This window comes from Macrobrachium rosenbergii, chromosome 17 (assembly GCF_040412425.1).
Source record: "Macrobrachium rosenbergii isolate ZJJX-2024 chromosome 17, ASM4041242v1, whole genome shotgun sequence".
Classification (NCBI taxonomy): domain Eukaryota; kingdom Metazoa; phylum Arthropoda; class Malacostraca; order Decapoda; family Palaemonidae; genus Macrobrachium; species Macrobrachium rosenbergii.
In genome coordinates, this window is record NC_089757.1 from 5,091,077 (window position 1) to 5,235,255 (window position 144,179).

At 37.8% G+C, this 144,179-nt stretch overlaps 4 protein-coding genes and 1 long non-coding RNA gene across 5 annotated transcripts in view; 2 read left to right on the forward strand and 3 right to left on the reverse strand.

Annotated features, from left to right (window-relative positions):
- The window catches only part of LOC136847672 (alkylglycerol monooxygenase-like), a 41,700-nt gene extending 34,367 nt beyond the window's left edge, over window positions 1-7,333 (forward strand). Inside the window, exon 8 of the mRNA XM_067119471.1 lies at window positions 6,947-7,333. Within this exon, the coding sequence (XP_066975572.1) occupies window positions 6,947-7,198 (252 nt within the window). The 3' untranslated portion in view covers window positions 7,199-7,333. The remainder of the gene's footprint in view (window positions 1-6,946) is intronic.
- A 9,243-nt stretch (window positions 7,334-16,576) lies between these two features.
- Mvl (Malvolio) lies at window positions 16,577-80,920 on the forward strand. The gene is given in 15 exon segments (XM_067119469.1): window positions 16,577-16,768; window positions 29,825-30,076; window positions 37,570-37,692; window positions 37,949-38,175; window positions 43,878-43,966; window positions 43,969-44,171; window positions 44,590-44,748; window positions 45,142-45,189; window positions 48,271-48,429; window positions 55,807-55,899; window positions 57,758-57,888; window positions 58,339-58,549; window positions 65,429-65,487; window positions 73,720-73,787; window positions 79,588-80,920. Coding segments are annotated over 14 exon segments (1,830 nt in total). The 5' UTR covers window positions 16,577-16,711; the 3' UTR covers window positions 73,739-73,787; window positions 79,588-80,920.
- An 11-nt stretch (window positions 80,921-80,931) lies between these two features.
- LOC136847674 (uncharacterized) lies at window positions 80,932-103,292 on the reverse strand. Its single transcript, XR_010855796.1, has 2 exons — window positions 103,046-103,292; window positions 80,932-81,634 (listed from the first exon to the last, which is right to left on the reverse strand). It is a non-coding gene; the product is annotated as an uncharacterized lncRNA (long non-coding RNA).
- A 4,763-nt stretch (window positions 103,293-108,055) lies between these two features.
- On the reverse strand, window positions 108,056-114,355 carry LOC136847675 (inactive CLIP domain-containing serine protease A8-like). The gene is made up of 6 exons (XM_067119472.1): window positions 112,778-114,355; window positions 111,430-112,269; window positions 110,196-110,488; window positions 109,911-110,093; window positions 109,340-109,595; window positions 108,056-109,090 (listed from the first exon to the last, which is right to left on the reverse strand). The coding sequence occupies exons 2-6, from the start codon at window positions 112,150-112,152 to the stop codon at window positions 108,929-108,931; spliced, it is 1,617 nt and encodes a 538-aa protein (XP_066975573.1). The 5' UTR covers window positions 112,153-112,269; window positions 112,778-114,355; the 3' UTR covers window positions 108,056-108,928.
- A 16,053-nt stretch (window positions 114,356-130,408) lies between these two features.
- On the reverse strand, window positions 130,409-131,083 carry LOC136847543 (uncharacterized). The gene has a single exon (XM_067119269.1). The coding sequence runs from the start codon at window positions 131,081-131,083 to the stop codon at window positions 130,409-130,411; it is 675 nt and encodes a 224-aa protein (XP_066975370.1).
- Between the last annotated feature and the right edge of the window lie 13,096 nt (window positions 131,084-144,179).

A 144,179-nucleotide genomic window follows, 5' to 3' on the forward strand; every position in this document is an offset into this window, starting at 1 on the left:
TATATATATATATATATATATATATATATATATATATATATATATATATATATTTATACATATGCATGCATGTATGTATGTATGTAATATACACACACACATGTAATTATACACACACACATATATATATATATATATATATATATATATATATATATATATATATATATATATATATGTGTGTGTGTGTGTGTGTGTGTGTGTATGTGTGTGTGTGTGAGATATACATACATACATGATACATACATGCTCGACGAATTTTAACAGTTTTAAGGATGATTACCAATTTAAACCCCTCGTTAAGAAACTGCTGTGGCATCCTACGATCATGACACACTTTCCATTAATCAACAGTGGGGCCTCGCAAGGCTAATTAAGTTATGATAAAGAGGAGGACTGTCAACCATCACAGCCTTAGAATCCAGGATTTTGCAGACAATGCATAATTTTTGCTGCTGAGACTTATGGGCAATTCTTTTGATGTTATTTGGTTCACATGATGCAGGCAAAATTGAAGATTAGGCCTAAATGATAAGCGGTGCGTAATGGCAAGAGTCACGTGTACAAGCCATGAAAGAAATACGGAGTTATTTTCGTTGTTTATAAATATATATACATATACATATAAATATACATGTATATATAGACATACATACGTACATACATATATATTATGTATGTATATGTATATATATATATATATATATATATATATATATATATATATATATATATATATAATGTGTGTGTGTGCGTGCACGCGCGTGTGTATCTTGTCTCTTTTTATTCATAGTTCTACTTTAAACGAAGATTCGTGAAATTGAAGGCATTGTCGAGGTTCAAAAGACAGGAAGTTAGATAAAGCAGGTATTTTCCGCTCCTGAATTCTTTGTTGCGATGATTTCAGTAATTACGGGAAACTGTACTTCTGGTGTTGTATTCGGTTGCCCCTACCGGGATGTTTGATCATTTCCGCTTTCTTTCCCACAATTTCAAAATGTGTTTTGATTTTCCGAGATGCTTGTGTAAGGCTGTAACTTTCGTTACCTTGCCAAACCTAAACTATGTGATATGTCTAGATGATATATGCATGTATAAAAAAGTTCCTCGTTGGACGGGTCGGTATAGTTCTCGGCTAGCACTCTGCTGAGCCCGCGTTCGAGTCTCCAGCCGGCCAATGAAGAATTAGAGGATTTTGTTTCTGGTGATAGTAATTCATTTCTCGGTATATTGTGGTTCGGATTCCACAATAAGCCGTAGGTCCCGTTGCAAGGTAACCAGTTGGTTCTTAGCCACGTAAAATAAGTCTAATCCTTCGGGCCAGCCCTAGGAGAGCTGTTAATCAGCTCAGTGGTCTGGTTAAACAAAGGTATACTTAACTTATGCCTAAGGCAAACATAAGTAGCCGTTCAAATTTTGGTTGAGGAGAAGCGGAAAAAAGTGAGAAATTTGGCAGACGAGACTTTTTTCACGGACATTCCACTACAACTGATCGTTATCATAAGATAAAGCATAGTCCTTAAGTGACTTGGTGAATGTCCCCCGTATCGTTACTCTGTACAAGGTCTAGAGAGTTTACTCTCTAGATACGGAAACTGAACCCTCCGAAACGCATTGAACCTTCGTCTGCCCTTTCGAAAGCCGAGTCCGAATTAAGGACCACTTGTTTTATTTATTTATTTATTTGTTTATTGGTTTCGATTAGGTCTACCATTTCAGTTAGGCTCAGCATAGGTTAACTTGCAAATCACTGAAGATGCGTTTAAATAAAAGTACCATAAAAATACTTCCGTACACTTTGCAAAAAAAAAAATAAAAACATTCTCTCTCCCTCTCTCTCTCTCATACATTTTGTTTCTGTAACAAACACCGTTAAGGTTTGGAATGGCCAGAAAATCATGTTATCAAACCACGCAATCACCAGGCTAAGCCACTCGAAGTGGAGTGGTGATCGTCACGACTTTTGATATGCCTCACCGATAACGAGTCAGCGACTTCTGTTCGTGTTTAGAATATTGCCAGTGGGCGATCAGTGACAAAGGAAATGATTCTCTTTTTTATCTGTTCATGCACAAGCTATACAAACTTCATTACCAGGTTTTAACCTACGTTAAAGTTATCGGTGCGAATAACAAATGAAATTGTAAGAACACCTTTCCATGAGTACCTGCGCCTTTTTAAGTTTATGAAACCTTGCTGAAAGCGAGATAGATAGAACAGGGTGAGTTCCGCCAATAAACCACGAAGCGGAGGGAAATGTAGAGAGAGAGAGAGAGAGAGAGAGAGAGAGAGAGAGAGAGGGCGTCGTATAGATATTACTCAACGGCATATTAAAGCGCTGCTATACAGGAATTATGATTTAAATCAGAAGGTCATATGTACTGCAGCACCTGTCAACACTGAATCCGTAACCCTCCCCATTCGTTGGCAAACGAGTGGGAATAGGCGTGGTTAAGATGTTTCAGCTTGCGCGATCTGTGGCAGGAAAAGGTTCAAATTCCCTATTGTGTATTGTTTATTATTAGCATTAAATTGAATTTTCCTGCATTTGTTAATTCACTCGGAAATAACGTAGGGAAATTTCCAAAAAAATACATACGTACTGAGATTTGTCATTTTGTAATCCAACAGCCTCCTGTAAATGTAAAGACCCTTGAATTCATAAGTACGTGCTTTACAGAACATACGCGAAAGTGGTATATAATGTGTGCATAACGCTGTACACTCTAATATTCTAAAGTCTAAACTATCATTTAAGGAGTTGGAGTGTAATGTACATAAGCATGGCACTTATACAAACGAATAACGGTAACAATAGGTAGCCTGCTCAAAAATAAATTTGATACCTGTTTTTCAATGTGAACCAAAAGTGTTCATCAGTTAATTAAGACAACGGTGTCAGATTAGCCATGACTTGACCACACATAGGCTTAATTGCTTGTTTTTCCAACGATGATCTCTCTCTCTCTCTCTCTCTCTCTCTCTCTCTCTCTCTCTCTCTCTCTCTCTCTTAGTAATTGTAAACCTATGGAAAACGCACGAACGCACATAAATCGCATTATATATATATACATACATAAATAAAGATAAAATCTACGAAGGAAACGTGGATTTTATCTTTATTTATATATTCATCACGTTCCATATTTTCGTGATTCAGTTATACATATACATACATACATACATACACGAGCGTGCACACGCACTCACACAATATACTTATATATACACATATATAATGTGTAGAGTGTGTGTATATATATATATATATATATATATATATATATATATATATATATATATATATATATATATATATGTATGGGTGTTGTGCGTGGTCATTGGAAATCTTGACCACCTGAGCTAAGGACCTCAGGTTCCAATCCCGGGCGAGGACGAGTAGACGAGTAATCTCCTTTCAAAACAACCCGTGGCTGTCTGCTGCAGTAGCAAGAGCCTGTGTTGCCATACTGCTGGCTAAATCTTAAAGAACAACAATAGTTAATCTAAACAGGGAATTATATACCTGGAGTTAGCAGACAGCAGTTGACTGCAGCCATAGTGGGGAAGGGTAGCAACCCCATCCCAAAAAGACTTGCTGGGGAATGAAGAGCTATAAATCTGCTGGAGCCACCCCGTTTAAGGGGGGAAAAGTAGGCTCATTTACATATTCACGGTTTCTTAATTGATGCTAAGCTGCTGAGCAACGTCACTTATTGAAACATTGGCTTTATGCAATTGAAGGATCAGTGGCCTTAGAAATGAGGTGCTGTGCCTTGATGGTTTTCCTTCTTTGGGCAAGTCATTGACTTCTCCAGCCCACGAACTATGTCCGAGATAAGATGAAATTGTGGAGAGATTTCCCCCCCCCCCACCTTTTTTTTTTTGTGGGCGTATTTTTGAAATCGTTATGGAAGATAAGTTTCTTCATGGAATCTCGACAACTGTTACATATTCTGTCGTAGAATCATTCTTCATTTCTAGACTCAGAGTTTAGTTTCTTCCTCGCCTCTTCTTTCTACCGACATAAAGAGGTCTTTAGAGATGTTTCCTGAGATTTAAAAAAATATATTTTCTTTCATGGCATTCTTGTGCAAGAATATAAAGTAATTCTAATGAAAGCCCATCGCCGATCATACATATATACGAGTATGCTCTTCGAATTCAGATAAACTTATTAGACCTGGAATGGATCCATTTTCACCGTCGTTAGTGGGCGGTCGTCTTAATTACTTTTCAGGCTGAAATATTAATCTATTTACCTGATACGTATGTGATTCTAATAACCACATATATGTATATATATATATATATATATATATATATATATATATATATATATATATATATATATATATATATATATATATATATATATATATATATATATATATATATTTTACCATAAACCTTTTCCCACTCCCGGATGAATTGGCGCCGGAATAGCCTTCAGTTGATTAGCAAGACTTTAGAGATAAGATTGCGAGCCCCACACCATTTTAAATTGGCCCAAGTAGAGGCTGATACCCATTTACAATTGGTGGACAGTAGGCTGGGAGCAATCCGGTGACCTAGCAGATATGAGCTGAATCTTGTACCACTCAGTTTCGGGGCCCATTTTTGGGTGATTATACATTATTCAAGGTGCCGGGTGGAGTCGGCACGTCCTTGCGCATATATATATATATACATTTATATATACATTAATTGTTTATTTTTTTTTACATCCATGAGTGTATGTAAGTGTAATGTGTGCATATATACAGTATATGGATGCATATGTATAGATATACATATATATTAATATATACATTTATATAATATATATATATATATATATATATATATATATATATATATATATATATATATATATATATATATATATATATATATATATATATATATATATGTGTGTGTGTGTGTGTGTGTTTGTGTGTATGTGCTTGTACGCGCGTGTGCGCTTGCGCGTTTGAAAGTTACCTTAATATTTCTAAGAGTTGGCGCGGAAATAACTTCTACGCACGAACATAAATACATAATCACATACTCATCTATAGCCTAGTTGTGATACCAAATACAGCTGGAAATAATCACACCGTGGCATCTGAAGACCCCTCAAGATAATAGTGATAAGTGATCACTCTCCTTGTCTACTGCTTATCGGACTTTTCAGAGATTTTTAAACACTGGAATTAAACTGTCGCACTGAATCAGTTAAAAAGAAATCTTGGTGAAGTGGTTAAATCATTTTTAAAAACCTTGCTTGCACTTTGGTATGAGAAAAAATTAAGGCAAACAAACTCATCATTTTATATGAGAGAGAGAGAGAGAGAGAGAGAGAGAGAGAGAGAGAGAGAGAGAGAGAGAGAGAGAGAGAGAGAGAGAGAGAGGTTCTGTTGTACTCTAAACTAAAGAGATTTCCAAAACTGCTGTAGGAATTTAGCTGTGAAATATTCTCTGATAAACGGAAAGTCTTTTCACTCTTCCTTTCAGATACAGGTTTATTTCTGTTTGTGGATGAACCCCCTCTCTCTTTCCTTCCCCCCCCCCTCTTTTTTTTACTGTTCTTTTTCTTGTTCTTTCGGGCGTGGCTAGATAAGAGGAGTAACATGTCCGCCTTATCGGCCACTGAATTTTTAAAAATTTGATCTCTTAATTTCTCAGTTTAAGTCGTAGTATGTATCGCATGAACTCTCATTGCTCTGAGTGTAAAGAAACGATAACAGTTAAATATTTGTTGCGTGACTGTCAAAAGTGTAATCGGCAGCGACTATCAAATTTTGGAAATAAATCTATTAGTGAAATTTTGTCAGAATCTTCATTTTCAGTTAGACCAATTTTAATATTTTTGAAGAATTGTGGTTAATCGACCAAATATACAAATTAAAAATAATGAAAATGTACAAGTCCTACGGATTTTTTTACGAACGATTTTGAAAGATACAATTTTTAAAATCCTATCAAATTTTTATCATTGTGAACTTTTTTTCTTGTATGTATATAAACATATAAATGTATTTATTTTATGTGTGCATACCAGTGTAAAAGAAACTTTGTATATATATTTTATATTTCATTTTTGTTCATCAAAGCACCGCATGACCTCGCTGGTCCCATTGCTAATATTCCATCCCATTCAGATCCTTTAGGCCAGGCCTATGAGAGCTGATGATCAGCTCAGTGGTCTGGTTAAACTATTTAAATAATAATAATAATAATAATAATAATAATAATAATAATAATAATAATAATAATAATAATAACTCTGGAGAATTAGAGAAATTTATTTCTGGTGATAAAAATTAAGTTCTCGTTTCAATGTGGTTCGGATTCCACAATAAGCTGTAGGTCCCGTTGCTAGGTAACCAATTGGTTCTTAGCCACGTAAAATAAATCTGATGCTTCAGGCCAGCCCTTGGAGAGCTGTTAATCAGCCCAGTGGTTTGGTTAAGCTAAGATATACTTAACTTTTCTCTCTCTCTCTCTCTCTCTCTCTCTCTCTCTCTCTCTCTCTCTCAAGGAAGCTGCGTCCACCATCGTTGAAAGCTGTGGTAATTTAGACATGCAAAGTAATTTTTATGACAGGAATGCATATCAGTTATTTATTTTAACCTGAATATCAATCAGTCAAATTTTCAGAGATTAGTACTTTGCTCTTTTATTCTGTTCTGCTTACAACCTGAATTTTGCACCAATAAGATGCGCAATAGATATACGTGTCCAATCTTTTTCACACCTCTTCCAGTCATGTCTCTACCATCGATTTTTTCTCAGTTATTCTTCCATTATAATATCTCAATTTCACGTCCAAGTGAACCATTTCTTCTCATGTTCAGTATATGACTCAAACATCGATCTATTTCATTTCCCCTCCATTTCTCATCCATTCATCGTCTCATTTCCACGTCCAAGTTACCAGTCTCCTTCTCACATTTCCACACAGGAGGCAGGACTAGCGGAGACGCTTGTGTACAGCGTCATGGTGGTTGCAAGCCTGACCAGCATCGGCATCTTGTACGAGGACTCCCCTTACGCCAGACCAATGGAGCTGACCCGCTGCTGCGTCTCCCTGGCCTTCTGCATGCTGGTGCCGCTCTCCTCGGCGACGGTTCTCGCCACTATCACCACAGTCTACGCAGCCTCCTTTGTCCTGTGGGCTGTGATTCCAGACGGCATCATGGGGCATAAAGTTTAGTCTTTGGTAGGGAGTATTCTGTGCTTAAAAAGATCAGGCTTTCGTTCATGGATCACGTATCGTCTTCCTGCGTTTTAGTTTTGCTAGGGGGACGCTTGAGGTTAAGTTTCCTGATAGAATTGTATTTCGCATATGGATACGCGATGGGAACTGCACTCTTCAAATGATTTGCACCCATGCACAAGAGGACGTACCAGGTATTCTGCTATCAAATGTCTTACTTTTGCACAACGAAAAATATCAGGTATTCCGCAGACCAGTGGTTTATCCATGCACAGGGGAAAATGCCGAGTATTTAGCTAGCAGATATTTTACTTTTGCATTGTGGAAAATGCTAAGCAAGTGCATTAACCTATGCACAAAATAAATGCTAGGTGTTCAGCTAGGAAATATTTACTTAAACACCGAACAAACACCCTATGAATACGCCAGTGAGTTTACTTAGGCACCAAGGGTAATACCAGCTGAAGTATTCTCTTGTGCCACCTAAGGAAGCTACAGGGTATTCTGTACGTGAGTGTTATGTACGGCAAACGTTTCGTGTACACCACTAGAAATTGTATTAACTGATATTCTATGAAAAGAGCAGGTTTTCCATCAGCAAATGTGCTTGCTTCAGCAATAAGGAAAATGCCAAGTGTTCTCTTAGCAAATGTGTGTGCATACACATTAGGAAAGACGTACTAGAAAATGTTGTTGCTTACATGCAACATTCCTGAAGCCAGAGGTTTTTATATATTCGTAAGGCCAGTTGTTTTGATAGCAAGATATTTAATATATGCGCAAAGGAATATACTTGTTGTTGTACGAGCAGGCAATTCTATTTTCATTCCCTTACAATACCACGAATTCTACTAGCGAGTGTTTGATTCTCACCGTGAAAAATATGTACATGTTCCTCCAGCAAGTTTATTGTTTTAATGTAGGGGAGAATGCCAAGTACCTTAGTAACGAAAGCTTTAGTCTGTGTACAAAGGATATACCAGGAATTCCAGCTGTGATTTTTGTTAATCGCTCTTGGATGTCCAGGTATCATACCAGCACATATTTTACATTTTTGTACTAGAAAAATGGACTTAACGATCCAGTTTTCCTTCATGTTTAACAGAAAAATTGCATATAATTAACTTTTACGGGGAAAAGTACCAGGTATATCCCAGTAAATGTTTTGACTTGTTGATAAGCCACAAAAAATACTTAAAAATTACCTTGGCAAATATTTTTAGAGAAATTCTGATTTCAGAGTCAGTAGAAGCTTTAGTGAGTAATCTTTTTTGGGGGAATTTTTTTTTTTTAATGACCACATTTTCTCTTTTGAGAACTGTGGCTGGCCCTGTTGTTAGAGCTGTGCTGCGATAGGTTATTGTAATTGTATATTTAAATATAATGTATTTTTACTCTACATGAAATCTAAGTTTATATATATGATTTTTTTCAACATTAAGTAGTTTTCCGGAATAGGGAGCTATCCCGATGAAAGAATCTGACCACTGACACACGCATACATACACACACACACACACACACACACACACACACACACACACATATATATATATATATATATATATATAGAGAGAGAGAGAGAGAGAGAGAGAGAGAGAGAGAGAGAGAGAGAGAGAGAGAGAGAGATAAGAATCAAATGAAAGAATACTTCTGAAGGATTTTGCTGTATTTGCTGTATGTTGTACGCATCCTCATTCCTTTGAAGATGTGTATACCGAGAATACACGAAGGTGCCGGGGGAGCATTCTTTCACTTTACCCTTTTCTTGTCATTTACAGTATCGCTTTGTCAAGTGTTCCGAGATAGATAGAAATATATATAAATATATAATGTATATACATACATACATACATACACACACACATCAAACACCACAAGGAAGAAATGAAACACGGTTGTAGATCCTGACCGGTGTCGGTTTTATTGCTAAGCCATCTTCAGCTGTCGTAGTTAGCAGCAAAGCCGACACCGGTCTGGATCTACAGCGTGTTTCATTTCCTTGTGGTGTTTGGTCACTATTAAACGCAACTTTTTTTATTCCTACAAAGAAGACACATACATCCCTTAATATTAAATTCACTATACCCTGGGAATGGGAATAATGTACAGTACGCCTAAGAGGAATCATAAATGACAGACGCATCTGCGCTGGCCAGGGTTCGAACCTGGACTTTTGGTTTAGATACAGCGATAGACAGTTGACTTGACCATTTTTCCGGATTGTGTGTGTTGAGAGTTCTGTGAGTTATGTTGGAATATTTATTAATTTAAGAGATAGCCTTTGTCTCCTTACTTGTAAATGCATGTCATGCAGCCATTCAGTTATCAGTGATTGATCTAGAAAGTAATAAATGAATATTGTGAAAAACACATCACAAGAAGAGTGTTGATTTACCCTCTTTTATTTACCTTCACCTTATCTCTGGTTTGAGAATTTGTATATTATGATTGTGCATATCCTCACACTTGCAAAATAATGTATATATATATATATATATATATATATATATATATATATATGTATATATATACAGTATGTATATATATATATATATATATATATATATATATATATATATATATATATATATATATATATATATATATATAAGGCAATGCCACGAAGGGAGAGAAACGACAGAGTGGTGCTAGGCCTTTCAACTTATGGTTTTACGAGCATTGTGCATTGTCAGTCACCAGTATTTGGATCAAGAAATCGAATATGTAAGAAAAATAGGGTTAGATTTGTGTTATCCTTCACAAATACTAGATATTTGCTATAATAAAGCCCACAAAAAGTTTTATAGTGAAAGTAACATGGATAAAGAAACCCCTTCTCATTTCATATTTCACCCCTTCTCATCCCCATTCCTATTGGGACTGAACTTGGACTTAAAGGGCATTGGAATTGTCACTGTTCATCTCAGCGACCTTGAAAACTAAGGATTAGACACATCATTTTTGACATTTTATTTTTCACCCTTTCTCACCGCCCCCTTCCAACTGGGGCTGAACTTGGACTTAAAAGGGCATCGGGAGTGTCACTATTCATCTCAGCGACCTCATAAACTGTGGATTAGACACTAATATCTGTTGTTTTCTGTTATTTTATAAGTCACCCCCTTCCCACCCCCACCCCCTTTGGTGCCAGTGATGTCTTACCCACACAGTATTCTTTTCCAGATAGTAAGTCATATGTATACCAAAATGAGGTATGATAAATATGTAAAGTTTATTTAGCTACTATGTGTACGGCAGAACCAGTCCTGTTCCAGGAAAGCCCTTCCCATCCCCACCCCATTTGGTGCCCCTTGGTGTTAGTGATGGCTTACCCCCACAGTATTCTTGTCCAGATAGTAATTCATATGTATACCAAGTTTGCTTGAAATTGCTCGATGCATTTCAGAGTTATGCTGGAACACACACATACGAGTACATCCATTTATATATATATAGATTCCATAATTCCACAAAGCTCTCGAAATTGAGAGTTTCTTGTGAACCTCTTGGGGTAGTTGTCCCCTAACTAGTGGATGATCCTCGCTTTAGAGGCCAATACGAACCAAATACGTCATGCCTGTTGCTTTAATGTGGACTGCTATCGTGGTGGCAGTGAGTGGTGCGACTTGATTTCCTAATAAGTGCTAACTGTTTTTGGAACAGTAGTAATGTACCCTCAAGTTAGTGGAGCGCCATGTGAAGGGATGCGGGAAGACTCCACCTAAATGACAGACAAGCCTCCTCACGTGAGGCTCAATTTCACAGGGTTAAATAGCCTTCGAGAACCACTCTCTGCCTCCCTCCGTGCCGATTTATGTTTAATTTTAAAATCATATGAGTCCGCAAGTATCTCGGTAATGGACTGCGATATGGGTTGTTCAACTCTGGTTGTAGATAAGCTACGCCTACTGGAGATGCTATCAGCTAAAAAAAACGTGACTAAGTAACCGTTCCGTCTGAAAAGGTACGAAGATAGACAAAGTTATGTAAGCTGTTGGTGGATCATGAATTGTGGAACAAAGATTAAAAACCGCGGAGTGAAAGCTGAATGAAGTGCGGCGCTCGGTAAATATATTGTCATTCACGAAGAAGCCATCTTCGAAGAAATTCAATAAATGGTTATTTGAGACAGTCAATCCTTACGCTTAACCCTAACACTTGCCAGATCTACGGCTGCCCACTCACCGGACCTCTTCAGTAATTTAGTGATAACATATTAGCGACTAGACGGAAGACTCTACAAATGCTATTCAAGGAGGTAGACCTCCCGCTGGCACAAGGTCACCTTAATAAAACAAAATGCAAAAGATTTTTGTTCTCATTCGACGGATTATTGAAAGTATTCATCCATGAAAGAAAGGTCTCCTATTACGTTTTTATTTGGCATTACAACCTGCCACCTTGTGCATTGCTTCTTGAATGCCTGACATTCTAGTTGCTTGTAAAAGATGTTAGTGATAAATATGGAATTAGGCTATTTAGTTTTACTATGACAAGAAGCTAGTACAGTAACTGTGGCGGTTGAAAACAAAGCGCTGTGACCTTCAGAACAGTCGTATAAAAGCTGGAGGGCGCGAAGGTCGATGACATGTTACGGCCTCTCTCTCTCTCTCTCTCTCTCTCTCTCTCTCTCTCTCTCTCTCTCTCTCTCTCTCCATGTCCGAAGTCCAGAGCTTCGTGTGATTTGCCGTATTGTAAAGATTATCCATATTTATTTTATTCCCACTTGATTCTAATTTCGATCCTTTTCATTTCCAGTCCTTTTTCACTTGACTGACATTGATGTCTGAAAGATATATGCGTACACACACACACACACTATATATATATATATATATATATATATATATGTGTGTGTGTGTGTGTGTGTGTGTGTGTGTGTGTGTGTGTGTGTGTGTGTGTGTGTGTGTGTGAATGTTTGTATATTTGTTTGTATTTTACAGAAATCCAAACTGCCTGACAGACCCAGACAAAATTTTACACACGGCCTCTACGTCACCCCAGAAAGGTTTATAACTCAAAATCAAACCCCTCCCCAGTGACAGATATACAAACACAGACAAAACAAATCAAATTTTCGTTTTTACGTCTCCTTTTTCTTCAGTGCTTTGTGGGTTAATTTTCATTTTTCAAATGACGCTCCACCTTTTATTCCAGGCGCTGTCAGACTTATGGTTAACCACAATAAATCCAGAGACCCTATAACATCAATTTTTTATTAGAATTTGCGTGAATTTTGATCATAATTTATGAGAATTATTAGTATAATTGTTTATTACCTTGATAAAGTCAACATTGAAAACCTACAAAAAACCAAACAGGTGTGTTTGATTATTAGAATTACTTTCATTCAGTCGTAAAGCAACGTAATTCAAAATATTACTTCTACCATCACACCAGTCAGCCCTTGCAATTCTCGCCACGAAAAAAAGTAGTAACACACCAAATGTTTCTGTGACAGGGTTACCCCCTCATTAAAAAAAACTGCTCGCGTCGAAATTACCACATTTTTTGTGAACATCTTAAGGAAAACGTATCTTAATCAGACCCTGCTAATAAAATACAAATTCTTAAGTACCCTGTGGTATTATCATCATCATATCTAAGTACTTAATTCACGAAAAAAATATTTGCAGTTACGGGCACAAGAACTAATTCATCACCATCCGCGCATGCTTATTAGTAGACCAAATGCTTGCTTCTGTGACAGATCTACTACCTCATTGAAAAATTACTCGCGACGAAACTACCACATTTTTTTCAGTGTTCATCTTAAGCCAAACGTATCTTGATTATACATTGCCAATAAAATACAAATTCTTAAGTGCCTTGAGATATTACCATAATCATATCTAGAACGAATTTCCTTCGGTTTGTTGTGCAGTGAATTTCACATAATAGATAAGGGGCCCGTCTGCTGTTGAAAGGGAGACAGACCTTCTCCCCACCCCACACACACACAAAGACACACAAACCAGAGTATGTATCGTAGAAGTATAAGATTTTTTATTTATTGTCTTTGTTCAGTGATGTCGTTTATTCTTTTCTAATAGGGGAACATAACTTCCTCTCTCCCTTTACCTTCCCCTCACCCTACCCTCTTCTCTTCTTCCCCCCCTCCCCTCCCCTCCACCTTCTCCTACTTTTTCCTTCCCCTCCCCTCCCGTTCCCCATTCCCCCCTCCTCCTCTATCTTCTTACTTCTTTCCCTTTCCCCTCCTTCTTCCCTCCCACTACCTGTAGACTGTTATTTGGAGTTTTAACAGGCCTACCCATTTGCAGTTATTCAGAGTTTTTCTGGGCAGTGCCGGGTTGCTCAGCTAGTGTGTGTATGTATATATATATATATATATATATATATATATATATATATATATATATATATATATATATATATATATGTGTGTGTATATATATATATATATATATATATATATATATATATGTGTGTGTGTGTGTGTGTGTGTAAAGGCCATTTCCCAGACAGGGGTTGCCTCCATTCCCCGAAAGGAAAATAATCACTGCCATGTCCTCATTTGAACTGCTGTGTTGTGGATGAACTCCCTGTGCAGAATGCTTCCTCTGCACAAGCCACTTCTTACAATTCCCTAGAAGGCCGACCAGCAGTGCGTTCGGTTAAACCCCTTCACACATGCACCATTTACCTCAGTCTTATTTGTATTCTCCCACTTCTTTGAAGTTGGGGCTCCTCCTTTCCAATACCTTTTTCGCCCCATCTATCTGTCTATCTCTTATATTCTAGTCCTTATCGTACTACTTGTGAGCATTCTGTGTAAGTGCAGAAAGTGGCCTATGTTGTTGTAGTTTCCTGCAAAAATGGTTCACCCACAACTCTCCCTTACGATTATTGTAAAAGTGGCTTCGACGAGTGCATCTAGGTTAGGAACATTGATGAGATACAGTCACGGAAGGGAAAGATTTCTGAGTAAGGCAAAACTAGATTACAAGGACCACAGATAACGCTGTCTAATCCCTTAATAACCGAAAGCGATTTAGTCATTCGTTACAGCTTTGAGCCGTGACATACAACTGAAGCGTCAGGAACTGAAATTCGATAAGTGAAATGCTTCGATACTAGACAACAATGGATAATCACTGCATTTGCAACACGGAAAATAGAGTAAGAACCAGGGTTGAACCCTTAGTGGATAGTCCAAACGCCAATCACAACTTTCTTTATATTTGTCTTGAAATTTGGTTTCAATGGTCATGTGAATTCGCCAAACATTGAAGTGGCAATTCTCGTTTTGTTCGATGTTTTACCCAGCTTTGCAATGAGCTGACCAATAAAGTGCATTGCTCTTCAATGACGGTTGAGGAACAGGGAACAGTCCTTATTATTGTTTTGCAAAACAAGTCTAGAATGTCATTACATGCAAAACATGCTTCCACAGAATAGAATGCCTGTATGTGAAACAAAGAGAGGGTAGCTAGCAAAGTTAAATTATATACAATATTTTCACGAACAAGAAATGTCAGAGAGACTAAGGGATTGGCGTATGAGGCTTTAATATTACTGCCGGAAAGACCATGCAGAGGTTTTACATAGAAATTCATGAAAGTCAATTGTTCTTGGATAGTGTGACTGCGAAAGATGTAAGGGCTGACACTCTGTTCTCGTATTGTGGTTCTCGTTTTCAATTTGATTTGTGTGTGGCTTGTCTGACGGTGAAATTTCTGTCTTCAAGCTTTAATGCCAATATTTTTGGAGGCTTTAATTGTTTTCTTTAGAAATACGAAGTCGCAGAACTGATCGCTGTGCTGTAGCAACGAATGAGGATCTTTACAATGGGTAAAAGTCTTCGTTGTATGGATACAATGAAGTTAGCATAGTTACTCCTATTAGCCTCTCAATACATTTTCTGCCGAAGATACTTTTATTTGAAAAAATGTTTTATGGCAAACTTCATCTTTCGTTCACTGCTACCGTATATTATGTCTTTAACAACAAAACCATAAACACTTCCAGAAATCTCCAACGCCTTAATAGGCCATTTTTAAAGTCAGCGTTCAAAGTCGCCTAAATCCGAAACCCTTTACCAGTCGTTGAATAAAGCCATCACAGGGATCTGCTCACACATATGTTCGGTCTACCCTGCTAATATGTCAAGCGGGAGATGAGAAGGCGGCCGATTGTATCGGCAGTCCTTACCTAGCCCCTCGCCAATGAAGATGATAGACCCCAAGACAGGAAATCCATAATACTGTACTGAAAGATGACGTTGTTGCTAAAATCAATGCTGAGCGTGAGACTCAAGCAATCACCCAACACCATTGGAAAGGAGAGTAAACCCTTTCATGATCTTATACGGTTAATTAACTCGTGCCACTCAACAATGGCACGTGAGAAAGGTTTCATTGCAACAACAGTTAGTTAAAGGAGGACTATAACAAACTAGCAAACAATAGGGTTTGCTTCTCAAACACACACACACACACACACACACACACACACACACACACACACACACACACACATATATATATATATATATATATATATATATATATATATATATATATATATATATATAGTACATAAATATATGTATTATTATATGTTATTACATAGGAACAAGCATATTCATCCTCCATCATCATTTCATGACGTAGTATTGAATACACTGACTCCCATGTTAGCCATCATCCATCTTCCACAGAGATCATGGTAAAGATTAACACTGTAACGAGTGTGAATGCTCTCCCTGTATGGTAAATTGGTTATTGCTGAATGCAATAATCTCAGTTATTTTATACAATTTAATCGCGAAGATCAATATAAAAAAAACCCGCAATTTATAGTTTACACAAAACCCACGCTACTGCAGGAAGGGTACACTTGGTTGAAGCACTTGCGACCGCTTACTTGGTATGAACTATAAGAGGCACTTCATCACGCGGCAGTTTGTGTATTAGTGAAATTTGTGTTATTAAAACATTTAGTAGACTGGTGCATTCCGATTCTTAAACATTTATTTTCTCCCTACTGTCTACTTGACTTCAAAATCAATGATTTCGTAGAATAAAGTCTCTAGTCTCTGTCAGAAAAAGCTGGCCTTGTGCCAGCGTGGAATCTTACTCAGTGAGCAGTTTGCACTGAAGTCATGCAGATCCTTGTGTGGAATTACATAGTAAGCTTGTACGCATTTTGATCAGTGGGAATGTAACACGGTGACTGAAAATATTAACATGTGAAGATCCAATTAAGCAAAAAATACGTCCGACGCAGTGCCATTGTGATATTTATCCTTCTTCCCGAGCATTGCAACAATTCATGAGGGAAAGAAAGGACTGCAAGGGCTGGAAGTATAGTATCGCCTGACGGCAGACACTAGGTTAGTTGTTCCTCAGACATAGCGATGGGAGGATGTGTTTTATGGGAGTTCACTCTCCTTTGTCATTTATTGACGTCTTCTTAGCGGAGCCATAGCAAATGCAGATATCTGCAATATCACGTGCGTGAAATTTTCAAGGAGCTGATAAATATATGGCCATGGCAATGCCGCAATATTTCATTGCCGTGAGGGACACTGGTCAAAAACAGGTAGGTTGTTGCTTTGGTTTTAATTACATGGCTCAGACTTTGCATGCCACCTATTTGTAGTCATGACATTGGCCCCATTCTGGATTACCTATTGATTAAACTTCCTTATATTGTCCGTTGTTCTGCTCTTCTATGATTTTCCCTATATACATATGTATGTATGCATATGATTTTCCTTTTATGCATATATATATATATATATATATATATATATATATATATATATATATATATATATATATATATATATATATATTTCTTAACAGGCTCTTGTCGTGTGCTGTTGTCTTTATAGTTGTCCCCTCCCCACGTTAACGAGGTGATATGTATGTGAAAGTAGTTGTGTTTTTACATTTTTAATCGTCGTTATTAGTATTTTCTCGTTTATCCTTGGATACATGGTATTTTGCTCGCTTTTGAACTCCATTCTTTTGCGCGTAGATTATGTAGTACAGTATTCGACATTCTCTCATTACGCAATGTAGCAAGCTGCTTGATGCCTTTATATTCCGAGCGCACTTGAAATTGTACGAAAGATTTTTGACAAGCCAGCAAAGCGTCCACCAGTCTTCTGACAAATTGTGCCAATATAATGTGGTTTGCATTCACAGCAGTGGGAGATAGATTAATTTAGATGAATTCGTCCAAGAGCTAACGAACAACACGTTAGCGTAAAATTCCATTAACACCATAACTGCTTGCTAAAAAAAAATCAAGCGCGATTAATGGAGTTTTAGAGCTCAATATACCTCTACACAGGACGTCTCAGGAATACTGCATATGTCAAAAATTATTTTCATCACTTTGCAATATGGCTACCGCCTATGCATCGGTGGGTTAAGAGTGAAACCGCCACTGAAGATCTAATGTGTAGAAGCTGTAGAAGAGTCTAAGAGACTTCGTGACTGTTTACCCAATCAGCTGATTGTGCCAGACTGACTGTCGCCGAGGGAAATCATACTCGGCGCCTCTGATATCGAACAAGTAAGTATGATTCATACCCAAAGTAACCTGTCAGCTCAAAGTACGTGAAAATGACCTCAGATATGCCCGGAAACTTGGCAGGCATTTGGCACAATAGAAATGAAAGCCACGACTGCTGTCACAGCAAACGAGTGGTGGAGAGGCCATCGCAGGCAAAACTGAACGTGTCTTGTCGAACCTATTCTCAGATTACAGTGACATGGTAACAAGTCACGAGGTTAGTAGTCAGGCTGGTAATACTTTGATACATAAATTCTTCCCCAGGTACGTACGATTTAGTAACAAGTCACGAGGTTAGTAGTCAGGCTGGTAATACTTTGATACATAAATTCTTCCCCAGATACGTAAATCGTACATGTTTCCGATTCCTTAGCACAGGCCTATCTCGTTTTTGTTGTTCGTGCAAACGATTCTTTCTTTTCACTTTACCAGCCCCCTAGTCGAGGCTGTGTACAGTACATCAAATGAGGCCACTGTGACGCATTGGTTCTTATGGGGGACCTAAAGTGGGTTAATTTCACCATCAGGAAATTCGGGAATGGTCTCGTGACCAAAAGACAAGATTAGCCGTCTGGTGAATACGAGACATTTGTCGTTAATCAGAAAACGGAAACACAAAGAACAAAGGGTAAAATTTTATAAGTTGCCAATATAAAACAAACCATGTCTGAGACTGGTTACAATTTTCTTATTAGTTATGGACGGGCAGGGGCTGTTATTGTTTTACCTTATAAGTCGTAATTTGATGGGCTATTTTAAAAAATGTAGGTTACAATTTCCCTCCTTATAAAGGGCAACAATGATAAACCATGAACAGCGAACATCCTAAAATTTGTAGACCTCCTGGCTGGGCAGCACCATAAATGAGTGAAATAAACGAACTGAACGAGTGAGTCCTAACGAACGAGGAGGCACCCGTCTCCCTCTTAGCATTGCTCGTAGCATATTGCTTACCCTGAAGGTGAGAAGTATGCTAAGGAAAAAAAAAATAGCCCCTCCATAATGTAACATAACATTCCTAAGTTTAGTAAATGAGAAAAAATTTGTGATGCTGCCTTTGGAAGCGAGTCACCAAACATGAAAGCATAACAAAAAGCACATTTATCAAAAATGCTAATGCTGGTGCTAATAAAGTAACACAATTAAGTAACAGGATTGTGGTGTTTCTAGATGGTCCCTTAGCTTGTAGTGAGGTGCACTGAAGAAAGGAAAGCATTACTTTTAGATGGGTAAAAAGTTTGTTGTAGATTTTGCGTATGAAATGAATAAAGTTATTGCCATTACCACCAGCAAGTCTTCCACAAAAGGCAAGCCGTTGTTAAACTGGTTATATTGGGTGTTAACATCTCTAAGGAGTTAGTAAACATCTAGCTACTTGAAGAGAAGACACCACAGTATACAGTGTTAATTGGATGCAAACTGTGAGTGTTATGTAACTGAAAAACAAAACTGTTCTTGTGAGGATTAAAACAATATCTGTGGATTTAGAACATGATGGAAACCTTCATATTTTTATCATTAAATACACAGTTTATCTGCTTCTTCCCTTTATTCTTTATAGGAAAAACAGAAATAACCATTGTTTGACAATTGTAGATTATTAAATTTGATCGGCCAGGAATTATTACTAGAATTATTGTCTATTATGTTACTAGTCTTGATTACTGCTGTTGAGGTTAGGCTAGACAAAGAATAACCCACGGTAGGATAGGCAAGATGGCAATTCTGTCGCACATTATGTTGGCCTAATTATGTTCCTAGAACAACATTTAGTCTTATATGCAGTGGATATTTTCTCATGACCCAGGCTTACATATAGGTAGCTATATGGCCATTAGTTGTGTATATGTATCCTAGTTGCTTCACAGCCTAGGCTGTTTATTTTTACATTTGTGAGTTAATAATCAGGCCAGAGATAATGCTTTTCCATAGTGTACCCCCATTATAACCTCGTTATGTGAAAGGCCAACTGATCCTTAGCTAAGCCAGAGGCTGGTAAGCCTAAAGCAATCGTGTTATCACTGAAGTAGTCTAAGGCACAGTAATTAAAAAACATTTATTCATAGTTAAATACAGCCTCTAATTAGTACAAATTTCAATATAATGTAATGGTACACAAGTATTTCCACTGTGTTGGTGATGCATGCAAGCCATTTATAACGATAATAGCTACCTTAATTTTCATTTACTCTCTACTTAGAGTTACCATATTGGTCATTTAGCATTAATTTAAACACTTGCCATTTACTCATTGTTATCATTCAGATGCAAAGTATTTTAATTACTTGTTTATCAGTAAAAAAAATCAAGTGAAAGATTATATTCTTGGTAAATTCCCGACAAAATAAACATGTTGTTTGTGAATTTACAATTTCATTTCAGTTGATAGTTTGATTTGAGAGTGAGGATTTACTTTATTTCAACAATTGATATATGCGTTATCTATGGATTTTTGTTCTTTGCATTCACTTTATTTCTGTTTGTGAGTAGCTATTTTGTGCACATTCAGTTTTTGTGCCTTTAAACATGGAAAGTACAAGCACAGCTGCTGTGGGCTAAAAGCAAGTGCAGTACTGAAATATACTGACATCTAGAACACAAGAGAACTGGAGAATAGATGTGGTTCATTTTTGTTTTGACGAGTAAAGTTATTTACCAGTGAAATAAAAATCAAGTACAGTAAAATACACGGAGTCTAACCTCACTCAAAGACAAGGCTCCCTGCCTTACTATCCCAGCCTACCCTCATAACTTTCCAAAAGGAAAATGATCACACCCTACCACTTACAATGGATGCACCCTGACCAACTTCCCCCCAAAACTAATCTCGCTCAGGAATAAGTGTCCTACCTCCAAATGGAGAATGAGACAAGGAATGAACTCTCAAGTATGGCAGCCATGGTCAAGCAGCTGTAATTAGTAAATAAAGATAGGCAGTGGGAAGTAGTTCTAACTAGGCACCATATGAGGCTAACTAGGATTAAGGATTACGCATTTTTATACACTTTTATTTAGCCTGCTTTTTTTTCTTTTTGTCTGGGTCAAATCTTGTAACTCACTTTTTGACCAGTTCTCTTGATCCGATGGACTTGAAATTTTGCATGGGTACTCAATCTTGGTGACAATAGTACAACCTTACATGATCAGTAGGTCAGCAGTGACCTCTAGTGACCCTAGAGTGACCTGTCCCAGTATCTCAGGATTTGGATGAAGTGAATAACTCTTCAGATTTTTCATACCTTCTTTGACTTGGTAGAATAAGTTGATAACTACGGATTTTTCAAACCTTCTTTGGCTCAACAGGATATTATAGAATATCACGTTCAATTTTGTTAGGTACAATCATAAATTGGTTACAATTTCTGTCAAGACTAAGTAGTATAAGTATAAAATAAAAAAATATAAAAATGAATTTTTTACACACACTTTTATTAAAATGCACTAAAAGTAAAAAATAATTTTTTTACAAAATTTTTTTTTATTTCTTGTAGCATTTCCTTCCATGTTTGGCATCCACGCTTTTATTTTTGTAGACGTGATTAAATTGTAAGAAAATCCTAGTGTGTCTCAAAAAATTATTTTTTGCTTTTTAGTGCATTGTAATAAAAGCTTGTTTAAATTTTTTTTGTCATTTTTTTACTGATAGAGGAGCCAATACCACTTTGCTCACAGTGGAATACATGACTTGCTTTTCAGCATTTTTTATGAGAATTTTTATTGTACTGGTATACACTGTAATGTAATTTTTGGTTCTGATTTCTTGATATGTCTTTGTTAATGTTGAAAAGTTTGCTAGAAGAGGTAGAAAAAATTTACAAAACAAAAATAATAAGATATCTGAAGTATAGACATTTTGAATAGCTGGGATTAAGACACTATCTGCTGTGTACTGTACAGTCTTAATAGGCTTAATGCTGGATTATTATCTTATCTTATCATCCCATCCCCAAAATCAACTCTGCTTGTCATGAAGTGCTCAGATACTAGTACAGTGTGTATAGTCTCTGACTGTGGCAGATCTATTACTGCATCAGAGGGCTTTTCTCAAATCTCTGTTGCTGCTTCTGGTTTTTCTATTTGTGGTGAGTATAGTTGGAAAGCATACATTATTGAGAGTTTTTCATTATCATTATCCTTTGCTTGATTTGTTCCACTGCTGTCAAATCTTCAGCAATTTCATCTTGGACCTTTAAGTCTACACAATTTTCTCTTCAGAAAATGATCTTACCATGAAGCACCTACCTCACCAGTTTAAGGAGTGCTTCTTATCTATCAAGACAGAGAAGGAGTACAGGATGCTGTGTCCCATTGGTAGTTAGATTAGAATGTATCCCATTTAAGAGGGATTTTTTCCTCTTTTCATGGTAGATATTTCGTCCACTACTTGTGTTTTGACTGTACTTAATTTCACCAGGTACTAATCACATTTTTTCCATTAGTTACCAAAAACTGTTGTTTCTATCTGTGGTTCTCCTTACCTTCTGAGAGGAGCATGAGTGTGGAATGACAAGAAAAGTGGTGTGTCTTAACAGTAGTTGCGAAATACATAAACCTTAACATATGCTTAGTGAGAAATATATCATTTGGGATGAATCTTACCTGTTGTTAAAGAATGTTTATATCTCCATGCTGGTAGGTGAGTTGGCATTCAAACAAAAGAAGAAGATTGCTCGGCTGACCCGGATGACTGTCTGGCTCACCAGGTGTGTTTCAAATGTTTTAGCTCTTGGCAGAATTCTTCTAGCCTCCATTGTGCATAAGTGCTTGTTGATATTTCATGGTTTTGGCTCTGTGTCGCTTTCATGGTACTGTACATTAATTTTTCCTAGGATGTCTTCCACTGGAAGCAAGGCCAAGAATGTCAGGTTCTGTAGGAATGATTACTGCGTTAGTAGGATGTTGGGTTTTGAGGGAGATAAAACATGTTGTTTTTGCTGGCTGCAGGGGTATAGAGTGTTACCTTGAGGACAGATGTAAGGACTGTAGGAATTGGTCTTAAGGACTTTATGCTCAGGTTTGTTAGATGTAGGAAGAAAAGGAAAGCAGATGGATTGTGAAAGCAAATACATACAGTCGTTAGGTCAGGTCATAAACCTGTCATTTGTCCCCCTTCTCCATGTATTACATCTGTAGTTATTGCTATTCAGTCTGTGGCTTTTTCCTCTGCCTCTTCTAGCTAGTGCTGGGACATCCTCTTTAGCTCCACCTTCTGCTCCCCTTTTGGTTCAGGAAAAGCATATTGAGAAGTTAGAACAAGATGTAAACCTTATTTTAGAGTAGGTAAAAGGTTTGACTGAATTTATGCTAAGGAACTGTTCTGGGTCCCCTGAGTGTGCGATCATTTTCACATTCCCATGTAAGAGGTAAGGTGTTTGTGCCCTCGTTCATCTGTAGCCCAAGCACAGGACTGCCCTGTGACAGTTTGAAGAGTCTGCTGCTAGGGAAACCGGGTTGATTCTCAGGGCAATGTGGTTCTGTGTGACTGTTACCTGCCTCTTGTTTTTTTCATGATCTGGGCCTCATTTAATATGTTCACTGAAACATCGTTTTGGTAAATGTAAATGTTACACCATATTTTGACTTCTCAGTCATTGGCTTGTAGTTATGAGGTGGTTAGCACTGATAGGACTGATGATATGGATACTGTATAGACAGTGTCATTAGTTACCCTGTCTGCAGTAAGTTGTTCTAATTCTGGTGTTATGTTGACCCAATCAATTGTTAAACCAATCTCTTGTACTCCTACTTCTGATTCTAAGTCCTTGTCTACTATTCCTCTTTCTCTTGTTTGTTCTTTATGTGTTGTTTCTTTGTCTTTCATAGAGTGTCTTCTTGCCTCCTACAGAATCTTCTGTTTTTCCAAGCTAGATGCTAATTTAGCTACTTTGCTTTCTAAGGATATGCCATCTTGGAATGCTCTTAAGTCTGTTGAGTTGCTATCAGATGAGGTGGGGATGTTGGGTGCAGCTGTGTTTCCTCTTCTCCCTCCTCCCAACCTTTCCTGTTTTCTTTGGTGCTTGATGGTGCTTCGCTTTCTCTTGCTCAGCCAGTTTGTGTTGACTCAGGTGAGTCGCTCCAGACTATGCTTCCCTCAGTCTCCCCTTCAATCGAGCTGACAGTTTGTTGCGATGAGTCAGCTGTCGCCCTGACTCCTCTTCTTGGTGGAAGAGGGGTTTGAATTGGAGGAGTCTCCTTCAGTATTTGCTGGAGTGTTCTGCTTTGCTTTATCCTCATTTAGTGGAGGAGAGAGATCCTGTAGAGACTAGGTCTCTTTTATCTTTGAGTATTTCAGTGCCCATTAAATCTTTGAAGAAACCCAAATTTTCTCCTTTAATTAGAGCAAGTTTTGATGAGATTTCTCATACTCTGGCATTCAAAGCTTGTTTTAAGTCTGCCAGTCTTGTCTTCCTAGTATTTTTGAAGTCACAGAGAGCTGCCTCTTGTGATACAGGGCACTTTACCTTTGCCTGTGCTTAAACTGTCTTCGGTTAATAAGTCAGTTTTCTTTGCTTTTCTCGATCCTTTGAAGAGACATGTTCTTGAGACTGGGAAGGTGCTTTGGACTAAAGCAGAGTCAGAGGCTTTGTCCAAGTCTTTGTTTAGAATTATTGAAGTCCTATCTTTTGTTGGGCTTTTGCTTAGTACAATCACCGCTGCTCTACACCAGCTTAAGGACTTTGTGGTACCAGTTGGTATCAAATCATGGGAGGAACCCTTAGATTTTTTCACTCCCTGGGACAAGGCTATTTTGGACGCTGCAGGCGACTGTTCTCATTCTTTCACAAACTCGGTTTTGAAGAAGAGAGAACAATTGTGCTCCTATCTTTCGTCTAAGGTCTCCTGCTCTGAAGATGGCAGCGGTTTATGTTTTCCCTGTGGATCGCCTTCTCAACCTGACTTTTTAAGGCGATAAAGGAGGATATTTTGGTACAGAAACATAGGACTTTTATTAGAGAATCTCTTCAGTCAGGCATAAAGAGGCCTGCTCTTGCTCTTCCTTTGGGCCCTCCTGTCAAAATTTTTCCCTCCTTGTCTCAGGACTCGTCTTCAGCTACTGTACTAAGACCTTTCTTAGGTCCACATCAGGTCTGGGTAAGAGTAAAGCTGGCCAAATTATTAGAAGGGAATGAAGTTTTCAGCCCTCAGGTTCCAGTAGGCATCCAAATGCAGGCCTTTCAGCATGTTTGGAGAGTCTTAGGAGCAGAACATTGGGTGGAAGATAGCTATGTAATTCCTTTTATGTCTCCTCCTCCTCTGAAGTCGTCATCAGCAAGAGAATTGTGTGGTGCTTCAAAAGAGTTGGTATCCCTGTTAGAGAAGATTGCAATAGAACAGGTGTCGGGAAATTCCCCAGGGTTTTACAACCAAATTTTTTTAGCTGCCAAAGACATAGAGAGGTTGGCACCCAGTGCTAGATGTGTCGAGACTCAGCAGAGTCATTCATCTGTCTCCTTTCTCCATGGAACCATCCAGCACTGTGCTGATGGAGGTTTAGAACTGTCATTCATCCAGCACTGATGCATTCGACAAAAAATGTCTTTATCAAACCTAAGTTCAAATGTTAAAATATGAAAATTGGAAAAGTTTTCATAACATAATTTATAGTGTTATGATATAATTTATGCTCTTTTGAATAGTGGAGGCAAAAAGATGATAAACTCAAATGGGAAGTCATATAATGTTCCAGGATGGAATGATTTTGTTAAAGATTTTTAGAAAATACCAAGAGAAAAATTCTTGTTTTATGCAATTTAGGGTGCCCTAGAAGCAGTCTTGCTTATGAGCAAATGGTCACATCTAAGAGAGACTCGAACGATTGCCCTGAAAGTTGTAAATGGCATGAAGGATGTTATTTTAAGAAACAAGATGGCCAAAGACACGGAAAAGAAAAGGCCGTGGCAAACGATTAATAAAGTGAGAGAAAAAGTGTTGAAACTGCATGGAAAGATGAATGGTTTATTGGGGGAAAAGGAAGTAGCTGAGTGTCGGAGTGAACATTATGCTAAAATAATGTCAGGAGGAGGTCTCCCCTCTATGGATGACAACTCCACTTAATATCACTGAAATTCTGAGCCCTGCAAGTCATGTGAAAGAGGCTTTGCATAGGGCATCATTAACTAGTGCCCCTGGTTTACATCACGTAACTGAAGGACATTTAAAATATGCTTATCCTACCTTGTTTATTCACTTCTCTCTTTTATGTACTCATCTGTTTACTCAGTTACTTGTCAGAAATTTTAACTAATATCAAAATATGTACTCTAATTAAAGACCATAAGAAAAGTCTGTCAGATATGTCTAATTATAGACCTGTTGTTTTAGCATCTGTTATATCAAAATTGTTTGAATGTATAATTTTACAGAGATGTCAGATATATTTAAAAACAGTGGATAAACCAATTTGCTTATAAATCCTCTCATAACACAGATATGGCTTTGCTTTTATTAAAACAAACTGTACAGTAGTGTTGTGTTGATCAAACAATATCCCAGTTGTTCCATGGAGATTCAAAAGCATTTGAACGTGTTTGCCATAAAAAGATGTTTGATATTTTAAGGCAGAGAAATGTATCACTTTAAATAATAGAAATATTGAAAACTGATGTGGAACCTAAAGGTTCAGAGTAATATGGGGAAACTCTCTTTCCTCACCATTTCAAATAAAACAGCTAGATAGCATGCTGCCTGCTTTTTTATTTTCAGTGTATATGGATGATTTAAGTATGAAAGTACTATTTGAAAAATAAGGGATGATGTACTGTTCATGAGAGATAACAGAATCAGTCACATTTTATATGGTTAAGTATGCTGTACACTAATTTCTTGTGTAGCTTTCTTCTGTTACAACTAGTGTCAAGTTTTAGGAAGGTGGACTTCTTTAATCTTTGATTCTCAAGTTGTCACAGATTAGTCATAGTCAATCCTCTTCAGTCATCTCCAGGGTTAAAAGAGAGAAAGTCGCAAAACTGAGCCTTTGTTAGAGACATGAGCTACCCAAGATACAATGTGGCCAGTCTTCAATACTAACCATTTCTGAGGTTAATCGTGCATATCTTTTTATTCTTTTGTCTCATGTAATAAATAAACAGGTCTGTAATAAATAAACAGGGATGTTAAATGCTGTCCTTTTAAGGCCTCTATCCTTGCGTGTCTTTTTTAGGAATCGTCTAAGTACAGAATACTTCATAATACTGCAATGTATATAAAAATTTTAACATTTGAGCAGTGGGTGGATCGAGCTAATTTTTAAAGAAAGAGTATTTTTGTTTTCACAAATTTACTGTAAACAGGTCCTCTGGTACATGCACATTAGTGGTTGGTATTGCCCCTGGGTCATACGTTCAGTGGTGGGTAAATTATGAAAAAATCCCCTCATGGCAAAAGCTCTCTCCCTCAAAATTTGATAAATGGAAAGGAAACCACATATTCCAATATTTAAAGACAAACTGAAAATCTATACTGTAGCATTTTTTGTCATCTGCTCAATCAAGATTTATTTGTCTTTGTTTTGTTTGATTAGGGAAGTTTTTGTAGCACATCTTTAAATGAGTGAGGTAGGCAGTATTGCATTTTTTTTATAACATAGGAAGAAATTCATGCAGTGGTCATTTAGAAATGAGATGCTTTGTTTTTCTGAAGCAGCCAGAGACACTTAAATACTAAATAGTGTGCAGAAATATGTTGGACATAAGCTATTAATTTAAAATCAATTTGTGGCATATGCATTTCTCATTACGTACTTCAAAATGCCTGAATAACATTTTCCTAGGGTAAATAAAATTAGGTCTACTGTATGTGAAAAAATCTTGACAGAAGGAGCAGTCTGTATGTTTACATGAATTTATTGTTTGGGAGCAGAGTGTGATATGGCTACTTAATTGACAATTTTTATGTACTGCCTATGTATTAAAAATTAAATTTTTTTATTCCATCCTTCTCAGTCATTGAAAATAAAGGCATATCATAGATTTGGAAAATGATTTCAAGTGTAAAAGTGCACTAAGGTAAAAAAACTGAATATCTAAAAGGTTTTTCATCTTTAATATAAGCTGTACTCTTCAATATGAGACATTTGCTCCCACCAGTAATATGTGAAACTTCTTATGTGATATGATAAGATCTTTATCGCTAGACTCGTAATCTGTGGAATGTCATATAAGTGTTGTTCCTTGAGTTTATTTAACTGTGAACACCAGCAATTTTGTAAGACGTGTGTTGATGATCACTACAGTGCTGTAATTGTCTTACAAAATTTTCGTTCCAGCAGTACTAGTTAGTCTAACTCAGGGTAAGCATGTTGTCTAGTGCTTCATTACAAAATGTGAAAGTATTTCAATTACAGTACTAGTTTAAAAAGAAACTTCGTGTAGTGTGACCTAGTAAAATCAGTGATGATATGTTACTTAGCATTTCTTAAAATTCTTGAATTTATAATTTTTGGTTGGAAGTGCAGTGTAAATAAGATTGTAGCTGTGCAGAAACAAACTTTATATGTGGTGCAAGGTTGCCATTTCTACTGCTTACATGGGCACCCTTATAAATGCTTATTTAGAGGTTTTCATTAGTTAGTTATTGTTAGCTAATTATTGTATACGGTTGCATATAAATGTCTTAGTTTTAATGAACTACAGTACTTTATTACTGCCTGTCTTATTATGGCTGTGATTTTATTCCCTTACTTCCATTTTCTTGAATCAAGGACTGTGTTGTATACAGTATTTGTTTTTTTTATGTGTAATCATGGGTGATCCATGGTGATCCAATGTCTGTAAGCATGATATTTGTATCCTATGTTGGTAGAAAACATGGAAGATGGAGGGTTGAATTTTGCGATATCACCCAACACTTGAGTGAACTTTAAATTTATATGATGAAGACTGTCAGTGGAAAGGTAATGTGGAGACAGAGTTCTTGGTGTTGATCCAGTCATAGGTCATAATATACAGTAAGAACAAACCAGTAGTTATAATAAATTATGACAGTTTAAGACCAAAGTCATGTTTCTAGAATCTCATTAGGCTCACCTGAGGGATTTGTTCCAGTATGAGAACCAAAAATTGTAGCAAGGTTGAAGTAGGCAGAGATCAGAGTGAATGCCTGAAAGGTAAGAACAAAACATTACAGCTATGGTTGAAGAAATGCTACAAAGAACATTTGGCATACATGTAATCAACAATGTGTCATGTAAGGCACACTTATGTTGTGTATCTCTCTACAAGGAGTCACCAGTTTAGAGGTTGCTGATAAGCAGTAGAGAGAAGGAACAAATCATTGCACTTATACACAGCATCCTAGAACTTGATCAATGGCAAAGCCTCCCCTCCACTCACTCAAGACCTGGGAGAACAAGATACTGACTACTAATAACTCAGAAAATAAACTTACATGTCCCTCCTCAGACCCCAGTCCCTAGTTCATAGAAATAGTAAAGTTGTATGCCAGAATAAATCTATGAAGGACTTGAGTGGGCATTGAACACAGGATCTATGAAGTGGAAAATTGCTCTTGTGTAACTGAACTACCACAAGCTTGTATCATTATGTGTAGGCAGTGGCAGACTCATCTTCCAATATAAACTGCATAGATGATCCATGTTACTAGGATTCTTGATCTTCTTAAGGTTCTTGTTGGGGTTTATCATTGCATAGAAAGTTCAGATGTAATTGTGCGTAAGGTCTTCACTATTTGGAGACAAGTCAAGGTTAGTATGGGAATAGGAACAATGACTTGCTTTCATCCCCAAATGGGAAGGTAAGCCTTCTTTGAAAAACTGTAATAACAAGGACTCGGATTCAGAAATTGTAACTTGTTAGATATAATAACAGAGAGCAAGAGAAGGTTACTACCTGACAGCAGATAACATCAGAGGTTGTTTTGGTTGGAAAAGGGTCTGCCACCTGTTGGGAATGCTTTTTCATTTGACCTACTGTTGCATTTTAGCAATAAATAAAGTTTGTCATCACTTCAACTGATGAGGCAAGACTTTTTTCTGTGAGTTTTTGTACCCTTGAATAGTAAATTTGTTCTGTTTCTCATATAATTTGATAATGATTTTCATTGTTTACTTTCCAGGTAATCTACCACTTCAAAGGACAAATGAGTAATATAGATGAACAAAACAGAACAGAGAGAGGGGGTGGAGGAGAAGATGGCGCAACCCCTGTACGTCCTAGTGACACTGTTGTAACTTCATGGCCCATAAGTCCAGTTAGCAACTCCAATAGTACTGCAACACTCAATGAAAATACAAGTTTAACAGCAAATGAAGAAGAATTTGATACATACTTTGCTGATGAAAGAATAGAGATCCCAAAATCAGAAAATGTAAGTTTTTCATTCCTATCTTATTTTGTTTATTATGAGGGATATCCAAGTGTTTGGATTAGGATAATATGGTTGATGGTAAAAAAAAGTGCAAACCTACTAGTCTTACTTAAGCCTTGGATTTAGGGGACAATAATAATTTAGATGACTGCCACTGATACAAAGAGAAGTATTAGTGGTCAGCACTTGGTGTCATGGTTTTTTTTTTTTTTTTTCATAACCAGTGTTCATTAATTGAAGAGGCTTGGTGGGACGTTGCCCACAGGTCCTTGGACACTTTTCTCTTCGGGTCCGGTGGTGGCTGCTCAACAGGTTGTTTAACTCATCCAGTGCTCTTAGCAGGACAGTTTGTATCTTACCTAAGATGATGGTATGAAAGTGAGAATGAATGGGATGGCTGCTCTCTTTTAGTTTCCTTTCTTTTCTTCTCTACCCGGTGGGCGAAGAAATCATTCCATCATGTTCTGGATTGGGTCAGATACAGGTGAGACTGCAGCCTTTTTGTTTAAGTTTTGCTTATTCCTACACGAATATATAACTTTGGCAAAAGTAAGTCCCTCCCCTCTCTAGCAAGGGGAGAGAGGATTGATAGCAAACTATCCTTGGACAAGTCTGACTGCTAAATAATAACTGCCAGGAAGAGTTAACAAACCTCCCTCTAAAAATCATCCAATCAATTTTCTACTCAACAATTTGTATTTAATTTATGATGGCCACCTCTAGCCACCCCTCAATCAGGTTTCCTAGGATGGAAGAAACATTCCTTTTTTACTTGACAGTTGCCACCCTTGTTTGTTAACCGGTTTAATGGTGAGAATTGTTTTAAATGAAGTTTGTTAACTATGAAAATACAAATTGATTAATAAATCCAATCTTTTATATAGCTTTAATCTATATTTATTTTAATGATTTTATTTACAAAAATTTTACAGTGCAGGTTGCAGATTGAAACAAAAATGCAATCAACCAACACTGTTTTCTGATGGAATATCTGTCTTTCATTCATCTACTCCATTATATAGCCCCACCCCCAACCAGGAAACTGATGAATATCTGTCTTTCAAACACCAGGAACTGATAGTACAAAGTCAGTCAATCTACTTGTGTTGCTGGTTACGGTATGAGGTCGACAGATATTTAATGTACTCAGTTTTCTGTCTGTGGGTTTGTTTTTGGATGTTCTTTTATTTTTTAATACGTATACGTTTGGTAAGAAGCTGTAAGGTAAGAGTTGCTGTAGTAGGCATTATTCCAGTTGTATTGACCCTCCTGATATGTTTTTGCTGAGGGAAAGGTTATGGCTGGATAACTGTATGCATCGTAGTTGAATGAAATCTGGTAATTGATGGTGAATGGAGAGAGCTTGTTAGGTTGGAGAAACAACTATAGAGGATACTTGTAAGACTTGAGTTAAAGGAATGCATGTCTTGTCTGCTTCCCCATTTGGTAATCGGTTAGGTTCTTTGCAGCTTCTCTTTGATCTCTTATTCCAAATGAGCTTCTCATCAATTCAGGGCATTAAATTTGATAGGATGGAGTAATTTTGTATGTTCACTTGCTGTGGATATTATTGTTGTTATTATTAATTTTTTCTTTGCACTCTCTACCCAAGAGTCTCATTAAGTTCAGGTTTTTTCCCTGCATTGAGGAAGGGTCAATGCCCCCACTTTTTTCTTGCCTTGTCTTTAGCACATCCTGTCTTACACCTTCGTGACTTGGACTAACGGACCGGGACTTGTCAGAAAGCGGTGTGGACCTGTGCCAGTCATCTCCTTCCCCTGTTTGGTCTGACATCTGCAGCTCTTGTTCTGATGTGAACTGCGCCAGGTCGGGCATTAGCAGCGCCAGTTCTAGCACCAGAATTCGTTGACACAAAAGTCTACCACTCCATGCCCTCATTTCCAGATTGGCATGGCCCTAACATCCAATCACACAAGGCAAGAGCAAGCATATGCGTTCATTAAAGTGATTTTGCTGTTTCATCTTCATTTTTCAGAAAAGGGAGACTAGCTCCCAAGGTTTCTGGGAAGCTAAGCTTCACCTCATGATATTTTTTTTTGGTAGCTGAACAATATGAAGCAGCCCAAATTTTTTGTTCCAAAGAATCTGGAATTTTTCCAGATATTTAAAATATGTTGGAAATAGGTATATTTCTGAAAAAAATTTTAAGAATAATTTCATTTTAAGAATAAGTTGCCTGTTAAAAGGTTTATGGTGCTTTATCAGGTAATGTAATCTGACCATTAAGTAATTTATGTGCTTTATCGTGCCTTATATGACAGTTCACACAGTTGTTACTTCTGGTTACAAAAGCATGGAGTCTGCTGAAGTTGGATGCTTCAAGTCAGTAGTATTGTTGAAAGACTGGGAAAGATGTTTATGTGAAAATAGAATAATTCTCCATCTCATACGAGAACTCAAAAGTAATTTCTTGAGTCATTTTCTTCACGTTTGATTGGTTTACCAACATATAAAGTATAGGTTTTTGGTTAGTTTATTCTGAAGACTTAGGAGGAGGCAGCTTCTTGATGTATGCTGACAGCAGTAAGATTTGAAATGAGCTTGAATCCATCCTAGAGGAGATGGGGAGGAAGATACCATCAAAAGTAAATAATTGGAATGAGTTTTAAGAGTACAGATAATTGCATTCAGGAGCAAAATGTCATAGTGGCTTAGCTGCTTGGTAAACTTAGCTTTGGTATTGAATAGTTATGACATTTTACTAGTTTTCAGGGATGTTAAGGAAATGTTAACCTGTGGGAAGAAGTACGGAATAAATTTAATTCCTTGAGATATTGATTAATTTTAATAAAATACTTCACTGATAGTTAAAAATTCCAATATGACAGCAATGATGAGGATTTCAGAAACTGCAGAAATAAGAAAAACATTGATTAACACAATCATGTAGAAAGTTATATTACTTTCCAGGATTTTGTCTTTGTAACCAGTAACAGTGCCAGGTATTACAACATAGTACAGTAAAACCCCCTGCATTTGGGCATGTCAAATGGGCATGCGAATAGCTAAAACACACACAGAACCCTCTAAAACACCCCTATTTTGATAGTTCAAAACACAAAAAAAATAAAAATGCTAAGGTATTATCCTACTTACAATGGTGTTACAAAAAAAAATCATCGTTTGTTGGAAAAACCCTTCTTGAATAAAACACCTAGAACTGCCTATTTTGATTAGTTCAGACGGGGTTCCACACAAAAAAACTAAAAATCGAAAATCGTCAAAAATCATATGCACTTTTTATCCTACTTGAAAACGACAATGCATTATTATTGAGGTTCCAAAAAAAATTATGATTATTTGTTTTGGGCCAAAAACGATCTCGAATATAGCCTAATTTCTGATGAATACACTAGGGTAACTCGAACGTCATGCCGGAACCATGTATACAGTAAACTGGGGACTGCCTGTATTTGCAGTAAACACCCCCGTATTTGCAGGGGATACGTACCACACCCCCCTGCGAATAGCTAAAACCAGCGAATACCTAGAACCCTTGTGAAAACACTTAGAACTGCCTATTTTGATAGTTCAAACACACACAAAACAAACTAAAAATGCTTATACAGGTATTATCCTACTTACAATGGGGTTATGTTCCAAAAAAAAAACCATCGTTTGTTGGAAAAAACGTATGAAATACCAAAACATATAGCGAACATAGCCTAGCCTACACTAGGATATTCGGTACCATGTACTGTATACATATATGGTAGCCTACCCTACACGATAAAGTATACTCTATACTTACACGGTATAGTAATTATTAATGTCAGCTAATTCTGGAGGTTCATGCAAAGTGACTATGATAATTCAGTACAAAGAGAAATTGAATAACAAGAATTAGCTTAGCCTACACTACGGTTTATTGTATACATACACAGTAGCGTAGCCTACACTACAGTTTATTGTATTATATTGTAGCGTAGCCTATATTCACATATCATATTATACATAAACATTATACAAATATCAGCATAACGAATATGCATCTTTTCCATGGATCTTTTAAAATGTTATACCTTAATTCACTGTATCCAATAACATTGTATATATTCTTATATTGCTTTTGTATTATAGATTGCGATCATAGCGATCAATGTTTTGGTTTGGAAATCGATTATGTGGTAAGTTTATTTTGCTTTAACTTAGTTCAGAGTGCTTTTCTTGCTTCTAGTTAACATAAATGAATCTCTAGATACTTTATTTATATGGGGCAAGGTTATTTTTCGTTATACAAAGTGTTTTTAAGTTGAAATATAACTTGAATACGTCTTGTTGTGAAATTAACTTAGCTATTTTTTTCGTTAATAGATGAAGTTGGCCTTTGGGGCTGTTTGTTTTGTGTAATAAAATCAAGATTCCATTTGCTATTTTCACTTGATTTTATCATAATACGAGTTTTACGTATTTATTGTTTATCTGCGTAAAAATAGCAGTAATGTGTTCTTTCATGTCCAGTAGTTTTAATTAAAATACTTTCTCTCCATTTTAATTATGGTCGAGTTTCATCATGTTGCTGAGGCATGATAATTTATAGTTATTAGCAGCTTGAACATTGTTTTCTCAGACATTGTTTTCTCAGCTTCAGCTGCAACTTGCAGCTTAAATTTAGCAGTGTATTTCCTTAAGGATCTTTATCCACACTGAATAAGGGTATATTGTTAGAATGTATCAGTCCTATTCTACTTAACTTCATTTGTACTATAACTACGGTAATTGTGTATTACCATACGATGGTTGAAATACAAGCAAAACGGCTGTTGTTATCCGATTCAGTGATAAGCAAAACAACAGTTTCTCGGTCAGTTATTTATGGCTGTACGCATTTACTCAAGAATATAACTTTACTAACAATACTTTCATCATTCTCTTTTACTTTTTTAACTAGAAGATGGGATAAAGAGATGGAGGAAAAGAAGTTGGTCTATTGTAATTTGGTCTCTCGCTGCCTGATTGTACACAGCTGCCTGTACCCGCGCGAAATTTAAAGATATTTTATAAATAATGTTGTCGTATCGGTATTAATTACTTGCCCCATTGCAAAATCGAATTATCGTAACGTGAGCACTACCTGAGTATTTTATTAATTCTATCACAAAAGGTGCATTTAGTCATGAAAATGAGATGAAAATACAGTAATTAGTGAATATTTCTCAGTGAAAAATACAGTGAATGGCCGAATTTTCAGCAAATAATGTGTATATATGTTCCACAGAGAAATCTGCGAATAGGTGAGTCCGTGAATCATGAGACTGCGAATACGGGGGTTTACTGTATTGTGTTACCATCATTGCATGTTTTTATTTAATCTGAATTAGTGCCTGCACTGAAAATTCATCCCTTTTCATGCTTTTTACATGTGATTTATTTCACATAACAGTTACATAATGTTGTATTCCATACTATTATTTTGATTCATTCAATTGCATTTTGGTAATACTGTACAATAAGCCCCCCAGATTCGCTCTCTCACAATGTGCGGACTGAGCGATTTGCAGAATTTTCTGTGGTACCTATCCATGAATTATTTACGGGACAACTCAGCCATTAGTGGATTTTTTCATAGAGCAGTATTCTGTATTTTCACATTATTTTCATGACTAAATACTGTACTGTATGTACTTATACATTTTATGATAAAATAATGATTTACAGTACTAATTTTTTAATATTAATATTTAAAATTTAATAAGATTAAATAATAACATTAAATAATAAAAATAATAATTCTCTCTCTCTCTCTCTCTCTCTCTCTCTCTCTCTCTCTCTCTCTCTCTCTCTCTCTCTCTCTCTCTCTCCCTTCCTTTTTATGCATATTTTATATGTATGTTTATTTGTTTTGTGTGATAAATAAATGATTTACTAATTTTCAAATATTAATGTAAACACAGCAAAATATCAGTTCATGAAAGAAAATATAATGAATTAGTAAGATTTTAAGTTCAATCCCTGATCTTTTTCTGTATCCGACTTTGGTGGAGGGATGAAGGCGTAACTGTCATCATAAAAAAAAAAAGGTTAGCTCCTGGCCAAAGAGCTCTCTCTCTCTCTCTCTCTCTCTCTCTCTCTCTCTCTCTCTCTCTCTCTCTCTCTCTCTCTCTCTCTCTTACAGAGATGAGAGAATTTTTATGCATAGTAGTATGTATATATGTTTATTTGTTTTGTATGATAAATAAATGATTTACTAATTTTCAAATATTAATGTAAACAGCAAAGTATCAATTCATTAAAGAAAATATAATGAATTAGTAAGATTGTAGTTAATCCCTGATCTTTTTCTGTATCTGACTTCAGGGGAGGGATGAAGGCATAACTGTCATCACAAAATAAAAAAAGGTTAGCTCCTGGCCAAAGAGTCTCTCTCTCTCTCTCTCTCTCTCTCTCTCTCTCTCTCTCTCTCTCTCTCTCTCTCTCTCTCTCTCTCTCTACTAATCTAGATTATGTTCTTTGTACTAATCTAGATTATGTTCTCTCTCTCTCTCTCTCTCTCTCTCTCTCTCTCTCTCTCTCTCTCTCACAGAGATGAGAGAATTTTTATGCATATGTAATGTATGTTTATTTGTTTTGTACGATAAATAAATGATTTACTAATTTTCAAATACTAATGTAAACACAGCAAAATATATATTCATTAAAGAAAATGTAATGAATTTGTAAGATTTTAGTTCAATCCCTGGTCTTTTTCTGTATCCGACTTTGGGGAAGGGATGAAGGCGTAACTGTCAACATAAAAAAAAAGGTTAGCCCCCTGCCAAAGGGTCTCTCTCTCTCTCTCTCTCTCTCTCTCTCTGTTATTGGCTAGAAGGGTTAGAAGTACGTACATGCAGTATATATTTTTAAGGGTAAAATGTTTAAGATGACTGTGAAATGATATTAATAATATAATTTCAAAGATTAATACAGTAATAGGATAATCATTTAAGGTATATTTGATGTAGGATGCTAGTTTAAGGTGTACATTTGGTATCTGAACTTTCAAGATAGGCATTTATAAGCATTTTTAGAGGGGTTTGTTAACTATTCGCAGGGGGTTATGCTATGCATGCCCCGTGAATACTGGGGTTTTACTGTATAACTACCTTGATGTTTTTAAGAAAAATATTTAGTTTACCTTTGAAGTGTGTGGCTACTGTAGAAGGTAGTTTGTGTTACAAATGGGGAAGTGACAGAGGTGTGTTGTCCAGCAACTAGAAAATGAACTGAGATAACAAAGAATGAGATTGTTTGAGCGTGTAATGAGAGAAACAGTAAATGTGGAAGCAGCACTACAAAGACCTGTAGGAAGGCTTAGGAAAGCCTGAATAAGGGGATTGATGAAAAACTTGACCGATAGGAAAAATTGACATGAAATCATGTATGGAGGTGGTGAGAATTTTTTTTTTTAAGATGAATCCAGAATTTTACAACAGAGAACATTAAGTTTTCATGGCGTTTTTAATGTAAATTTCATGTTTTTTTTTTTTTCACAGAAAATATTCAGTTTCCGTAAATTCTGGGCATTCACAGGGCCTGGATTTCTGATGAGCATTGCTTACCTAGATCCTGGAAATATTGAGTCAGATCTTCAGTCAGGTGCTGCAGCAAATTACCAGGTTTGTAAATTTCTGCATAATGCCAGTACAGTATTAAGGTAACTATACATTTGTACCATAAGTCATACAGAAGTTGTTACAATTGTATGGATAGAAAGAGAATAAGGGCAGGAGTGTCCAGTATGGTAATTATTGGCAAATTGTGAAAATTACTTCAAAATGTTCAGCTGCATTGTATAGTTTACTTTATGACATCAGATTTTAAGCATCTGTGGTTATCTTACATATTCATTTTAACATTAATCTTTCCTTTCAGCTCTTATGGGTCTTGATGTGGGCAACTATATTGGGGCTAGTCATGCAACGTCTTTCAGCTCGCCTTGGTGTTGTTACCGGTCTGCATCTAGCTGAAATATGCTATCGACAGTACCCAAAGATTCCACGTGTATTGGTATGGATAATGGTCGAAATAGCTATAATTGGGTCAGACATGCAAGAAGTAATTGGAACAGCCATAGCTCTGTACCTTCTGTCAAATAAAGCGTAAGTTTTACATAATTTTTTGAGTAGAAAACAATTGTAGAAATATGGCATTTGACTTTCTTAGTAAAATTTATGTTCATGGCCTTTGTCATACAATCAGTTTAGTATTATTTTTTGTTTTTTGATATTCAAGTCATGAGGCCCACTGAAATTTTACTTGTCAGAAATTTAAATTTAGCATAACAGTCTGTGATTTGTGTAACTTTTTAAAAATCTATTCTTATAAGGCAATGATGTTCAGATGGGGTGGGATGCTTTGTAATGTTCTGTACTTTGCTTGTGACTTGTGCACTGTCACCCAGTGCTGGGTATGGCAGTGTGGTGTCAGTCAACGTCAGGCTACCATAGTGAAGGTATCTCACCTTTATTTCTTTTTATATACCTTTACATAAGGCCATTTTTCCTAAGATTTTTGGACAGCTGAGTTTGTTGTGAGTCTTATTTTGAATGTAGAATGGTTACATCATAAGTTTTGAAATTAATAAGAGTAATTGTTTAACTGTACAGTATCCTCGTGTTTTCAGTAGAGTGAATGTTAAGAAAATGTTTGTTAACAGTATTCAAGTATTTCCAGTGGAGTGAACAGTGAAGTAATGTCTGGTAAGCATAGTTCAAGTGAACTGAAGTTGGAAGTTTTACAGTGAAGTAACAAAGAACAAGCTTCCAGTAGCATTGCAAAGGCTGCCCAGAGGATCATGAGGATGCACAATGCAGTAAGAGGGAAAATAATCCATTACCATATTGAGAGGAGGTGAATGTGAGCCTGACCTCTTGCTGCAGGACACTGCAGTCCTGTTGTCTAGGACCAGCAAAATATGTGTCCCTTTTGGGGTTTCAGTTTTCTGAGAGACAGAAAGACAGCCATCAGCTCCAGAAAGTTGATATGACACTTAGTCAGAGCAGGTGACCACCTCCCTGCTACCTGACGATCCTCCCAATGACCTCCCCAACCTGTCAAGGAGGCGTCCGTGTGTTTTTACAGGCAGTCCCCAGTTATCGGTGGGGGTTTCTTTCCTGACGGCGTGACAGTAACTGAAAATTGGCAACAACAGCACTTATCGGCACCAATAACCGGGGATCATCACCACTGTTAAGTGGGCATTGACACTGATAAGTAGAGATCGGCGCATATCAGCACCAAAAATCCAGTTATCATCGTCGCTAGACAAGTGCTGTAAAACTGGAACCCGATAACCAACTTTAGAATTTCGTACAGACAGAGGAGTCAGGGTGGCCTGTTTTGCCAGAGACCCTTCCAAGTCCATGGCCAGAGTATCTCCTCAACTTTCGATTCCTTACTCTGTTTTGAGTACTGGTGGGAAGAGATAACTGGCCGTGAAGAGTATACCAACAAAGTCCCAGCCACTGAGAACGTCTGTTGATCTTAAGGCAGGATTTGTTCCAACTTATTAGAAAACCTTTCAACTGGAGTCTGTCGACTACCACTCTTAGGTTTCATGAGCACTCTTTTCTGGTGGGCCCCCAGATTAGCCAATCGTCTAGGTAGGCTACCAGTTGAATTCCTTCTTTCCTGAGTTCTGGACAACTACTGCTGCTAATTTTGTAAAAACTCTTGGGGCAATGTTTAGCCCAAAAGTTCATGACTTTGAATTTGTATGTTTCCTTCCCTATCTGGAACCCTAGGAAGGGGCGGAAGGGGATGGCACTAGGGACTGTGCCAGTACAGTAACCATCTTTCATATCTATAGAAACAGTCCAGGTCCCTTGTGGAATGATTGAACTTACTTGGGGATTAGTAGCCATCCAAAACTCATGGCAAACAATGTGTTTGTTCAATTTTGTTAGGTTGAGGATCACCCTCTGTTTGGAGGAATCCTTGGGGACACTGAAGAGACATGCTTTGTGGTGAATATATACATGTTTCTCTGTGGCTCCCTTTAAAAGGGTCCTCTGCTCGTAATCTTCCAAAGAGGGGTCTGGTTTTTCGGAAAACCTCTTTAAAAGGTGGGGGAGGATGAGACCATTTCCACCCTAGCCCACTGAAGATAATACTGTGTCCCCAAGGGGAGGACTTCCATTGCATGTGATGCTGTAGAAGCCGACCCTGTAATTCCTATTGGCTCCACCTCTTCCTTTGCCTTTGATAGGCATTCCAGGAGTTGGTTTTCCTTTTCCTGGTAAGAGCTTCGATAGGGATGCTTTTGCTGTTGTTGTCCCTTTGTTTTTGAGAGAACCCTTTAGGGTTACTAGAGACTTATATGACTCTGAGTATAGTGAACCTTTTTTGGTTTAGGAAAAGGAAACTCTTGGGTCTTTGCTTCCCGGATTCCCCTTTTCCAAGGAGAGCGTATACTGGACAATTCTGTTGTTGGGCTTGTTCATTGAGTTGAACCACAACAGACTCTTCAAAAAGGTCCTTACAGAAGGGGTTAGAATGTAATAAGGTTACATTAGGAAGTGACATATTGGAGCCCTCCAATGTTTCCATTCGAGCCTTTGTGCAACATTCTAGAGAATTATAGTGCTCCCCATAGGGTTTGTGTAAGTGATATGGCCACAACAGCAAAAATTCTTTTGGAAGATAATGGAAGCCTTTTGATGGCAACTTCCAGCAAGGTAGTAGAGGTTATAATACTAAGGAGGTGGAGCCTGGCTTGAAATTCAGCCAAGTGCTGTCCCTCTGAGATTTTTCTCATAGGTGTCCCAAACTATTGAGTAGCCACGTCCAGAGGGAGCTTTTTCCTTTCAAAAGGAAGGACAAGCATTGCCCATTCCTTAGTAGAATTGTCAGATGCCAGGATGATAGAAACAGATGGCTTTAGTTCTGCCATTGGCTCTTGTTTCCCAGTTACCACAAAATTCTGATAATCTGCCTTACATGGTTAATTATTTTAAAGGTGAAGGGACAGAAGCCTGGGCTACCTGGTGAGTAATTTGGGTCTTATACAGAATAGCTGTAGAACTCCATTTTCCATTAACCTGGTAAAGGGTTTCTTCTATAGCTTTCAGTGCTATATTTGTAGGTAGGATAAACGTCTCTTTTGGCGGTGTCTTAATGCCTACTGAAGGAGGGACCAGGCACCATTCCGTATTAGGAAATGTTGCTCTGTCTCAAAATTCTATGTGTTCAAGTTTAGTCATAGTCTTCCTTTCATTAATAAGGTGTTTACCATCAGGAGAAAAGATACACATTGAGGCGTCGCACCAAGGATTATCAGTATCTTGAGGGGCAGTTGCTGGAGCATTTATTATCTTTTGACTTGAAGTTTCGTAGTCCGAACTGACCATATTACCAATGCCAATTGGAGCTCTTAACACCAAATTGCCCAGGCAGACTGTGCAGCCACTTTATTCTTTTGGTTAAACAGTCCTGGGTGAATTACTATACCCTTCAGAAGATATGGACACTTCAGCCAGGGTTAGGTGGGTCCTACCAGGATCACCCTTTAGTATCTGATAGCTACATGGGAGATAGATTTCCTTTTGAGGTATCTCTCCCATGTACAGTTGAAAGCTGTGTCCCTGGTCCTTCCGGGTTCAGCAGGGCAGTTTCAATGGCAATACAGTCGACCTCCCGTGATTCGCAGGGGGTAGGGACCACAACCCCCTGCAAATAACTAAAATCTGCGAACACTTGACACCCCAGTAAAAACGCGTATAACTGCCTATTTTTATAGTTCAAACAACAAAAACCCCGTCTAAAAATGCTTATATCTGCCTATTTTAATAGTTTTATGATGAAAAATTTATTTAGTCATGAAAATAATGTAAAAGTACAGTAATTAGTAAATATTTCTCTATGAAAAAGTCTGCGAATAGGTGAATTTTCTGTGAATAATGTGGATATATGTTCCAAAGAAAAGTCCGTGAACAGGGTAAGCCATGAATCAAGAACTGCGAATAGGTGGGGTCGACTGTATTTTACTTCATGTCCGATAAAAGTGACATCTGCCCCAAGTAAAGACTCCTCTTCTCCAACAGCGGGGTTGACCTGGCCCAAACATAGGTTCTGCTCAGAAAAGTAGGGAAATATACTCTGCCGTAGTTTTGCCGGAAAGATGTAATCTCCTCCTTCCATACCCCTACTGAAACCTAGGACCCAACGAGGTAGCTTTAAACCGAACTGTTTCATTCTTAAAACTTGTTGCCAGGAGTATGTTACAAATCTCACACGTCTGGTGACCAACCAAATTCCCCTTTATTTACCATATTCCTCTTTATTCCTACAAAGACTATGTTCATGGCAGGTGGTATGGGCCATACCCACCGTTGAAAAGTGTCCAAGAATACGATCTTTTGGCTGCGTGAGACTGTCAGACAAGTCTATGGTTCAACTTCATGCTCCAATCCTAACACAGTGCAGGCAAGAGCACATGATGTTAGCGGGCTAGGCCCTTCTTTGGCTTTTAAAAAGAACTTGTCTGTTCAAAGGATTTTGAAGGCTGGCACATGGCTTCGTCAGACCACCTTCACTTTCTTCTATCAGCGGGACGTTGCCCACAGGTCCTTGGACACTTTTTCCTTGGGTCCAGTGGTGACTGCTCAACAGGTTGTTTAACTCATCCAGTGCCCCTAGTGGGACAGTTTGTATCTTACCTAAAGTGATGGTATGAAAGTGAGAATGAATGGGATGGCTGGTCTCTCAGTTTCCTTTCTTTTCTTCTTTACCTGATGGGCAAAGAAATCATTCTATCATGTGCTGGATCAGGTCTAACAGAGGTGAGACTGTGGCCATTTTGTTAAGTTTTGCTTATTCCTACATGACTATGAAGCTTTGATAAAAGCAAGTCCCTCCTTTCTCTAGCAAGGGGAGGGAAGATTGATAGCAAACTGTTGGTGGCCATGAAGGTTTGTGATCTACAGATATAGTTCTTTAACTTCCTCCTACATTGTCTCATCACATTGTATGGATTCCCAGGAGTCTGACTGCTAAATAATCACTTATTTATTATGTCAGAGACTTTGGTTCCCTTCCATAGGCTTCTATAAGCCAGGAAGAGTTACCAGGTGTGCTGAACCTCCAGTCAGTTCCAGACTTTGTTTCCTCCCTCCAAAAGTGAGTCTATCCATAAGTTAAGACCCAGGCTTGTTCTGCATTTGAAAAAATGGCAAATTTATTAATCAATTTATATTTTTCGTAGCTAAGAAACCTGTGGTCTCAACTTATATGGCCCATCTCTAGCCACCCCTTAATCAAGTTTCCTGGGATGGAAGAAACTGAGGCATCATTTCTTTCGATACAGATGCAAAGGAACTTGACGGTTGCCACCTAGGCCTACCGGCCTACCTCGTTGCCACCAATTCCTTGTTTCTTATTTTTACCGGTTTCCAGCTGGCACTAGAAGAACTATCCATAAGTTAAGACCACAGGTTTGTTAGCTTTGAAAAATACAAATTGATTAATAAATTCGTTACATTGTTTTCGACTAAATGGTAATACTGTATAGGGCTTTTTAGCATCTTCAAAGATGCTCACAGATAGAACAAACTTTGCATTGTGCAAGTGGTTCTAGATTCATAAGCCTTATTAATTTGGTTCTACCTACTTTTATTGTCTGCATAAAGTTTGTTAAAACATCTGGTAATAGTATGTAAATTTTACTCATTTTATGCTCAAAATTGCAATATAAGCCATAATGTTTACTTATTAAATCATTTTTCTTCAGTAAGGTGTGTACAGAAAAGAAAAAGTTTGTATTTCATAAGAATGCTAGTAACTTTTCTTTTTTTCAATCTTGCAGGATTCCACTTTGGGGTGGTGTGTTGATCACAGTCGTTGATACATTCACGTTTCTCCTCCTCGATCGCTATGGTCTGCGAAAGTTGGAGGCATTTTTGGCTTCCTTATTTCAGTGATGGCTGTGACATTCGGGTATGAGTATGGTGTTGCAAAACCTGATCAAGTGAAAGTAATAGAAGGGCTGATTATTCCAAGATGTCAAGGCTGCAACAGTGCCGCTCTTCTTCAGGCAGTTGGAATTGTTGGAGCAGTTATAATGCCTCACAATCTTTATTTGCATTCAGCTCTGGTGAAGGTAATTTTAATTATAAAGAGATCTTGAGATTAGGGAGTATTATCTCAGTCCCAAAATCTTTTGAGTTGTATTTTTTTTTTTTTAATTTGTAGTGAGAGATGGTACAGTATTTAGAAGTAACATCCAAAAGGTTGGTACAGTTGTTAAAAAGAAATATTCTATAACAATCAAGAGCAGGTCTTTAAAGAAGTTGCCGTGGTTTTCAGGGTTGGATTTTTAAGCCTCGAAGAAAGTAGAATAATTAGGCTATCCAAAAATATTATTGGTAATACTGTTATAGACTATCTGTTATAGACTATCTGTAAAGATAACTTGAAATATATTCTTTTCACTTAGATTGTATATACAGTGTACTATATACAGTATATTTTTATCACTGTTATATTAATGTGTTTTAATATTCCTTCTGTTTTTTCAGTCTCGGGATGTAGACCGCAGGAAGAAAGAAGAAGTTAGCGAAGCAAACAAATATTTTTTCATTGAGGCAGTTGTTGCACTCTTTGTATCATTCCTCATCAATGTATTTGTTGTGTCCGTCTTTGCATCAGGGCTCTATGGTAAAACCAATCAGCAGGTGGTAAGTAATATTGCATTATCAGGTTTTTTTTAGCTAAGGTACTGAAAAAAATGCAGGCTCAAAAACAGTTAAGCAAGGAAGGGAGAGTAGAGTTTCATGTTGAGTTAGTATTTTTATTCTTATTTGCCAAATACATGTACAGTAAATTACAGTAAGTTTAAAAGGCATTTTAGAACATATGGTTTTTCGAGCCAAATACAGATACTGCAATAGCTTTTTGAATGAAATATAGCATTTGTGATGAAGTGAAATAGCTTTTATGTTTTATGTTTAGAAAGATCACATACATTATAATTCTTGATCTTGTCTTTTAGTTAATAAGTGTATGTAAATACAGTACACTTAATTTTTTATCTGTAAATACATATTAAAGAATGTTTTTCATGATTTCAGCATAATGCTTGTGTTGCAGTAAACAGCACTCATAGTGATATTTTCCCAGTGAGTATCAGTGTGGCTGTATATTAATATTTTTTATATGTTAATGCATGTATCCCATATGCCTGTCATTAATTTGTATGTTGTATTTCATGTTCCATATGCCTATCATTAATTTGTATGTTGTATTTCATGTTATCACTTGGGATTAATTTTACTTGCTGTTAAAGATACCTAAATCTTTGCACTGACAGGCTGGTCGGCATTCAGAATAAAAGAAGATTGTTTTTTCCTCCTGCCTCTGCTGATGTTTCCCTTTCAAATTCTGCTTTTTTAAAGGAGCTTCAGTGGAATCTAAGCGGAATACCATTCTAGCTGAATTATTGTCCAGGAATTTGGCTTCTAGTAGTAATATTCAGTCTTGCAAAGCAGTTTTGAGTAAGTGGTGTTGTCAGGTGTGGTTGGACCTTACCTTCCCCCTCTTTTACCAACCTTTTTCCCCGTTTCCTGTGGCACTTCATGGCATTACCTCATCTCTTGCTCAGCTACCTGGCTGACTCAGGTGAGCCGCAAGTTTAGGCATCTGCTGGAGCATTGTGCTTATCTTTATTCTCATTTAGTAGAGGAAAGGGATTCCATAGTGACTAGTTCTCTGTTATCATTGAGCATTTCTACCCCCATAAAATCATCGAAGGAAACTAGGCTTTCTCCTTCTATCAGGGTGTATTTGATGATATTTCTTGCGCTCTGGCATACAAGGCTTCTTTAAGAACACCAGCACTTGCCTTCCTTCTTTTATGAGGCCCCACTTACAATACAGGGACATTACTGGTACTGAAACAGTCTTCTGTACAAGACTCTAACTGCTTTCCCTGTCTTGATCCATTGAAGAGTGTGCTTGAAACGGGCACACATACTTCCACATCCTGATCCACCCTCAGTCAAGGGAGTATCTTTGCATTGTCTTTGAAGGGAAGGTCTTCCTGTTCAAAGAACTGTGTTTTGGTTGAGCAAGGCACCACAGGTGTTCACCCCTGTTTTACCTACATTAATGGGATGGAGTCATCTGCTGGAATCTGAGTTCTTGTATACTTGATGACTGGTTAGTTCTCACCAACTTGTTTCAGGCGATCTTAAGGGCGAAGGATTGTCTTCTGCATGTGGCCTTGGTGTTGGGCATTCTGATCAGTGTCAACAAGTTCATTGTTGATCTAGGGTGATCTACTTTCTCTCTTTTCAAGCTTTTCTGACAGAAACGAGTAGACAATTTCCTGTCACTGCTGAGAGAATTTCAACCTTGAGAAAAGTTTACAGTTAAGAAGTGGTTGTCTCATTTGAGCCACATGGCCTCTTTAGAGAAGCATGTCAACATGGCCTGCCTAAGAATGAGCCAATTCAGTCAATTCAGTTTTATCTCAAGAACTCTTTGGACAGGTCTTGTCTTATGGATTTGACTTCAGTGATAGTTCCTCCAGATCTTTTGAGCTCTCTTTGCTGGAGGGGAGATCAGTTAAGACTGTTGATGGGTCTGCCTATAGGCCTCAAGAGCCCTGACCTCACATTGTCTTCAGACACGACAGTATCGAGTTTGGGAGCCATTCTAGGAAACCTCAAAATGTCATGTTTGGGAGCCATTCTAGGAAACCTCAAAATGTCATGTTTGGGAGCCATTCTAGGAAACCTCAAAATGTCATGTTTGGGAGCCATTCTAGGAAACCTCAAAATGTCATGGAGTTGGAATGCAGAGGAAAGCAAGATATATAAAAACAACCTAGAGCTTTTGGCAATATAGAAGGGTCTTATGCAAGTGGAATATCTACTCAGAAACAAGACGATTGCAGTTTACTCCGACAGTTCAACCTGTCATACACACAGAGACACAGAGGCACAAAATTGAAAGATTTGTTCAGGCTGGCAGAGAAACTTCTTTAGTCAAGAGTCCCAGGAACATCTTTCTTTGATGACAGTGAGAAACAATGTCATCCCAAAACTAAGCAGGGAATGGCCAGTTCTTCCATCAGAATGGTCTCCATCCACAAATCTGTGAGAGGTTGTGAAACCTTTTGGGAACCCCAAACGTTGATCAGTTCGTGACTGACCAGAATGCAAAACTCTCAGTTTACTACTCTCCATGCCAGGAAACCCACCCAGCCTCCCCACATCATAGTGGGTGGTCAGGAAGATTTCTAAGAAGAACACACACATTCTAATGCCACCTGTTGGGGAAATGTGATTTTAGACAGTCCATTTGGGTCAACCAAGCATTATTCTTTGTTTATTTTGAATGACAATAGCAAGTAACGGTGGAAAGATGTAAGCTAAATTTAACCATAAGTCTCCAAAGGATAATTTTATCATAAAAATCCTCCTTCTCACAATAAAATTTATTTGGAGACTTGCTATTAAAGTAGAACCCACTTAGCTTCTCTACAACTTTGTAGACTGTCAAGAATTCTGACAAGCTAAAGTGTTCAAGACTCACCTGGTGAAGAACAGGTGAACTGGAGAGTCATCCAGATCAGCCAAGTGATTTTATATTTTTATTGCCATCTGGATCAGCCAAGCAATCTTTGCATATTTTGACTGCTGACCCGCCTGCTGTGCGAAGATATAGAGCTATCTTTAACAGTAGTTGTCAAGAATATTTACATTTTGATACCTCTTTCAAGTACAGTGTATGTACTGTTTTCATTTTATGTTAAAATACCCAGTACTATTTCTGCAAGTAGTGTATCATGTTCAGGATATGTTACTTGGATGTAACTGTGGATTTGCATGTTAGATTTCAGAGACACTATAGTATTTAGGTTATTTAGCTAAGATTGCATGTCACATTGTAATTTACCACTTTGGTTATATAATGTGAATGATACAAAATTTCTACAAAGTATTAGAAGGAAATATTTTCTATCTTGTTGATCATCTGTACTAGTGTAAAAGAATTAAATATTGCTCATGAAGTTTATAGTAACAACCTGTTAGGTTGTCCTTTTCTTCTTTTACTTATTTCTCATTATGTCAGAGAAGGAAGGTAGCATAGATATTTTATCTATTTTACTTGATTATAGAAGACATTTTACATTCCAGCAATTGCAGCTCGTACTTCTGAATGGATGGTGTTCTATTTGCTGTTTTGTTTTTCAGGAAAATGATGATCTTGTTGATGCTGATCTATATAAAGCAGGCGTTTTCTTGGGTTGTACATTTGGCGTCGCATGTATGTATATATGGGCTATAGGAATACTTGCAGCTGGCCAGAGTTCTACCATGACTGGGACGTATGTTGGGCAGTTTGCCATGGAGGTAAGTTCATATATAATAGTACAGTAATTTGTAATATAAGTAATCTGGTTTCTGTTTTGAGACAGAACCAGTTGCATAAAATATATACAGCATTATGATATTGAAAGAGCTTCGGTGATATCCAGTTCATGTGGGATTCATGTTTAGTTAGTCTGAAGTCCACAATAAGGAGAATAGGAAAAGTCTTCTACAAAAGAAATGCAGCTGAAGCAGCAATAATATTCAATAGAACCTGTTTAAAAGAGAGTCTGCTGCCAAAATATAATAATAATAATAATAATAATAATTAATAATAATAATAATAATAATAATAATAATAATAATTGCAGGAAGTGAAATATGAAAGACGAGACCATAAACCACATAGCAAGTGAAAGACTGGCACTTGCACAGAACCAATACAAAAAGAGGCATGATTCAGTAGCAAAAGCCCTCCACTGGAGCCTGTGCGAGAAACAAACTATCTTGTAGTAATAAGTGGTATGAATACCAACCTGAGGGAGTGATAGAAAACGATCAGGCAAAGATCCTTTGGGAATATGGTATCAGAACAGATAGGGTGATATGTGCCAATAGACCAGACTTGATGTTGATTGACAAAATTAAGAAGAAAGTATCTCATTGATGTCGTAATACCATGGGACACCAGAGTAGATGAGAAAGAAAGAGAAAAAGTTGATAAGTATCAAGACCTGAAAGTAGAAGTAAGAAGAATGTGAGATATGCTAGTGAAAATTGTACCCATAATTATAGGAACACTAGGCACAATCCCAAGATCCCAAGATCCCTGAAAAAGAAACAGCGCGCATAGTAAGAAAAGTGACGGACTCCTAAGGAGGCAGGATGCAACCCAGAACCCCACACTATAAAAACCACCCAGTCGAATAGGATGACTGTGATAGACCAAATAATAATAATAATAATAATAATAATAATAATATATTATTATTATTATTATTATTATTATTATTATTATTAATTATTATATACAATTTTTTTTGGTCTATCACAGTCATCCTATTTGAAAGGAGGGCTTTTGCTACTGAATCATGCCTCTTTTTGTACTGGTTCTGTGCAAGCACCAGACATTCGCTTGCTATGTGGTTTATGGTCTCATCTTTCATATTGCACTTCCTGCATATGGGTGAGATGTTATCTCCATCTATTGTTCTTTGGACATATCTGGTTCATAGGGCCTGATCTTGTGCCACTGTTAGCATTCCTTCTGTTTCCCTCTTGAGTTCTCCCGTCTGTAGCCATTGCCATGTTTCATCACTGACCAGTTCTTTTGTCTGTCTCATGTACTGTCCATGCATTGGTTTGTTGTTCCATTCCTCTGTTCTGTTTTTCATTCTCCTGTTTCTGTATATTTCTGGGTCTTCATCTTCTTTTATCAGTCCTTCTTCCCATGCACTTCTTAGCCACTTGTCTTCACTGGATTTCAGATATTGCCCCAGTGCTCTGCTCTCAATGTTGACGCAGTCCTCTATGCTTAGTAGCTCTCTTCCCCCTTCCATTCGTGTTATGTATAGTCTGTCTGTATTTGCTCTTGGGTGTACTGCTTTGTGTATTGTCATGTGTTTTCTAGTTTTCTGGTCTATGCTGCAGAGTTCAGCCTTCGTCCACTCCACTACTCCTGTGCTGTATCTGATCTGGTACTGCCCATGTGCTTATGGCTTTCGTCATGTTTCCAGCTTTGAGTTTTGACTTGAGTATTGCCTTAAGTCTCTGCATATATTCTTTCCTGATTGTGTCCTTCATCTCTTGGTGTTTTATATCCTCTCCTTCTATTATTCCCAGGTATTTGTATCCTGTTTCATCTACGTGTTTGATGCTATTCCCATCTGGTAGCTTTATCCCTTCAGTCCTTGTTACTTTGCCTTCTTGTATGTTGACCAAGGTGCATTTTTCTATTCCAAACTCCATCCTGATGCCCATAGATACAACCCTTACGGTCTGGATTAGGGTATCTGTTTCCTTGATGCTCTTACCATACAACTTGATATCGTCCATGAACATCAGATGGTTAATTCTGTTGCCTCCTTTCTTGAGTTGGTACCCAGCATCCATCTTCTGCAGTACTTTTGTCATGGGAATCATGGTTACTACGAAGGGTAGTGGGGACAGTGGGTCGCCTTGAAAGATCCCGCTCCTGATGTTAACCTCTGCTAGTCTTATCCCAGAGCTTGTGAGTTCTGTATTCCAGTTGTGCATTGTATTTTTAAGGAAGCTGATGATGTTTTCCTGTCCCATATATTTTCAGGCATTCTATTAGCCACGTGTGTGGCATCATGTCGAAGACTTTCTTATAGTCAATCCATGCCATGCTTAGGTTGGTTCTCCTTCTCTTACTATTCTTCATTACCATTTTGTCTATTAGAAGCTGGTCACAATTTGTATCCTCTAGGTAGTTGTATAGCCTTTCACTGATGATACCTGCTAGTAAATTCCACATTATTGTAGGCAGGTGATAGGCCTGTAGTTACTTGCTGCTGCTGCTGCTGCCATTGGTGGTTAAATAAAATAGCCAAGAATGATACTGAAAAAAATCTCTCTCTCTCTCTCTCTCTCACATATATATTTTTAAGGGTAAAATGTTTAAGATGACTTTGAAATGATGTTAATATCATTTCAAAGATTACTAACAACTTACTGTAGTAAATTAATTTTTTTATCATAAATGTATTTGTACGTAATCATGAAAATACTAACATGATGTAATTAACAAACCTAGCTGTCTGTTTGGAGGTGTGTACGTGTCCCTACCCACATATTTTAGGCATGCTCTACACAGTAGTACTATCCTAAAATACGTACCTGTACAGTAAATATAATTTCAAAATCATCTTACAACACAGGAAAATATATGTAAAATATTTGCCCCGCGCATTACATGCAATATGAGCAGAATGATACACAAAGTTACATAGGCCAAAGAAAACATGCATGTCTGAATGATAGGGGATACTTAAGAGTAACAGGTGTAGGCTTGAACTTAATTTTGCAACATGACTTTGAAATGGTATTAGGGTGTTCTGGGATGATAGTCTTGAGGTATATTTTTGTTTGAACTGTCAAGTTTGGCGATGAACTGTTAAAATAGGTAGTTATAAGCATTTTAGGGGTGTATATAGCCTACTTAAGAGTAATAGTAGTAGGAGAGTATTGTAATGTAAGGTTACTTTGGGTGTTTTGGGAAGAGGATTTGGAGTGTTATTTTTGTTTGAAATATTAAATTGTTTTAGTATATGTTTGAACTACCAAATTAAGCAGTAAAATGTTAAAATAGGCAGTTATAAGTGTTTAAGTTTAAGGGGTATAAGGTATTTGGCAGTTATAAGTATTTTTAGAGGGGATTTTTGCATTTCCACAGTAGGTTCTGGAACCTGTTCCTGTGTAAAAATGGAGGAGCACTGTATTAGCGAGATGCTAGTTGATGATCAACTAGCATTTTTGCGTTCACCTCTCTACCATCTTATCTTTGCAAGTCAGTTTACTTTTCCCTCCCGTTTGTGACTCATGAATAAATCAGTTCCTTTTTTCTAGTGTGTTTTTGACAACCATTGTAAAATATATTTTTTCCTTCATGTAATATTGACTTCAGTTGTCAGATATTTACACGTTGTTAAGCATGGTTTATTGTTCTATTTTAGTTTCCTCACCTTTCTTCCTAAGTATCTAAAATGAATTTTTCAAAGTGTTTGGTACATTTTTGTCATAATGTTCTTTTTCTTTTCATTATACTGTATAACGCTATCCATATTATTACTAATGATATTCTAACGAGAAAAGCATATTTCCTTGTGTATCAAAAGAGAGTCATTATTGGTTGAAAGGAAAGTACTGGAGGCTTGGTGGCTGTCATAAATTACTGTTTTAAACTGCGTGTTGTACAATACTCTGTCTCAGTGAATGCATCTAGTTGTTACAGTTTGGACAGGGCATTTATATTAATTTTATTAATTTCCACATTCTTATTGTCACTACTTGCATGCATTATGATGGAAGAGTAAAACAATTTTTCAATGTATCCTTCATTTTACTTTACTTTCTACTTTCTTTTTGTGTTGTAAAAACACACAGCATTAAGTATTTTTCTGTAATTAAATGCTCATTGCTTATAGTCTTTTTTCAAGCTATATATTTTGTGTAATTTGTGGTGACTATCATGTCAATTATTGGAAAGCAGTGTTTTAGAACAAGAACACATTTGTGTAAATCTGTCAGTTCATGATTTGTATTGAGAGGGACTGTGATCCAGTGGACTCCACTGTTCCAGTAATTGCAGACTTTCTACTAACCCTGTCAGTATAAGAAGCTTATGGTCTGAAATTAAAGGCTGTAGCTCTGTTCTCCCATAAGTGTTTGAGCTTCAGTGATTGGTCAAGTGCACCTCCTTTCATCTGAGAATGTTGCTTCAGCATTTTGAGAAGGAGGTACCTTGAAGGGTTCTAAACCTTCCTAAGTGGGATCTTTTCCTAGCCTTTTGAAGTCTTTCCAAAGTACTGTCCAAGTCTCCTCAAGAGTCTTGACTGTATTTCATATTGAAGACATGAGTTTCTTCTTTCATTGCCCTCCTCGAAATGGGTTAGTGAGCTGCAGGCACTCTTAGCTAGTTACACTCACGAGGTTGGCCATCTGTGAGTCATTAGAACGTACAACTGCACCTTCTGCTGTCCCAGCTTTGACATTAGCCTCAGGCAATGAAGATGATCTAGGTCCTCTGAGTTATTCATCATCACCTGAGAAGAAATAAGAATCTTAAGAGGGAACAACTTGCGGCTTATCCTGTCCAACTGCCAATGAAGGAAGTAGGTCTCTTCGACCACTGTGAAATTGTGTGTTGAGCCAGTTCAGCCTTTGTGCATACAGTTAGGTTTCAGAGGATGATACAGACAGGTAAAAATGAGAGTTAACGAGATGAGAGTTTTGTTTACTTGGCTTTTAGACACAATACAGTATATTACTTGGCTTTAGGGGCATGCCACCGCTGAATTTTGAGGAATTATCAAATTTGATTTAGTAACAGTTTTCAACTGTTTTATGCCTAAATAAACATCATGAAGCGTTAAGGCAAAAATGCAAAAAAAAAAAAAATATTGACAATTTTGTTCATTGCTTGTATGGTACTGTGAATGACAAATTGTAAAAAAAACTTGTAAAAAACATTTGTATGACTAATTGTGGATAAGTGCAAGTGAGTTACAGACTGTTTTGGACTGTTTTATGTGTAAATAAACTTATCTTGAAGCATTATTGCTAAAAAAAATGTTTAGATTGGTTCATGGGCAATTTTGTTCATCACTTGCATGGCACTGTCAATGACAAATTGTAAAGAACGTCTGTATGACTAATTCTGGATAGGTGCAAGTGAGTTATAGACTGTTTTGGACTGTTTTATGTGTAAATAAACATATCTTGAAGCATTATTGCTAAAGAAAAATGTTTAGATTCGTTTATGGACAATTTTGTTCATCGCTTGTCGGCACTTTGAATGACAAATTGCAAAAAACATGTAAAAAAAGTGTAAAAAATCTTGTACAAAAATACTTGTGTCACTCATTAAAATATCCCGTTCTCTAACTCGCTCAAGATGTCCTGATTGTCTTAGGATTCTTGAAAGTCCAAAAATTTTTTTGTTTTGCTGTACAGTATTCTGAAAACTTGTGTTTTTCAAAACTAAATGCATATTTATTGGAGAAGACTGAACCAAATTCAATAAAACATTTAGAGTGTAATATAATTATATAGATTTTGGGATTAGGAAAATCATTTTTGAGTAACTTGTTTTTCTTTACATACAGTATTATTTTTTAAAATGTCATGATTTTTTTCAACTGCAAAAAAATTAACTTAGAGGTTGAATTTCTAATTTCCACACGAGGGAATTTTCAATATTAGTTGTAGAATAAGTGGTAAAAATTGAAGCAAATCCCTTCAAGCATAAGGTGGAAAGAAGTCATTTACTTTATAATGGGACCTTACGGCATCAGCGCTTCCCCTAAATACTCAGCACTAAATGACCTCATAGGTCCCAGCACTTGGCTTAAATCTTATATTCCAATAGCTTTAAATACAGGTACCTAGCAGTACCAATCTACCTTTGCAAATATGTATTTGAGGGGTGTTACACATAAAGGTTGGGCATGAACCCATTTTACCTCGTTTGGAGATGTGGGAGTGTTCTTATCATTTGCTTCCTCCCCATTCATTCTTGTTCTTCAGTTATGCCATTTAGAGACAAATTCTTTCATAGTTATCACTCTTTACCTTTTGCATGGAGTTGATGCTTACCTATGATGAGAACTTACCAGTACAAGTGCCTGGTTTTATTCTCAGGTTCTCTACTTCTCAGAGTAACTTGTGAATTAGTGGAGCTTTGGTCTCTTGACTCATAGTGCTCAGTGTTCTTCAGCTTCTCGCAGACAGTCACAACCACTCTGAAGCTCTGAACTTTATGTTCCCACTTAAATTGCAATTTAGGCCTTCTGTGGTGGATGGGGTTGTGATGAACACTTAAGATTTTAAAATAAACTAGTTGTTTTTACAATTCTTTAGTCAACTAGTAACTTCTCTCTACCCATTCCTTGAATATTGCTGTTTACGGTCAGTCTGTGTAAATAGGGAAGAGGTGGTAAATGTGTGAACAATTGGTCTTCTTATGGTAAGCAATAAGGTAGTGAACTTAGGGGCATCCTAGATTGCAAATTTGTGCTTTTTATGACTGTTGCATTTGTATGAAATATATCTGTATGAGTTTCTGGACTTTATCATAGTATTTTTGTGACATTCACAATACTGTCAATGTGTTGAAAATGTTTTTATTTATGAATACATGTCTTTTAACCAGTGATGAAAATATAAGACAAATACAAGTCTGAGGTATTTATCCCTTTGATACATTAACTAGTGCATGCATCCTTGAAATACCAACTGCATTGCTTTCAGTCTGTTACTTTTCATTCATTCTTTTGGCCTATTTACTCCTAGCTTTCCAACTTCTAGAAGTTTGCCTTCCTCCAGATTAAGTGTAACTCAGTGGTCTGATTAGACTTCTTATGGTAATGCTGAATGGTCTAGCTGATACTTTATGATAATGCTGAAACCATAATCGATGTATTTACAGTATCCATGTGTGTATAAAACAGGATTTTTATCTTTCTGCTTGCAAACAAGGACATGCCTTCATCTGGCATGTATAACTGTTTTATCCCAAAAATGGAAATATTTAACAATTTGATTTATTATCTAGGGGAAAATCATGTTAGGTAGTGGAAAGTAAGTGCACTGAGGTCTAAGTAACACCGAGTTGTGAGTGAATTGTGATAGGCATTTGTTGTTTATGCAAAATCATAATATTTCTCTTTTCTTCAAAAGGGCTTCCTTAATCTCCGATGGAAACGCTGGCAGCGAGTTCTGTTGACCCGTACTGTTGCTATTCTTCCTACTTTCTTCATAGCATTCTATGAGGTGAGAATTATTATTTGTTTAGTTGAATCATGCAGCAGTGAAGTATTGAACAAATTTCACTTTCAGTAAATATGCTGTATGAATCTAGTACTGGATATCAGTTTGATTACGTATTCAGTATTACAGTATTTACCTGTTCTTATGTTCTTATTATATATTCATAGGAAATTGATAAACCTGTCAGTATTCCCAGTGGAGCATTTGTGATTACAGTGCTTAACAAAATATGAGGTTTTATCTTTTAAATTTAGTATCTTAAACTTATACCAATACTAATTTGGTATCTTGCTAGTGGAAAAATATGAAAGCCCTTATTAGTTTTGTAATAAGAAGCCAGAAATATAAAAAATTAGTCTAAAATCATAATCTCATTTAAAATTGTTCCAATGTCAGGTCATCTGACCAAACTTTCTTAAATGAAAAATCTCGTTTAGAAATCAATAATCCAAAGGCTCTTGACAACCATACAGGTTTTAACCATGTGCATGGTAGAATGTCATTTGAGGCATTGTCTGCATTCTGTTATTCAAGTTTCTTGGCGTTGATACGTAATGTTATGTTTCCTAAGCATTGCTGCCTTCACTTACGTAGTCTTTCTTGTTAGTACTGTATTATAATTAATATTATTAGTCTCAGCCAAGATGTAGCCAGTCAGTTCAGATCAGTTAACCTGGAATTAACCAGTACAGGCACAGTCAGGTTATTATAAATCAACAGATCCACTTGTCTTACTCCCATCCCATCTGTGTGGCATACATACCTTAACTTGCTTGTCTGAGTTACTGTAATGACAAACAGATCTTTGGCACCTCCTGCTGAACAATATTGTGGTCACCTCTTAAGTACCACATTGTTCATATTGGCTTACTATGCTTCACCATTCTGCCCGTTTTACCTTACCATGTTTACATGTATCATCCGATATCATATATCATGTGACCCTTAAAATTTTGTCCTCAAAACATAATTTCGTAATGTGAGTTCCATTTTTGATAGCCCATATAATAGTATGATAACCTCTTTGCCTAAATAGTCTGTAATCCCTCTTTTTATTGACTAAATAAAAATTTAAAAAAATAAAACTAGGCGTAACTTAACGAGCAAATTTCATTTTCAGTAGATTATACTGTACTAGGAGATGCATGTAGAGTGAATTTCATTTTCAGCAGAGTATAATGGGCTAGGCTTTCAAACAAGATTACCAAACTTATGACTTATGTAACAATTCAGAACCATCTCTTTTGATTAACAACCACTTATTGTTGCATGAGCACCACTTGCTAAGAAACCGACATTAACAAAATAAAGTACAGCCATAAATAAGCCAAATGTAGAAACGACTGTTTTTCAATTCTGAAAACATTAACATTAGCCTAGCTTGCTTAAACGAATATGGCGGATGATCAGCTTTTTAAAATTACGATGATATAACATGATAATAACACAGTGTAAATGGATTCAGTAGGTAAAATATCAGTTTCCTTACCATTACCTTTATATTAAATACAGCTGTAATAGCTTATTTGACTTGTGCAAATGATCATTTATACTGTAACACCCAGCCTAGATGAATGATCATTGATACTGTAACACCCAGCCTAGATGAATAATTAACAGACACATTTTGTATCTCGTATATGGTGCGACTGTCTAAAATCAGATACTGTATAAATTTCCTTCTTAAAATATCACATGATACATGAGTATATACAGTAAGTAGGAATGATGTGTTGGTACACTATCAGTTATTGAGTATACATTCTTTCTAGAATTATTGACTTCGTATTTTACAATGTATGTGATAATTTTGCTTATTTCCATGTCATTAAAGGTGTTTCATCTTTCTGTTGATTTTCAGAATATAAATGACCTTACTGGCATGAATGACATGTTGAATGCCATTATGTCACTTCAGTTACCATTTGCCCTAATTCCAACCATAACCTTTACATCATCAGAACGTATAATGGGAGAGTTCAAGAATGGAATGTAAGTTTTACAGTTGTTTCACATATTACATTAGTAACTAAAATCTAGCCAAAAATCATAGAATTAGTAACTAAAATCTAACCAAAAACCAGTTTCCAGTTGAGTATTTGAATCGTGATCATGTGAATATTTTCCATAAAATAATTTTATATGATTCCTAGGGGCATCATATTGGAAGGTATTTGTTTTTTGTCTATACTGCATTTGTTTGTACCATACTGTATAATTTAATTCATTGTGGCTGACCCCAGTAAATTATCAGGTACAATATACCAAGAAAGCTGCATATTAAATATCAAGACAATTAAGTGCATGCATACCCTTGTATCAGCTCAAAGTAAGTCTATTTTCCTTCAAAACATATGCAATAGAAGTACTCCTATGACTACAGCTGTGATCATAACATATTTGCTTTGAATATTATAAGGGTGCTTTTTTTATATTTTCCAGATTTACCAAGATCCTAGCCTCACTGCTTTCACTTGTGGTGATAATCATTAACTTGTGGTTTGTCATCAGTTTTCTTGATGCAACACTCACTGGTGCATGGTGGCAGTATGTATTGGTGGTCATAGCAGGATTATTTTACATATCCCTAGTGACGTACTTGGTTCTGTTCCTTCTAGTGGCCTTTGGGTTCAACCTGTGCTGTACAATACCCGTAAGTCAACGTCATGTTTTAATTTTAGATTTATCCATGCATTATAAACCCCAGGGCTTGAAAAATATGAATTTTGCTTTTCAATAACAACACCATTAACCATTGCTGGTAGTTGTACTAACTGGGCTAACCAAAGAGTCATGCATTTTTTCAGACAGCATTTTTCAGAGAATGGTTTTGTCAATTTAGAAAATTGTGTTCTATCATTTATTAACATTTGATTGCAGGCATACTGTTCCACAACATAATAATGCCAGTAATCTGACATCTACTTAAAATCTTTGTTCCTAGGGGAATACCAACATCGTCTTTTATGTAGGAGCATCTTTCAGTGTGAGCTAGTAGAAAACTTATTAACAAGTAGTTAACGAGGCAGATAAGGGGACAAGTGGTGGGAGAGTATCCTTCACGTAACCAACTGTTGCATTCACGTCTTTCGGCCACCATGGAATACAGATGTGCTGCACGCTTCTGTCCTGACTGCCAGTTGAAAATGTGGAGTTTGAATAAGCATTTTTATCATTGCCTTTCTTGTGTGTGTTGTGTTCTTTGGTTGCTTAGTTTCTTGGTTTTTCCCAATATGAGTAAAAAAAATGGACTTTGTTGCAAGGGATGTTGCTGCCCTTGTGGGCAGTTCATGTCACACATAATGATGGATCCTCACTCTGTATTTCTTGCAAGGGGAAGTCCTGTTCTGATGCTTCTCCTTGCAAGGAATTTATTGACTGGGATTTGCTGCAGTGGATTAAGTTTGGGAAGAGGAGGAAGAAGGATGAAAGGTGCTTGCAAGTTGCTGAACCCTTCTGATTCCTTCATACCCTTATCTTCCATTCCTCTTTCCTATGTAAGTGCCATTTCTTCTGGGGGTAGCACCACTACGCATAAAAAAACCTGACCACAACCTTACACCTGAGGACATAGCAGCTTCTGATGGAGGTGGTCCATTAGTACCTGTGTCACTCTCTGGTGGTGCTCCATTAGTAGCTGTGTTGCTCTCTGGTGGCTATGGTTATGAATCTAACATTCCAGGTGTCCATAGAACGATGTCTTCTTTGTGAGTACCTGCAGGAGATGTGACCTACCTTGAATATTCCAGTAGTCCATCTTTTGTGGCCTCCTAGATAACCTGGGAGGAAAGGAGGACCTTACCACCTATGCCTTCTGCAAAGGTTGTTCCTAATGAGTCGGCTTCATCTGCTGCGAAGGAAGCAAGACCTTCCTGTTGCAGTGTAGGCTAGGCTATATTCAAGATACTTTTTTTCCAACAAACAATGGGTTTTTTGGAACCTAACCCCATCATAAGTAGGATAATACCTGTATCTGGTCCTCCATCCACGTGGCCAGTAACCACTCCATTTCCTCCAAAGTCCCTATCCTCTTCTTTGATATAATCATTGAATGAACTGAAGCAGGTGAATTTATAGCATCCATTATCTGTTTCTCGCTTGTAAGGATGATGGATACCCCTGACTGCGATAATGCTTGTCACATGCGATTATCATGACTGGCTTTCTTGCAACACGCAGGTTGATAATTTTCATTTTCTGCTCCAAAGTGATGGAATGCCTCTTCTTTTTGACACTACCAGCAGGAGACTTGTTTGTTTGGCAGACGTACTGATTGTATTACATAAATTTGAGTTTTAGAGTTTACTTAAAGTCAAACGCGCAAAAAATTGCGAATGAACACTGGCCTAATTTTACTTACTACACAGTGAGAGCAAGTGAGGTTGGCTCAGAGATAGATGTGTCTATTTCAACCTCCCGGGCCAACGTATCGTACACCGTACACTGCCTGATTGTACACTGCTGCCTTTGCCCATCGTGCGTGAAATTTAAAAATACATTCTGTATATTTAAAATATTGTAGTATCAATATTAATTTCCAACCCCATCACAAAATTGGATTATCACAAGGTGAATTATTGTAACTCAAGCACTACCTGTATGTGTTTTTTCTAGGTGTACAAAATAAAGCCTTTTATATACTTACCCTCCTCAACCACCCTGCTCAGTCCCTGTGGCTTATGGAAAAATCAGTGCAATAGTTGGTAGTTGGTGAGTGAGTGATACTCCCCCACCCATCCCTGATCTCCACCTGTTAACCAACTGGCTAATTACCAAGTTTTCAACTGGTTTCCAGCTCATGCTGAAAGATACTCCTGTACAGAAGGGACTGGTTTGTATAATACTTAGGAAAAAGCCATTTACTTGTAAAATCTTTTACATTGAAACATTAGCAAAATCTGTTACATTGAAACACAATTATTGAAATCATACAAAAACTGTATTGTTATTCTTACTCAAGTACATAGAATGTTTTTATTGCCAACAGTTGGGAATGCTCCATAGCACTCTATTGTAGTCATGATGCATCTTAATCAGCCACTCAAAAGTGTTGAAAAAATATGATGTGTAATAACGTTTTACTCTACTGTATATGGTTGTTACTATTAAGCCCAATAAGAAGTCACAAAAACTCAAAGCAGGAGTGCCCTCCCTACCCAGCTCTCCTGGCCATCTACCCTCCATAGTACCCCTCCCTCAGTTTATAGAAACTGTAACAGCATAACCATCGCATTTTTCTCCATATAGAGTTTCCAATCAAATATTAGGCTTTTTTTTCTCTGGCATTTGGTGCTTACTATGCTTTTACTATCTTATCTAGAAGACCATTGTACATTCCGACCTGTTAAATCGGGCAGCCCCCATGATCTGGGACTTTTTTGAATCACATGCCATTAGTTCTGGAGTGGCTACAAGGGCGGTGACACACGTTTCAGTTTTGAATTTTTTTGGATTTCAAAATTGAAGCTTGCTCCATAAATACAAAAGCACATTTCACTTCCAAGGAAAACATTCTCTGAAACTAAAAAATACAGAGCATGCAAAAGAACTGTAATTTACATAAACAGTACAGTATACTTGTGTACCATCCTATCTCGTGTATCATGTGATCATTAAAATTTCGTCCTAAAACATGACTTCATCATATACAGTGTGTATACAGTAGTGCGAGATGTATTTTCAGTGGATTAAACTAGGCTAGGCTTTCTATGCCTGTCTCAGTTATGGTAGATACCATTGATAATGCTAATAAATAGGCCTAGAAGCAAAATGTTTACAATCCCTTATCAGTAATTCTAAAAACTGAAAAGCTCTAAAAACTTAAATATTTTTTGGAGAAAATTAATCATTTGCAAAAATCAAACAGTACAGATACAGTTATATTTATATTAACAATGATTTATATAAAAGTTGTTTTGCTTGCTCTATCCATTTACAGTATACTGCTTGTGTTATTATCATATTGTTATTTTATTACAGAATATACAGTAAACACTGTGATCTTACACCATTTGCATTTGATATGGTTTACATTCTCAAAATCTCCACTGATTGAGTATTATCGACATCTTCACTGCCATTAGTCGCTAGAAGAAACATAGTTCAGTAAATTAAATGAAGTACATGTATGATTTTGCCAGTTTCTGACATTGCTTTTTCCTCTAAAACATTTTGCAGTCTGCTCATTTGTTTCTTCAGCCACAGCTGTAAGCTGCTGCTTAATTTAGTGGCACACTTCCTTCTTAACACCTTCTCCATTGCATGATGGATGAATAAAAATATATTTTATTTTTATTTTTGAAATTACATTGAAAATAAGTTTTTAACAAGTCTACGACTGTAGTGCAACTCTTAATAAACTTATGCTAGTTATGGTAACTAACATCAGTACGGTAAACAGGTGTTTGTCGATTCTGTTGTTTATGTCGGTAATTGGCAACCACTTACTACCGATTGCAAGACACTGGCATAAACAACAGCAGGCACCGACAAACATTTGAATCGAGAAACAGCCGTTTGCCGATGTCAATTACCGTAACTAACACGTTTATAAAGGGTTGCGTTGCGGTTGTTGATTTGTTAAAAATTTGCTCATTTTCAATGGTGATTTCCATAAATAAAAATGAAATTACGTAATGCCTTAGAGGGGGAGGGGGGTTTGGTGAAGTGATATGAGTGTGACAGTGGGGGGAGGGGGGATGCAGCCATAAGTTACGTAACATTTTCATATTTTTTCCTTTGTCTCTTTTTAAAAGATGTAAATGTAAAAGGACAAAAGAGAGATAGTAAAGTTTCTCCAATAGACTTATAATAAATTTTAGTAATATTGAGAATATGGTATTTAATTTTTTTTGCATTATTATGTTTAAAAAATATTATACGCTTAAAAAATATCACAAATTCAACCCTTGTTTGTACTTCAACATTTTTTTTTATATATGTATTACATGAAATAGAATAATATCACAAACTCATCCCTTTTCTGAGCTCCGACATTCTCTGCTTTTTGCATAAATATGACTTAGAAAAATATCACAAATTAAATTAATCCTCTTCTAAACATGGCATAAGAGAACATTTTCATTTCAAATTTATCTGTGATTCTTTAATATCATAACATAAAAGTATTAAGGAAAACCTAAAGGTAATAATTTCCAGGTATTAGGCTAGACTTTAATATTGCATTAAAAATAAGGAAGCATACTAATTGGGGAGTTACTAGCTGATTTTATGTAATTTTCTAGGGGGTTCTGGACATGTGTTAAGAGGCATGACAAGGGGGAAGGTGGTCAAAAATTACCAAAAAAAGTGCAATGTAATTTTTGAACGGCCCCTTAGGAACTAAACCTAACAAATGACAGTGATTATTCATAAGCTTTGTTCTACTTTTGATAACACAACAATATGTATGTGGAATGAGCTGGTAAGACTGTTTACAAAGGGGGTTTTTTAGGGGTGATTTCTGACATCTGGGATTTTCAGTGGTCTGGCAGTGGCCTGGTCCCAAGGGTGCTGGTTTTAAGAGGTCAGGCTGTAGTTATACTTTACAGTATTTAGATTTTGGCCTGATCTTTAATTTATGTTGGAATAAGAAACAGTGTTTGTCTCAATTTTATAGTTTATTTTTATTACACTTTAACTGGAAATGGATAGGATGTTTTCTATACAAGTTGCCTATTTCATAGTCTCATACAGGGACACTGCATAAGTTTGATTTGGTAAAATTTGGGCTGTCAAACCAAGCACTAGGGCTCTTTTGGCCATTCAGTGTTTAAGACAGGGTTAAGGAAAACAAGGATGTAGAGGTGGAGGGGGTGGGAAAATCCCACATTTGCACCAAAAGAAGCAACATTTCACCCTTTCATACCAGCATGCATCCTATGATACGCAATAATGGCATAAGAGGAGTAGCAGCCTGTATCATATGATATCATTATTTCGCCCAGTGATATTTGAACAAATTTTCAGGAAAACATTCAGATCACTTGAATGGGCCATGGACTGACTATATGGCAACACTGAAGGTCACACTCACACCTCAGCTCAGGATACAAGGGGGAATTGTTAGACTTGAGATTTCATGGGGGAATGTACTACACCTCCCTATCCCAGTGCATCTCATATATATTTGCCCATAAATATACTCAGGGATTATTGCTGGTTTTATTATCTTTTATGATAGCATGTCAGCTGTAATTGTAATTTTGCAAAGTAAAGTACAAAATAATATGAGAAAGAACATGTAATACTCACTAAAAGGTACTGTACCTCCCCCATCCCAGTCCATCTTGTAATTATTTATCCAAAAGTATACTCTAGGATTGTTGGTAATTTTAGTTTATATCTTTTTCAATATTATTTGAGCTGAAATTGTAATTGCATAATAAAGTAAAAAAAAAAAAACTATTAGAAAGAACATATATAACTTGATAAAATTTGTGTATTTTTATGATTGTTGTGGAAAAGAGGCCCTGCACAGGGTTGGAAATATTGTTGTGGAAAAGAGGCCCTGCACAGGGTTGGAAATATTTACTTTTAACTTTCTGCTAAACTTAAAGTTTGCAAGGTCTCGGGGTATTGTTAATATGTAATTTAGCCTGGCCTGTAAGGGTTTAGGGAAGTTGGACATCAAGACTGAAGAAAGGAAGCATCAATGGAGGTAAAGTAAAAGGATTAAAAGTGGGTGCAGCTAGGGTTGAAGGGACGCTTCAAACTCTTTTCAGTAATGCCTACGGTGCACTAAACCCCATACAGGACTGCAGCTCAGAGTGACTCACAGTAGGTGTTACTGATGTTCCTCACAGCTCTCCTTTGGTCCCAACTGCATTGCTTTCTGGCTTTTACTTTCATCCATTCCCATTTGGATCTCTCCACTAACAGTTCAACTTCCTTAACCCAGCTGTAATATACACCTCACTTAGGAAAAATTCTATCAATCCACTCCTTTTGAGTTGAGAAAGGCAACTCATTCTCTCATTAAATACAGTATTATAAAATAGTAACAGCAAAAAAATATGCAGCTGTGTCTTATTGCTTTCAGGAGAATAGCATCATTTGAGCTTTTGAGTTAACACATTTTTTTTCTTTATATGGATGTTTCATTAACACTTCAGGCAGTCCCTGGTTATCGGCACGGGTTCCGTTTTGATGGCGTGATGATAACCGAAAATCAACACTTTTTCAGTGCTGAAAATTGCCAATTTTCAGTTATCAGTGCTTTTGTTAGGTATGTATCGGTGCCAATACCCAATTATTGGCACTGATAAACGGAAATCTGTGATTTTTGACGCCGAAAATTGCAGATTTTCGTTGCTAGACAAGTGTCGTAAAACCAGATCACCGATAACCCGAGCCCGCCGATAACTGGGGACTGGCTGTTTAGCCTTGTCAGTATGTTGTGTGGTGATATTTATAGTAATGGTTACAATGTCACTAAAAATGTTTTAATAGGAAGAATTGAATAAAACTTAAAACTACATATCTCAGATTCATAGAACTGCTTCTCTCAAATCTCTCTGCTTTTTGTTTCAAGCTGTCGGGTCTCACAGGCATGGATGAAAATGGCCCCTCCTTACAACCTAACTTTGAAGGGTAAGGCATTTCTTTGTGTAGTAATTTCTCTGGCAAAAAACTTACTTGGTATTGTGTGTGTGGTAATTTCTCTGGCAAAAAAACTAACTTCTTAGTGGGAGGTAGAAAAGGCTGCATAGTGGAATTTTCTGTCTGTAGAACTTCAACTTGGGGAAATACATTAGCTAACTTTTGTAACTTAATGTATGGAAATAATTTCTCTGGGGTATTAAAGGTAATTCATAATTTCTTTTGGATATAAAAGGTAATTCATTATCCTAACAGTATTATGTTGTCCATTCATGTCTTTTGTGATTTTAGATCTACTGAACACTGCTTTTATAGCATCTTCATTAAAATCAAATCAAAATTATCCACAAACATACCAGTTAAAAATAAGAGCATAATAAGAAATGTAACAAAATATTATTAAAATTCCTTGCCATGCAAAGTTAGCTGGCAAGGAGTTAAGATTTTGAAAGTTGCAGAAAACTGAAGGCTTAAACAAAGGTTTGAGAAATTTTTAGTTGAAAAATTTGTTGATTGAGTATAGTAGGTACTGTGCTCTTTCTCTCCCTCTCTCTACATTTTTCTGTAACCATAGTACATATCACTGTTTGTACTCATATTTCATGGTATTTCTCTCCCTCTCAGACAGAAATTAGTGTTACTGGGGAAAGAGCAGTGTCTTCATTATTTGAACTTCCATTCCTTTTCATCATTTGAATTAGACTATCTTTTTTAATGACATGTTTTTGTACTAATTGAGAACTGTTGCAGTCAACTGTGTTTTTTTTTAATTTTCTTAGCAACAAAAAAATGGCATTGTTTTTCATATAAAAGTCATATTCCTATCATATGAGGTTTGTTCCGACAAGAATACAAACCTACACTTTCATAAATGGGGTTTTCCATGCAAGGCATGTTTTGGCTGTTATTGACTTGGAAACAAAATTGTGTTGCCTAGACCTGTGCCCTCTTACAACCTCAGGCAGCGTAGCTCATCCATCGAATTCTCAGCCGTCAGAGCGTCCGGTTGTCATTGACTGTCTCCTGTTTTTGTTGCTGAGATTTCCTTTGATCACCATGTGTGCGTGTGCGAAAATTTCTTGGTGTTTGTTATCTTCCCTACTTGCTGTGCTTTCAAGTGCCTTCCAGCAGCCAAAGTTATTGCTGTGTAATGTATTTTGTTTTTTGAGAGGAAAGGGGTCTTTTTAGTTGATATCCCTTTGTCTGTGGTATGCAAGCCACATGTTTAACCTCTCTTGCCCGTGTGCAAGATGCTATGATTGAAGATATGCCCAAGTTTAGGTGTTGTGTAGGGAAAGATTAGCCTTGCAGTAAGTCCATGTCCCCTTTAGTGGTTGATCCACACTCAGTGTGCAACTTGTGCAGGGGCCAGGGGAAAGAGTGTACTGTATTAGAGAAGAGAATTGTGATGAGTGTGTAGACTGGCTGGAGTTACATTGGGCCCTCTATGAGAAGAGGATATGAAAGAAGAGATACAATAATCCCTCAGCCAGTTCCTCCTCCCATCCCAGCTTCCCCTAAGCCCCCTAGACCTCTTGCAACTGCCTTGCTCCCTCCCTCGTCAGGAAGAAACTTCCTTTGTGCAGCAATGGCCAGCTTCCAATCCTTGTTCTGGGCAACTGGAATATACCTCTGCCAGAAGATTGATCCCCCTTGATCTCAGCAATAGGTGTTTAAAGAGAGAATTCACCGGTGTTGACGAGGAGGTCAATATCTGACTACAGGACTTCCTTCTTTCCCCCACTTAAGCATCAGTACCTGGAGCAGGGTTCGGTAGCAGTGTTGGAGTTGGGTAGCAGAGAGAGGTCTCCGTCTGTTGCCTCCGTCACCTCATCAGTTGTCTGCTCTGTGCCCAGCCAGCACCTTCAGAACAGCTCAGCATCCAGGAGGAGCCAAACAGTGGATTGGAATAGATGGAGCAGGGGCTTATCAAGTGACAACACCTACATCAGGAAATCCAGCTCTCCATTGGGAGTTGGGATAGGAATGGCGGAGCGTGCCTTCAGGTTGCCCCCACAGAGATTGTAGATGTTGCCTCTCCAGGGTTAGGTCCAGTGGCAGAGCCACCCAAACCCAATTGGGGAGGCAGGACAGAGGCTCCAGACCCCGTCGAACATGTCTTTTCCCTGCTCCGCTTCCCACAGCTACGAATGTCAAGACACCCCACCAAACTCCGACCACAGTAGAACAAGGACTTCCCCTTTACCAGTGCTACCAGAGTTCCACCCCACGGATCAGTGTCAGGAACTTACAGAGGACAGGATGGAGAAGGACCCCCATAGACAGACCACCACCCCCAGCAGGGAAACATCCTTGTCAGCCACCCAGGAGGAGACAAGAGGAGAGGAGAGGAACATTGTAGACCCTGAGGACCAGGAGGACCTTGCACACCCAGAGGTCCCCAAAGAAGAATGTGGATTAGAGCCATCTTCTGGTTTGAGAGTTATCAGCAGCATGGCTTGTGGAGATGAAAGGACTCAGAGACCCCGGTAAGTGGCCCACCCTTAGGATGTATCTAGGACTGTCAGGGAAGATCCTGTCATATGTAGTGTGTTAGGTAGTCCATCTGTGGGCATCATTCTCAGACATCATGAGTCTTTCCTCTCGATGGTCCAGAGGAACATTTTATGGGAGAACTGGCTGTCACTGTGGAATAGTCCGTTGCAGGACTCCTTGGGTTATTTCTCTCCAGAGAGACTCCAGAAGGCCATCAAAATGTGGAAGGAGGAATCAAGGGACACCTTCTTTTCTCAAGCCACCTCCTCCCTAGACAGAGGGTGAGCAGGGCTAACCCACTGGGTGGGCAGTGCAACATCAGCAGGAGATGTTCTTCCCTGAGACCTAGGTACAGACAGCCGAGCTTTAATGGTGGCCCCTCAGTCATTTCAGTCAACCCATCCAGCCAACAGGAGGAACCAACCAGGAAAGAGAGGAGGCTCAAGATGAAAAAAAAAGAGACTCCCCATTTAGCTTACATGGGTAGGGGGTTGCCTGGCCAACAATTGGATGGTGTGGCAGCAGTACGGGTGTGAAGTGGACAGTAGCAATCCTGAAGTAGGGTATAGGCTGCTCTTTGGCCCCACAAGAGCACCCCTGGTTCCTCACCCCATCCTGTTCCTGTCCTACAGGCCAGACTCACCAAAGGGGAGAGCCCTGCATAAGGAAGCCAAAGTGATGCAACAGAATAGAAGGGGCCAGTAAGGGTTGTGTTAGGCAACTTCCCCAAGCTTTATAGCTGCCTCTTCCTGATGGAGAAAGCATCCAGAGAGTGTCATCTGATGATCAGTCTGTCGACCCTGAACAAGTACCTTCAACAGATGCCCTTGATGGAAATGCCCCAGTCATTCCTGGCATCCATAAGAGAGTGGGATTTTGTGATCTCAGTGGACCTGCAGGATGCCTGCTTCCACATCCCACATTCACCTGCCCAGGTCTTCACAAGGGTCTTCCAATTGGTCTCTTTGCAAGGCATCCATCTGCAAAGGTACCTAGACGACTAGCTGATCATCCTGTTGCAAGAGGAAGTAGAGAAGGTGAGGGACTTGATGCTAAACCTGTGTTGGACATTATGCATTGAGGTGAACCTCCCCAAGTCTGAGTTAGAGCCCAAGAAAAGCATCGAATACTTGGGCATTAGGTTGAATGCAGAATTGGTGAGAGCTCTCCCCCTCACAGGAGAAGATAGCCAAACTGATGGACATCTCTATTTCCTCTCCAAGATATCCCCACCAGCTAAGTGGCAGGTCCTGGTGGGACACCGTCTCCCTTGAGAAACTGGTCCTGAGGGGAAGAGTACAATTCCGATCCCTCCAGCGGCAGATGGAGACCTGGCAGCGTCAGGAAAAGCCTATAGAAGTGACGCAAAAGGTGAAGGAGGACCTAAGTTGAGAGACCCAACCAACCTAATGCCAGGAATGTCCCTCAGCAAACCACCAAAGGAGAGTGCATTTTGTGGAGCAAAGAACACGTAAACCTTCTTGAAATGAAAGTGGCATGGTTTTTAACACTTAGCAGTTCAGACACCTTTTGGAGGCCCACTTGGTTATCATGATAAGCAAAAACATGATGGTGGTAGCTCATATCAACAAGCAGGGAGTAACAGTCCCCCGCAACATCCTTCATGATCTGGCAGTGACAATGCATGAGTGGTCAACCTCTTGGGACCTGAAACTGTTGACTAGGTACATTCTGGGGAAAAAGAATGTCATCACAGACCAGCCCAGCAGGAAGGACCAGGTCATCAGAACGGAGTGGATCTGTGGCAGGCTCCACAATAGACCTGTTTGCAACAGCCGCCAAGACCAAGTTGCTTCTGTATTGTTCCATGATACCAGACAATACAAGACAAGTGTAGCAGATCAGCACAACACTCAGCCTCTGGCTACAGGGGGTGCCATTAGGGGTCATCTGGATGTGTACGCCTTCCCTCCATGCAGCCAATTGTGAAGAGTACTAAACAGATTCTTACCATTCCCAAGATCTTCAGATGACCCCTAATGGCACCCCTGTGGCCAGAGGCTGAGTGTTGTGCTGATCTGCTACACTTTTCTATCATCCCGAGGGAGCTGCCTCAACCACCCAGCCTTCAGATGCAGGAGCACAGAGGAAGGTGCCATCAAAATGTAGCTGCCCCCCACTTCACAGATAGAGGCTATCCAGCCGCTCAGTAGAAAGAATGGTTTTTCAAAGGACTCTGCAGCCACCAGACCCTCCGTGGTCAGAGTCTACTAGGGGAAGTGAACAGAGTACTGTCAGTGACATCAGAGGGGATATGGTCCCCTCCAGTGGCTGCCATCAAGGGGTACAAGAGCAGGTCTTCTAGCCAAGGGGTATTAAACATGTTGAGATCCAGGGAACTGTCTGCCTTCATCACAGGCTTCCAGAGGAAGTGTCCCCTGAGGGTGGTGTTGGGCACCAGAGTGAGACATCATCAAGATCCTCTCTCTCTAGCTTATGGGGAGCCCCATATGTGATCCTTTGCCAGGCTTTGGACAGGGACCTTACCTTGCGGACTGTATTCTCCCCGGCACTTGCATCTGGCCCCTCTATGTCGTCACTCACTCTGAAGGTTGGTCTTTCCTGTCCTCACAGTTCAAACCGAAGTTTTTGGCAAGACCCAGGATCCCTCAGTCCTGAGTCTCAGTTCTGAATGGTTCTCAATCCCCTCCCTGAAGGACTTCATCAGGGGAGATGAAGAGATGATGATGTGCCCAGTGAGAGCCTAAGGCAGTACCTAGAGAGAACAGCCTCCCATATGGCTAGGTGTAAAAGGCTGTTCTTCACTACAGGCAGTCCCTGGTTATTGGCGATCGGGTTTTATGGAGCTTGTCTAGCGACGAAAATCTGGGCCGAAAATTGTTGATTTCCACTTATCAGCACCGATAATTAGGTATTGGCGCCGATACATACCTAACAGAGGTGCCAATAACTGAAAATCGGCAATTTTTGGCACCGAAAATTGCTGAAAAATCGTCGATTTTCGGTTATCAGCGATTTTCAGTAGTCGTTGTGCCGTCACAACAGAACCCCCGCCGATAACTGGGGACTGCCTGTACAAACAAAACAAAGGAGGAGGCCTCAAAGAACAATCTCAAGTACAAGAAGTCATCACAAGGGCCTACAACTCCAACAGAGACAGGGGAAGAGTTCCCAGAAAGAGTAAAGGCCCATAACATCAGTGCCATAGGTACTTCGATCGCATATAGGAGAAACAACTCCTTCGATCGCATATAGGAGAAACAACTCCTTCCTGCCGTTGCTGAAGGTGGGCATGTGGAAGTGCCAGGCTGCCTTCACCACCTCCTATCAGGGGGATCTAGCCCCCAAGTCTTTGGACACTTACACTTTGGGCCCCATAGTAGCAGCCCAACAGGTGGTACAGTGCGTCCTCAACTTATGGCGGGGGATCCGTTCCAGCACCGTGCTGCAAGCTGATTTCCGCTGTAAGTCAATTTTTCTCCGTTATCGGTGCTTTAACTGTGCTTATGGCGCTGCAACCTGAGTTATGGTGCCGTTACTTGATGTTGCATCAAGTTACAGCACTGTAAGCACCGTTAACTTGATGCCTATTCTTGCTGCTAGTATCGTCAACGGTGCCGTAACTTGATGCAACATCAAGTTATGGTGCTGTAAAACGCTGTTAACGGCACTGAAAAAGCGCTGTAAGATCGAATCACCATCTTGGTGGTGCCTTAAGTTAAGGGACAGATCATCCTCCCACCTAAGAGTCAGTTTCCATTTATGAAAGTATAGGTTTGCATTCCCGTCAGGACAAATTTCAAAGTTTTAAGTTAACTTGTATTTTCCATAGGATACAAACCTACACTTTCATAAGGGTATTTTACCCACCTCAGCCACTCCTCCAGTCATTATCTATCCCCAGCAAGAGCATAAGACTAGATGCAGAGACCGATTAGGAGTGGATGTGCTAGGCTGCCCGAGGTCATTAGGGGGCACAGGCTTAGGTGATAGGGTTTGTTTTTGAGTCAATGACAGCTGAAGCACGCCTTGTGTGAGAAACTATTTATGAAAGTGTAGGTTTGTATCCTATGAAAAATGTTACTTTAAAAATTTTTAATTTCTTGAAAGAAGGATAATGGTGTAAATTTTATTTGTATCCAAAAAAACTTTAGTCAAGAGTAAAATAATAGAATGAATATTAGTTAATTAGGTACTCGTACATCCCAGATATGCGAACTTGTACATGTTTCTTATTCCATGATAAATACAGTTTACACAACAAACCACATATTTTAACTGGTAAATGTGGACAATTGATAAGTGACAAAATTATTTATCTGGAATATACGGGTGTGGAATAACAGTGTTAATGGGATTGGAAATGGCAGTTGTCCAGTGATGAAAGGGTTCAAACTGGCTTAGATACACAAATGAAATGATATCTTTACATTCTGGGAAATAGCTGGGGAAATCCAATGAATTTTTTGAGAGGTTAATGTTAGTGCTAAACATTAAATTTAAAAATGAATAGGGAAAAGATGGTAAATTATCTCTATGAATAATTTAAGTAATATGGCTTCCCCACATATAGGATGCTTAACTTTGCATTTTCTTTCATCCACTTCATAAGTTATCATGGTGTTTGATGTTTGTCAGTAAAGACCATGGTTGGCCACCATCGATATCATAAAGGGCTTAAGACCTTCACATGGGTATCTGGAAAAAGAATTTGATACAATTAGTTAACATATGACCCAAACTCTACCTATCATATAGAAGGGCTATCAACAAAGTGAACAAAATGTCTTGTAGAGGTCCAGCAAATATAGTAAGAGAGACTGTATAATGATGAGAATTTGATACAATTAGTTAACATATGACCCATACTCTACCAGTCATATAGAAGGGCTATCAACAAAGTGAACAAAATGTCTTGTAGAAGTCCAGCAAATATAGTAACAGAGACTGTATAATGATGAATTAAAGTTTCTTTATATTGAAAACTTGAAAAAATTAACTGAATACCTCAAATCTGACAATCCGTTTATTTTTCATTAGACTAAATCCATCAATAGTTTGCTTATTACAGTAACATTTAAATACAAAAACAAGTAGATGCTGCTGTTCATAAAATTCCATGCAATAACTAATGAAATTCATGTCAGGAAGACCACTAGATCCATCTCATCAAGATTAAGAGCATAAGCAATCGGTGAGATAAGGTTTAGAGAGCCCTGACATTTTCATACATAGTGATACTGGTCATACCATAAATTACATACAAGGGATAATGGTCATACCATAAATTACATAGGGACATTGGAGTGAGACAGAGCTGTTATTGAAAAGTACCTGCCCATACAATTTTAAATGAATCTGGCACCATCAGTAAAACTGAGAATATGAATCTATCAGGATAACAATGGAAATCGATTTCTTAGACAAGATACAATAATCTTAAGGTCCATTCTTAAGCATGTGTTCCAGAGAGTACACCCACCAGGTATTACCCAGGTGCAGATAAATGAAGACTAAAACAAACATGAATTGACCTCTTCCACCACAGGACTACCCCCATTTCCAGTCCCATCAATTTTGTTGCAACTCTCCTGCATAGTCCATATAAATACTCTGTCATTTACCAACTGTCCATATACACCAGTGAAATGTCTGAATTATTGTCAGTGAAAAAAATGTGTTATGAGCCTTTTTAATTTTGTATTACCAAGTGTTTGATGTAAAATGATCATTCCCTTCTTGCAGTTCCTACCCCAGCATTTAAGTGTAGAAGCTTATACTTTGGATACAACAGAAGGTACCACCACGTAGAGGTAAGCTTTTTTTATATTTTACATACCAAACTTTGTTTTCTATAAGTTTGTTTCAGGGCAATATTCATTGATAACTAGGGTGAGTATCACCTGAATTTCCATTTTGGTGTGCCATTTTTCTGCTTATAAAATGAAAACCTCTTTCCTAGCAGCTTCCAACATAAGATTCTATTTTTTACATTGTATACAGTGTAATGAAAACCTTTATCCATACAACTTAGTGGATTTTTCTATGGAACATATCTCCATAATTATTGTGGAAAATTCACTAATTTGAGGATTTTTTCTTAGAGCAATGTAGGCATTACTTAGGGTTCTTGGCAGTGCCCCTTTGACCCCTAGCTGCACCTCCATTCATAAGATCTTTCTTCCATCTTATTTTCCACCCTCTCTTTACAATTGTTTCAACATAATTTTCAGCGCTGAATGACCTCATAGGTCCCAGTGCTTGGCAAGTGGCCTAAATTTAATATTCAGTTCAGTACACAAATAACACTGTAAATAGAGTACTGTTACCTGTGTAGGTACAGTACTGTAATTCTATTGTTCATTCTACCTTCTGGAAGTGATTAATGTTGACTGAAGATGATGATGAAGAATTAGCTGTGCAATCTGATGAATGAATGACTATACTGCAAAGCAGAGGAGTTACACGTCCTCTGGGGGCATCTCTTCCCCATCTTCAGGTACGTCCTCTACCAATTGCACTTCTTCAGGGGTTTTGGGATGCTTTGGAGGGTCCTTCTTCACCACTGAGAAAAAACTGGTGATAGGTGTCACTGCTTCATGGTGCTGAGGAGGTTATTGTAGGGCATCAATAACCCCTCAAGGCCATTTGTAAACTTTCGGGTGCATTCCATATAAGGATCCCATGCCAAAAAATTCTCCTTCACCTCCTTGAGTATCCTGATAAGTCCAGACAGACAGGCCCTCATCCTCTGAACCTGCCATGTCTTCATCCTCGCTGGCAGACTTCATCAGCTCTTCTAATTCATGGTCTGTCAGGGGTCAGAGTGGGCATGAATGAGGGTGCCAACTTCATCCTCAGTGATGTCATGGAAGCATTCTCACCAATTGTACTGCCTTATGAGTGGCTTAATGTTGAATTTCCTCTGGTAAGAAGCCCTTGTAATTGTGAACACACTCCGGCCACAACTTTTTTCAGCAGTTGTTAAGGGTCTCCTCCTTCATGTCATTCAACAATTGGCCGATGACAGACAGATGTAGCTACTGTGAATTTATGCAAGTAGTCCATTAATTTAATTTTATTTAATTCTATTTTTATTTAATTTTCTGGGGTATTTTTATTTTTACTTATTTATTTTTGTTAATTTTTATTTATTTTATTTATTTATTTTATGTAAATATATTTTTATTTTTATTTAATATTATTTATTATTTATTTTTATTCAATTATTTTCTTTTATTTTTATTTATTATGTCAGCTTCCATTGCCTTCACCAGGCGCTTGAGGGAGTTCTGAGTGTCAAGTGCCTTGAAGGCACGGATCACACCCTGGTTGATAGGCTGGAGGAGAGAGGTGGTGTTGGCTGGGAGGAATTGGCCCAGACTCTGTCATAATAAAGATCCACAGGGTGGCCACCAGTATTGTACATAACCAACAGTACCTTGAACTCCATGCCCAAGTCGTTGAGATAATCCTTTACTTGAGAGATGAGGTTCTGATAGAACCAATTAGACGTAAGGACTTGGGTGATCCAGGCCTTGGCGTTGTGCATCCATAATGCTGGCAGCAAATGTTTGTTCTTTTCTTGAGGGCCATGGGGTTGGCAGACCTGCATATAAGGCCTGGTTTCAGCACAAATCCGGATGCATTTCCACACATAAGGGTAACCCTATCCTTCTGGGCCTTGAGCCCAGGGGCTTTGGCTTCATCCTGCATGAGGTATGTTAGTGAAGGCATTTTCTTCCTGAACAATCCAGTCTCATGCATATTGAACACCTGGAATAAAGGATTAAAATTATTCAATAAAGTATAAAGCTAAAGACATTTTAAGTTGTAAAAAACAACGAATATTGTTAAAAAAATGTAATAATATAATAATAGATAAAGAGAAAGGGTATAAGTTAAAATTTAATCAAATTAAAACCAACCTGTTCTGGAAGGTAGCCATTATTGCTGATGATCTTCTTGAAAGACTCTTGAAAGATTCTGGATAAATCACAGCCACTTCCGTGTCGGCTGATGCAGCTTCCCCATGCAGCAAAACACTCCTCACTTGGTATCTCCTCAGGAAATGTTGGAACCACCCCTTGCTGGCCTGATTATTACAGTATTATTATTGCTAAAATAGTTTAACCAGACCACTGAGCTGATTAACTGCTCTCATATTTATTTTAAAAATAAATACAGGTATGCAAAAAGGCATGTGCTTCCACACTGAACACACAAACACATGTAAATACATTTACTCGCCTGAAAACCTTGAAGAGCTGACAGTGTTTCTGCTTGTGGCTCTTTCTCCTCCTCCTCTTTGGCATCGAAGCCTATGAAATCTGCTTCCTGTACATCACTGCCTTCTGTGTCGTCACGAGTCTTAAAGTGCTGGTACAGCTGTCTTGCCTTCTCACGGATAATGTTGCCGTCAAGGGGATATTCTTCTTCCTACTGTCATTAATCCACACTGCCAATGACGTCTCCATCCTGACGATGTTTTTGTCATACATAGTTGACACTTTCTTGGCACTATCCAAGAAGCTCATCTTGACAGACACTCTTATTTCTTATTTCCATCTCTTCTTTATGTACCTGAAAACATTTAGAACTTGTCAAAATACTTTATAATTCAGAAAATGACTGTAATGAAATTACAGTAATTAATTACTATGTAAAATTTATATGCTACAGTATATTTGTGCATTACTGTAAACACTTTCATCAATAAATGATTAATTACCTCACAGTACTCTAACTCATGCCATAATGGCGGGCTACTTTTGTGTAATTTCTTCCCTGCCACGTCAACATATCCAGGAGATCTGCCTTCTGTTGTAAAGCATTACGTTCCTCTGGCACTTAGGCTTTTTGCTTAGAAGAATTAGGATGTTTTGGAGGCATCTTGCACGGTTAATAAATACATGCACAAAGATGAAAACACTGCAGCAAACAATCAGATGTTTCAAGTGAATGAGCAGTGCGGTGAACTGGTAGATAAAGCAGAAGCCTTGTGGAGATGCATCTTGGCTGCTTTACATGATGCCAGCCAATAGCGTATCAAGTACCATTGCACCCAAGTACTATATTACCCAACATGCATTTTCTTTTTGGCAAGGTGTGTTTGGCTTGGAGATGTCGTCTTTAAAAGCTTTTAATGTGCTTGTTTCTATTCCTTTTGAACGAAGTTAATTTTCAGCAAAGTCAGGTTGAACGAAACATTAAGAGCAAATGATAATTTCAGCGAAGGTTGCTTTTAAGCGATTACCATGACTGGTTATTAGCTTCACTGGCTGTTATGTTTTTAAAATCACTTATTCAAAGTTATTAGAAGCATTCTTAATTAACAACTTAAATGGCCGTTAATGTTTTTCAAGTCACTTCTTTTTTCATCTTCTTACTTGGAAATTTCAAACCAGGTATTCAGTTCTTAGTAGCATTCAAAACTAACCCATCATGGATAGGTTATAATGGTTTCATTTATAGAAAGGATAAAGCTACTCAAACAATTACATGGTGTTTTGAAGTGAAAGGTTGCAAAGGATGATTAAGTACCACATTGGAATACGAAAGGGACAGAAATTGCACTGAGAAAGGAGAACACTCGCGTGCTCCCAATCCTGTTAAAGTTGGCGAAGAAAGGGTTAAAGAAAAAGTCTGCAAAGCTGCTGAAACGACACATGATCGCCAAGAAGCATACTCCAAGATGCCATTGCTGGTTTACCAAACGAACTTGCAGTGAGGATTGGATCAAAATTGAAATGTGCCGTATCTAGGAGGCGAAGAGCTATGGGGAACTACCCTCCACCCCTTCAATCAGCTGCATCCATCGTTATGCGGGAATCCCTGTGGTCTACTTTCATGGGCGATAATTTCATTCCTCGTGACAGTAGTATAAGTGATGAGAAAAGAGTTATAATTTTCGGCACTAATGAGAGTCTTCCGTGGCTGAGAGATAATAGTCACTGGTTAGCTGACAGAACATTCAAAACAGCTCCAAGTATTTTACAAATTTTTACAGAGCATGCATTGATAAAGGAAAGTGTAATACCTTGCATATGTTTTACTCATGAATAAATGTGAAGAAAGTTACACAGTAGTATTCAACAAATTGAAATTACTAGAACCTTTGCAGGACCGTATCTCCATTTTGATAGACTTCAAAATTGCTTCAAGAAATGCAGTAACCCGCACTCCCGCGCTCAAGTATAGCAGGATGTTTCTTCCATTTAGGACAGAGTGTATGGAGAAAGATTACCAACGTGTGAATAAGAGATATTTTAACGAAGACAATTATATTGGCCGTCCAATGGCAAACAACCATAGAAGGAGACCTAAATTTTTGTTATCTGTTTGGAACGCTGTTAGCAGGTTTCAGTTCAATCTCCCATGAAAAAATAATGCTGTAGGAGGGTGGCACACTGCTTTCCAAGGCAGTTTATCTTGTAATCACCTGACAGTTTGGCTCTACTAAGAGACTTTAAGAAAGGAAGAGGGTCTACAAAGGACGAAATATTTGGGAATAATTTCAGGAGAACCTTCACAAAAAAACAGTAGATACAAGAACTTAGAAGAGTTAAAAGCATTGCTGAATTTCTAGAATAAATTTTTTTCTTATTTAAAAAGTTTTTAATTTTTTGTTCTTTTTACAGTAATAAAAATATATTTCTAGTGTATTTTTATTGCTATTCTAGTATAGTTTTATTTCTATCAACTTTGCTCAAAACGTCTTAAAAAAACAGTTAGAGGTTTGTTAAAAGTGACATCGCTCAATAGGAATCACTTAAAATGCCATAATCTATTATATGCTCAAAATGACTTCGCTCAATTTGTCTTCACCTAACTTGACCTCGCTCAAACAACTGGACACGAGCAAGACTAGTGGTAGAAATCATTATTATACTATTATGGATATTAATAATTATATGTTTATTATTATTATTAATATTCACATGTTTATGTACAACCAAAGCCTCCTTCATTATATGCATGTCATGGTAATAATAATAATACCCATTTTGGCAATACTGTTGCATCCGAGACAATTTATTCTTTCAGTTGGCCAGACATTGTCTGAATAGCTACATAAAATGTGTGTCCTCTTTTTGTTCTGTATCATTCCACAAGATTACACTAACCTGCTTGATATTAGCATTTGCTTTCACCCATGTTTTTTTCCATTTGAGAAAAACAAGGCAACACAGGCACCAAAGCAAACGAAAAAACCACAGAAAATAACATAATTCTTAAGGCAAAATTTCTTGAAAGTAGTAGGCTACTCATCCCAATCCAACATCACGCAAAGGTGAAGTGAATGATGAGTCCGCTCTTGACAAAAGTCAAAGAAAAAGTGGCTGGACAGAATGGGTAGAGTGGTTGCATTCTCCACTCACCCCCTACCTCCACTATGGCATGGCCCATGTTAACTGGTTTACACATGCACACCAAAGACATTCCATATAAAAAGCTTTGGTTTTTATACCTAAGAACAATATAAATTGCTTTAAAAAAAAATTTATATTAGAATTTTGTGATATTTTATTTTTACTCGTTGAATACCAATACTGGTTGATGACCTTTTCTTCACTTTGTGTACCATATATTCAATAAATTCTTATTTTGCAGGGACTAGGAGGATGGGTTTTCAAATCAGTGAAGTTTTACCTAATTACGGTAAGAAATTAGATTTTAGAGGAATATTATTTCTTAATTTTAAAAGTGAAACACAACAAAAATAGTGGAAAAATGTCTGTCCCTTTTTTTTTTTTTTTTGTACTCCCACATTATAAAGGTAGATTTTGTATACTGGGACCAAATTAATACGTAAAGAAAAAGGAATTCCAGGATGCTGTAAAAACAACAGAGGAGTTTCATGTTTTATATGTGATGATGATAAGGTAGGAGAAAAGATTGTATGATACCATGAACTGGTAGTTGCAACAATACTCATACCAGTATGTGAGATACAATGAGCAACATCTTTGCCCACATTTCTCATGTAAATTGTTCATAACTTATATTGGTGTCAATACTGATTTTATAGGAATTACAGTTGTAAAGCAGGAATATATCCATCACTACTGGTCAAATGTGCCTTGGTACTTATAGGTGAATGCTTTGCCTTAAATAATAAAGTTAGGAATTTTACTAAATTCTCCATCATACTCAAATCACAATTACTGGTACATGAGTTTCTGATGTGTGATACTGTACTTGTCAATTTTAGAGTAGTATTGATTGGTATGTTTCTGTCTTGCAATTGTCAAAAAGCAAATGAAAAAGCATTTGGTATCCCAGTGCAGAGTAAAACAGAAAAATTGAGGTGTTGAGGTAAGAATCAAATTATGAAAACAGAAATACTGTATCCAAGTTATTCATAGAATATTCATCTGCTCTGGAAAATTAATCAAAAGACTGTTGAAGTTTCATATTTTGTTTTTAAAGATAAGTTGTGAAAGCCAAAATAATATTTTTTGTAACTGTGAATCTTAATTTTTATACCAAAATAATAAAAGCAAATATGAAAAAAAGTTTCATTGTGTATGTTGAAACATAGTTGTTCAGTATTTTTGCCATGATATTTTAATCACAGGCAGTTTTTCCTGTTAGCAACTGTGAAAATTTCAAAAATGAAAAATCCAGACTTCTGATTACTGAATTGTACTGAAATTATTCAATAGTGGAAGAGTCCAAGCATCTTTTGTTTCCTGGAAGGTTGAATTGAAAAAAGTATTCTTTTTCATTTGTTCTTCCATGCCATTGGCATCTTAGGATTTATTTCCTGTGTTTGTTAAACTTGGCCACATGTTTGATACACTTGGTCACAGGTTTTAAGTTGAGCATGTTACATCATTTGGTAACATTTCTAAAAGACACTGCTTTTTTTATAAGTAAGTATTCTTTGTATTAAAAGATCATGACAACTGTTGTAGCAATGTATTAAAGTAGGTTATTTGTATAGTTCTTTGATTTTGTCATAATTTTTACTACTTTTTTATTAAAAAATATGCATTTCAAGAGCTTCTGCAGATTGGGGGTTGTAAGTTTGATTGGGCTAAAACTTGACAAAACCTAAAACCTAAGAAGTGCATATTTCATGTTTACTTTTTGAAAGTAAAGAAAGTTAAATGAACCGAGAGAAATTTAAAAGTTAAATGAACAGTGAGAAATGTAAGAGTACAGTAACTATCAAATAGGATGCAACAGCATACATAAACCAATTTCTTGGCATCTGAAGATATGACATGACCATGCCAACCCCTAACATACACCTAACCTAAGAACTGAAAGAATCTTTACTTAAGACAGGGGTCTTCACCCTGGACTTGTTCACACAAGACCGAAATTTTTGCATGTAGATTAAAATGTACATTAAATCAGTCTTCTTACCATATCTTATTCAAAGTTGCTGAAATCATTGAAGTCTGCAGGTTTCATCTGGTTATGTTTGCTTGTGGTAGGCTGGTAGGCAAGTGTCTTTATATTGGTGCAGTTTCTTTATTGATAGGCAGGTACAAATAATTCCTCGAATGACCACCAATGCAAGTATTTAACCGTTCTCTAGACATCTCTTCCTAAAGCAGTACCTGGAAATGCAGTCTCCATACGTATTTTCCCCAGTACACTCTTTCTTGTAGCACATTTTTTTCTTCCAACACATATTGCTGCAACTCTGTAGAAATGGTATGTACATTAGGGTTTTCCCGACTGACAACATGCAGGTTATGGTTTGTAGAATTAATATATACAACAGGGTTGTCCTTACTGACAAAATTAAAGACTGTGATTAATGGTATGGTGACTCAAGTAATAATCAACTCAAGTAATAATCCTGAACATTGCCTTGACTTTTGGAAATTAAATAGTTGATAGTTTTTCCAGATGCACAAGACTCCTACAACACTGAGTAAAGTTTTGGTCTTGTGATCGGTAAACACATTGAAAATACTGGAAAAAAAAAAAAAACCCTCATATATCTTGATCAGTGGTACCAAGAATCCAGCACCCGTCAGCAGCCATGGCCTTCGTTATTCTTGCATTTTCAAACATACTCTCAACAATTTCTGATTCTGAGTTCTGTCTTGGTTTGCTCTTGTGTGAACCACCATACTTATACTGTAGAACCATTAGTGCTGCAGTGCTGAGGTCATGTTACTCACTTGTGTGAGAAGACTCCTTTTGTCCGGTATATTTTTCCCACTTTCAAAACATGCACCTTATTCTGTAATCACCAACAACTGCATTGCTTCATTACACATCTGAACTTATTGTTTACAAAAAGTGTGCCTATATCAAGCATTTAAACAGAGGCTAAATTTAGAAATTCTTCACAAGTTCAGAAGGTGCAATACGCTGCCACTGTGACTTTTAAAAGGATGATAGCACTGGAGTTCAGTGGTGCAAAAATGAAAAGTGTATTGGACGATAATCAGAAAATGATAAAATTGATGGCTCAAGTTTAACCATGGCTGGGTTACTGGTTAAATTTGATGTATTTATTTTTTTTTTCCAGCCCAGGGTTAACTAAGAGAGGGGTGGCTAGAGGTGAGCAGTAAATTTTAAGACCAGTCACCTGGGTCTTAACATTAGGATAGGCTCGCCTCTGGTGGGAGGTAAGAGAATCTTGAAGTGATTGGAGGTTCAGCACACCTGGTCACACTTCCTGAATAAGAGCATTCGCAGGAAGGAGACCCAAGCCTCTGACTTGTTAGATAGATGGGTATCTAATGGTCAGATTACTGGCCTAAAATACAGTGCAAAGATTTATTGCATAGGAGGATAGGAGGAAGTTGAAGATCTACTGTATATCTGTTCAGATAACAAACTAAGGTAGCCACCTAGGCATATTTGTTATTGTTCCTCTCTCTCTCCTTGCTAGAGAGAGGAAGGGCTTGCTACTTAAAGGTAGGGTATATTTGTGTAGAATATTAAATACACTAACAGTAAGGCTACTTTACTCACCTGTATCTAGCCAGTTACAGGGTATGATGGATCAGTCTTCTTACCACCATGGGCAAGGAAGGAAGGGAAAAAGGAAAAGGAAAAAGGCCAGCCATCTCAATCATTCTCACTTTCATACCATCATCTTAGGCAAGATACAAACTGTCTTGCTGGGGGCACCGGATGAGCTACACAACTTGTTGAGCAGCCACCACCGGACCCAAGGAAAAAGTGTCTAAGGACCTGTGGGCAACGTCCCTCAGGTAGAAGGATGTGAAGGTGGTTTGGCGAAGCCAAGAACCCACATTCAAAATCCTATGAACGGATAAGTTCTTCTTGAATGCCAAAGAGGAGCCTAGCCCACTAATATCGTGTGCTATTGCATGCACAGTATTGGCAGTAGAAATTAATGAGGAGGTGTATAATCATTTCACGTAGCCAAAAGGAAATGGTATTTGACACTTCCTTCTTATTCCGGCCTGTGCTAACAAAAAGTCTTCAGCACCTATGTCTGAGATGTCGAGTCCTTTTTAGATAACTAGGCAGTGCCCTGATGGGACATAGTAGTAACTCATCTGGATCGTTGTTAACAAAATCCCAAAGGGAAGGGATGGAAAAGGAAACAAATCTGTCGTCATGGACCAAGGGGTTTTGAGTCTTGGCAATGAATTCCTGGACAAATTCGAAGGCTACCAACCCCCAACCCCTGTTATGTTTAACACCAAAAGCCAGAACATGGAGTTCGCCCACTCTCTGAGGAAGCCAAGACTAGAAGAAAAACTGTCTTGAGGGTCAAGTTTCTGTCCGATGACTGTCGCAGTGGTTCATACAGGGCTTGAGTGAGACTACTTGGAACCAGAGTCAGAATCCCAGGTAGGTGGTTTAAGTTCTCTAGGAGAACAAGACTGCTCAAAACTTTTGAGCCGCACAGACTTCCCATGAGGAAGTCAGGTTCACGTCTTTTAGACGTAGAACTAACCCCAAGGCAGCCCTGTAGCCCTTAATGGCAGAAACAGAAAGGTGTTTTTCTGTTCGGAGGAAGATCAGGAAATCGGCTATCTATTGAATAGTTGCACTGAGTGGAGAGAAGCCCCATCGACGACACCAATCACAGTAGACAGCCCATTTTTCCTTGGTACATGGCTAAGGAGGATCTTCTGAGTTAGCCAGACATCTCTTTCACTGCTCTGCAAGAAAAGCCCCTCGCTCGCAGGAGGTACTGGATAGTCTCCAACTGTGAAGAGATAGGGACCCTACCGATCGACGATATCTCTCTACATGAGGTTGACAGAGGAGGTTGTGCCATGAGGAGATTTCTCTCGGAACCGCTGAAAGCAGAGATAGCAGATCCAGGAACCATTTTGCTTGAGGCCACAAAGGAGCATCTAAGGTCATCTTGAGAATCTGAGAAATCACCACTCTGTTCAGGACATGATGGATCAGGCAAAAGGAGGGGAATGAGTAGACTTCCAGATTGTCCCAGGAATGTTGAAGGGCACCTTCTGCCATGGCGAAGAAATCTGGGACCACTGAATAATAGACCTCTAGCTTCCTGTTGAACCTTGTTGCAAAGAAGACTATCACTGGTCTCTCCCACAGATGCAAAAGCCTGGCTGCTATCTCCTGATGCAGAGACCACTCTGTCCTTAGGACCTGACTCCAATGACTTAGCTTGTTGGCTACTACATTCTTCTTGCCTGGAATGTACTTGGCTGTGAGGTCCGCTGAGTTGTCAGCTGCTCACTGATGCAATTGAACTGCTATCATGTGAAGTTCACATATGCTACCACTGTAGTGTTGTATGACACAAATATCCCAAATTAAGGAAACATGGGCAAAGAAGGAAAAACCGGCTATAGGGAGGAGAGCAAAAAGTACGTCCTCCTCTAAAGGTGGTAAGAAAAAAACTAAATTTGTCACAGGGTTGGGATTAGGTCGCTGCCAGCTTCCTCTCTCATCCCATTGTTTTTTACTGGTTTCCAGCTGGCGCTAGAAGATTTTATCCTAATGTTAAGACCTGTTTGTTCCGCATATGAACAAGTAAATTTTCCAACATTTATAGGTGTTGTATAAAGTTTTCAATATTTTCAGCCATATCTCAGATCGCTTACACCCCTGTCTGCAGACAGCCCAATCTGTAATTGCTATGGTATGTCTGAATTATATATTTGTGTTTTATGCTTTAGCAAATCTGTATGCAATGTGACAGTTTTTGTGATCTTGTTTACTCAATTGAATTCCAGTGTATTTGGGAATTGAGCAAAGTTTGAAATGACATTGTCTTAAAAGACTTAGTACAGTAGCAACTATTGCTAAAGTAGTAGAAAATACCTGTCCTTCTGTTTGCACACCGTGTACAGTTAATACATTGAATAATCCTCATCCCTACAAAATTTATCCAGATTGTTAATATTGAATTTTCCATAGTGTATACTGTACATGTGGGAATATACCTGGCCTTTTTTTTTGTATGGATAAATTAGTTGTACAGTTTTCACCATGAGGAGGTTAATTAAACAGCTTGGAACTTAAAATGCAAAATTGCAATGTTTACTTTAAATTATATGATGTTGAAGTAATGCATGGCCCTTTCATGTGAATAAGCAGTATGTATTTTGAAAACCTCTAACCTATCAACTATAAGTATAGATTCAACTGTACAATCATTAATTTGGGTTAGATGCATGCCTCTGCTGTCATCTAGTACTGAATTTTTTTGTATTTTTTTATACTCATTATCATGGTTCATCTTTTTGTACACCTCATATTGCCATATCTACCTTTATGACCCCACAGTTTTATGTGATATCCATTTTAAATAGTTCTACCAATTTAGATGCATTTTGCTGTAAATCCTGATGTTGGTTGCTTACTGTCATAAACTGTAATATTAGCTCAAAGTTGTAGAGCACTTTATAAAGATGATGTGCATCACTATCTTCTCTGCTTCCTCTAAGTTCATATGATTGTGTAGTGCTGTTAGGTAGGCTTTGTCTTCATCTGTCTTATTTTCTGTCTTTGAGATACATATACTGTTATTAGAATTAGGGATAATCTCAAAATTATGGCTGTGTGCTGTTTTAAAAGCAGAAAATTAAGCTTCTGCTGGTATGAAACTTGACATTTATTTTTGTAACAACAGACATATTAACTTACTAATTTAACAAAAGTGACAATTAATCTGAATATGTTTGCCCAAATTTTACAGAAAATTCATTTATTTTATACTGCTTCATCACAGCAATACTGGAATTTGTAATATACAGTACTGATAGTGTTGGTTAAAAGCTGTTAAAGATATTTTGTAAATGCCTTTAAGCAAAGATGTACTGATAATCCTTTCAGTACCTTGTTGACACTGATGCCATAGAACTACTCAAGCTTTCCATCAATACCACACATTTTTATAGGATTGTTGATGGTGTAATGATGAAGCAGTGGTGCTAATATAATTAAAATATTCTAGACATAAGAATATACCTGGGTTATATTTTGTTTATAGCTAAAGAATTCCTTACACTTGAGTTTCCCTTTTATTGTCTTCCAAAACCTGTTGCAACAGTTATGATGCAGAAAAATTAGGAATTGTATTTTGATTGTAGTTTGAGTTTTTTCTGATAGGTTGTTGCTAGTTCAGATTGGTATATATATTTTATTTGCTCTGGAAAATAGTTGAAACTTGTGGTAGTTTCTGTGTTCAAGATTCTTAAGGAAGACAATACTTTGAAGATTTCACTAAAGTAGGGAAGCCTTGTAATATCATTTGTGCAGTAGGATGCTCAGTAGTCAAAAGAACCTAAAGTCATCAACTGCCACATTTAGTTTCAGTGTTGGGTTATTGTAGCTTGAACAGTATGTTGCTTATGTTTAGTATTTGTAGATGTATATACAGATATAATATTTTAGGTTTTTATATATTTATTGGGTGTTAGAGGCACCAGTGAATTTATCTCAGAATATGAATCTTTTGCAGCAGACACTAGAATGTTCTCTGCAAGCACGAATTTTATGTATATTACTGTAGTGTTCTGAATCTTATGCAGCAGGCATTGTTGTTTCTGCATGGCATTGTTGCAGTTTCATAATAAAGTTTTTATTCATTGGTTTTATTATTTCCCATACTATAACAATAACTAAGGTGTAGTAATAACAGGGTGAAAACTGATGTAGAATATATATTAAATTATATAAAGGGCAAAAGAGTAATAGCATTTCTCATTAGAGCTAATCAGTTTATCCAACAATAAATTCCTGTAAAATTTCTCCCTATAAAACTGGTTTTGACTCGGCAGATGAATGAAGTTTTCAAAATAAAACTAATATTTTAATACATGAACACCTGAATTTGCCCGTAATCCCACTAGCCTGAACAACTCAATTACCAATCCACTATTGGGAATTTTAACAGCCAGCATTACCAATGCTGCAGGTAAAATCTTGTCACTTGGGCTACCATAACAAATGGTTGGCAACGCTGACGCAGGTGTGCGCCGACACTCCCACTTTCATCAATTGTTTTATTCAAGGTCAAAATTGATGTGGGGAAAGGAGGGTGGGAATCATTCACGTGTTCAGGCCAGTATTACAATATTAGTTTTATTATGGAAACTTCATACTGCAATACACTCCCTGAACACCTGAATTTGCCTAATTAACAACATTTAGAGGAGAAGGGATCAATTCTATTGCACGCCTTTTGACAATCGCAGAGATGGTAGCTCACCAATCTGCTCTGCATAAAATATCTATTTAGTCATACACTCACCATATCAATCAATGCTTTCAGTGAAGAAACATGTTGGAGAGTACTTTGATTGACAGTCAGGTCAGTACTCTTGGTCCGTCAACCTCCCATGTGGCTCTTCAGAACCTCTCATGTATGGAGGAGAATGAGGCTGAGTGCAGAGCCGCTGGCCCTCCAGGAGAACCATCTAAGTTTGTGTCCCACCCGCTTTTTATACACTCACCTTATCAATCGACGCTTTTGGTGACGAGACGTACTGGAGAGTACTTTGAATGCCCGTCAGGTCCGTACTGTCCCGGTCCGTCAACCTCCCACGTGGTTCTTCAGGATCTCTCATGTATGGAGAGTACGGTGACCCTCCCATGTGGCTATTCATAGCCTCTCATGTATGGAGGGAAATGAAGCAGTGTGCTAAGCCGCTGATTCTCCGGATAAGGCCCGATGATTGACAAGCGAAGAAGTATCGCAGCGCCGACGAAATAGTCTAGCCTACTAGAGCACCCCCTTGGACTCTCATAGGGAAACTGAAATGTACTAAACCTAAGCTCGTGATTATACTATCACTGTTGCCTAAGAATTCTAAAGACTAAAAGGAATTCCTCTACCTGGTCAACCTAAGAATCTCCTCACTAAGTGAATACCACCTCAGCTAAATGAACGCACCCTAGATAATAGACTTCACTGCTACACTTGGACTAAGAGAATAATCTTCTGAACCTCCGCACTAAGCGAATACTAATCTCAGCTAAATGAACGCACCCTAGATAGTAGACTTCGCTACTACACACTATGAGGTGAATCAAACGTCTCTTAAGTAAAGAAAGTAAACACTGGGACGGACTTCCAAGTAGTCGGTTCCAGAATAGACGGCACTGAATAATTCCTTAGAAAGGAAGATGAAGTGGACATACTCCGAATACTGTGCGGTCGGGGAAATACAGAGCTGAAGACGACAAAGAACAACCCTGAGAAGCCTGGGAAACCACCTCCCTCCGAAAGTAACTAATCGCATTCTTTGGCAGCGGACGGGAAGGATTCCGTGGAGAGACAAGAAGTGTGTGTGGAAGCGGACGGAGTTTCCCAACCTTTGATAAATAGACTTTAATGCTCACACCGGACATAAAGATATCTCAGCTGGATCACTGGCAACAAACACTTGTAGATAAAGGACTTTAAACGAACGAGGCAGAGTTTTAACCTCCGACTCTCTTTGCCACAAACTCCAGAAGACAGACAAATACGTATCATTTCTTGCACAGGAACCCAACCTAGAAACTGCCTGAAGCTCGCCCAATCCTTTAGCTGAAGCTAAAGCCGTAAGAAAAAGCAACTTCTTAGTCAGTGTCTTAACGTTATAGCTTCAATGGTTTCAAAGGCAGGGGAACGCAAGAAAAATATTGAAGTACTTCCGACAAGTCCCACGGAGGGGCCCGAGTCGGCAAGACAGAACGTTCAATCTTAAAAGAATGTAATAAATCATCAATTATCTTATTAACAGAGATTTCAGGAATGTGGAAAATAATTCTACCGCTAATCGCTGAGCGGTAGTCAGGAATAGCCAAATAAGAAAAACCCTTGACTTTCCGAAGGAATAAAAGAAAATCAGCTATTTTGGCTATGGGAGATCTAGAGATGGAATGACCTTCCTTACGACACTAACTTCTATACCTTGTCCAGCTGAACCTGGTAAAGCTTACGGGTTGACTTTCTCAAGATAAAAGAAAACTATCTAAACAGCTTTAGGGAGTCCGGACTGTCTAGCGGCTCTCTCTACAGTTGTCCTGCAACTAGGTACAGCACGCGAGGGTTTGGATAATAATTGTGAGAATGCGGTCGTCTGAGAAGAAGTTTCGCATGGGTAGGGACACCGGAACTTCTGTAGGGAGCTCTAGGAGTTCCGGAAACCAAGCGTGTTTTGGCGAGCAGGGAGCTATTAGTCATAAACGTCTTGACACTCTTCCACAATTTCCTTATTACCTGATGAATGAGACTGGATGGAGGAAAGGCATACACCTGCATGTGATTCCAATTTCGGTGCTTATCAGTGAGAACTAAACCAGAAGACGATGGTTAAATCACGTCGCGAGTAAGTCCACAGTTACTGGCCACTTCTGGAGAACCTGACATATTACTTCCAGAGCCAAAGTCCACTCTCCCACCCAATACCTGACGGGAGTGACTGAGCGAATCGGCTAGTACCTTGAGACTCCCCAATATAAATTGGGGAAGAAGGGACACTTTTCGTTCTTCTCACCCTCTCAGGACTCTCTGTGCTATAGCATTGAGATCTGACCACCACAAACGATCCAATAGGCAAGAATCACTCCCAACTATAAGTGTGTTCTCGTTGCGGAAGTCCCAGCGATTCCCGAGACATACCTGAAGAGAGCGCATCTGGAGACGAGACCCTGGAATTAAGAGAGAGAGAGAGAGAGAGAGAGAGAGAGAGAGAGAGAGAGAGAGAGATCCCTAAGAGGCTTCTCCAAGCTGGTACTGGCTGTTCCTGCTGGACAGGAACCCTTCTACTTGCTGAAGGACCAACTGGATCCTCTCCAGGATTGTGAAAACCCTCAAAGGAAGAGAGAGAATCCTCCCACCTGAATAGGTTTAAAATTCCATAAGAATTCCCTCGCTCTTACTAGCTCCTCTAGAGAGGAGGTAAGGATCAAACAATCATCTAAATACCTCAACGATGCATAACTGCCGACACTGGAGACACGAGTAAGAAGCAACCATGTTCGTCGTACTGGCTATGTCATCATCCTTGAACAAGATTTAGCTAAGGCTAATGGTGTTCTAAACAATCCCTCCGGATACTGAGGGGGAAGATGACCAAGATAGAAATTTTGACTTTCCTGCTCCAAACGTCATAGACGAAGCCAAAGCATTCACCTGGTGAGCCAGACCCCTCGAGATAAATTTATTAGGCTGCCAACAGCCACGGATCTGAAGGGACATAGCCGTCACTCTTTAGAACAACATTACAGTAAACCTGACAGCATCCAGAGAGAGTGCACAAGAGCCTCAGTCTGATTGTGCAACACGTCCTCCAAGCATCTGCTTCCCTAAGAGAAGTCCCTACGAGCCGAAACGACGCCGGAGACTTAGACAGGACTGCCTCAACCGATTCATTGAATGGCAACCTGACACCTGCCGAAGGGTTACCTCAAACTGCGTAAATCATCCTTCACGGAGAGAGAAGAGGAGTTCTGTCTATCAGAAGCCACTACCGATGCTAAACGAACGTCCGCCCCCTCCAAAGCCTGTGTAACCCGATCAAACCAAACCAGCCAACACGAAAAAGAGGCAGGAGCTGGCTTAGTGTCATAAAAAAAAAAAAAACCTGAATTGACTAAATCGGAAGGTCCGGAGCTCTTGCTTGAGGGTACGAAGAAGTAACATACTCTAGCATGCATCTGTAATCGTTACTGCTGACAAGAGGACATTCCAAGTCTGCCAGAATCTCCTGCACCTCCGGATAAGAATCCTATTCCACAATGTCTGAACGGTCCAAGACTGACAAAGGTGGCGGCACTGAACAAAGCCTGGACAATGATGAAGAGTCCGCAAGTGGACCACCCTAACCAGATGCTGCGCACCCCACCTAATCGGGTACCCAGAGCTGAATCCGCATAGTTGAACCCACTGGGAAGAAGACAAGGCTCAACCGAGAAAAAACCCAGAGCCGATTCCCCATTATTACCAAGGGGAAGACGAGTGAGAGTAGCCAAACCCACACTGCTAAACCCTGGGGGAGGATGTGCAAACGAAACCACTTGCGAAGGGATGGAAGAAGATGAAGAAGGAGGGAGAATGAAAGAGGTAGAAGCTACCCTCAGAGTTACTGCTGTGGAAAATGCAGGCGATGAAAGCCGCAGACTGATTGAAGAAGTTACCATAAACCCTGCCAAAACCTGCGAAGCGCAAATTTGAATTGGAAGTGACAGGCAAACCCTGTGAAATACCTGATACTACAGGAACAGCCGCCTGAAGCACAAGCAAAGGGTTGCACATACTCGAAGGGATGGAACATGAGATGCCTGCAGCCAAAATCTGCCGAAACTGTTTTCCCCTGTCTGGAGGCTCCTCCTACCGGAGAAGACTGTACTGAGGAAGGGAAGGCGCGGGGTAGAGGAATAGCAGCAGACACATAAAAAAGAGAGTTACCTGAGAGGAGGAAAACCAAAGTCGGAGGAGGAGGGAAAACGGAAGATGTGGAAGCCGCAGGAAAGACCGGAGCAGTAGAGGAAGAGGCCGAAGAGGAGACTGAAAAAGGAGCAACAGAGAATGTGGGAGCAGGAGATGTTAAAATTCCCAATACTGTACAGTAGTGGATTGGTAATAGAGAGTTGTTCGGGCTAGTGGGATTAAGGGCAAATTCAGGTGTTCAGGGAGTGTATTGCAATACCTATTTTTATAAGAACCTGTGAGTCCTCAAAGGGGCTTCATAAGATAGATCAAATATCAAAGAATTCTCTCATAGTTGGTCTTGGCTAGAATAGTGCCAGATAACACTGTGATAAAGAGTATAAAAGGACTCCATTTATCTTTCTCACATAAATGTGGCAACACTGCGCAAGTCAGCCATGTTTGCCACTAGTACTTACCAAGTTTGTGAAAGAAAACACACCACTGATTCCCATGCCTTTTGTCAGGAAAAGCAGGTGGGTTTGATGATTTGCAGTGGCTATCAATAAAAAGTTTTTTTTTTTATATCAAAACCTTTTGTTAGTGTAACATCTGTTATTCCACAAAGTAGCATATGAAAGAAATTGACCTGTGATGAAATGGCACAGCTCCCTGATTAAGGAATCCTAACAACCCAGTCAAACAACTGTTCCATGGTATAGTCATGTGAGTGAAGCTTTTATTCTGGGTTCCCATTTGGGATTAATAGTGAAGGATGGAGAAAGAACCTATATATGCATCACTGTATGACTCTAATGTGATTTAACTAAATATGTGAGGGTGGGAAGCAGAATAACCACTCTGCCCTGACAATTAGCAGGAGAGTGTATGAAAGGACCATCTAGGAAGGTAGCCATGACATCTAGGTACCTAAAGTGACCTGATTGGGCATATTTTTTTTCAGTAATATTGAGTTCCCCAGAAAAACAGATTTCCTCTTCAACATCGTGTCATTCTCGGCTAGGAATGATAGGCCAAGGGACTATTGGAAAAGATCCCTAGTGGTGTGGGTGATGAAGCGTTGTCCCCATGTAAGAGAGCCTAGATTGCTGATCCTTTCTCCCGACACTAAGGGGGTCAAGAAACCAACCTTCTGGAGCATATAATTTGGTTTATAAAACGTAAAAAAATAAAGAGAAAATGCAGTAAAAATATAAACGATAATGCTATAGCATAAAATATAAAAGTGTGTGCTACTGTATTAGGCTTTAATGTAAACATGCCTCATTTCTCTCTCTTTTTCAGTACTGCACATACATATCCTTTAATGAAATATGAATTACTGTATCATAAACATAAAATGGGGAAATACCTGTATGTAGCTGTTTCATGTAGTTTATGAAGTCAGTGTTTTAAGTTGTAATTTTTTCTGTTTTGTTCAATTCCTGTGTCGTATGGTATATCTGTTTCTGGTTACATCTGTTAAGTACTGTACTAGCTTACCAACCTGGCACTGCCCAGGGAAACTCTTGAGTGACAGTTTGCACGGTTGATACAAAAGTCTATGAACCTACATTCCCGACACTCCACATTTCACACCAGTCTAAAATGTTATCCCATGGCTGGGTCTTTGCCAAGACCCACTGTAAACAAGGTACCCCGGAGGGTGGGGGTATGGGGTCAAGTGGTTCGGATTTCTAAAGAGCATAAGTTTACATACATACAAATCTAGAAATGCCACTGGCATCATAAGCAACTTCTTCCCTGAGGACTTTGGCAACAATGCACCAGCCATTCTCGTCTCTAGCCTTGGAAAGAAGGCTTTTCCCAAGGTCCCCAAGACTGGGGTATTTAATTAGCAAATGTTTGACAGTTAAAGGGACCAGGCAGTCATGGCAATAAGGTTGATTTTCATTTGCTGCTCAAAACTTGTGTGAGCCTGGTATGCCCTATCCTTAGATGGCAAGTACCGTTTCTCATTTTCTTGGTATTTTCCTACAATGTACTTTGAAGGAAATAAGAAACTCGTAATTTCCTTCATTTTGTTCGCCCCACCTGTATTCCAACGTTCCTGCCACATATTCCTAACAAGTGATCTGATATCTGGTAAGAAGACAGAGTTACTGGCCACTGGGTAGAACTGTTGCTGTCTCTCCAGATGACGATGATGTCATATGCTCTGTTAGTGTACTCTAACGAAGGGGAAAAAACTTTGTGACCAGTTGAACACATCATTCACCTTGAAATGAGTGCGTGCAAAGACAGTGAGGATGAAGAAAATGACAAAGATAATGAAAACATAGATGAAGTGAACAAAAAAGACATCACACAGAGTGTGGGAATTGACGAAGGAGAAAGTGTAGAACTGGATTTAGAATGCAGGAATGGGTTAAGAATGATGATATATAATGTAATGTAAAACCGAAAATAAGACCTTGTGGAAGTTGTAGAGAAGTTAGAGAGGACTTGAAGAGGTAGGAAATGGGTGTTATCAGTGTTGTTGCTTCGTGCTGCCAAAACGCAGTGCACAAGCGTGTTTGTATTGTGTGTAACGTCATGCAAACCCCTTTGTACAACATGAATTAGGTGTCAGTAAGTTTTGTGAGAGCGATTACTCTTGTGTTTGGTTAGTGTAAGTCTCGCGAGCTGCCTTTCAATTGTAGTGCTGCAATTGAGTGCAGGCTGCAAGGAACCTCTGATCTTCAAGCCTCACCTGCATAACCTTCCTATTGCTGTTCCGATCGGCCAGAATTTTTGGTGAAGCCTCACCTGCATAACCTTACTATTGCTGTCCTGATCGGCCAGAATTTTTGGTGTGGAGTATGTCATGAAAAAAAAAATCAGATCCGTATTTTCTCAACAATCCTTCACAATGTTCAGGATAAGCGAGGGGAAGGGGGAAGTGGTAAGTAGGCGGCAGAGTTCGTGGTTATCATTTTTCTGTAAATATATTAGAGTGTTATTTGTGTCCGGCAGATTGCCTGTATTAGCAGTATCTTGAATATCTGAGAGGCTCTCTTTTAAATGATTCAAATACATTCTTTGATAAAATAACCAATGTAGAAATTTTGAACGGGAACCGAAGTGATGACAAGACATGCAGGACAATATGTGTCTTTCTCGGGGGCACATCATAGAGGTAAGCTGAGCTCATTCCAGCTGAGCTCATTCCATGTCATCGCTCATAGTGGCGTGCGGACTTTTGCAGAGACCACGGGTGAGAGAGGTGCGTCAAAATAATGAGCAGGAAAAATTATATGTCTGATGCGTTACTGCTAGTTTATTGATGAAACGATCCGCTTATAAAGCGGCAGGTTGTGCGGCACCGCAGAAAACGTCTGCATGTTAGTTCGTATGATCAGAGACCGGGGTGACGGACAAAGATTTACAGGTGACCTGAGGTCAAACTATTTCTGGGTTTTCGGGGACAGCCACAACGTTTCTCTGTACAAAAACAGGACAGCATCCTCCTCCAGGTACATATCAGAAAGCATAATGATTAATAATGTCTGATGCTGATTGTGGGTGGAGGACAAAAATACTCCGGTTTGTCATATACATAATGTTCCCCTGGGACTGGTCACTTTTTCTGCTGAACAGACAATAAAATATACAATTCACAATAATGATATGTGTTCTGCTAGTTTATTGATGGTCAATCCCAGGTCGAAGGTGAAGGCACCAAAAAACAGGACAGAAAAATGATTAATAATGTCTGGGATGTTGATTACAGAGAACGCGGGATGTTGATTGAAGCATTGGGGACTTGACAACTTCCCCAGCCAAGTTGTTCATTTGTAGTCAAGAGCCGGTTCATATAGTTTGCTAATCTAATACCTTTGTATTTTTGCCATTCGATGCTTAATACAGCTGATGTTCGGTTAAAGTATAGTCTGATGACTCAGAAATAAAGTTTCTGTAAAATTGTAACTTTTGGAAGCTAATGTCATGAGCTTTATGGGTTTTGTGTAACTTTTCTTTCTCGCAGTTGTGTCTCTTGTACCTGACTGGGTGGTCCTTAAGGCTGAGCTTTAGTTTAATGTACTGTATGTTAAATTTAAATAGTTTAATTTTGTAATAAAATTGTAAAACCCTACCTGATCTTCATGGACCTTTTGCTTAGAGGTTTGCTGATACTGCTCTTCAGGCCTAATCATCCTAGTCCCATGCCATCCGGGACTTTGAACCCTCCAAGTCATGGGGAAAAATTTGTGACATCTCTCATAAAGCTTAATCGTGAGAAAAACTTTCAGACGGCATATAGAGTTGACTATTGTTAATTTTATTGATCCAGAAACTTTTATCACTTTGAGTGTCAGTCGCCTTTTGACCTAAATGAGGACACTGCACTGACATTTTTTAACAATGTAGCCACCTATATATCGCAAAGATTCTTCTTCAATTACATCCGATATTGACTTCGAATTATTTGGAACAGCTGGAGTGCTTTCTGTATTGTCTTTCTCAAATTCTAGATTCAAGTCTATATTTTTAAATATGTTGCTGTTATGCAAATTTCTAACGCAAGTTCACGCTCATTATAGGATTTGGCTTTGCTTGATGCATTCATCGACACCAACTCAGCTCATATGCAATCGTTATTTTCATGCTTTCTATTTACGTTTGTTTTATCGCTGATTAGTGTAACGTTCTTACCGAGAAGCAGCTTTCTAATTCTACTGTATATTTACAGTTAATAGCACCCGGGTGATCTGCAACACCCCAAAAAATGTTCTAGTGGATCCTGATTCGATTTTTGCATTTAATATATATTCTACATTATAATTTCTGATTAACATCTCATATAGACCTACTAGTGAGTGACACGGCGAGATCTTGCCCTTTGGGAAATTATAATGTGTGTGATCTTGCATTGCATACTCTCATTTTTGTCATTTCATTGATAACTTTATATAGAAGAGTTTTCTGGTTATCTTAGTCAGTTCCATAAGCACTCCTTGATTTTTCATCTGCAATCATGCATGATTAATTCATGAGATCAAACCATTAATTTATCAGAGATAATTTCCGCAGTAACCTTCCAGTATATACTGCTTTCTAACAGCCCTCTATTCTCCTAAAAATTCAAGAGACTTAGCACAGGTATTTGACATCACCTGCACAGAATATTTACCCAGTGAAGTTCAGATTTTTTAAGTTTTTATGAATTTCACTAATCTTGTGATATAGACCATATTCTGTGCACGTCTTACTTAACATTTCCCTTGTACAAGAACCCGAAATCAGTGTCCCATCTTCGAAACAAAAACCCTTAGTTATAAAATTATTTCTTATCAGTTTTATCATATGTGGGGCATCGGAAAATACGAATATTTCCCTATCATGACATGGGTTTTTTTATTGAAACTTGCTTTTATTTCATTGGGTCTATCCCAGAAGTCTTCCATAATTTAAGATTGTTCGCCCTAGATCATGAACAATTACAATTACTGGGTAGCCTGCTTTTTTTACTTCCACAACCATTCCTATCACCACCTCCTGGACACATGATTTGTCAATATCATAAAAGATGGGTTGTCTCCATTTACCAGTCAGACCCATCAGCATGATAACCTGAACTTTTCCATGAAGTTTATTTAATCTATTTGTTCTTTTTCATAATTCAAGTGCTTTGCAATGTTCATTTCATCAAAGGATATTATGGCTAGTCTCCCTTCTACACTAAAAGTTTTAGCAGTGCTTTTCATTATTGACAAAACTGATGTTTATATAACTGGCTGACAAGGAAAACTTCCAGTCGTCTTTTGCGTGATGTCATATCCCCTACTGTGGGCCAGGTAGCCTGTGCATCGTCAGACTTTATACACCTAGACACCGTGGATGCCCGTACATAAAGAGTCGAAAAGTGTAACAGTGTTTGGTTTTACAACCTAAATTTCATAAAATACAAATACAGTATATAAAAGGCGATGGTTTGTAGTCCCGTAGCAAAACAAATTTCATATGTATTGGGTGGTAATGATATACGGGGCTTCATCTGCAAGAATGTTTATTAACTGAGACCAATCACTACAAAGGCTACACTGTCAATGCTGCAGAATGCAACCTGCAAGATAACAGTCAGTGTCAGGCCAAAAGGCTGGCGCCTGGCAGGCACATCGGTAGCGCCACGTGCTCCATCAAGCAGTTGCATAAGCAGAGCCATACAATTAACAACATATCTTACATCTGTAAAGTCCCCACTCAACGGGTTCTCTATGATGAACATCCTGTTTTCTGCGGTGCCTTCACAGGCGACCTAAGGTCGCACGACACAATCTTATCATTATTGTGAATTGTATATTCATTACCTGTTCATTTGCCCTTGTACCACGTATGTGTGACAGAATATTTTTATGTCCAACCAGCTATTGTTAAACTGTATTTACCTGTCCTGTTTTGTGTACAGAAATAGTCTGACCTCAGGTCACTTGTAAATTTTTGTACTCGCGGTCTCTGAGTATATGCAGACGTCCGCACGCCGCTTTATAAGTGGGTCGCTTCATCAATAAATCCATTACGGGCTGCTCGAGGAGCAAGAGCCCGTGCTGGCACAAGACCAGCTAAATCTAAAACAACAACATCAGTAAATCCGTCACGGGCCCTAGCAGTCATAATCCATCGGCTAAGGCTAGGATACCAATGCACATGGCAAAGAATAGTAGACAACCCCCAACCATGCAAGTACTGTGAAACAATCCCAGAACCCCTGGAACACTACCTTCTTGACTGTACAGAAACAGAACAGTTAAGAACAAGATATGAAGGCAATGAAAGAACAGCTACCCAAATAACAAAGCACATATGGGCAAAACATTCATGAATTTGCAGGCTTCCTATGCTCCTACTCACCTCCATGGTAACTCTAAAGAATCCTTACCTTACCTTTAACCACCCACTCTCCTTCCCAATTCTTAAATCAGACACAACAGACCTGACCCCTACTTTAAACCAGGCAATAAATCAAAAGCCATTCTTCAGCATCTATGATAACTACGTCTTCTGGGGTACCCTTAAGACTCAGTTATCAAGATAAAGTGTCAGCAGCTGTATTTTTCTTGCCAGCAATATATTTCACTGTAAAAGCCTTGGATTGTCAATGCATTTTAACTCGACTCACTATCGCCAAACAAACAGATTAACTAAAGAACGGTGACCTGTCACAAGCAATAAATTTGGGCACCCCCAAAAACAGGCGTGCCTTTTTCAAGCACCATACAACAGCTGCTGCCTCATCCTCAATAGGAGCATAATTCATTTCCTGATTAGAGAGATGCCTACTGCCACAAAATGCTAATTTCCAACCACCCTTACAACAAAATTGTACATCTTGAGATACACAAAAACAATTTTTCTGTAAAATTACAAAACCCATTCCTTCCTTACTCCAATCAGTTAACACTACAGTTGGGCAGGATTTGTCATAATAAGTTAATCCCTCTGATACCAATTTACATAGTTCTTTCTTTGCTTGCTCAAACTTTGCCCTCAAATTATCATCCCAGTATACTTTTTACTCATTCCCTTTTTTAACAATTCTCGAAAAGGTGCCATGATTGGCGCTGTAGCTAAAAATAGTGCCAACTGATTTACCAGTCCAAACCACGAACGAATATCCGATATACTGTACTGGGGTGTTCAGGCATAGGAAATTTCTTTACAGCAGCAAGTTTATCCTGTGATGGCACATACATATCCCAACCGAGATTATAGCCAACAAAATCAACAACTCTGACAAAACTGGAACTTATTAGGATTTAATGTTACCCCATTCCGTTCGCAAGCCAAAAGTAAATCATGAGTGTGCCAAAAAGCCTCCTCAACATTAGAATTGTGTAATAGTATGTCATTTACACATTTAAATTTCCTTGGTACATCTGCAATATCATCATCAAACCGTTTAGTGTCAGCGTCGCGCTAAAAGGCTGGCGCCTGGCGGGCACATTGGTAGTGAGCGGCTGATACACGTGCTCCATCGAGCAATTGCATAAGCAGCGCCATACAATCAACAACATATCTTACAATATGTGTACAACATAACCTAACCGGTTGAAAATATCTAATTTACGTTATGAAAAAATTCTTCATATTGCATCAAAATGTAACACACACTCGCTTCACTTAGGCCTACCCGTTCATCTATGGTAGCTGTCTTAATTTTCGGGTATATCCAGGACCCACTAAGACTCAGTCTTATTGGGTCCTAAATATATTTATTGGCAAGGAATTAGCTTTTGCCAACTGATTACCGGAAAATCCCAAAGACGCTATTATGCCAAGACGGATCTACATCGATTTCTTTTTCCTAGAAACCATAATATTAACCTTCATGAAACATCTCCTTATTGGTCTATGCTTGCTATGCACATTTGAATAAAAATTGCAAGTGGTACGATACAGATGCAGAATTAATAGGTTATTTGGTACCTTGTAATGGAACGGTCTTCATAGCTGCCAAACAGTAATATTTAGGTTGGACTCGGGGGGTTTTCAGTGCACGCACGGTGAACTCAAGAGAAAACTGTCTACACAACGTACGAGCAAATATCCCCCTGTTTAGCTATCCTGAAACTGTTGGCCCCGTAGAGATTTAGTGCCGTCAGTTCACCTCACGGGGTGCACTGTAGGCATTACTAATGGTTCTTTGCAGCGTCCCTTCGGCCCCTAGGTGCAGCCCCCTTTCTCATTCCTTTTACTATACCTCCATTCACATTACCTTTCTTCCATCTTGCTATCCACCCTCTCCTAACAATTATTTCATTGTGCAACTCCTGCATGACCACATAGATCCCAGTGCTTGGCTTCGGCCTAAACTCTATATTCCATTCCGAATCTGTTGGCAACGCTGCCTGTGAATCAGGGTCCATAAACATGCAATCACGTGACAAAAAGCACGTTTACCAAATTACAAACTGAAGATAATTAAGTAGTGTTATTCGATGTGTAACGAATTACTACACTAAAGCAAGAAACGCCACAGTCCAATGATTAAACAACCGCTTGCTTCCTTCGCTACACAAGGTTTGTGCCTCTCTCTCTCTCTCTCTCTCTCTCTCTCTCTCTCTCTCTCTCTCTCTCTCTCTCTCTCTCTCTCTCTCTCTGTATTACTCTTTGGGATAAGTGTGTTCTTTCTTCCTTCCTACACGTTCTTAATCTTTCGTTAACCATTGCTTTTATGGGTAGTATGTGTTACTCTGGAATCAATTTCTTATGGTGTGTCACTGTCATAAAGATATTGGTATCCTTAAAAAACACTTATATTGAATTTTCTCGTTGTATTTTTAACGATATAAAATCGCTATGTACTATCATCTTTTCAAATTGTGAAAAAAATTTATTTTTCTTTATGACTCTTATTTCGCAAATCACCAAAACGCTTGGGTTATCGACTGTTGGCCTATAAGCCTATGAAAGACACCATCAAATTTACTTTTGTCGTATTTATATTTATATATATATATATATATATATATATATATATATATATATATATATATATATATATATAGTCCATTTTTTTACAGGTGTTAATAAACTGCTGTAAAATAGAATCACTGAGAAAAATAATTTGTTGGCTATTATAATCCATTCGTAATTCTTTAATGCTGGTTACTGTCAGCTTACCACAAATCAATCTATCCGAGGTTCCTGGCTTTATTTACGACGTGAGCATGGAACACCAATTAATATCAATCCCTGCAGTTATCACTACTGTCATGTTTGTATGTCTGGCTTGTCAAGAACATTGTTCGGAGGTTGATTTGGTAAATTCAGATCACCAGGCTCAGACGAGATACATTCTTGAGTGATAAAAACACTCGTGAATGAATTAGCAGATCCACAGTAAATATTATTTATATATTAATTCCAAGAACGTCAGCTACCGGAGGATCGGAGGACTGCCAATAATACAGCAGATTTAAAAAAGGCAACCCTGGCAATTATAGAACAGAATATCTCAGGTGTCAAATGGAAGATACTGGAAACCTGAGAGAGAGGAAATAATATTGCACAAGAGAAACAATTTGTTCAGCAGAAAGTAGTTTGGGCTTATTTCCAGGTCTACAGTACTGCAGTTAATATTTCAGCTGGCCTGAAATTTTGGATGAGACTTTGAACTGGATGCAGTTTACTGTAACTTCATGAACGCTTTTGACAGGGTAGCACACCAGCGACTTCTGAAAAAGATCTCAAGTTGCGGCATTGAGGAACACTGATTGTATGGAAAAGAGCATGCCTAGCATACAAAAAACGAGTCATAAGTGATGGGGAGGCATCAGGTTGAAACCAGGTAAGCGGAGTGCCTCAGGGGCATTATTGTTCATTATCTTTAACGAAAGTAATCGAAAATGACATTGGAATATATATATATATATATATATATATATATATATATATATATATATATATATATATATATATATATATATATATATATATATATATATATATATATATATATATATATATATATATATATATTGCTGACGGCGCCAAGATTTTTCATAAAACCTGTAATACACATGGCCCTGGACGCAGTATTATAAGCCGAAAAATGGCTGATGAATTCCATCCCCCAAAATGCAAATACATGAGATTAGGAGTACAGTAAAACAATAAAAGGTAGAACTATATAGTAGCTCCGCGTCGGCGACTGCCTTCTAACTTAACTTTTTCGACAGTTTTTTGGTTGCTAATTATGAAAATACCTTTAATTTTTGGCGCTCGAGTGTAATTAACCAATAATGACGGTATGGGTGAGGATTTGGCTTAACCAAAGAGAAAAGGACAGTAGTGCGACTATAGACAACAAGCTGACTTCGGGTCACATAGAAATAAAAATCAGCAGAGGTAACATGATAATAAGAATCATGAGGAAGACCTTCGTTAACTTGGAGGAGGCGGTACTCAAGCAATTACAGTATACGCTGCCCTTGCCCCTTCCACATTTCGAATGTGAATTGTCGGCAACCCTTTAGAACTGAACCGTTAGCCCACTGAAAATGAAACCAAGTAATGTATCATGATAATTCGCAACACCGGAAGGAGGTTATCTTGGTGAGTGGTCCAACCCACTGATGTTTGATGGTGGACTGGGCTTCTTTAGACAAGTCAACTTTTCTGACGAGAAAACCTCCTCATCAACAAACCATGGCAAGGTTCACTACTGGAGAAGGAACAATAAAAATTGAGTGTTATTATGATTGTTTTCTATACACGCAGCTACACTCAGGCCACTACCGCGTGCAAGTACAAGGCAAACTTCCCTACCTCATCATGGTGAAGGCTTCTCCTCACAGGTGTGTGCGGTGGTATCTGGTGATGGTAGCAGTGTTGTTGGGCGATGGTCTTGCGTTAGCGAACCATTACGTTGTTAAAATATTAGGCTATCCGCACACGAGACACTTTTAGTTGAAAGGGGCCAGCCATTAACATAAAAAAAATAGGACACACGTGCTTGTATGGAAAACCGCAGACGAGCCACAAGTGGACGACACTAAAGGGTGAATACGACGGTAACGAAGCAGCTACCGGGTCTATTTTCTTGGCCCCACAGTGGCTCACACTAGTGGCCAGGGTTAGAAACCATTATTTCAAATCAGAGCGCGCTGACGGAAGACATTTTTTTTTGGTCGAGATACTCGGTTTCGCTGAGCAGGTGATTGACTGGCAGAGGGGTCAACTCGAATGACAAGGCACTATTTGAAATTTCATGATAATTGGTTTTGCATACTCACTTGTTTGTTTGCGATAAACGATGGATTCAGTTGTTTTATTTAGTTATTCACAGAATATGGATTCAAGTTAGTTTTGTTCCTTATAACTGGTCTAAAATTACGTAATTTCAAAGATCAGTGCAAAAAGGAACTATGGTTTGTTTCTTGATCCCAGTAGAAAGTGCATTGAATTTAGACTAGATATATTTATTTGTTGTATTCCCATACTCTTCTTGCAGAAAATGAATAACGTTGAAATTTATAGCCTGATTTATTCTATGTAGTGTTTAAGTAATTCCAGGAGAATGCTGAATTATATATTGATATGAAAATATACACAACATGTAATTGGGCTTCTGTACCTAACTTAAAGTTACTGCCAGCCATTTCATGTCCATGTCCTGATGGGGTATTATAGGTCCAATTATAGTAACCAGTTTACTAAATGTTTCTTCATTCATTCTGAAGAAGTTGTAAAATTTTTCAGGGTAATACTTCAGGTCTTCAAATAACGTGCGGAATTTTCTCCGTAGCAGTCTTTGGCTAATTATCGGATGTACCCAGTACTTTCATCCGTGTATCTTTTTCATTCTGTTCAGTAGCAAAGGTCAGGCACATGCAACCTCAAAGGTATCCATGGTGATACTGATTGGAAATTCATCTGTGGCAGCCACAGATGTGGAAAACGTAGACAAAGGGTAATGACGTTACTTCTTACTCTTGGGGTTGGATTCACCTCTATGGTTTATGAGGGCTAGGTATGATATACGGCAGGTTAACCAGCGAAAAAAATAATTAGAAACATTGGAGGTGATACTCCCAACGCAAATTTATATGCCCTGCCGTGCACGAAGTTTACTTACATATGCATAGCAACTGTTCTGTTCACAGAGCAATTTCTGTAAAAGTTGGTCTGAGGAGCAACGAGATATCGATGCTCTCCTCTGAAATATTAAGAAAAACAGCGAACTTAATGGCAGCTTATAACACATGCCGAAACGGATTTCGGAATTCTGCGATGGAATCCTGAAATTTTCACGAAAGTGTGCACTAACGCCCAAAATGCTAAGCAGAGGGCCAAAGGGATCAGGCCAATTACTGAATTATACAGTTGTGTCTATTTGACTCAAATGGTTTCATTTTTTCCCCTATAAGAATAATATATACTGTATATATATATATATATATATATATATATATATATATATATATATATATATATATATATATATATATATATATATATATATATATATATATAAATCTTCCACGTCACGACATGTCAACTGTATAAATGCAGAGCCGTTATATGCGATGTAACGGATGCAATTATTAAATGACTGCTCTAGGAAATTTACAGGTCAGCCCTGAAGTCTCTGACAAGCATAAAAATGTCTTGAATAAAACCGAGAACTTCATATAGACTTAATCCCATTAGACCTCAGCAGTTAAAAATACAAAGATTTGTCCTATGCCCCCACTGGCCGATTCAATCAACGTGATATGGTCCTTAATGACAATATCCTTATGGCAATGGGACACCAAAAGACAAGCATTCTATATATATAGCAACCAATATTCCTTATCAAAGGCGTGGTTAGCAGAAGAGCAATGCAGAGGGAGAGAGAGAGAATGGAATGGAATATGGAATTTAGGCCGAGGGCCAACCACTTGGATCTATGAGGCCATTCAGCGCTTAAACGGAAATTGACCGTTAAAAGGTTTGAAAGGTGTAGCAGGAGGAAAACCTGCACTGTGAAACAAATGTTGGGAGAGGGTGGATAGCAAGATGGAAGAAAGAGAATGTGAATGGAAGTACATTCAAAGGAATGAATGGGGTTGCAACTAGGGACCGAAGGGACGCTGCAATGAACCTTAAGTAATGCCTACAGCGCACAGCGTGAAGTGCACTGACGGCGCTAGCCCCCTACGGGGAATGGGAGAGAGAGAGAGAGAATATCGTGGCCACTGCAGAAAGGAAGCTTTTTATTTGTTTAATTACAAGAGTATGGTGTTTCTTGCTTTAGTTTACTATACATCCTCCGTAGAATAACAGTATCCCTTAATTAACATTACTTTCTCATTTGGTGAACGTGCTTTTTGTTATGTGATTACATGTCTGGCGACTTTGCTTTACAGGCAGCGTTGCTATTAACTTCTTATTTGCTAAAACCTAGAATGTCAGCTACTTGTAGGATTGCCAGTCGTAAGGGCTGCTCACGGAGCATGGACTCGTGAAAGCACAAGGCTGGCCTGATCTAAAACAACAACGACGACGAATTGCCAACTGTCACCTTAGCTCACTGTGAGTACTGAAGTTCACGAAGCCAAATGTACCAAATGTGTTTGATGAATTCTTTTTTATTTTCAATTTCCTCTCTGAATAGACTGGTTAATAGGAAGATGTTTTTAGTTCCTCTTCATCTTACTGCTATGGCTCCTGCACGAATCTAAATCTGTTCCTAATTTTTTTGTAAGCTGGACAATGAAATAAGAAATGATAGGTGTTTTGAATCACGCCTTCACAATGTAATCTTTCATATTAAAGGGATTTAATCTTTTCTTACCATTTCGCTCTAGAGTATTCAATCTAGCTCTCCCAATCAGCAAAGTTTTTTCAGAGCCATCGTGCCAAGGTTCTCTTATTTTTATTTTAAATTTCCTATACATTTTCACTGTTGATTTTTCATTTGTTTATCTTGATTACTTTTCTTTAATCGATTCAATTTTGCTTAATTTTAAGTTTAATCCCTTCGTACGCTCTTTCACTTGCTAAATCCAAGGTGTTTTCTCGCTTTCGTCCTGGTGTAAGGTTATTTCACAGAGCCTACTCCAGTACTACTGAGGATATGCTTCAGATAGAGCAGTCTGTTCTTCATTTCCCGTGATCGGCTGGATGAAGCCTCCACTTCAGAATTTAATGCTCAGCTTGCTGTGACTTGGTACTTTCAGTATTGTCCTATGACCTTGTTCTTCTTTAATTTCTCCTTTCTATTTCTTGTATTTTTCTAAACTCCTCTTTATTTTCTAATTTCATTTCACTTACCGCTATCCAGCTTGCTAGTTTCGGATTTTCTTTCCATCTCTGTCATTTAATTTATTTGCCTTGTATTTAGGTTTACTTCTTGCATATACTTTTTCACTGGTTTCCACCGTTGCCTTTCTTTTTCTTATATGTCCACGGTTATCTTTTTCAAAGTTACTATTTTTTCATGTAGGGTTTTGTTTATATACAGCACTTCCCATTTACTGTACTTGTCGTCACAAAATATGCTCCTGTCTCCCCTTAATGTGGCAATTGTTGCACTTTGTGTGGAACCTAGTATTATCCTGTACACCCCATTTTCAATACTTTGCAACTTTTCAAATTCTAATTCTGTCAAATCTATTACATTACTGCATGGTAGGAGTTGCATAACCCTTCCCAAATGCTGTCCACAGCTTTGGTTTATTGCCGATCTTCTTTATGGTTATGTTATGTTAGCTAGTTTTTGGGCTTTGTTGAGCATTTCCTTTTTTTTCGTTTTGAGTACATTCATTTGACTATCTAGTTTATATCCCAAATAAAGTTATGTATTCCACTACTCTGATTCCTTCAATGCGTTCTGGTTTGTCTTTCATATGATTAAATATGCTTCCATGATTAAATATAATGATTACTCTCAATTTTTTGAGACAGTGGTATATGAAAGGAAATATGAAGTACTTTAAAGTACGCAGAATGCCTCAATGATGAACGTAAAGATCTCAATTTAATTAATGAAATTAAAATACGGCAGTTCCTTACTACGGGAGTTCTCATCTCGGGTATGCATTTTGAATTTAGTTACTCGGAATGTAAAATTACTGTTACCCAGCGCATTACCATCAAAGATATATCTTGTAATTAGCAGATGTTCCGATTCTTAGTTCATATTTCTCCGTGCCTGCCGCGGATACCTACTGCTGATGATTTCAGAAACAAAAGTACCTGGCAACTCATGTCAAACTATTATGGTAAATGAAAAGGCTTCTGACTTTATTGTCACATCAGGCATGTAAACTTCCAGTACCTTATATATATATATATATATAATATATATATATATATATATATATATATATATATATATATATATATATATATGTGTGTGTGTGTGTGTGTGTGAGTACAAAAACACACGCACACACACATACATATATGTAATCCTAATTACTTTACAATCATTATTTATTGAAGCAGGTGTTGTTTTTGACAAGTACTTTCCAGCAGTACATAAAACTTGAGGGCCTTTGCTTAAAATACAAAATTGTCATAAGCCTTGAATATAAAACTAAATCGGAGACTAGTAAACTTCTCGAACATAGTTTCTTGAACAATTTTCTTTAATGTCATGAGTAATTTTCAATAAATGTGCATTTTGTTTCTTCTTAAACATCTCGAAATATTTCACATCTTCAAGATCCTGAGATGGGTGTTGTACGCTTAATTATAACACTAAGCCAGGTTTCTGTCAATAATAATACATCAGTCTAGATGCTTATAATCTGCTTTCTTATTTCAGCAGCTTTATTTTCTGCAGAATATATATTCAAAAGATAACATTTTAGTTAACTATTGTCCTCCATTTGTTCATTGTTTATTCTTGTAAAGAGATGGGCCTTGTCAAAACACACATGTACTCTCATTCACGCCCAATCTTTTCACACTCTCTTGATCATGTTTGGATGTATAAGTACCTAAGTACATTAGTTTGCTTTTGAACCAAGGTTAACGATACCCAACATGGGGACAATGGATTTAGCTGTACTAGTAACGTAATCCTTCAGGAGATAAATTTCCATATGAAGTGTAAAACTTAATAATCGGACTTTACAAAGAATATGAACTATTTAACCTGAAGACAGTATAATCAGAAGTAAGTCATTCAGATGATGACGTCTGAGGTGAAATTATGTTCAATATTTTCACATTAGTTCTAATTAGTAATTAATCACATATACCCATAACTTTTATGCCTAAAGAAAGCAATAGACATGAACACAAACCTTTTCTTTTCAAGTGATTTTTTTATGAATTAAGAGCAGAGAAACAAAAAAGTTGATGGACACAATTTACTTTTTGTGTCCAGCTAAATCATTTCAATGCAGGTGTCTATGACTATGTTTTATTTTTCTTTCTATTTGAAGACAAATGTTTCACGACATGAGCCCAGTGACTAATGTGGAAAGAGCCATGAATTCAGTCATGGTCAAAGAAATCCATAGATTGCTGTACTATGCTCATAGGAGTTCTTAGGGCTATTTTTCTTACATTACTGAGAGAGAGAGAGAGAGAGAGAGAGAGAGAGAGAGAGAGAGAGAGAGAGAGAGAGAGAGAGAGAGAGAGAATATTACCAACAATAATCACTAACAAATAATGACAAAATAATATAAATAAGGCATACAGAATAAATTACTAAGTTTTAAGGTAAGTCAGAATCCAGTCCATATAATAAGGAACGTTGACATAAACCCCTGGAATTCCCAGCTGACCGCAGCCTATGCCCCAGGATACCAAGCCAGCAAGGTGAGCAATGCCATCTGGGCTGTGGCACACTAGGGGACCGCCTCCATCACCCTGGAAATATAATTAAAGCAAAAAAAAATTAAAGTACTGTTCTTCATAATATCATTCCATTAGCACGAACATGTTTCCAGTGTTTAAGTATGTTAAGATACGATTGAAATATAACTCAGTTGAATTGGTCGCAATTTTGCTCCAACACTATTCACAAGTTTTTTAACACTTGTTCAAATTTGCTGCCGTTAACTGCTGATGTTATGATCCCAGGCTGCAGAAGAAAGAACCGTATCTCCATGTACTTACTGTACAGGAGTCCCTTTTGGCCTCTCCTCCAGCGCACATCATTCCTTCATGAAGTGAAAAGCCACGACCCAGCCTAGTGCCCTTGAGGGCTTCTTGACATAGCTCGTGGCTGACAATGGGCACCTCGACCTCCTTCAAGATCCGCTGATACTGGCCTTCATTACCGAAGGAGTCTTTTCCCCAGCCAGTTGAGTAACAGCGTTGGCCAATGAAGATCTCTGAAGATTCCGGTAGGCATACGGGAGATATGTGGGGGCTGAAAAAGTATCTAGTTTTTAAGCATTCTCAAATGCAGCGTTTTAGTTAGGTCCGCGCTGAAAGTCAGCAAGAAATAATGGTAACGCTAAGATGTTGCAAAACCTTGTCCCTTGCCAAAATTCAAAATATGATGAGCCCACTAGTCATCCATGACGTGATTAATCACCATCGCAACACTCAACAGAAGACTTCAAAAACAGTGCAAATAACAGATAACTCTAGAATACGATCTACAATAACAACAATGACAGGAATAATGATGATCGTGATATAAAAAAAAAAGCAAGAAGGACAGTTGTAACCAAGCACTTACTTGCTACTGAAATCCACTAGATGCTGCAGTGTAAGCAGAGCAATGTCATTGTTCAGATTTCCAGCATAATACTGAGGGTGAGACCGAACCTCAGCCACAGGGACATCGAGATGCTCCAAAAATTCGATTTCACCCGAAACGTCCCACTCACCAAGACGAACTTTCAGCACGGAGGCAAGTAAACTAGAACGACAAAGGATCAAAGAGATATATTTTTAGAAAATTTATATTTTTCTGCTATTAAAATTTCGTCAAATCTGAGCTAAGGAATGACTCATGACTAACCTGTTCACGCAATGGGCAGCCGTCAGAGCGTGTCTGTTGGTTATAAGGACTGCACCACAGACATAGACAGATTCTCCGTGGGCATCCATCAGAATGGCAGCTTGCCAAGGATGTTCTCCGAACTCGGAGTCCCCTTTAGCCAGTTTGGGAGACTTTGACCTGCCCAAGAGCCCTTGAGCATTGCGAATGCCACAAGCAAACTGGTTCTGGAACGTTTCAGAGAAAAGCACTCTGCAACAGACGTGATTTTCTTGGCATCCAAAAGCTCCTGGGTGGTAGGCCTCTAGAAGGTGCTGGAAGTAAATGGTTCCTGTTTCAGTAAAATTGCAGAAGTGGTTTACTGTTCGTAACTATAAAATAATACAAACGCTCATTCAGTTTGCCTGCCTGATTGATATACAGTATAATGGGGAAACTGACTTGCAAGCAATAAATTATCGCAAGTCCTTTTTGCTTGCCCAATTTAAAGATACAAAACGATGAGTAGGATCCTCTGCATTTGAATGGTTGTGGCTAGTGTAAACCTATGGCGGAACTAGGAAAATAAATAAAATTAAGTGGGAGAAAAAGGGGTCTGTTAGAGACATGACTCCTGAAAGGGAATAGGGAATAAGGAAAAAGACACTCGATAAAAACTTCTAAGGCGTTTACAAAAAGGCTATTGAAATGGAGATAAACACAGAATTTAGTTAGAATGGTCTTATATCTAGATATCCAGAGATTTCTATAAAGTTCTGTAAAGTTCATAAGAGAGAGAATCATCAAACACAAATAAAGTAATAAAGGGTCAAGCAAAAATAAAGTAGTAAAGGAAGATCGTCAGTTACTCGAGTCTTACTTAAAAAATTTAAGTGTTTCAGTTGTAGAATACTAGGCAGTGAAAGGGGAAATGACAAAGACAGATAAAATGTCAAAATACAGGAGATGAGTAAAATCGCATAAAAATCACGAATATCCAATGCACTGGCTGCATGGAGGCAGGAAATTCACGTTACAAAAAACCAAAAAACCCTGACTGTTAAATGCATGGAAGTCTGTTCCTTGTTCTACTTTGTTTAATTTAGTAAGTAACATAAATTTTGTTAAGTATAAAAAACAAATGCTATGGTATCTTCGAAGGAATAAACTGGACAGTGAAATATTTCTACTGTAAAAATTCACAAAGGGTTTCATTAAGATAGATAAGAATGAAAAGAAATGCTACCAGAAAATTCATCTAAACATTAATACATACGTTTTGCCCATTCCTAGTATTCACTTCAGTATCATTGAAGGTGCTCCTTTTCAAACGACTTTCGCCACTGTCAGTATTATTTGATCTTGAGTTATCTGCAGAAGGTTTCTCGTTAGCATCCAAGTCGGTGGCATTCGATAATACATCGGTCCCCAGCGTCCGAGGGTCAATCAGCAGGTGTGTAAGAGGGTCTGTAGGCAACAACCTTGGCACCACGTCAACAGAGCCACAGAGAGTAGGACGGACACATTGGCACTGTTCTCGATACGGGGGTATATCTGGTGATAGCATGGGATGCTGGTTCTCGGGCAACGATGCGTGGTTTGCATCAGGCACATGCAGTGGGTTCGGTGGCACTAACTGCTGCCCTATCGGTAGTGAGAACTGACCTCCTACAGGCAGTGGCCGTTGCTCAGCAGGAAATGTTTGTGGAAAGCTCATTGGTAATGACGCGGGATGACTAGACGGTAGCTGGGGATGTTCTGAGAAAGGCTGCTGAGGATTTCCTAAGGAGGACGTTGGGTTTTGTCCTAGCAGCTGATTTCCAGGAGAAAAATGTTGCCCTGAAGGACTTAACTGAGGCAATTGTTGCCCTATGCCTAGGGAAGGATTTTCTGTGAGAGATGACAAAGGATTTTGCGATTGAGATGAGAAATCGGTCTGACCTCCAAACAAGATGGGGTGGGGAAATTGACTGGACTGGCGTACACGTCTGGCATCCATGGGACCTTTGTCAGCGTGGGCGTGAAAGTGGTGATGCTGCACTAAAGCGATGGGCGGGCCATTGGAGGAAATGTCACTTCCCGCACTGGAAACTCCCTTTGAAATGCCCGAAGGGCACTGCAAGGAAAAGAATAATAAAAAGAATTTACGAGAGAAAGACAAACAAAACGTGAGGTCATTCACTCATTGTTTTGCCTGAAGAACAAGGTTCATTTCAAGGCGTTGGTTCCAGATAGCTTTCTTTTCGGAACTAACCGAGCGTGATATTGGATAAATAATAGAAAAATTACATGATAATGGCTTAAAATGTAATGAGTCTAAAGACTATTTCTCATCGTAAATCAGTACCAGTATGAACTCCTTTTGTTCGTAAATTTTTTTACATACATACACACATTCATACATGCAAGGAATGAATGCTCGGATTCAAGTAAGGGTGTAAAAATGTTCCAGTTTCAAAGGATTTTTCTGAAAGCATAAGGCAAGCACAGATTACATCCGGTGAATACAGTAATATGATCATACGTCCGTTCAGTCATCTTTCAGCCAGAAAACGAGAAAAAGAATGATATATTAAACTCTAAACCTAATCCAACTGATCTCTAAATCTTGACAGGAAACTTACATCTAAGCCATTCCCTGCAGAACAAAGACTTCGTAACTTGGAATTTGTTTCCGTTTCTTGGTTCAAACCCTTCTCTTCTTCTTCTTCGGGGATCGTAGGAGGAGCATGGGGGAGCCTGGAGTCTGGGAAAGTGTTTGGCAAACTTGTGGTATGAAGGGGTCCCCACGACCATTTGCCAGGCGAGGCAAGTGCGAAATGAAGAGATGCTACCACAAGCCCGAGTATACCTTAAAAACGTGTATGATATGTATGAATAGCATTTTTACTGAAGTCACTTAACATATTTTAACAAACCGTGGTGTAATTCGCACTTGTTATTTATGAAAATCATCAAAAAACATCATCGTAAGAAAAAATTAAGTGACTTACCACTTTTTACTGAAATAATTTTAACACCTTTCACTATTATTTGTCTTTATTCTTCTCAAATGGCGTTCTTTAAATCCAACCTTTACAGCTTTCTATAGCTGAATAGCAAAGATGCATTGCAACAGGACCTTTTGTGCGGATAGTGACAAGAGCACACACACGACGCATTGACTCACATCACAACGTTTAACTCTGCTGCCAGTTTTATCAAGTCAGTTTCTTTATTTGAGGAGGAATTCAAACGTTCTCTGTGACTGGAATTAAAACAGTTTATTTCACACATCGAGTTACCCTTTTTTTTTTTTTTAGATACCCAGTACGGATCAAGTTTTTATTACGTAGAGCAACAAGTCGTGATATAAAATTTTATTAAACGCACAGGTTTTATTTATGAAAAAGATAATACAACTACTTTGAAAATAAAGAAAATTTCTGTTTAACATGCAAATGGATTTTTTAAGGTACACATGAAATACTGATAATGCAATAAATTTTTTTTTTTTTTATAATTCCATGATTTGCCAAGTTCTATCTCACCGGCCAGATTTTCTTCCTAGTGTTTTTGGTAGATGGTTTCCTCGGCTCCGTTTTGAAGATAATTTTTTCAAAACGTTTTACTGGTAAAAAAAAAATTACAAACACACACACAAAACATACCTGTGAGCCGAAATTTATGCATCGCTGACGTTCTGGTGTGGCTTCAGTATTACAAACAAATGCTAAAAAAAAAAAGACACAATTTGGTCGTTGCTCGTAAACCCAAGCACTCACGACTTCAATCCTAAAATGGCCTGTGGGAGATCTCCCTCGGCTATATATGCAAGAACATGAAAGACGTCCTTCAGAGCTTTTCATTTTCCCTCTCCCCCCACCACTCCCAAACCGGGTACCTCCTCCCCGTAACGAACTCATTTCCCCCCAAACGTGAGACTCTTTCCCAGTTTCATTCCAATTACTTATTGCCACTTTATCGTTCGGCTTCCTTTCTCTTGAGGTCAGGAGTAGTCTTCCGCGTCGCGGGATCTCTCTTCTTCTTCCCAAGTTTATAATGGGATTTCGGGATGGGTGCTTCTTGGCGTTTATGGTCCGTTCCTCTATACATTATGTCTAAAGTTTATGATTCCTTGGACGTAAACATTAAGTTACTTTATACAGGGTTCGACGTCTACCTTTCTCTCACATTTTCTGTCGCTTTACTGTTTCCAGTAAGATTCTTCAGCTTTGTCTGGGGAATTTTAAGTTAAACTAACCCCCCCCACCCCTCTCTCTCTCTCTCTCTCTGTCTCTCTCTTTCCCTTTCTATGCCCTTAATTAGTGCGCATCTCCAAGCTAATTACGGGTTTCCCGTCCAAATGACTTATTACACATTTTTTTCCTTCTCTCCTACTTCCTATCTTTCCCCTTTCATTTGTCCTCTCATAAATCAACTTGAAGGCGAGGAAATATAGGGAAGGAAGGCAAACGGGGAGACATAAAGGAAGCAGGATGCTCCTCCTTTTTTCTTGGTCGAAAAAAAAAGAGAAAACGAAGCGAACAGAGATACGAGAGTTGCTGAAGGAAAATTAAGACTCTGCCTCGTTCTGCAGCCAGAAAGTGAAAGTCTCCTTTAGATTTCAGTGAGTGACGATTTTAATTATATGAAAAATAGAGTTATTTTTCACTTAAAGACTTGTTTGTTAAAAGTGCACAAATCTGTCGCCACAAAACTCTGACGTTTCACTGTACGCACCGAAAAGCACCAGAATACGACCACTTTTTCTAGTCTCACTCATTTCACCTGAGCGCAGCTTGGGGTAATCGCGCGACCTTGGGGAAACCTCTTACGATACGGTGTGATCCTGATGGCTCTTGATTGTCCCCTTTCCAGGGCCATTAATTTTTTTTTTTATTATTATTTACTTACCAGATTTTCATTCTCGAAGGAAACGGCCTTGAAACTGGGGTGGTAATAAGAGTGTTCCGTAGAATTCATACCATGCAAATCACGTCTTCGAGCGCTTGGGAAACGTCTATACAAAAGGAACGACACGGTAATTTGTTGAGTAAAAAGGTTGTCCACGAAAATAGCAAAGCTTCTGATACGAATTGCAAGTTGAAAGTTTGAATTGTAGACCTTATTTAATTTACCTTGTACCAGCTGGTCATTGTCACATTCTATAATGTTGGAAATTTACGCGTTTAAGATTCGTATTTCAGCACCACACATTATAAATTAGGTGCTCACGTACACACATACACACACACACAAAACCATATCTACGGTAATCTTCCATAAGTACACAACTCTCCAACACAAATATATATATATATATATATATATATATATATATATATATACATATATATAAATATACAGTATATACATACATATATATACATACATATATATATATATATATATATATATATATATATATATATATATATATATATATACAGTATATAATACGGTATAAGGCGTTTGTCACCAGTGTTCTGAAACAGAAAGAGCATTTACGAAAGTAAGAATGCGTGGCGTTGCTCTGGCAGGTTTTCATAATAACTGACTTCTTCATTTGGGGGTCGTTTGCTTAGTACAGCAGGCGGAGTCTAACGCAGCTGTAAGCCGAGTTGGAATGTCATCGTACTGGGTTGTGAAAGAGCGCCAGTTTACAGTCCATTACCTCAACATTAAAAAAAATATATATTCTTCACTTTACAAATATGTCAAGGAGGGAAGGGCCTGCGAAATGTTTCGCTAGTTCTTATTTTGAACTATTTCCCAAGAATTCTTTCTTTCTTTCTTTCTTTCTTTCTTCTTCTTCTTCTTCTTCTTTTTCTTCTTCTTCTTCTTCTTCTGAACTTTTTTTTTTTTTTTTTTTGCGGTCAAGTATCTTTCTGTATTTAAGGTACAATACTGGGCTGAAAAATATCATGAAATCAGGAACGTTCCTGCACTATACGAACGCCTAACAGAGTCCTTAAAATTATTGTCTGTTTGACATTTTATTGTTGAATGCATATGGTTATTAAATGGAAAAAATGCTTCTTTAGCTCTTACGCCGGCTCCTCTAATTTCGTTAATGTTACGCAGTTTTCAAAAAGGTAAATTTTACTAACAATGCTATGGGGAGAGGAGACACTGCAACTCTTGATTTTGGTGATACGAGTTTGATCGCGTCCCAGAACTTAAGAACCGTTTCTCTTATTTAATTCATATTAATATTTTAAGACATCCTACATAAAAGCTCCTTGTATTTTCATATCTACTGGCTTGCAAGAGAGTATTCTCAGAAAATATACTGATAACCGTAAACATGAGATTATTTTATAAAGAATGTTCTCTTTCTCTCTCTCTCTCTCTCTCTCTCTCTCTCTCTCTCCCTCCTCCCTGCTTTAACGATGTGAATTTTATAAAGAGTTCAAATCATGCCTCTTTCGCTATATACATATTCTTTATGAATATAAAGAATGTGTATGTATGTAATATATATATATATATAACATACATACATACATATTCTTTAACAAAAGTTGCTGGATTCCGAAATATTATTGACACATACACACGCACACATATATACATACATACATATAAAGAATATGTATTGCATATGTATAAATATATACTATTCTTTATGAATGTAAAGAATATGTTTGTATGTAATATATATATATATATATATAATACATACATACACATTCTTTATATTCATAAAGAATATGTATATAGCGAAAGAGGCATGATTTGAACTCTTTATAAAATTCACATCCTTAAAGCAGAGAGAGAGAGAGAGAGAGAGAGAGAGAGAGAGAGAGAGAGAGAGAGAGAGAGAGAGAGAGAGAGAGAGAGAGAGAATCTCGAACTCACATAATCCCACATTTCCCTTTTGAAGGCTGTAGGACTAACCAAAGAAACTGATGGGTTTAGACTGACCTTCAGACGACATTGAAAATCCAGTCATCTCGTCAGTCTGGAAAAACCAACACTACATTGTGAAATATTATGCTCTTTAAGCCTAGCATGCATAGGCCTACAAGGCAGCCTCCGGGGAAGCCCAGAAAATCCAGGGATAACCGGCATTTAGATCCGGGTCAAGTCAAAATCATTTGTAACCGATGGTCAAATTCGCTGGCCGGTAACGAAGGAGATATTTTGACACAGATCCTGCTTTGACTGAAACGAAAAATCTATCCGACTTCCACCATCCCAGAAACCTCTCCCAACACGCACGCAAAGCAATCACAGGAGCAACCTTCAACTTTATTATTATTATTATTATTATTATTATTATTATTCAGAAGATAAACCCTATTCATATGAAACAAGCCCACAGGGACCACTGCCTTGAAATTCAAGCTTCCAAGGAATGTAGTATTCATTCGAAAGAAGTAACGGAAGGTAATAAGAAATACAGAAAGAAGAGATCATTTATTAAAAAGAGAAAATATGAATTAAAAAATTGAAAATGAAATAATAAAATTAATAATAAATTATTAAAATACAAGGAGAATTGTTTTAGGGTGATTATCCATTGCATCTTCGCTTGAATTTTTGAGTCTAATTGCACGACATCCTCAGGGAGACAGTTCCACAGTCCAGCGGTGTGAGGAATAAAGGACCTCTGGAACTGAGGAGTTCGACAGCTAGGCATATTTACAGCATATTGGTGCTGCTGTTCAGCAAAGCAGCTTGCTCTGCAGGAAAAGGGGATTAGGGATCAGTTGTGAATGTGAAAGGTCTCTGTTAAAATACGACTAATGAAAAATTGACAAACAAGAGACCATCCGTCGATGGTCCGGGTCATAGATGTTAGTTTTAGGAAACAGAAACCTCCTATCACGAACCACTCCATCTAAAAGAGATAAAACCCTGGCGGAAACAGACGTCCACCCCGGAGAGCAGTATTTCAGTATAGGAAGGACAATGACGTGCAACAGGCTGCCCTGATTTTATCACTGTTCTAAATAAATAAGGCCTTTCGTACAATACCCAATTCCGTGCAGCATTTGCTGACACTTTCATTAGATGTTTCTCAAAAGTAAGATGCAAGTCAAAAGCACGGGAGACAACTTAGAAACAGGTCACTGTCTTTCTGGTAGGCAGCCATATCATAATAAATGCATAACAAATGATCTATGATGCATTATTACAATGACAATTTTAACGACATATCATGTAATGACACTCGAATCTCAGAATGAATAGACGTCCGCTTTTCCAGCAGAAAAGACCTCGATGCGATTCCCGTACAAACTGGGAATCATTACGCGCCCTCGGTTAAAGGCCATTGTGCCTCTGTTGAACCAAGCAGTGAATCAGAACCTATTAATTAGTTACCAAGAAGTCAGTTAAATATGATAAACCGAGACTAGGCTGACAAGGGCATAAGGCTTCCAGTCTCATTCCAATGGTCTTCCTGGGAACCGAAAGGTTAATATTTTTTGTACCACCTACTTTAATATATATATATATATATATATATATATATATATATATATATATATATATATATATATATATATATATATATATATATATATATATATATATATACTTATGAAACTTAACCACGGGTTTGGTCCTGTCCAACAACTGAAGACATGTTTTTATTTAATTCAAATTAAAACTCCCATGACACTGCGCATAAAAGTCACTTGTATTTTTACATATACTAGCTTTCAAGAGAGCATGCTAAGAAAATATATTAATAAAAGTAAACATGGGATTTTTTTATAAATAAAGCTTCTCTCTCTCTCTCTCTCTCTCTCTCTCTCTTAGAATGGAAAATATAAGCTGTAAGCGATAGTCTCACAAGCTATAATCATACGTACAAAGGACAAAACATCAAGTACTAAAATCTAATTATAAAAAGTTTTATATTAAAAAAACATTATGATTCTTTAACTTAAATGAATTTTGTCTTCGACAGCTTAATTTTGTGTTTTATTGTGACAACTGATGAGGTTACTTTGGTCTCTTTGCGTACGGTGTTTTTATGTTACTGTTTTCAATCGGAGAAAAGAACTGTTCGTTTATTCCTAGCCTTGGTCTACCTCGTCTATGTTTTGCTGAAAAAGTTGAGTATACCTTAGCTTAACCAGACCACTGAGCTGATTAACAGCTCTCCTAGGGCTGGCCCGAAGGATTAGCCTTATTTTACGTGGCTAAGAACCAACTGGTTACCTAGCAACGGGACCTACAGCTTATTGTGGAATCCGAGAAATGAATTTCTATCACCAGAAATAAATTCCTCTAATTCTTCACTGGCCGGCCGGAGACTCGAACTCGGGCCTAGCAGAGTACTAGCCGACAACTCTACCGACTCGTCCAACGAGGAACTTGTATTTTGCTGAACTTGACCTATCATGGCGTTCCTTTATTTCTTTCACACTGGTCATCCGGTTTGTGGGAGGTTGCTAATTAAGTTGAAGGGGTTTTCTTCTTCAATATGAACATGTACGCATCATGAGTACTAATGATAATGGTAATGTCTTTACATTACCTGAAGACAAGGAAAGTATATTGCTAAACGACAGTTAAGAAAACCGGCTGGATTCCGAAATATTCTTTGCGTACATGTGTATGTTTCATACATACATTACGCACATACAAATACACATAAAGAATATGTTTGTATACAAAAACAGTAGAATCTGAATCCTTTATACAATTCATATCCTTTAAATAACCTGATTTGAGAAATGAAAAAATATGTCAAGAACATTCTCTCTATTTCCCATGAAATAAAAATTACCGAGAGAGAGAGAGAGAGAGAGAGAGAGAGAGAGAGAGAGAGAGAGAGAGAGAGAGAGAGAGAGAGAGAGAGGGCGGCACTCTTAAACTCAGTGATCCCGGATTTCCCTTTTGAAGGCTATAGAACTAATAAAAGAAACTGTGAGGCTTAAGACTGACCTTCAGGCGACATTGGAGTTCGAAGCACCGCGGCTGAGTCTGGGAAAACCAACATCGACTCTACATCGTGAAATATTATGCTCTTTAGGCTTAGCATGCACAGGCCTACAAGACAGTCCCTGGGAGAGCTTGGAAATTCCAAGGATAACCGGAATTCAGATCCGGGTCAAAATCATTCGTACCCAGAGGTTAATTTAGCCGGTTACTGACGAGGGCGGTTCCTTTGTCAGAAACGAAAGCTCTAACCGATTTTTAACATCCAAGAAACTTCTCGCAGCACAGACATATAAACGCACAAAAGAACCATAAGAAAAATACTCAAAATTAGACATTTATCACTGTCTTATGGTAGGAAGCCATATATCATAATCAAATATATCAACAATGATCCACGAAGCATATATTTGATGAATTTTTCAGCAGTATATCATAAAATAAAGCTTTACTCTCTGAGTGAAGATGTACTTTACCACTTAAATTAGAAAGAACATCCGCTTTTCCAGCGCAAAGGTGTCGATTCGATTCCCGCACAATTTGGGAACCTTTAGGCAAGCTCTTTCACAGGCCACTGTACCTCTGTCGACCCAAGCAGTGAATCATGTAGTTAGTTTAGTATGGTGGGTCGAACCTAGGATGAACAAGGCATGAGGCAATCTCATTCCAATGGACTTCCTTGGAATCAAAAGGCTAATGTTTTTGGCGCACCTAATTTAAAAGTGTATGTATGTATGTATATACATACAAACATACACACACACAAATAAATATATATATATATATATATATATATATATATATATATATATATATATATATATATATATATATATATATTATAATGGGGATACCTAGCCCAATCGGTTAGATTTAAAACCCGGATAAATATGGCTAGTAAGGAACAATCCGTCTTTACATCTACCAAAGCATTATATGAAATAACCGTTCCAAGTCAGAAACGGCAGGAGAAGGGTCATACAAAGCGATCAAATAGGGAGTGTTGAAATATATATGTATATATATATATATATATATATATATATATATATATATATATATATATATATATATTATAATACATACCTAGATATAGATTTAGATATATATGTATACACCCAAACACACATTATATATAACATTACACACACACACAAATACATGTGATATACATACATATATCTAATGAGTGTGTATAATGGTTGAAACCATATATTTCTCATCTATCTGTGGCTGAAAAGAATATGGACAGGTGGAAAGTTCAATGGTAAAACAAAAACATAAAGGTGTGGCCTAGGTCGATGTTAATAGGTGGCGTTTCTTAAGGAGGAGAATGGCCAAAATAGTGGTTTTGGCCTCATTAGCTCCGTTTGGCGATGGATCTGGCGGTAAAATGCAACAAGTAAATACAAACATTGGAAATCGGATGACATCGACACCTTAATCCTCAAACCCTCATGAAGAAGATGACCCAGGAAAACGAAGATCCATCGCCAAAAGCTAATGAAAAAACCACTAGGAATTTGGCCATTCTCCTCCTTAAGAAACGCCACCTCCATAACATCGAAGGCCTAGGGCCACACCTTTATGTTTTTGTATATATACCATTGTAACTTTCCAGTTGTCCATATTCTACCAGTGAACAGGGTACAGAAGCTAGTGTTCGAAATATATGGTTTCAATCGTTTAAATAGTGTTTTATGGGCCTTCTTATATTCATATTACACTGTAGTATTACAGGAAAAGACATTCATATATATATATATATATATATATATATATATATATATATATATATATAGCTTAATGATAAATAACATTGCCAAGACCAGGAAGAACATTCTTTATTGTACGACCTTTCGAGGTATAAAACCTCATCATCAGGTTTGGACAAGGATGAGAATCAATAGTTCTAATAAAATGAATTGTCATAATGTTCCAGCAAAAAATTAACGAAATATATAAAATGAACAAGTAAATACAAACTAAAAGGGGTGAGACGTAAAATAACGAAAAATTAAAAACACAAACATAAAAATATGAAAATAAAACTAAGGTGAAATGTAAACTACCACTCACAAAGTAAAATATTTAACGACCTAATTGAGTACCTACTATGAGAAATTACACGATAGCTTCTGAATACTCAAAAGTTGATCTTATAGTGCGAAAAGATTCCAGTCATTTGAAAACAAAAAAAGTTCAGTGAAGGATGGTCCTGTTAAGGAAACAATCTAATGGCAGAAAAGTATTTCTTGAACCCTTTTTCGGACGTCTGTGTTCCAAAATTCTGTGTCTGAGCCAGCGGGAACTGGATCCCAAGGTCCGAAAAAGTGAACATGTAAACAACACAGGAATTAAGGTCCATAGGCATTGCTGCTTTCAAAAGTGATCTTATTGTAAAAAGGATTACAGAAAACAAACTGAAACTAATTTGAGGAAACAATGCTTAAGTATTTCTTGTAACTTTTTCGGACCATATAGACCAAGGTCCGAAAAAGTTACAAGAAATACTTAAGCATTGTTTCTCAAATAAAGTTTAATTTGAGGGAAACAATGCTTAAGTATTTCTTGTAACTTTTTCGGACCTTGGTCTATACCAAGGTCCGAAAAAGTTACAAGAAATACTTAAGCATTGTTTCCCTCAAATTAGTTTAATTTGAGGGAAACAATGCTTAAGTATTTCTTGTAACTTTTTTCGGACCATATAGACCAAGGTCCGAAAAAAGTTACAAGAAATACTTAAGCATTGTTTCCCTCAAATTAGTTTCCGGTTTGTTTTCTGTAATCCTTTACAATAAGATCACTTTTGAGAGAGAAACCTACTCTGCCTGTGGACCTTAATTCCTGTGTCGTTTACTTGTTCACTTGTTCACTTGTTCGCAGTGTGGTCTGATGATACGTGGGATCCAGTTCCCGCTGGCTCAGACACAGAATTTTGGAACACAGACGTCTTTCTATTAGAACTAGGTTTCCCTTTCCAACCCACCCTTTTCTGCCATTAGAGAACACAGTTTAGCACAGGACCATCCTTTCACTGAACTGGATTTTCGGGTACTGTCTTTTGTTCAAATAGACTGACCTTTTAATTTCAGAGTCGCTGACTATTAAAAAGATGAAGCCGGAATTGAACAACAACTCGTCTGGTATTCAACTAGCTATCGTGTAATTTCATAGTAGGTACTCAATTAGGTCGTTAAATATTTTACTTTGTGAGTGATAGTTTGTTTACATTTCACCTTAGTTTTATTTTCATATTTTTATGTTTGTGTTTTTAATTTTTCGTTATTTTACGTCTCACCCTTTTAGTTTGTATTTACTTGTTCATTTTATATATTTCGCTAGTATTTTTGCTGAAGATATATTATGACAATTCATTTTATTGTAATTTTATTGATTCTCATCCTTGTCGGTTTTTTCAGCCTGATGATGAGGTTTTATACCTCGAAAGCTCGTACAATAAAGAAGGTTCTTCTTGGTCTTGGCAATATTATTTATCATTAAGCTAAGATTTCCAAGTATGCGCCCAATTTACTGAGTATATATAGTATATATATATATATATATATATATATATATATATATATATATATATATATATATATATATTATATATATATACATACATACTGTATATATATTTATCGCTTTGCGGTCCAATTTATTTACTGACGCAGGCCTTCTTCCGTGACAAATTTCATTTTAAAGTTCCCATTTTACGCGCGCCTCTTTCCAATTTATAAGATTAGCCATTAACCATCTCTCTCTCTCTCTCCAGTTTATATATATATATATATATATATATATATATATATATATATATATATATGTGTGTGTGTGTGTGTGTGTGTGTGTAAATTGAGAGAGAGAGAGAGAGAGAGAGAGAGAGAGAGAGAGAGAGAGAGAGAGAGAGAGAGAGAGAGAGAGGGTTAATGGCTAATCTTATAAACTGGAAAGAGGCGCACGTAAAATGGGAACCTTAAAAAGAAATTTGTCACGGAAGAAGGCCTGCGTCAATAAGTAAACTGGAACGCAAAGCAAAGTCAAGAGCATTTAAAATGAAGCAAATATTGCTCCAAGTGAGAGAAGTAACTAAATTCAAACAGACGTAACGTGAATACATTCACTTTTCTTGTAGCGACAAGATGGAAACAACACTGAACAAACAGTGCGACAAGAACTTACGTCTTTACTGAATACGAAATAGAATTCCATCCTGGAGAGAGAGAGAGAGAGAGAGAGAGAGAGAGAGAGAGAGCGGGTGGGGGGCAGTCTGAGGAAAGGTGAGAATTACCTTATTCGAGGTCCTTGTTTTTCAGCCGATTTGATCAGGACAGACCAAAATATGAATTTATGCACTTTGACTGTACTGATCACTCACGTCTGTTAACTCTCTCTCTCTCTCTCTCTCTCTCTCTCTCTCTCTCTCTCTCTTTCAACCATACCAGCCAGATACCCAATTAAATGCCTGGGATAACACAGGCACACAAGACTTCAGAAAACGCACCCATGCTGTTCCCTTTTCGTCCTAAGAGCAAACAAAGGTAAAGAGCCGGGCATTATACACTATATCCTGCGCTGGCAAAGAGAGAGAGAGAGAGAAATAGCATTCTACATCGAACATGAAAGGAGATAAGCAAATGTTTAGCGAGTATTAAATGGTGATAACATCATTTTAATTCCTTACTGCGAACACCTCATTGCCAAGAGAACGGAACTTGCTCAACACACGTGAGTAGATAGTTGGAATTGAGGCTGATTCGGGAAGCACGAAAACGCCTGCAAAATGCACTTGCTTTATATCTGGGATAACATTAGATTATTTTCTGGTGAGACTGGGAAAAATGGAATAACCATTTCTTCTCTGAAACTTCGCTACCACTGCAATGTATGGGCATACAAAAATACACGCGCGTATTATGCTGGTACATATGTGAATATCTGTCCGTGTATTCATGCGCGTGCTAACATGCGCATTCTTACCCGCATACAGTAAATTTCAGCGACACACAAGAAGCACTGCACAGACGGACAGACACACACAGACACACACACACACACACACACACACACACACACACATATATATATATATATATATATATATATATATATATATATATATATATATATATATATATATATATATATATATATATATATATATACTGTATATAAAGGCGTTTCATGAAAATGTCGGTGAATTTTTGTGATTATAGTTTAAATTTCTCTCTCTCTCTCGCGTTAATGCTTATTCCATAGACACCCCAAAACTAAGTTTTCTTATTCTATTTTTAATGGTAGCCAAGAAACTCGTTTTCTTTGATTGAAAATATATATATTTAGGGTATAACTGTCATATGTATGTATTGATTGAAACGGAATATTAGAAAATTATTGCATTTATCTTCACGTTTTTCACTAGCTGCTAGAAATTATAACCTCTCTCTCTCTCTCTCTCTCTCTCTCTCTCTCTCTCTCTCTCTCTCTCTCTCTCTCTCTCTCTCTCTCTCTCTCTATCTATATATATATATATATATATATATATATATATATATATATATATATATATATATATATATATATATATATATATATATATATATATATATATATATATATATATATATATATACTGTATATAAATATGTATATATACATAAATAACTATATATGTACACACATATACTGTATTTATATAAACATATATATATATATATATATATATATATATATATATATATATAGAGAGAGAGAGAGAGAGAGAGAGAGAGAGAGAGAGAGAGAGAGAGAGAGAGAGAGAGAGAGAGAGAGAGAGAAATTTTAAACCACAAAGATTCACCGACTTATTCATGCAACACCTTCTGGAGCCATATCCTCTAAGGGGATAAACATCAAATTTTTGCTTTATGATTTCAGGGATGGGTAAAAATCGCAATAGGAAGCAGCCCACTTTCACCATGAACCTACTTTAGTATAATAACAATACATACATAAATACATTCATGTCCGTGTATCTCTGCTGCTGTGAAGTTTTGTCAAAATGTCCCCAAAGCATTTCCAGAACAACAACATGACTACAAATCTGGTCTATCTAATCGCACCTCATACTACTGATTATATATATATATATATACATATACTGATATATATATATATATATATATATATATATATATATATATATATATATATATATATATATATATATATACATATATATATATATATATATATATATATATATATATATATATCATATCATATTTAGCTTCAGCTCCTTTGCAGTCTTGCCAAATTGTCTCGCTAAAATCTTTGTGAAGCAAAAGACACTTTAAAATGCAGGTACAATGAAAGACTTGCTGATGTCTGACGACTGAGTTATTTTTAATGATTGCCCAATATATATCTGATATCTTACACTTTACTCATTGCTTAATAAACTTTATTTATGACTGTAATCATCTAGTTTTAATTAATTATTTTTAATCTTGACGGAAGTCTGACTCTACTGTTAAAAAAGTCTAAATTACGTCGCAGTAATTAGCAAATCATTTTTACTGGTTACTGTTTTTATTTTTCGATTTTTTTCGGGTCTATGGTTCTTAATCCTTTACTTTATGCCAACATGCAACCTTACCTACTGGCAGCCATAAGTGAGATAAGCTGTTAAAGATTTTGGTATAAGAGTCATGGCTATGCAACTGTACTGTATACACACACACACACACACACACACATCCCAATCTTTAAGAAATGAACCACAAAACCATGCACGGTCTTCTCTCTCTGTTGCTGAGTGATGTTGGGCTTGCTGAAAACATGAAATGGCTTGATACCAGATTTTTTCAACTTATGATATACGGCACTATAACTTCTCTTCTTTCCCCTTTTTGTTTCTAGTTCAAGCGCCAATTTACGTAAAGACGTTCTTGGTCTACCCACTGCCTCAGCTATGATGTCTTTTGACTCCTGAGAAAGGACTTCAGGCCTTCGAAGATTCTCACTCTTTTTGCGATGACAGTCATATGGATTTTGTTCCAGTTTATTTTAACAAAGGATTCATCTCTTTTAATGTATTTAGCTATCCAGGAACGTGAAATGAAGGATGCGCCAGCATCCCTGGCCTCTCTAAAGGTTATAGCCGGGATTCGGTCAATCCATCTGATTTCCTCCGAGTCGTTAACCATGGCTGTGTCTAACTCCGTCACTGAGTCTGAAAATACAACCATGACTTTCCACTCTACCACCTTCAATATGCATGTTTTTATTTCACAAATTAGTTCGTTAATTAAGGTAAAAGTTTCTATTATGAATAATTTTTCAAAGTGATTTCGTTATTTCTTATCAATGTTTGCGATTAATTCATAATTATAAATTCTAACTACATTTTGTTTATTTTTGGTTAACTTTTCATAAGGACCGTCCGATGAAAAACCGTTGGTAATGCTGAAACGCAACTGTTTTTTCAGTTACTTATTATGAATTTCCATATCATTTATCCTTTCATTTACAAAATGAATTCATTATAACAGCTATTTGTTTCCCTGCAACTTTTCCAGGATGAAGGCAATGGCTTTATTCGAAGTATTAGATGTGCCTCGAATTTTTTCTGCTTCATATGAGCCAATGTACCAATGAATAATATATAATATAATTTACCACTAATACAAATGAAGAACACTTGCTCACAAAAATGAAAAAATTAACATTCTGCTACTGTGCTCTTCTGTTTATGGAACTAGCTTATAATATAATTTTTTCATAATTATTTGTTTCAGTTACTCTCAAGGTAAAGGGAATTCGACATCGTGGGGCATTAGAGCTTTGGTTATATAAAATGATACATGTATTAGTGACAAACCCATCATAAGCAGCCGCGTGTCACAAACTCGGCAATCAACTACCATAGTGGAGACGAGCTGATTTCGATTCTAAATACAAAACCAGAATTCAACGGGAGTTTGTTAAGCAGAGTCGAAATCAACCTGTTGGTCCTCTTGATAGCCATGTCACTGTATCAAACCAAAATTGCATAGGCTTGAATCCCGGCCAGGGCAGATGCTTTGGGCGTAGATTATTCCCTAAGTAAAGTGAACTTGATATTAAAGCGTACATGGGCCTTAAATTTGCGAGCATAAAAGTCACGAGTATTTGTGACAACACTAATATCACATGTATATATGTATATAAATACATATATACATGTATATAATGTATATATATGTATATGATATAGATATAGATATATATATATATATATATATATATATATATATATATATATATATATATATATATATATATATATATATATATACACATCCAACCAGAAGACTCTTCCTCTTAAGAGGGGGTTCCCAGCAAATCTTCACAGAACGAGGTTACTAACCACAAGTCATCCTCAACTCTGGATGCCACCCACCATATCTGACTATCAATCAGACACTTTATTTACTGCAATAGTCAGCATAGGCACTCCTCTGGATATTTCAGGATACGGGCCACGGCCGTTTGTCTCCGGTGGATCGATCTCGAATAGTTGTTAACCACTGAGCCAAGGAAACCAATCTACCATAAATTACAGTTTTCTCTTTTTCCTTGCAAGGGTTAGTATCGTATGAGAGCTCTACTTATAATATGGCACTCATCAATTTTGCATTAAAAAAATGTCAGACCTTTACTAAGTAATTGTCAATTATGAACTGATTAGATTATACGTTTTGAGTCATCTAGTAGACTCGGACAAACGGCGGAATACTGCTTCGACAGAATTTAAAAACTGGAAAAAAATAAAATAACGCCCAAATGCATCAAGCACGAACGAGCAGAGAAACAAATCCTTTAGTTAGCCGTTCTTTCATTCTTTCGCGACATTGCTGTAATTACGCACTCGTTTCCTAACTCCCTTTCGCTGGTTGCTCCATATTTACTCCAGTTCATTTCGCTTTAATTCACTGAGTTGTACATTCTCCCTTGCTCTTTCACGAAAGCTGCAGAGACTGATCGTTTTGATGAAAGTGTTGGTTGGATGATAACGTGTCCTCAGAAACAATTTTTTAATCTTAATGGTAAAGCCACCGAGAATGGCGAAAAAAAGAAATGAACACAAAAATTTGAAATGTACATAAAATTAGTCAGCCCACGTGAGATTTAACTCCTTAAATCCGTTTATGAATAACTTCACGAGTTTTAAATAACCAGGATCTGGGAACGAATGAAGGAAATCATCGTCATTTTGAGTTCTAATTTCCTGCTGATTCAAACTTCGTTTGCAATTATCTTGAGTTGCATTTTTTTTTTCTTTTGAGGAGGAGGAGGAGGTTGCGAGGTTGGTTCCACATAAATCCTCCGTATGGTGATGTATACTATTTAATTCGTAGGTTAACCAGTAGTCAGTTTCTTCTGATCAGCATATAAGGCGGAACTGCATCATATTTCATGTAATATGACATTAATTAAGAGTCTTCAGACATTCACGGAAAGGCTATTAATTAAGACAGTGAAAGTTTTCCCTGCATTTCAAGGGAAATTAAGTTATAATTCATCAAGCCAGAAATCACCCTAAGAATAAATACAAAGCGTAGTCACTCCGTTCAAAAAGATTTATTTCAGTTACTAAATAATTGCAAGTAAACAGGCATATGAACTACTTTCAAATTTAAATGGTGCTAGTCTGGGAAAAAAATAATCCTTTCTTATATCCGTAAAGGCGATGCCACAAGAATACGTTTTCTGCCATCATTTAACGCTGATTTTAGTCGTTATGAAAGAACGTATTATCGAATATTTATAACCTCAATAATTAATTAATCATAAATAAAGAAAAATATTGGTTTCCTGGTGAAAATTTTGGTGTTAAATGCTAAATGATTCAGGACACATGTTCGTCCTACCAGCCATGACCAACTCTCTTCTATATATATAAGTTAGTCTACCGTCCATGTAGAAAGAAGCCTGTTTACAGCCCCTTCAAAAGGATGTCTTTTTACAGTCCTTTCAGAAGGAAGCCTATCTATAGTCCCTCACAGGGGAAACCTGTTTACAGTCCCTTCAGATGGAATTCTGTAAACAGTTCCTTCAGACGGAAGACTGTCTTCAGTCCATTCAGAAGGAAGCCTGTCCACAGTCCCTTCGGAAGGCTGTCTGCAGTTCCTTCAGAAGGAAGCCTGTCTGCTGCCCCTTCATAAGAAAGCGGGTCTACAGTCCCTTCAGAAGAATGCATGTCTGCAGTTCCTTCAGAAGGATGACTGTCTACTACCTCTTCATAAGGAAGCGGGTCTACAGTCCCTTCAGAATGAAGCATGTCTGCAGTTCCTTCAGGAGGATGCCTGTATACTTCCCCTTCATAAGGAAGCGGGTCTACAGTCCCTTCATAATGAAGCATGTCTGCAGTCCCTGCAGTCCTGCCCCTTCATTACAGTCCCTTCAGAATGAAGCATGTCTGCAGTTCCTTCAGAAAGATGCATATCTACTGCCCCTTCATAAGCAAGTGGGTCTACAGTCCATTTAAAACAAAGCATGTCTGCAGTTCCTTCAGAAGGATGCCTGTCTACAGTACCTTCACGAGGAAGCATGTCTTCAGCTCCTTCAGAAGGATGCCTGTCTACTGTCCCTTCATAAGAAAACGGGTCTACAGTCCCTTCAGAAGGAAGCATGTTTGCAGTTCCTTCAGAAGGATGCCTGTCTACAGTACCTTCAGGAGTAAGCATGTCTTCAGTTCCTTCAGAAGGATGCCTGTCTACAGCCCCTTCAGGAGGATGGAAATCTACAGCTCCTTCAGAAGGAAGCAGGTCTACAGTCCCTTCATAAGGAAGCATTTTTGCAGTTCCTTCAGAAGGATGCCTGTCTACTGTCCCTTCATTAGGAAGGGGGCCTACAGGCCTTTCAGAGGGAAGCATGTCTACATCCCCTACAGAAGGATGTGTGTCTACAGCCCCTTCAGAAGGAAGCAGGTCTACAGTCCCTTCAGAAGGAAGCATATCTGCAGTTCCTTTAGAAGGATGCCTGTCTACTAACCCTGCATAAGGAGGCAGGTCTACAGACATTTCAGAAGGAAGCGAGTCTACAACCCCTTCAGAAGGATGTGGTTCTACAGCCACTTCATAAGGAAGCGGGTCTACAGTCCCTTAAGAACAGTAGCGGGTCTACAGCCTCTGCAGAAGGAAGCAGGTCTACAGTCCAGTTAGAAGGAAGTGGGTTTGAATGCCTGTTGCTGCCCCTTCATAAGGAGGCAAGTCGACAGACCCTTCAGAAGGAAGCAAGTCTACAGTCCCTTCAGAATAGGAGCAGGTCTACAGCCCCATCAAAGGGATGTGGGTCTACACAACCCCTTCAGAAGGAAGCAAGTCTGCAGCCCCTTCAGAAGTTAGTGGGTCTACAGTCTATTCAGAAGGTAGCAGGTCTACAGCCGCTTCAGAAGGAAGCATGTCTGCAGTTCCTTCAGATGGATGCCTGTCTACTGCCCCTTCATAAGGAAGCAAGTCTATGCAAGTCTATAGACCCTTCAGAAGGAAGCGAGTCTACAGTCCCTTCAGAACAGGAACAGGTCTGCACCCCATTCTGAAGGAAGAGGGTCTACAGTCCGTTAGAACGAAGCAGGTCTACAGTCCCTTCAGAAGGTAGCAAATCTACAGCACCTTCAACAGGAAGTGGGTCAGCAGTCCCTTCAGGAGGAAGCGGGTCTACAGCCCTTTCAGAAGGTAGCAGGTCTACAATCTTCAGGAGGAAGCAGGTATACAGTCCCTTCAAAAGAAAGCAGGTCTACAGCCCCTTCAAAAGGAAGAGGGTCAGTCTACAGTCTCTTCAGTAGGTAGCATGTCTACAGCCCCTTCAAAAGTAAGCGGGTATACAGGCCCTTCAGAAGGAAGAGGGTCTACAGTCCCTTCAGAAGGGAGCAGGTCTACAGTCCCTTCAGAAGCAAGAGGGTCTACAGTCCCTTCAGAAGAAAGAGGGTCTACAGTCCCTTCAGAAGGGAGCAGGTCTACAGTCCCTTCAGAAGCAAGAGGGTCTACAGCCCCCTCAGAAGAATGCGGGTCAACAGTCCCTTCAGAATGAAGTGGGCCTACAGTCCCTTCAGAAGGAAGCGAGTCTACAGCCCCTTCAGAAAGAAGCGGATCTACAGTCCCTTCAGAAGGAAGAAAGTCTACAGACTCTTCAGAAGGAAGCGGGTCTACAGCCCCTTCAGAAGGCAGAGGGGCTGCAATCCCTTCAGACAGAAGCATGTCTATAGTCCCTTCTAAAAGATGCCTACTTACAGTACATACAGCGTACACCAATCATCACATCACTCATATCCAGGTCAAAAGCGATGAAATCACAAAAGCGGTAGTAAAACCCAGCCACAAGAGATAGATATGGAGGTCAGGGGAAACAAAGGAAGTGGTAGGGAGTAGGCCTTTACTCCGCAATCTGATAAATTACGATGAAAGCGGAAAGTAGAAGTAGGAGTCTTTTCTCAATCAGTATGGAAAACAACGTTAACCATACCTGAAGAGTTACACACTGGCACTTCTTCAAGCAATACAATTTGAAGACATATAGCAAACGTATCCACTCAGAAGCGTGCGATCATATAAACGCAACTCTTCTTTGTGGGTAACAATTTTTTCTTTCTTTTTTCTCTGTTGTCCAGAATAATACGGAGAACTCATCCCAATTGCTGTTGTTGCTGTTGCGGAGACTACAGTAATGTTCAACAGAAACCTGGGCCGGGTCAGTGTTGGGCGGTTCTGGAGTCAGGCACTCTTGCTAAATTTTCACATTATCAGCTGTGGTTCGTCCAAACTGAAGCCTTTTCAGTATGCATAATGGTGCTCGCTTTCTATACTGATTAAGAAAAGGCTCCTAATTCTACTTTTTGCTTTCATCATAATTTATAAGGTTTCCGAGTAAAGCCCTACGTCCTATCTCTTCCTTTTGTATCCCCTTTTATGATTTCATCCCTTTTTTCCCGAATTCAGCCCTTTTTGCCATGGCAACGCCCTGGATCGAGAAAAATTTGGTAACAAAGGAATAGGTTGTTTAGCTTTTAGATACAGTTTTCTTAGACCTATGTGGCTTCTCCGTGATAATGGTCAGCTCAGCTCGTTTGCTGCATAATTATACAATTTATATATAATATATATACACATATATATATATATATGTTATGACCCCACCCAAGGTCAGTTAGGGTCATAATCTCTTACTGCATCTGTTCTAAGAACAGCATCATATCATCTTGCATCCTAAGATTCTCTGGTAGCAAATGGCCGGCACTGGGTCAGCACATTCTTTCTCTCTCGTTGACTCCTCTCCCTGCATCTAACCTCAGACAAAGGCCTACTGGAATTAAACGCTGAGATATAAAACTAGACTTTATTTGCAAATTTAACGAAAGTATTTCAGCAAAAGCTACGGTCACGAAATGGAGTGACACATAACTAGAAGAAATTCAGATTCACAGTCCATCGAATTAATGATTCTAGACCAACCAGTACTAGTGACTAACACCCTCTTCACCAAACAAAATAAAAAGGTCATAATTATTCTAGACCAAGTAAATGTCACAGAGTATGCTAAAAACACATCCACAAAATTCCACACACAAGCTTTAGTTTATTCCTTCTGTTCAACAAATTAACTGAACCGAAAACACAACCTCGTCGCGGGGGCCAAAACGAAAAGAACAAACCAACAAAAAAGCAATTTAATGAACACATATTAGATATGAAATCTATCCTCCCTACCTTTGTCATTCTTTCGACTTTCCTATCGCCGGAAACGATATAGTGAATTAGCGTTAGAAAGCTCGCACTTTCCAAGTTTCGCGAATAACGTTCTTTTCGTCATTCTAATGCAAATGCTTGCCGCAAAAGGGCAGAGAGCCTTCCAGCCCTCGTGAACTAATGCACTGCATTATTCATTAAAGAAAGTGCAGGTGCAAAGATGACAACAGTCACTTGCAACAAAATTGCCTCTGGGAAGTTGCGACATTTCATGTACAACCTCCGACTTTGCTTTCTTGATTATGTAGAAATTTTAAGAGGCAGAAAAGTTTTGATACATCTGATGGCGTATAAAAGTGGAATGGGAAATATCGAGAGAGATGTGAAAGGGCAAGCAATGTGGAATAAGGTCAAATTATCTGTTGGATGCAAATCTAATGACATACAAAATGCATATGCCTACCGTTTATTCCCTGTCACTATAATAATTACTTTAAACTTGTCTGCTTGTTGTCAGACTTGAAATTACACACACACACACATATATATATATATATATATATATATATATATATATATATATATATATATATATATATATATATATATAGACTGTATAATGAACCCTAGCCTTGGAAGACTAAGAGATATTATTACCACAAAGCGGTCAAGGTCTTCACGCTCCCATCCGGTGTCAATATATAACAATACTACAAAATCTACCAGGGAACTATGGAAAACTGACATATTTATTAAACAAGAAAGATCAACTCATTTCCAATAATTACAATACCAGTTGTATCAACTCATTTCCAATAATTACAATACCAGTTGTTAAAAATCTTATCATATAATGTAATATTGTTTGGTAATTAATATAATAAGGTACTAACAACAAGCTGCTGTCTCTTGCTTAAAAAAATATGAACTTTCTCTACGGAATTTAGCAATGTTGCTGACTCTTGCTTAAAAAAAATATGAACTTTCTCTACGGAATTTAGCAATGTTGCTGACTCTTGCTTAAAAAAAAAATATGAACTTTCTTGCGGAATTTAGCAATGTTGCTGACTCTTGCTTAAAAAAAATATGAACTTTCTCTACGGAATTTAGCAATGTTGCTCACTCTTGCCTAAAAAAAATATGAACTTTCTCTATGGAACTTAGCAATGATGTGTCCAAACTGAACGGGAGGCATGAAGAATTGAAAGCTGTTTGTGGAAGCGATAAATAAATACGTTTAAGTTTTCCAAGACCACCCAAATTTTCGTTCGCGTTTAAGGATAATAATTGAGCGAAAACAAAATCTTCCGTTACACTGCTCATCAGTTTCCATGACAGGGTTATCTCTAAAACGATGTTTCATTGTTCCAGTTTTCGGGTTAATGAGTTGTAAGTACAACAAGCAGATTGGCTTGAGCATGGTATTCAGCGACGGTGGGCAGTAAATAAAAATTTACCTTTGGTAAATGATGTTCGGGTATACAGGTTCTTAAACTATTAAAATAATCTGCATCTTTTAAATCCTCTTGTGTTGAAATCTAAATGACGGGGTACTTATGTACTAATTCTGTCTGTCTGTCTGTCTGTCTCTCTCTCTCTCTCTCTCTCTCTCTCTCTCTCTCTCTCTCTCTCTCTCGCAGCAAGACGTCAAATTTTATCACATTAAAATGGATTTCCAAATTCCCTCATTCCTTTCTACGTTTCAGTTCAAGGATTAATACCTGAATTCGACGCATGTAATATGTATATGCGGTAAAATGATTTGTCATTCCTTCGTTATCGTGTGGTGGCGGAGCAATAAAATTGAAGCCTGCCGTTGGGGAGAGATTCTCATTTCATTCTCAAGTTTTGATTTTCACGATTTCAGCGGACCGTTCACTGCACGTGGTTATCTTATTTACACGTAATACACACACACACACACACACACACACACACACACACACACACACACACACACACACACATATATATATATATATATATATATATATATATATATATATATATATATATATATATATATATATATATATATATATATATATATATATATATATATATATACATTAGTATTGAATAGGACATGAGGCTAGCAAACTCATTCCAAAATAGTTATTGAGGACCTTAAGGATAACCCGTTATGGAGCCTCTCGTACAGTGGGAAAGGCGTTCATATGTGTAAATATATATATGAACGCCTTTCCCACTGTACAAGGGCCTCCATAACGGGTTGTCCTTAAGGTCCTCAATAACTATTTTGGAATGAGTCTGCCAGCCTCGTGTCCTAGTCAGCCCTAAGTGGCATTCACCACAGTCCACTATTAATCACGTATACCTGCTAACTTCTTAGGCCAACAGAGGCACAATGGTTTTCCTAGTCGCGTGTCTAATTAATTCCATCTAAATGGGGAATCGAACCCCGGCTCCTTCATTGATGAGGAAAGTATTATAATCACTAATTGGTGTAATTTTTGAATGATATTTTCACTGTGCTAATGCGAAAACCAAACTGCTATACTAACAAAAATGTATCAAAGATATTTTTAAATCTCGTCATGTTTTCACGTGTTTACATATAAAATCTGTTTTGTGAATGTGAGCGTACTTCATGTAAAGTAATTTCAACGTTTCAAACACAATTTTGAAAATCAAGCAAAATCAAAGCCTCTCACCCTGAAATCTAGGAGGGGCACCCGGTTCCAAAAGACGGATGAGTGAAACACAAGTGAGGAGATCGAAAAGGTTTCATGCTGATAAACTCTCTGTCATTCATAAAAAGAAAGGTTTGAGATGAGACGAAAACTTATAAAGCACACCCTGGAAACTGTGAAAATATGTAAAAGTGCAAGGGAAAGACGTCTTCGAGAGGTGTCAACAAAATTTCAGATCAAGAAAAGAAGCCGGCGTGAATGTGCTGCTCATCTTCATGATGTCCGGTCTTCCGGCCTTGATCTTATTTCACAACTTCCTGCTCACGTTATTTACCTTTCAAATCCTTGCTCAGTCACGCTGCTTACCTCATTCTCCTCCACTTGAAGGCTGGATGGATGCTTAGAGCCAATCTCAGTGGCTGATTAAAAAGCCAATGCTCAGTGGCTGATTAAAAACTCCAAATACTCAGTCACTCTGATACTTGTGATTGGCTCTCTCTCTCTCTCTCTCTCTCAGGGTGAGAAGACGTTGGGCTATTAATAGTAATAATAACAGACCTTTAGCGACAGGTAAAAAGGGAAAAACTAGCGAATCTCGCAGGTTTGTACTACTACTGCTACTATCTATAAAAATAACAATAACGATAATAATCGAGGCAACAATACTGATTATAATAACACAAAAATAACAACACAGTGACAATATTTAGCATATAAAGAGTTAATTACTATCTCTTTTAACCGTGCTTTGTGACTGGAATAAATGTTATTTGCTCTAGTATTTAGCTATTTCTTTGTACATTCAGGTACGGAGTAATTACGGAAGCTAATAGGATTATCATTGCCATTAAATATTTGAATCATCCCACCAAGTTCAAATTCTGGGCTCTCATACAGCTGGCTCAAAAGGTTTGTCCTTAAACCTAATCATTATATTTCGTATATAAAGTAAGTTTCTTTGAAATATAAAAACTTTGTAAGATGAACATATACATTTTAATTATAACTATTAGAGTCGACATACTTAAACTCTTTACGAGTTTAACAGACAAAGTTGTGATTCTAACCTTGTACATTGTAATCTATCTTTACTTATTACTTCGCAATTTCTTACAATTTCATTAATTGAATAAATTGAAAATGTTATTGATTCACAATATTTCCTTAAGAGATTTATCCTCAAGTCGATAAGGATATAAATCAGTAGTGGTCATATTCCCTAGGAGCATCAGCGTCATCGAGCCAATTACTTTAGAAGGTTTGTCATTTCAGAAATGTTTTAATGTGGGTTCGTTTTCCTACTTTTACTTATTTAAGGGGCTGTGACGCACATGGCTGTCCACAGAAGACGTGCTCAATAATTCAGGAAAAAAGAGTGCTATGAAAGGTTGATCACGTCGCCAGACCCGTGCATACACACACACACACACACACACACACACACACACACACACACATATATATATATATATATATATATATATATATATATATATATATTATATATATATATATATATATATATACACATATATATATATATATTTAAATATATATATATATATATATATATATATATATATATATATATAGAGAGAGAGAGAGAGAGAGAGAGAGAGAGAGAGAGAGAGAGAGAGAGAGAGAGAGAGAGAGAGAGAGAGAGAGAGACTATGAGTATACGAGTATATGTACTGTTTGCGTCTTCACATGCTTAATTATGTTATCCAATTTTTGTCGTTCCGTAGAGTCATTTATAATTCTGTTAGTGTAATGAGTCACTCAGACCGAAGAATAACCAGGTATGGCGAAATTACAGGCAAGTCTCAAGGAAAACAAATCACAAAATGACGTCTGTGAAATTACTGTGACATGGAAGGGTCTTTGTTATTTCTTCTAAGGCCTTTTTGCATTGACACGTAAATTAGCGCCTCAGAAGAATCAGCTTTGAAGCATCGTTGCTGTTTCAGCAGAATGGCCCAGAAGCTCTCGAATCACACGAACTTGTAGATCAGTTTGAACTCTTTAACAGAAGTGGTACTGCTTCGAATTTAATGTATACCGTCGTTCTTTGGCAGCCGCAGTATTCTATCTAAGAACATGAGATTTTGTGGGTAAAATTACTACCGTTTTTTATATGGCCAAATAAGAATTTGCGTACAAAGTTTCATGATTTGTTGTAAGAAACAGCACTGACAAGATATGCTATCTATAAATCATGCATTTATGTTTGTGTTACCGGCTCTTATTTTCGTTTTGCAGCAAATCGTTGCATTGTCCGGATTAAAGGTCAATGTTCTGTCTCTCTCGTCCAGTATGTTGCCTGTCACAGCGATAGCCAATCCAAAAACAGCAAATTCTCGATTCCAAAGGCGGTTTCCAGACCTGGGTCTATCTGACGGATTCCGCTGAGATTCCACGGGTGATGTTCATTAATTTGGCTAATTTAGCTCTTTGTGGTTTTCTCTTTTTAGCGGGGTTTTACTCTAAGGATTTAATTTTAGAGGTGGCTTTCTTGAATCCTTTAAACGAGGTTTGTTTTTGACTATTAGCTTTGGCTACTGGCCTTACTGTTTGGTATAGGTTTCGTTTGGTCTATTACAGGCTCAGTGGTGATTATAACTTGAGTTCTATTTCTTCAGTGAGTGACTCTGATGTACTTACTTAACAACTTGAGACGCCACACCTACTTTAATGAGAGCAGTTTTGCTGAAATAAAAAAGTTATTCAAAAACCACCCGCAAATTCTCGGGTCAGATTTGAAACAGCGCGCCAGTTTCCAACGTTAATATATGCAGCAAGTTATTTCGGCCAATTTTCCACCTTTACTTACTTCACAGTGCAATAGCCGTCGAATATCGAAGACCTTTTATGACTTTCTGCGGCGATGTCTCGCATCAAAGTGGTAAAATGAACTCTATTCCCGGCGGAAAATGGAAAATGTATGTCTCTCAACGTCTACACGCGCGACCTTTGGCAGTGACGGAATGTTCTCATTCCTTCTCAGAGAGAAGGAAAAGGTATAAATCCTTTCTTTTTATGGCATTTTCTGCCCTTTCTGAACAGTGCTTGATCATTCGCAGATAACAAATCACGGAATACTGGTTCTTCATTTCCTGTTATTACTAACGAATGTTCAGGAAATAAGGGGGTGGTTTAAGAAAACTTGATTTAAATATGACGTGAAAGTAGTAGTAGTAGTAGTAGTAGTAGTAGTAGTAGTAGTAGTAGTAGCAGCTGGTGTTGTTGCTGAATCCAGTTCCACAACGTGAAGTGAGACGGCATATATTAATTCAAGCTGGAACACTTTTACTAGTAGAACTATTTACTCCTGTACAATTGTAAATAAAGTAATTTAAGGTTGAACGGTTTTACAATTCTGAAATGTATCCACTTACCAAAATCCCGATTTCTAGGTATAAATATGAATCTGGAGGTACTGATAAACTCATTAAAATATTACACTATAATTCTACTCGCAATAAGAAGCGTGCAGGATAATTTTATCATTCAGTTATATCCTTTTATCATTCAGTTATATCATTTATATCTGAGAATGGCCTCTTTTCTGATACATCACAATTTCCCAGATGTGTGAATATTCTCAAATTTTCAATGGAAACAAAATGTAATTTTCGTATGTTAGTCAAATTCAGCAGAAAAACGACTGATGAAAATAAAAGTAGAAAAAAATTCACTTACTAACAAAAAAAAAAAAAAAAAAATTTGTATCTATTGTAGCCTTGGCCCAGTGGCATTTCGGAATCCCACATTTACTCTAGAAATAATAAGACTAATAAATCATTCATTTCCGCTGAGTATTGTGTACATATTCACTAATAATAATAATAATAAGCGTTCAGTTAAATTCTACTTTCATTTGTACATTCTGTACACAAACAAGACACCTTGAATTGAAATTACATATTTAGAGGAATCGCCGATCGACAATCGGAAGTAAAAAATTTTATATTATCGTGTCGTATGTTCACAGATTAATGCTATTCATTTTATTATATTTGACTGGCTTAGCGAAATTATTTTTCCCTGGTTTTATTTTCACGCTATAATGGTTCATTCTTGATAACAAACGGAATTATGTTCGAATAAATATTTATGCTAATTCGGCGTGTTTAGTTGGTTAGTGACTAACGGCGCAATTCTTTTCTAGTACACATTATCTGAGATAGGACAAAGTTAAGTATATCTTAGTTTAACCAGACCACTGAGCTGATTAACAGCTCTCCTAGGGCTGGCCCGAAGGATTAGATTTATTTTTACGTGGGTAAGAACCAGCTGGTTACCCAGCAACGGGACCTACGACTTATTGTGGAATCCGAACCAAATTATGACGAGAAATGAATGTCTATCACCAGAAATAAATTCCTCTAATTCTTCATTGGCCGCTCGGAGAGTCGAACGCTGGGCTAACAGCGTGCCAGCCGAAAGCTGTACCACCTCTCCAATGAAGAACTCTGAGATAGGACAGGGGATGAATGGAAGAGGTTTTGGAGTGATGAGTGGAAGGAGGTTGAAAAGGTGTACGCGAATATCGGTCACGTGAGCTGGTTTGAAAGTGAGGTATAATGGTCGGGGAAAGTTTGGGTCACACTGCACAGGATTATCAAGGAACGTGACGTCATATTTGGGCGCATGACGTCAGAAGAGAATGAAACTGCATATTTCCGCTCCATCAAATGGCTTACATTTTTCATGAATTGTCCGCCGACCTTCATTACTGTTAGCGCCCAGAAATTATAATGACGGCATTTGTTTGTTACCAAGCATTCAGTAATCTAGCACAAAAATATGTTGAGCAATAATATATTATTGGAATCGAAAATCCTTGGACTAAATACCTTTCACACTTAGCTCACCTAAATGGTAATATGAGTACTGTATTTTGAAATATATATATATATATATATATATATATATATATATATATATATATATATATATATATATATATATATATATATATATATATATATATATATATATATATATATATATATATGTATGTATATATAAACAAAAAAAAATATATATATATATATATATACATACATATATATATATATATATATATTAAAACATACATAAAAGTAACAATACATTTATGTAAAATACACACTTACAGATGAAGTTTCGTATACTATAGGCTATACCCATACATATGACAATCAAATAATTCTGTGCATAAGTGTATTACCTTTTGTAAAGCGTAACCCGACAATATGTTCATTTTGACTTTCAAAAGCGCTGTTAATTATCTACTACGCATCCACTAATTCAAAATCATGTACACTGTACATTTCTAGATTATGTAATTGCCCTAATTTATACGGTTTAATGAGATACAAATTTCTAATTTTATATTTCTCGATAGCTTTATTCAACTCATTATCAAAGCATGTAATAATTATGGATTTAATGAGGAAAAATAATGCAACTCATTAGGGAACTTGTTCCGCCCATTCTGTAAGTTTGCAAACCTTTGGGAAATAAAACCGGAAATTAAAGTCACGTAAAAATTTTCTCGTAATAACTAACTGACATATTATACCTACAGTGTTAATAGTTTACTCAAATGATAAAATTCATGCTCCTTCACAATACCTGAATCAGTTTTACAAGAAGTACAATGATTACTGTCAAGACAACACTTACACTACATTTATAGTACATATCTATTTCTTTACCTATCTAGTTACATAGTTAGAGAAGACTACACACACACACGTGCGCGCACACACACACATATATAAACACACACACATATATATATATATATATAATATATATATATATATATATATATATATATATATATATATATATATATATATATATATATATATATATATATATATATATATATATATATATATATTACTCATGAAACTATTGTGGGATGAAATTATCAACCGGGTGACCAACACCCATCCCCAAAACCTAGCTTCCGGCATCAACCAGATACATTCCTTGCTATGATCAGCAGAGGCTAAATGGTGTTTCAATCGCTGTGCCTCACCCGCCAGGTGGATCTTGGCCCTCTCGATGGTGAGGCGTTTCACATGACCACATTCCACTTCTGGGTAAGGATGGGCAGGTGGGAAAGCTCCGTTATCATCTCCTGAGCCTATGTTGACCTGAGAAGCGAATTAAGTGCTTGCAATGGTGGCTGCCATAGCTGAAAACGTCATGGGGCTGGCAACCTCAACCCGAGAGGCTAGCTGTGAACCAGAATTCTGACACCTTTAAGCACCAGCCCCTCTAAAGAATCCCAGTATATAACTGTTATGTAACTCAATCACCTTAGTGCAAATTGCTGGCCTTATTTGGGCATAGTGATGTCTGTGGTGATCAGTCAGTGTAAAGTTATTGTAGCAAGTAAAAAAAAAAAAAAAAAAAAAAACTAATGAAACTAAAATAAACTTGTCTAAGGAACTGCTCCCCAGAGGTGAAAAATGGAAGGTGATGGTTTCAAGCATCTGGTCGATGTGAGGTAACTTTTTGGTATTATTATTTGTGTAATAACCAGGTGCTTGATCACTTGTAACATATATATATATATATATATATATATATATATATATATATATATATATATGTACAATAGATTTTCCCGTCTTCCTTTCAAGGTTAATCCACAACAACATGTTTTCTCTAGGTCCCAGGAAGTCTTGTTGACCATAACCAAACAAAAACACTTCCTCCAGAACCCCCTTTTATCCTAATTTCCCTGATTTTCCACATCAAATGCGGGAACTAGCCAATCCTGCTACATCGCTATGTATAGCGGGATGCCACGCACCTTAGCTGGTTCGTTCTCTGACACGGAATTTTGGACTCTCGACGCAGGGAGTAGAGGGGCTATATTCCTATGTAATCTAACTTAGTACCAGTCGTGCGTTACTTTCATCTTCTGTTTTACTTTTCCAGCTCTAGCGCAAATGAAAAACTATAAGTAATTATTCTTAACTGACATTTATTCTGACTGAAATAGGAAAAATGTACTCGCTTAACTGCTTTGTTATTTTACATGTTCAGTGCAGGTGACTGAACTCCAGAAGCACTTCAGTCTGAATACCTACCCTAAATTGTTCTGTTTATTTATTCTGAAATTGTTAAATTGCCAATAATTGTAATTGATTTCATCAATTTAGTTTTATCATTTCATGAAAACTGCTTCTTAGCTGTGTGTGTTATGCTTATGTCGCTATGCACACACACATGTGCAAATATATATATAAATATATATATATATATATATATATATATATATATATATATATATATATATATATATATATTAATATAAAACTGAATGTTTGTATATTTGTTTGTCAACTATAGAAATCTGAGACACTTGACAGACCCAGACAAAATTTTGCACACACCCTCTACGTCGCCCAGAAGCAGTCTTTATAGAAAATTCACCTGTTTAGCCGGTAGTATTTAACCAGCTGGCCCTAGGGAAAAGTCTTGAACACCCATCAGCTGTCACCCAAGAGCTCCACATATCTTCTCTACAAACAGTCTATGGCGAAGATTCAGCTTTTTGGCCAGTGGTATTTAGCCAGTAGCAGCAAGTCAGAACTCCAAGGCCAATTAAATAAAGTTTCCGTTGCTGGCCTGTAAAAATACCATCAGGGAAATCCTGAATACTGTATGTATATATATTTAATAGTGACAACAAAAATTTGCACTTTCTCAAGGCCTTGTAGTGATAAGGGATGCTAAGAAACATATTCTACCAGTAGATTCTACATACACAC

Excerpts from the sequence above, each read along its gene's own strand:
- LOC136847675 (XM_067119472.1), bottom strand. The coding sequence starts at position 112,152 with ATGGATGCCAGACGTGTACGCCAGTCCAGTCAATTTCCCCACCCCATC. Across the intron at positions 110,489-111,429 it reads ATACTAGGAATGGGCAAAAC|CACCTTCTAGAGGCCTACCA; the intron begins GTATGTATTAAT and ends ATTTACTTCCAG. Across the intron at positions 109,596-109,910 it reads CTAGTGGATTTCAGTAGCAA|CCCCCACATATCTCCCGTAT; the intron begins GTAAGTGCTTGG and ends ATACTTTTTCAG.
- LOC136847543 (XM_067119269.1), bottom strand. The coding sequence starts at position 131,083 with ATGTCTGTAGACCTGCCTCCTTATGCAGGGTTAGTAGACAGGCATCCT.